The following is a 144,179-nucleotide window of genomic DNA, read 5'->3' on the forward strand; positions in this document are numbered from 1 at the left end:
GCTCATCTCATACAAAACACTGTACCTGAACCCTGTGAGAATGATAGGCGATAGACAACAAGCCTACTGCTCCGGTATGTCAACATTCTTCATGATATACAACATGGTAATAATACATGCATTCCCTATTGCTATTCTACATCTGACTTGTGCGCATCAGGTGTTGTGTCCGCACGGGGGCGTAGTTACTGCAAGTTGCGCCAAGCCAACGAGGGGTAGAGGAGAACCCCTATTACCTATACAGTACAACGTTTGTAGGGAGCTCCGTAGGTTGAGCTCTCTCGCTCTCCTTCAGCGTACAGAGCAAGGAAGGCTCGTAGTTTCTTTCTAGGCAAAAGCGTAGAAAGAGGGAGACACTGAGGTTTGATTGGCGGAGGAATTCAGAGCCAGGAAACGGATCGAATTTCAGGGGGGAGTGATACCCACTGAAGTGAGGGAGGAGGGGGTTGTGTGTGTGTGTGTAAGGACGTAAGGAGCAGAACAAATCTTCTAAAACCCGACAAAGCGTCTGAGGACAGTACTACTATGATTTTCGGGGAAGAAGACGTTCTGCCGTGAGAGATCATAAATTGATGGATTCTTCTTTTTGGAATTTATATATATATTTTACGCATTACTTCTTCATAAAGTACATAGGCCCTTCGTTTGGATGAAGAGTGCGCTCGCGGTGGAACACTGACATGTTTTGAGTTGAAGAAACTGTATGAACTTGCTGAATAAGAAAAGTTTTGGAGACGTAACGTTAGCTAGCTAACTATTTCAAGTTCTTTTCAAGGATGTATGCATTTCAATTCAACATTTTTCAAGTGCAATGGAACACCAGTAATTTCGGGATTTAAGAGTCTTGCCAGTAATCTGAGTTGTTGCTCGTTGGATTTGAGGGTAATAAAAATCGTTTCTTGGCATTTTTGGTAATGTGAAGAGAATTCGCTCCGTGAGGACTATAGGGTACACGCCTCCTGCCTTTTCCGTGCATGCGACTCGGAGGTCTTTCAGACTTCGTAGTTATTCGTGGTAAGTATTCTGGCAGTTTTATTGTGGGCATAGATTTCATATAGTTATTGTTCTATTCGTCCCAGAATAATGGAGAATATAGCTAATTTGTAATGTTTCCAAGTTTTAGAAATCTTTATGGGGAACCAGTTTGCTACACAAATGATCATCACGCGCATGCAATGTGATTTATTGTTAATAACTTTTTAAAATCATGAGAGATTAACCTAATTTGTTATTCTAAAGAGTTGTGAAATTACAGATGTTATGCATAGGCTACTTTAATAGCGAACTTGATTTGACAGTCGAATCATAATACATTGCTAATATAATGTAGGCCTACTCATTTTCTACAACGAAACAAGAGCTCGTTTTTGCCATTTCTGAAAAATATAATATTTCTCATTCAATAACAGCTGCCTTTATGGCAACGTTTACCATGTTTTCCCCTCAATTACAAAAATACAATTCAAGCAATGGTTGCAGCACCCATGAGTGTTCATTAACAACATTGTTTTGGTTATTTATTACTTTGCTTAATTTTCTACATTGCATTTATGGTGCCAATTACAATTAACCCGTGACCGCACGTTGTGTTTGAACAAATTATTTGAATATCAATAGGAATTCAATCAGCGGAATAAATGTTATTCAGAAGCCTTGGTTTACATGGGGGGCAGGAAAACGTGTGGATATGCATATAAGGAAAAGCCCTCATGAGTCCGAACTTGTTGTTGGACGTCATGTTGTTGACTGACAGCAGCAACTCATAAAGCGTTTGCCAAAGCTATAGGCTATACACTGGATAGATCTACAACAGCTACATCAGCAAAAGTAGGCTAGACCTAGGCGAATTGTCGATACAAAAAAATTACCCATGAATTGTCAGTTACCTTGCTCCGCTGTCCTACAGTGTCCATTTCCATTTGCTTTGCAATAGACTATTGACAAACAAAATAGACGACTTATCGATTTGTAAGTAAACCATCATTCCAAAACAAGGTAGCCTGCCCACTCTAGCCTGGTCCAATCACGTTGCACGAGAGGGATGCATTCAGGCCACAGGCAACGTCCCATGATGTAATACCCGGGTCATTAGAGGGTTGTTACTGGTTACCACAGTCACAAAGTCGAAATGATCTATTTCTTAAAAATGAATGAAAGTCAAAATTAGATTTTTTTTGTCTTAATATAAGGTTATGGTTAGGAGTAAGGTTAGCAGTGTGGTTCGGGTTTGGTTAGCCGAGTAAACTCAATTCCACGATTTAAGATGGAGTTGAGCAGCGACTAGAGTAGGCATACTGGAGTTCTAACGTTTTTATAAAAAACTACAGATTTCAGCACTCTAAAGAATTCGGGCTATTCTGGATTTCAGCACCCAAAGAAATGTGGGCTATTCTGGATTTCAGCACCCAAAGAAATGTGGGCTATTCTGGATTTCAGCACCCAAAGAAATGTGGGCTATTCTTTGGGTGCTGAAATCTGTAGATTTTTGTTAAAATCTTAATTTTATGTGATGTTGGAGCTCCAGTCCGGCCACATTAGTCGCTGCTCAAATCCATTGTAAATCGTGGACTTGAGTATAGCTGGCTAGGATTAGGTTTAAAATCAGATATTAAGAAGATAAATTGGAAAAATAGGCAGGGTTTAGCCATAACTATGACTTTAAACCCAACCCTAAAGATGAATGAAAACCAAAATGAGCTTTTTGCTCTTCATTTAAGGTTAGGGTAAGACATGAGGAAAGCTGCTTGGTTAGGGTTAGGTTAGCCGACTAAACTCAACTCCACGATTTACAATGGCGTTGAGCGGCGACGAGTGTGGGCAAACTGGAGTTCCAATGTCTTTATAAAAAAAACGGATTTCAGCACCCCAAAAATGCGGGCTATTCTGTCTGGATTTCAGCATCCAAAGAAATGCGGGCTATAAATACGTAGTTTTTAGTGTCGTCGGAGCTCCAGTCCACCCTTTACTCAACTCCATCGTAAATCGTGGTATTGAGTTTAGTCAGCTAGCGTTAGCTTAAAAATATGATTTTAAGTAGAGAAATTGTAGAAATAGGCCGGGGTTTAGCCATAATTATGACTTTGTGGCTGTGGTAACTAGTGACGACCTCATTAGAGATGAACCAGAATCTATAGACACCTTTCAAAGTTTCTGTGTACATGTCAAATTATACACTACCCTTCAAAAGTTTGGGGTCACTTAGAAATGCCCTTTTTTTGCCCATTAAAATAACATCAAATTGATCAGAAATACAGTCTAGACATTGTTAATGTTGTTAATGGCAGCTTCATTAAATATTACCCGCAAAACACCAGTCTCAATGTCAACAGTGAAGAGGCGACTTCGGGATGATGGCCTTCTAGGCAGAGTTGCAAATAAAAAGCCATATCTCAGACTGGCCAATAAAAATAAAATATTAAGATGGGCAAAATAACACAGACTCTGGACAGAGGAACTCTGCCTAGAAGGCAAGCATCCCGGAGTCGCCTCTTCACTGTTGACGTTGAGACTGGTGTTTTGCGGGTACTATTTAATGAAGCTGCCAGTTGAGGACTTGTGAGGCTTCTGTTTCTCAAACTAGACACTCTAATGTACTTGTCCTCTTGCTCAGTTGTGCACCGGGGCCTCCCACTCCTCATTCTATTCTGGTTAGGGCCAGTTTGCGCTGTTCTGTGAAGGGAGTAGTACACAGTGTTGTACTAGATCTTCATTTTCTTGGCAATTTCTTTCATGGAATAGCCTTCATTTCTCAGAACAAGAATAGACTGACAAGTTTCAGAAGAAAGTTATTTGTTTCTGGCCATTTTAAGCCTGTAATCGAACCCACAAATGCTGATGCTCCAGATACTTTGCTAGTCAAAAGAAGGCCATTGCTTCAGTTTTATTGCTTCTTTAATCAGGACAACAGTTTTTAGCTGTGCTAACATACTTGCAAAAGGGTTTTCTAATGATCAATTAGCCTTTTAAAATGATCAACTTGGATTAGATAACACAACGTGCCATTGGAACACGGGAGTGATGGTTGATGATAATTGGCCTCTGTACACCTATGTAGACATTCCATTAAAAATCAGTTGCTTCCAGCTACAATAGTAATTTACAACATTAACAATGTCTACAACTGTATTTTGGATTAATTTGATGTTATTTTAATTGACTAAAAATGTGTTTTTCTTTCAAAAACAAGGACATTTCTAAAGTGACTACAAACTTTTGAAAGGTAATATATGTATCTTCCTGGGTAAACCAATCAATACATCGCAGCTGTAGCAGAAGGCACTTCAGGGGTCTCGGTGCAGCCGGCTCCAAACCTCCAGAGACTGTTAAATCGGAATGCACCACCACAGATTTCTGGCCAATAGATTGATGTGTCCTTGTGTATTCCATTTCAATTATAAAATGCATAATCATAGGGCTACAATTAAGTTAATTTATTTAGCAACTGATAAGTATGCATATTCTTTAATAAATCGACTTCAAATGGAAAGCAACAGGTTGCGCACAAGGATAAGACATATACTATCAGTATTGGATGATTTGATAATTGATTGTTGCCTGCTCTCTCGGATCAGAAGACAGTGATGTTTGGTGGAATTTGATATTCCACAGCTGGACATTTTCAGTTATAATAATAATAATAATAATAATAATAACCACAATAACAATAATAATAATTGCGTTAGTGAAATGGTAATAACTACAGTAGCCTAGTGATACATGTTTTTTTCTTAATAACTAACAAAGTCTATTCAATGCTGATTCTCTGAGAAACTGTTTATATATGTAAAACTTCACTTCAATGTGATCAAATCAAATGTTATTTGTCACATGCGCCGAATACAACAGGTAGACCTTACAGTGAAATGCTTACTTACCATCCCTTAGCCAACAATGCAATTAAAATAAATTAAAAAAATACCTGAAAGAATAAGAATTAAAAGTAACAAATAATTAAAGAGCAGCAGTAAAATAATAATAGCGAGACTATATACACTTACCAGGTAGTTGAGGTAGTATGTACATGTAGGTAGAGTTATATTAAAGTGATTATGCATAGATCATAACAGAGTAGCAGCAGCGTAAAAGAGGGGGGTGGGACAATGCAAATAGTCTGGGTAGCCATTTGATTAGATGTTCAGGAGTCTTATGGCTTGGGGGTAGGAGCTGTTTAGATGCCTCTTGGACCTAGACTTGGCGCTCCGGTACCGCTTGCCATGCGGTAGCAGAGAGAAGAGTCTATGACTAGGGTGGCTGGAGTCTTTGACAATTTTTAGGGCTTTCCTCTGACACCGCCTGTTATAGAGGAGCTGGATGGCAGGAAGCTTGGCCACAGTGATATACTGGGCCATACGCACTACCCTCCAGAGGGGGAATTATTTTTGTCTTGCCCTCTTCACGACTGTCTTGGTGTGCTTGGATCATGTTAGTTTGTTGGTGATGTAGACACCAAGGAACTTGAAGCTCTTAACCTGCTCCACTACTGCCACGTCCTTTTCCTGTAGTCCACAATCATTTCAGCCTTAGAATGCAAGCATCAAATCCACTCAATAGAAATGCTACATACTCATGCGGCGTGTATTGTAATTATGAACGTGAGGATTTGCGACAATGGGTTGGACGTAAAGGTAGGTGTAGTGTGGTTGTGTGCTGAGCTGAGGTGCATCAGAGCTTTGGTATGTCTGTGGCAAGGCTTGTTTGACAGCATTTTGTGACACTCTCTCCCTCTCTCATACCCACTCTTTCTATACGTGCTATTAGAATAGGTGAGACAGGTAAGAAATAGAGACAAGAGAGTTTAGCAGAGTATAGTATACAGACGTAGGATCTTAATTTGAGTCAATTTGCTACAGCAGGAAAATAATCCTGCAGCAACAGGAAATGTGGATTATAATTAATGGACATTTTTTGTAGGGGTTGGTATATTTTTTGTTAGGCCAAATCAAGTCTGACATTTTAAAGTGGAAATTACAAACTTTAGAAGCCTTTTTAAACCTTGAATACACAACAAGTTTACATTTTCAAATTAAGATTCTACATCTGTGGTGTAAATGCAGAATTGCTTCATTTTCTACGTCAATACAAATTTTCCTCTTTTGGTTTTCTCTCTCTTCTCCCTCATCCTTTCCCCCCACATTATAAAATAATGTAATCCCTGCCTACCTTTCTCTTCAATCTATTCCTACCTCCCTACCTCCCTCCCTACCTCCCTCCCTACCTCCCTCCCTACCTACCTACCTACCTACCTACCTACCTACCTACCTACCTACCTACCTACCTACCACTCTTTTCCCAACTTTCTTGTCCCGCCCACAGCGTTTCCTCAGCCCAGGTGATTGGGGGAATTCACAGTGAGTGACAGGCCACACAGCCTGCAGTTGATGATTGGGTGGAGCCCTTCAGATGGGATCAGTGTCCAGGGGGAGGCGGAGCCTGAGGAGGGGGGGATGGGGGGGGACTTGCCCTCCTCTAACAGGATGGCCTCGTGGGCCTGGCTGCTCACCGCCGTCCTGCTGTCCCTAGTGATGGCTACTGTGGCGAGGCCACCGTACACTGTCGCCGAGGAAGAGGCTACGCTAGAACCTGAAGGTAAGACACTGGCTCCTCATTGGCTGTATTATTTACTTTGTTGCCCCTAGCCAGATACTGATCTAAGGTCTGTTTAGGGGTATCCCCCTTCAATGGTTACGGTTAAGATTTGGGAAAGGTAAGCTGATCCTATACTGAACAAACATATAAACGCAACATGCAACAATTTCAAGGATTTTACTGAGTTGCAGTTCTAATGAGGAAATCAGTCAATTGAAATCAATTCATTAGGCATCAATCTATGGATTTCACATGACTAAAAATACAGATATGCATCTGTTGGTCATAGATACCTAATAAAAAATGGGCTTCACAATGAGCTTCAGGATCTCGTCACAGTATTTCTGTGCATTCAAATTGCCATCAATAAAATGCAATTGTGTTCATTGTCTGTAGGTTATGCCTGCCCATACCATAACAACCACAATGGGGGCATTCTGTTCACAATGTTGACATCAGCAAACCGCTCACCCACACAACGCCATACATGCGGTCTGTGGTTGTGAGGCCGGTTGGACATACCAAATTCTCTAAAACGACATTGGAGGCGGCTTATGGTAGAGAAATGAATGTTCAATTTTCTGGCAACAGCTCTGGTGGACATTCCTGCAGTCAGCATGCCAATTGCACGCTCCCTCAAAACTTGAGTTATTTGTGGCATTCTGTTGTGTGACAAAACTGCACATTTTAGAGTGGCCTTTTATTGTTGTTTTATTGTCCCCAGCACAAGGTGCACCTGTGTAATGATCATGCTGTTTAATCATCTTATTGATATGCCACACCTGTCAGGTGGATGGATTGTCTTGGCAAAGGAGAAATGCTCACTAACAGGGATGTAACACATTTCTGCACAAAATTTGAGAGAAATAAGCTCTTTGTGCGTATGGAACATTTCTGTGCTCTTTTATTTCAGCTCAGGAGGTAATGTTGCTGTAAGACTCTCCTTGGCCCTCTAGCTCTTGTATTGTACCACTTATTGTACACTGTTAGGGTGATAGTTGTGGTTCAGGGTGGAGAGGAGTAGGGCTGGCACTTTTGAGTTGTACTCTCCAATTGATTTGACCTAATCCCTTTATACTTGTGGGAATTGGCCTATATGGATAAGGTTAAATTGAAATGTTTGTTACAGAATAAATATGAAAAGCATTTGCATAACCATGGTAGCAATTGAAAGGGAACAGTTTTGAGATTTTTGGAAGTTATTAGAGCAAAGCTGAGGGCACAAAAGTTCACCTGACACAAGACTGAATCCAAACATTACAATGTTGATTTTATGTGAATTTTACATTTACAGTACTTTTCACATTTGTTGATTACGAAATCTGAAAATACTCTGGATACATTCAGTTACATGATAAGAATATTCCTGGAAAATGTTGGGTTGGTGCAACAAAAGACAAAAATAGGACAAGGGTTTGAGTGAGAGGACTAACTTGTGTCTCCAAGTGGCCACATACCTCTCCAACATATATAGAGTTTCCAAGTAATTTCAATGCATTTTTATGACTATAATGTGCTTTTGTCTAGCTCTCCTAGCTGTGCCTTAAGGAACTAGTATTTGTATTCGTTTTTTTGGAACACAACCCTGCACCCCCACCCTCACACAAATACTTTTGTTGTTTACGCAATCCAAAAACGGTCCATTATAAATCTCAATCTGAGTCAAGTGGGCATAATTTGAAGCGTGTTCTATTGCCAACATGACTAGCTAAGTTATAAAATATGATATTACAGTGTTAGGCTTTCACAATGCAATTCAGGGAAACAGATCATCATTTTGGTGGGCATAGAAAGGAGTAATGAGTGGATTCAGGTGCATGTGCCACTGCAAATTTTCTTCACAATAGACAAACAGGCTCGTTCTGTTCAGAACAACCAAGGGTATGACACCATGTCATCTTGTAAATGTACATCAAACATAGTGATCATAAACTTTGAACTGAAGTGCACATTTGGACTCACGGGTGTTTGGCTTGCTTGTATGACATGAAAGCGATATTTATTATAATCCTCAATGTCTTATCTTTCGAAACACATAGTCTTCTTAGTTTACAGCATTTGCCTCACTCAGACAACAAAAAATGAGCAAAAGTTGCCAAATTAGCGGGAGGATGGGGGCAATTTCTTGTCGTGCGAGGTGCTCAAGTTCAGAACGGCTGTAGGTCAAAACCCATACAGCTCTGTGAAGTGCAAAGCTGGAGCTCTGACGTCATGTATAGTGTGTTACTGTACAGCCTCTAAGTTACAATTTAGCCGTTTATCAGTGCCCAATATATGCCATTTTCAACCTGTATATGGATATGACTGTAAAGGGTTACACATACCCTCACCCTCACAATACCATATCTCCACAGTCTTTTGGATTAATTAGAAAGAAAACATGTGGAACAGAGATATTGGGGCATTAAGAAAATCTCTGTAAAAACTGTTAAAACCCTGTGGATTGATGAGGAATTGAAAAATTGTATGGCTGAGAGAGATGAGGCGAAGGGAATGGCAAATAAGTCTGGCTGCACAACCGATTGGCAAACATACTGCAAATTGAGAAAACTGAATAAAAAGAAGAAGAAACTAAACTATGAAACAAAGATAAAGGACTTAAAGAATGATAGTAAAAAGTTTTGAAGCACCTTCAATTACATTTTGGGGGAAAAGGCTAACTCAGCTCCATCATTCATTGAATCAGATGGCTCATTCATTACAAAACCAACTACTTTAATGATTTTTTAATTGTCAAGATTAGCAAATTTAGGCATGACATGCCAGAAACAAACGCTGACACTACACATCCATGTATATCTGACCAAATTATGAAAGACAAGAATTCCGTAAAGTGAGTGTGGAAGAGGTGAAAAAATTATTGCTGTCTATCAACAATGACAAGCCACTGGGGTCTGACAATTTGGATGGAAAATTACTGAGGATAATAGCGGACGATATTGCCACTCGTATTTGCTATATCTTCAATTTAAGCCTACTAGAAAGTGTGTGTCCTTAGGCCTGGAGGGAAGCAAAAGTCATTCCGCTACCAACAAGCAGTAAAAACCCCTTTACTGGCTCAAATAGCCGACCAATCAGCCCGTTACCAACCTTTTAGTAAAGTTTTGGAAAACCTGTGTTTGACCAGATACAATGCTTTTTTACAGTAAATAAATTGCCAACAGACTTTCAGCATAGTTATAGGGAAGGAAATTCAACACGCACAGTACTTACACAAGTGACTGATGATTGGTTTGATGATACAAATATTGTGGGGGCTGTTTTGTTAGACTTCAGTGCTGCTTTTGACATTATCAATCATAGTCTGCTGCTTGAAAAACGTATGTGTTATGGCTTTACTCCCCCTGCTATATTGTCGATGAAGAGTTACCTGTCTAACAAAGCACAGAGGGTGTTCTTAATGAAAACCTCTCCAACACAATCCTGGTAGAATCAGGAATTCCCCAGGGCAGCTGTCTAGGCCCCTTACTTTTTTCAATCTTTACTTACGAAATGCCACTGGCATTTGAGTAAAGCCAGTATGCGGATAACTCAACACTATACACGTCAGCTACTACAACGACTGTAATGACTGCAACACTTAACAAAGAGCTACAGTTAGTTTCAGAATGGGTGACAAGGAATAAGTTAGTCCTAAATATTTCAAAAACTTAAAGCATTGTATTTGGGACAAATCATTCACTAAACCCAAAACCTCAACTAAATCTTGTAATACATCATGTGGAATATGATCTTGTTGAGGTGACTAAACTGCTTGGAGTAATCCTGGATTGTAAACTGTCATGGTCAAAAGATATTGTTACAACAGTAGCTAAAATGGGAAGAAGTATGTCCATAATAAAACGCTACTCTACCTTCTTAACAACACTATCAACAAGGCAGGTCCTACAGGCTCTAGTTTTGTCGCACCTGGACTACTGTTCAGTCATGTGGTCAGGTGCCACAAAGAGGCACAGTTAGCACTGCGAAGCAGTGCCTTAGACCACTGCGACACTTGGGAGACCCAGGAACGTTTTTTAAGAGTATTTGCGCATATTGGACTTTTCCTGACTTTTCCTTCAGATAGGGGTGATTACGGAGAATTTGGGAAGTTATGTGACGGGGGATTAAGTGGGCTGAACCTGGGGGTTCACATGATGAGGTATCAACAGGGCAGGGGTCGGAGGATTGTTTAGAAAGCATCCCCAATATCTGATTCCAGATCAGTTTTTGTCAGCTGACCCTGGTCAACCACAGGGGTAATATTCCAAGGTGGTGATGTTTGTGTGTGTGTGTGTGTGTGTGTATTGTGTGCACCAGTAAATTTAGAATCTATTTTGGCATTTGTGTATTTTTCATTGGATTTATTTGGCCATTTGAAAACAAGTTCCAGCCACACAAAATTGAATACACTACATTTTAAACCACCAAAGATTGCACAACTTATTTCTATTGGGGTCATATGAGAGTGAGTCATTCGTCTCTCTTGCTCTGATTGGTTGTGGTTGCGGCGGTGTCCCGCCCATCACCTGTACAGACATAAACAGAGGAACATGAAAAGAGGTGTCTCTTTTCCTCTCTTAGTTACCCCCCTGAGGTTGTCTTGTCAGTAGTGTTCCCTAGCCCCACCCCCTCTGAACCTCAGAGCTCCCTGGGGCCACAAGTGCCTAAACCACTGTCTTTCTCTGCCTCTCTGGGAGGGGAGTGGTAATTGTCATAGATTGCATATCAGTGTTACCGCTTTCTTTGAACGAGGAATGAACCCATGATAGCTCTGCTGCTTGTTTCTTTACCTCCCACTGAAGAAGGCTTTTAAATGAAACGTCTGTGTATCCCTTGACTTACTTTTATTTAAGCCCTTTGCTCTTATAGGGAGCTTGGGCTGTTGACGAATGTTCTCCATCTCACTCCGAAGGTCCTACATGCTATCTCTGATGCAGTGAGATACATTTTTTATTAAAAAATGAAGCTTTATACAAAAAACATTGTGTGTGGAGTACGGAACCATTACCTTAAAAAAATACAATATATTCATTATATTTCTATGGTCCTCACTTTGGACTGTGGGTTAGTCAGGCTAAGTCAATGTAAATATGCATGGACACGTCAAGCTATTGTCATGAAAAGCACGCCATTGTGATTCGTTTTGATTGATTGCTACTCATTATGATAGCAAAATGACCTTTCAGCTAGTGATATACTGTAGGACTCCAACCTGTAAGGCTAGTATAGCAGGGAGGAACATTCTGATACCCTGTGCTACAGTAGTTTGGAGTAGTAGAATCAATGTTCAAGTATTCAGTTGCATAGTGATGGCCTGTTCAATTTGAATAAGAAGAACCAGATGTTATTGCATGTAAGTGGGTGGTTACATGAGAAGAGATAGTGGTCATAGGACTCAAACTTAGTGATATCTTAACAACAGAATGATCCAGGTTGTAAAAGTATCAGCCTTCCTGCCTCTGGTCTGTTAATGACATGTTGTGTGTTAGTGTGAATCTCTACATGCGTGTGTACGTGTGAGCGTGCATGTGCCTGCATGTCTGCGTGTGTGCATGTTTCTGTGTTTGTTTGTGTGTCAGTGGCTATGAAGCTAAACTCTCCCACTAAACAAACTGTCCTGAGTCCTGCTGTCAATGTGGCATGCAGTTAGACTGATAGCTTCTTCTATGCAATGGACTCTTATAGGCCCCTGCTTGCCTGCCATTAGGTCTAGTTACTGTTAAAAAATGTTTTACCTTTATTTAACGAGGCAAGTCAGTTAAGAACAAATTCTTATTTAGAATGACAGACTACCGGGGAACAGTGGGTTAACTGCCTTGTTCAGGGGCAAAATGACAGATATTTAAAAAATTTGTCAGCTCAGGGATTCGGTCCAGCAACCTTTCAGTTACTGACCCACACTCTAACCACTAGGCTACCTGCTGATGAAGTGTATTAACGTTATATGGACTGTTGTTTCCCTTGGCCGATGCAGCAAAAAATGCCTTCTTGTCACTCCTCCACTACCTGTCTGATGAGGGTTGGTGGTGGTATGTGTGTGTGCCTGGCGGGTACCGAATGCTCGGCCGGAGGGCCGTTGCCATGGACGCCACTGGAAGGCAGTTGGCAGAGCACTGCATTGTCATGACAATAAAGCTTGATGGAATTTTAATTTGAAAGGAAATAATGGAGAATTAGACTAGAGAGAGGGAAATAAGAATGGTTTGTAGAGTGGACACAGAAAGAGGGGAGAGTATGCATTCTATAGTATAGCTTGTGAGGTGTGTGTGCATGCTTATGTATGTGTGTGTGTACACTTGTTTATTATGACTTTTAGTCCTCCCACTCACACCTCTCTCTTCACTCCTCTCCTCTCACTCATTTGGGGCAGCAGGTAGCCTGGCAGGTAGCCAGCAGGTAGAGTGTTGGACTAGTAACCGAAAGGTTGCTAGACCAAATCCCTGAGCTGACAAGGTAAAAATCTGTTGTTCTGCCCTTGGACAAGGCAGTTTAACCTATTGTTTTTAGGCCGTCATTGTAAATAAGAATTTGTTCTTAACTGACTTGCCTAGTTAAATAAAGGTTACAAAAATGGCAGAGAAGAGTTAGCTAGTTCAGCACATGTCAAAGCTGCAGGCTAAAGTAATCGCTCCTCTTTCTCCCGAGCTGCCAAACTAACCCTGATTCAGATGACCATGCTAGATTATGTAGACATCATTTATTGATCGGCAGGTAAGGGTGCTCTCGAGCGGCTAGATGTTCTTTACCATTCGGCCACCAATGCTCCTTATATGCTCCTCATTACTCCTCTGTAAACTGGTCATCTCTGTATACCTGTCGCAAGACCCACTGTTTGATGCTTATTTATAAAACCCTCTTAGGCCTCACTCCCCCTATCTGAGGTATCTACAGCAGGCCTCATCCTCCACATACAACACCTGTTCTGCCAGTCACATTCTGTTAAAGGCCCCCAAAGCACACACATCCCTGGGTCACTCCTCTTTTCAGTTCGCTGCAGCTAGCGACTGGAACAAGCTGCAAACAACACTCAAACTGGACAGTTTTATCTCAATCTCTTCATTCAAAGACTCAATCATGGACACTTACTGACTGTTGTGGCTGCTTTGTGTGATGTATTGTTGTCTTTACCTTCTTGCCCTTTGTGCTGTTGTCTGTGCCCAATAATGTTTGTACCATGTTTTGTGCTGCTACCATGTTGATGTTATGTTGTGTCGCTACCATGATGTGTTGTCATGTGTTGCTGCCTTGCTATGTTGTTGTCTTAGGTCTCTCTTTATGTAGTGTTGTCTCTCTTGTCGTGATGTGTGTTTTGTCCTATATTTTATTTATTTTTAATTTGGAATCACAGCCCTCGCAGAAGGCCTTTTGCCTTTTGGTAGGCTGTCATTGTAAATAACAATTTGTTCTTAAAATAAGAAATAGTTACTGCAGTGTCTGTTTTTATGATCACACACATCTTTATGTACGCAACAAAAAATGTTGGCAAAAAGTTTTCATGCTAAAGTTATCTGGTTTTCATCTCTGTTTGAAATTGATTTTTCTCCCTCTTTCTCCCTCTTTCTCCAGGTGACAGTTATTATCAGCATGTCTATCAGGTGTCACAGACTGTCACTGTCTCAAACCTTTTTATTCACTCCTCTCCTCTCACTAAACTACAGGAGAGAGAAATGGCAGAGAAGAGCTAGCTAGTTTTACAGCAGTGCCTGTTTTTATGATCACACACTTAGAAAAAAAGTATTTGAAAGATCACACTGCTCTTTATGTACGCAACTCATGCTCCTTAGATAATGTTACTGTTGGTGCTTAGTCTGCTCACAGACATGACAGACAGTTGGACAGATGGAGTGAGAAAGATAGGCAGCTAGATAGACAAGTGTGTTCTGGTGTGAGAATTGGTTGCAGCCTCTTGCCACAGTCCCTCATAGAGCATAATTGGCTCTTGCCAGGATGGTGTGAATGAATAGAGGAGAGGAGTGATAGCCACGCTGATAATAACTGTCACAGAGGGAGAGTTGAATTGAGTTGAATTTAATTGAATTGAGAGGGAGAGAGAGATCCATTTTAAACAGAGACAAAAACCAGCCAACAGCAGCATTCAACAAACCAGCATCAGCAAACCAGCATTCAAACTTTTTGCTTACTTTTTTTCTATATCTGAAAGGTATTGCCTGTGACAAAGCCTGTACATTTATTTCCGTCAACTGACCTAGTTATGATTTCGGCTTTGTGTTTAAAAGTCCCGCCAAATTCCCAGTATGAATGTCGCCTTTCATCTTACCGTCTTTGGCATGCATCACATCATGACCATTCTATTGTTATTGTCCGACATCAAACTTATCCTTGTAGTCAGTCCATGGGCCAGAGCAAAAGTTTGGCCACTTTGGGGTGGCAAAGGTTTGATGGTGTTATATTGTTCCCTGCAAGCCCCTGATCAAATTGATATATGATATCTTCTCCCAAAATGTTATAAATCGTGTTGTATGGGAGTCTATTCAATAGAATCTTTGCAGGCTGATAAAGAAAGGTTGAGACATGTTGGAATGTTCACATGCTCATTGAAATTGACTGTGAAACAACAATGAAACATTCTGTTTGGTTGATCTCATCTTAAAAACCATGGGATTTGGCACATTTTTGCCACCAGAACTAATGATTTACCTAGACTGACTGTCACGCTGCTCCCGCTTCTCCTCTCTGGCGCTGGAGGCCGCCCATTACGTGCATCAGCACTCATTGGACTCACCTGGACTCCTTTACTTTGTTGATTGCCCCTCTATATCTGTCTGCTCCTCAGTTTGTTCCCCGTGTCAGTATCGATGTCGTTACATTTGTTTCTTGTCCGTTTTCCATTAAATGTTCACTCCATGTACTTGCTTCTCGTCTCCAGCATCAGTCCTTACACTGACTCATCATTGAAACAACAGTGTTACAAATCACAGAACTACATATTTGTTTTAGGGAAATTGGTCATACTGGGAAATAATAGAAGAACAAGAGATCCAGATCTGGTAGAGTATCGGCTTTATAGTTGCCACCTTTAATAGTCTTTCGTAAAGCAATACTCAGCATGGTAAATTAAAGGTGTGTTCTGTCATTTGTTGAATTGTCCCAGCAAGTTAACACAAAGATTTAGGTAAACACAAGTCATCACTAAAAAGGAACATTGGTGATTATAATAATCTCTTCTGTGCCTGACCAGAAAATGTATTTCAGAAGTACAGAATATGAGTTGGCCTACAGTATGTTATCTGGTTATGCACGATCCCATAGGCTGTAGGCCTGTTTTAATTTAGCAGACAAGATACACTACCGTTCAAAAGTTTGGGGTCACTTTAGAAATGTCCTTGTTTTTGAAATGTCCATTAAAATAACATAAAATGAATCAGAAATACAGTGTAGACGTAGTTAATGTTGTAAATGGCTATTGTAGCTTTAAACAGCTAATTTTTAATGGAATATCTACATAGGCGTACAGAGGCCCATTACCAGCAACCATCACTCCTGTGTTCCAATGGCATGTTGTGTTAGCTAATCCAAGTTTAATAGTAGATTTATTTTTAAATGAGCTGGGGCACACCCAGAAAAATAGTTTGTGTGGAGGTGCTTACTAACGGTGAATATTCCTCAGGGTGAGGAATGCACAGTGATGCCGAAACGTTGGTTAATACCCATTAAATTGCTGGGAGATTATACATGGAGTGTGCAACTTTCTTTACTTTGATAGTTTATAGCTAATCCAAGTTGATCATTTTAAAAGGCTAATTGATCCTAGAAAACCCTTTTGCAATTATGTTAACACAGCTGAAACCTGTTGTCCTGATTAAAGAAGCAATAAAACTGCCCTTCTTCGACTAGTTGAGTATCTGGAGCATCAGCATTTGTGGGTTCGATTACAGGCTCAAAATGGCCAGAAACAAAGAACTTTCTTCAGAAACTTGTCAGTCTATTCATGTTCTGAGAAATAATGGCTTTTCTATTTGAGAAATTGTATGTGTACTACTCCCTTCACAGAACAGCGCAAACTGGCTCTAACCAGAATAGAATGAGGAGTGGGAGGCCCCGGTGCACAACTGAGCAAGAGGACAAGTACATTATAGTGTCTGGTTCGGGAAACCGACGCCTCACAAGTCCTCAACTGGCAGCCTCTTAAGGATCCGCCCATTTCTTTCAATTTTCACCTGAAATGACATACCCAAATCTAACTGACTTTAGCTCAGGCCCTGAAGCAAGGATATGCATAATCTTGATACCATTTGAAAGGAAAGACTGAAGTTTGTGGAAATGTGAAAGGAATGTAGGACAATATAACACATTAGATCTGATAAAAGATAATACAAAGAAAAAAACTACAGTTTTTTTGTATTGTTTTGTACCTTCATCTTTGAAATGCAAGAGGAAGGCCATAATGTATTATTCCAGCCCAGGGACAGCCCAGATTTTGGCCACTAGATGGCAGCAGTGTATGCGCAAAGCTTTAGACTGTTCAAAATTGCCCAAGACTGCCCAAATATGCCTATTTGTTTATCAATAACTTTTCAAAAGTTCAAAGCTCTCCTCAAACAATAGCATTGTATTATTTCACTGTAATAGCTACGATAAATTGGACAGTGCAGTTAGATCAACAAGATTTTAAGCTTTCTGACAATATCAGATATGTCTATGTACTGGGAAATATTCTTGTTACTTACAACCTCATGCTAATTGCATTAGCCTACGTCAGCTCAACCGTCCCGTGGATGGGTCACCGATTCCAAAGAAGTTTTAAATAATTCCCGTCTCAACATCAACAGTGAAGAGGCGACTCCAGGATGCCATATATCAGACTAGCCAATAAAATGAAAAGATTAAGATGGGCAAAAGAACACAGACACTGGACAGAGGAAGATTTGCAAAAAAGTGTTATGGACAGGCGAATCTAAGTTTGAGGTGTTCGGATCACAAAGAAGAACATTCGTGAGACGCAGATCATTTTTAAAAATGCTGGAAGAGTGCTTGACGCCATCTGTCAAGTGTGGTGGAGGCAATCTGATGGTCTGGGGGTGCTTTGGTGGTGGTAAAGTGGGAGATTTGTACAGGGTAAAAGAGATCTTGAAGAAGGAAGGCTATCACTCCATCTTGCAACGCCATGCCATACCCTGTGGACGGTGCTTAATTGAAGCCAATTTCCTCCTACAACAGGACAATGACCCAAAGCACAGCTTCAAACTATGCAATAACTATTTTGGGAAGAAGCAGTCAGCTGGTATTGTGTCTATAATGTAGTGGCCAGCACAGTCACCGGATCTGAACCCTATTGAGATGTTGTGGGAGCAGCTTCACCATAAGAAGTGCCCATCAAACCAATCCAACTTGTGGGAGGTGCTTCAGGAAGCATGGGGTGAAATCTCTCCAGATTACCTCAACAAATTGACAACTAGGATGTCAAACGTCTGCAAGGCTATAATTGCTGCAAATGTAGGATTATTTGATGAAAGCAAAGTTTGAAGGACACTTATTATTTCAATTAAAAATCATTATTTATAACCTTGTCAACGTCTTGACTATATTTCCTATTTTGCAACTCATTTGATTTAATTTGATTTGCATTTAATTTTATTTTATTTGCAACTATATTTCCTATTTTGCAACTAATTTCCTATTTTGCAACTCACTAATTTCTTGTCTGTAGCCTTGTGTACTTAATCGATGTCTACTATAGTGGCCACTATAATAGAGCAGAAATAGAATGTATTTTTCTACTTTAAGATGTTTTTTTCCCAAGAGCAATATTTAGAAGTTGAAGTCGGAAGTTTACATACACCTTAGCCAAATACATTTAAACTGACATTTAATCCCAGTAAAAATTCCCTGTTTTAGGTCAGTTAGGATCACCACTTTATTTTACGTGAAATGTCAGAGTAATAGTGGAGAGAATGATTTATTTCAGCTTTTATTTCTTTCATCACATTCCCAGTGGGTCAGAAGTTGACATATATTAGTATTTGGTAGCATTGCCTTTAAATTGTTTAACTTGAGTCAAATGTTTTGGGTAGCCTTCCACAAGCTTCCCACAATAAGTTGTGTGAATTCTGTCCCATTCCTCCTGACAGAGCTGGTGTTACTGAGTCAGGTTTGTAGGCCTCCTTGCTCTCACACGTTTTTTCAGTTCTGCCCACAGATGTTCAATAGGACTCAGGTCAAGGCTTTGTGATGGCCCCTCCAATAGACTTTGTTGTCCTTAAGCCATTTTTCAACTTTGGAAGTATGCTTGGGGTCATTGTCCGTTTGGAAGACCCATTTGTGACGAAGCTTTAACTTCCTGACTGATATATATATCCACATAATTTTCCTACCTCATGATGCCATCTATTTTGTGAAATGCACCAGTCCCTCCTGCAGCAAAGCACCCCCACAACATGATGCTGCCACCCCCGTGCTTCACAGTTAGGATGGTGTTCTTCGGCTTGCAACATTCCCCCTTTTCCCTCTAAACGTAAAGATGGTCATTATGGCCAAACAGTTCTATTTTTGTTTCATCAGACCAGAGGACATTCCTCCAAAAAGTACGATCTTTGTCCCCATGTGCAGTTGCAAACCGTAGTCTGTCTTTTTTTATGGCGGTTTTGAAATAGTGGCTTCTTCCTTGCTGAGCAGCCTTTCAGGTTATGTCGATATAGAACTAATTTTACTGTGGATATAGATACTTTTGTACCTGTTTCCTCCAGCATCTTCACTAAATCCTTTGCTGTTGTTCTAGGATTGATTTGCACTTTTCGCACCATAGTATGTTCATCTCTAGGAGACTGCGTCTCCTTCCTCAGCAGTATGACAGCTGCGTGGTCCCATGGTGTTTATACTTGCGTAATATTGTTTGTACAGATGAACGTGGTACCTTTAAGCGTTTGGAAATTGCTCCCAAGGATGAGCCAGACCTGTGGAGGTCCACATTTTTTTTCCTGAGGTCTTGGCTGATTTCTTTTGATTTTCCCATGAGCAAAGAGGCACTGAGTTTGAAGGTAGGCCTTGAAATACATCCACAGGTACACCTCCAATTGACTAAGATTATGTCAATTAGCCTATCAGAAGCTTCTAAAGCCATGACATAATTGTCAGGAATTTTCCAAGCTGTTTACTGTTTACAGTCAACTTAGTGTATGTAAACGTTTGACCCACTGGAATTGTGATACAGTGAATTATAAGTGAAATAATCTGTCTGGTAACAATTGTTGGAAAAATGACTTGTGTCATGCACAAAGTAGATGTCCTAACGGACTTGCCAAAACTGTAGTTTGTTAACAAGAAATATGTGGAGTGGTTGAAAAATGAGTTTTAATCATTCCAACCTTCAAGTGTATGTAAACTTCCAACTTCAACTATATGAAGGCTGTTATGGCTAACTGCAATAATAGTGTATTGTTTTTTCTCAATACTTAAGTGTCATTTGTAGTAAAGTCTAGGCAACAAATAACATTGGATTGTGTTCTTTACATTTTTAGCTGTGAGATAGGTTCACTTTATCAACTTTTTATTTTACACGCAGACTGAGCATGTAGATCATATTCTTTGTTGTTTAATTAGTTAAAACCTGTATTTCCCCCTAGCAGGGATTTTTTGCATGTTTCATTTTTTGCATGTTGCATGATGAAAATTACAGGCCTCTCTCATCTTTTTAAGTGGGAGAACTTGCACAATTGGTGGCTGACTAAATACTTTTTTGCCCCACTGTATATGAGACATTACTTAGTATTTTCATATTTTAGTATATGCTTTAATGTCTCACAAAAACAAGCGTATCTTTGTGAAATGTTAACGGAGCACTGAGCATATACCAATCTTTCTATATTCAAAGCCTTTTACATTTATTTCAGCTTGTGTCATGTTAATTTAGCTTTTTGTGACCTGCGCAAAAACTTTGAAGATGATAACCACAAAATGTAAAATCCTCAAACGTTGCTTTGAGAAACCTGCACTGCTTTGTCATATAAATGCTAAAATTGTGTGCTCGTATTGCATTTTAGAACACCGTTCCCCCCGTCACCCCAAGATGAAAGGTTTTGACCACTAAAGTTTTAGGCAAATTCGTATACATGCTCAAACCGTTCAATAGTTAGGCTATCCATATTACCAGAGTTTATATTCTTTCTATTTCTGTGGTGAATTTGCGCCCGTAATTTAGATAATGCATTGATATATAGATGTGCAATTTAGATAATTAATTGAAAGCTAGCTAGCTTGCTGAAATGATAACAGAGAGAACAAAGAATATCTCTATTTGATCATGTACGTGTGCATATCCAAATATGAATGACGTCTGGAATCGTCGGATTATCAAACGGCAAGAGTGAGAAAAATTTCAAACCTCAACATGTCAACAGGTCGTATAAGCAGGGTTTAGCTGAGACTCATCTCTTGACAGGTAGGCTGGTAGTAAGCTTGGGCGGGATGGTTTTTCAGTACCGTCAATACCTTTGAAACGTTTTTCAATACATGTTTATATTTGTAGCTAAATACCGGCAGTCAACTTGTGCAATAGGTTCGGAGATAAAACAGATTGTGTTCTTCATTTCACCTGTCACATTATTTTGCATTATGAAGCTTACCGTAGTTCCCCAGAGCAGTTGAGCTAGTCACATGTTTGTAAATAGCACAACAGGAGAAAGCGTTTTATATTGAAAGTAACGTTGTGTTTTTTTTTTCTTCAATAGTTATCGGATGTGCAACTATAGTTTTCCTTCACAGAAAATACATTAGAGCAACACATTCCGCAGAAAATAGCTTCATTGTCGTCAGATGACAACAGAAGTGCAGCACTATTTGGCTGACAGCCACACTAGTAAATGAGACAATGAAAAAACGATGCATGGCCATCATATTTCTAATGTTTATCATAGAAAGAATGCAACCAGCTACATTTCCTAATGTTTTGCTTAAAGTTAATCTTGCATTTTACCAGAGAAAAGTAGGCTGGCTACACCAAGAAAAGTACAAGCGAAGTAGCTACACATCAGTCAGAGCGCTGTGTTTTGATAGAATGCCCATTCGTGAATTCTCATCCAAGTGGAGAAGTGCAACTGAAGCAAAAAATGTGTTTGATGCTGTGCAGAAATTACAATAAGAAGCATTTTTGATCTGCATTTACGAAAAGCAGCAAAATATTTGTAACGTGTTTTATATTTTTTTGATGGGGAGAATGGGACGGAGATTTGACTGTGGTAGGAATGGAGAGAGGTGTCTAGGCGGAAGATGAGTTCATATCAGAACACATCCTCCTGTGGTGTAGAGGGAGGAGGAAGAGCTGAAAAGTATGCAGTGGTAGTTTTCAAACCCTCAACCTCCACTGAGATGCTGCATTGTAACAAAGTCCATGGCCACAATCTGCTGTGTGGGTTATGATAAGTGAATTTGGAGTGCGTGTGTTTCGAGGTGTAAGTGGGATTGGCCTCATGGTTCCCATGAGTATTTGTGAATGAAGGTGTCAACAGGTTTAGGGATGGGTCAGGGTCAGGTCAACAGAGTCATTGGAGGAGGAAAAGGAGGTGAAAGACATGAATGTGAGAGGAGAGACATTGATGAAGATGGACAGATGTACACACAGCAGAGAAGAGAGATACAACACCTCAAAGTAACACTTAAGCATACCTTTCCAAGTGTTCACCATTTGGAGTTATTTAACAATGTCCTGCCCCACCCCCCATTCTGTGTGTGATAGATGGTGCCTGTCATAGTATATGGCCATCCCCTCTCAGTTCTGTGTATATTAGCTTTCTGTACACCCCTTCTCTCTCACCTGTGTTGATAGAGGCCTTGCTCCCGAACTGAGCGACAGGCCTGTATCAGGCCTAGTGGAAGGCAACAGAAACAGCTCTTTCCACAGGCTTTGATCACACAATGGAGGGAAACGCAGAGTCAATAACAATGCAATTAAAGTAGTATGGAAAACTATGTAGGGAAATAAACAAAGGTGGTGAATATAGCCCCCATCAATCAACATACACACTCCTCCTCAGACCATGCACAGTGGGTGGTGGGTGGAGACGGATGGCTTAATTATTTCCTGAGTGAAGGAAAGAGGAAAAAAATATCACAGTACCGGAACTATACCTGTGTGGGGCAATGTGCCCGGGGGGAGCGCTTAGAGCACACACGTTCTGGCATGGCCGGCTGCCTGCAAGTAGAATTAACTTTCTCTTCTTGCTCAAGGGTGGGAGTTAATGTAACACACACAATGAAGGTGGAATGTACCTTAGGGAGGTGTGCTGAGATACAGGAACGGTTGGGAGTGCCTCTGTACTATGTCTCCAATTATTACGGTACAGTCAGCCAAATGTGGACTGACACGTTAGCCACGTACAATATTTATTTTATGGAAAACAAGCACACACACAATATTGCAATAAACAATCCAAAAATCTTGCACCTCTGCCAAGGTTTGTTTTTGTAATGAAGTGTTGAAATCTGTAGACTGAGTGTGTCAAATCAAGGCAGAGGTTAGAGACTAGATTTACCATGGTTGTAGAGAGAGAGGGCTGGAAAACAGAGTAGTTAGACCTTTGGTTAGGTCAAGGTTTTGTCTTCTGTCTTACTGTCCAAAAACAAGACCGGAAAAGAAAGAGTGCTCCCTCTAAAACAGCTTTCACCCTTTCCTGTCTGGATTTTCTTTCTGATGGGTGTAGGGGATTGAAAAAATACACTGAAAAAAAATATAAACGCAACATGCAACAATTTCAAAGATTTTACCCAGTTACAGTTCAATCAGGAAATCATTCAATAAAAATAAAAAAAGATCATTAGGCCCTAATCTATGGATTTCACATGACTGGGAACACAGATATGCATCTGTTGGCCACAGATACATTTAAAAAAAGGTAGGGGCGTGGATCAGAAAACCAGTCAGTATCTGGTGTGACCACCATTTGCCTCAATGAGCTCAACACATCTCCTTCGCATAGAGTTGATCAGGCTGTTGATTGTGCCTGTGGAATGTTGTCCCACTCCTCTTCAGTGGCTGTGCGAAGTTGCTGGGTATTGTCGGGAACTGGAACATGCTGTCATACACGTTGGTGAGTAGGCAGGCCATGAAAGAACTGGGATATTTTCAGCTTCCAGGAAATGTGTACATGGGGCCAAGCATTATCTTGCTGAAACATGAGGTGATGGCGGCGGTTGCATGGCACGAAAAATGGGCCTGAGGATCTCGCCACGGTTTCTCTGTGCATTCAAATTGCTGTCAATACCATAACCCCACCGCCACCATGGGGCACTCTGTTCACAACGTTGACATCAGCAACCCGCACAACAACATACAGTACACGCTGTCTGCCATCTGCCTGGTACAGTTGAAACAGGGATTCATCTGTGAAGAGCACACTTCTCCAGCATGCCAGTAGCCATCGAAGGTGAGCATTTGCTCACTGAAGTCGGTTATGATGCCAAACTGCAGTCAGGTCACGACCCTGCTGAAGATGATGAGCATGCAGTCTTCCCTGAGACAGTTTGTGCAGAAATTCATCAGTTTTAAATCCACAATTTCATCAGCTGTCTGAGTGGCTGGTCTCAGACAATTCTGCAGGAAGAAGCCAGATGTGGATGTCCTGGGCTGGAGTGGTTACACATGGTCTGCGGTTGCGAGGCCGGTTGGACGTACTGCCAAATTCTCTAAAACGATACTGGAGGTGGCTTATGGTAGAGAAATTAACATTACATTATCTGGCAACAGCTCTGGTGGACATTCCTGCAGTCAGCATGGCAATTTCTTTTTCCCTCAACTTGAGACATCTGTGGCATTGTGTTGTGACAAAACTGCACATTTTAGTGGCTTTTTATTTTCCAGAGCACAAGGTGCACCTGTGTAATGATCATGCTTTTCAATCAGCTTATTGATATGCCACACCTGTCAGGTGGATGGATTATCTTGGCAAAGGAGAAATACTCACTAACAGGGATGTAAACAAATTTGTGCACAACATTTTAGAGAAATTAGCTTTTTGTTCATATGGATCAATTCTGGGATCTTTTATTTCAGCTCATGAAACATGGGACCAACACTTTACATGTTGCGTTCATATTTTTATTCAGTTGTTATTTTGGAGGTACCTGTCTTTCTCTGCTGTACTCACACTGGCTGGTATTTGTGCTGAAAGGGAGAGGGTCTGTTTATCTGTCTGGCCACTGATTGGTTGTTATTCTCACAGGCTCTGCCTCCACCTCCACGCCACTGTTCACTCTCTACCCTCTGCTTTGGGCCATAACTGCATGCTTTACGCATGAAAACACAACCCAACACTAAAGATAATGTTTAGGGTGTGTCCTGAATGAGGGTTGTCATGTTAATATATGGTTTTAAGATTAAACAGTTTGGGCCTCCTCTCTCTCTGTATCACTCCTCTTGGCTTTACATTGATTTAAGTGCATCCATGGGGTTATGTGGTGTTTAAAAAAATATTTCTTACACTATTGCTTGTTTCTTCCTCTTCCACCTTTCTCCCTGTCTTTCTTCCCTCCTTTCTGTGCACACCCCTCCTCGGCCTCCCCCTCCCTTTTCTTTGCTCTGCAGAGCCTCCGACCAAATACCAAATCTCTAAGCCCACCGTGTGCTCGGTGCACCCGGGGGAATTGCTGAAGCTCAACTGCCCTCTGCCCGGGGAGGTGGGGACCATCACCTGGACTAAGGATGGTTCCTCTCTGGGGGTCAACAACCGTACCCTGATAGAGCGGGAGGTGCTGCAGATCCGCGACGCCTCGCCCAAGGACTCGGGCCTGTACGCTTGCAGCACCGTGGGCCCTCAGGGCAGCGACACACTCTGCTTCATAGTGAACGTCACAGGTGAGTCAGGGAGCCAGGCAGGAAGCAGGACAGGGGATAACCAGCCAGTCAGGGCAGGGAGCAACCAAAAAGCCAGGGCTGGGAGAAACGAGCCAGCCAACCAGCCTGCAAGGGCAGGACAGGGACAGACAAAGGTAGGTTGGTCATAGTGTAGGTCCTACACTCTTAGAAAAAAAGGTGCTAAGTAGAACCATATAGGGTTCTTCGGTTTGTCTCCATAGGGGAACCCTTTTGGTGCTCGGTAGAACCCTTTGCCGAAGGCTCTACCTAGAATCCTATATGAAGGGTTCTTCATAGAACTCTCTGTAAAGTGTAATAGCTAGGATTCCCTATAAAGGGTTCTTCGTAGAACTCTCTACAAATAATTCTACCAAGAACCCTTTTATCCTCTATAGGTTCTTCCTAGAACCCTCCATGAACGGTTCTACCATTATTTACATATTTTTTTCATGACAATACAGTATATCATAAGGCATTTCTTTCAGGGCCTAGTGATATCCTAACACAGCGAATGGAAACTCCTGATTTACAGTCACATTGTTCGTTGTTAGTCACATTATTTTAGTCACATTATGCTGGCTTGGAAAGTGTAATTCCTATTGGAATCCAGCCAGTGAGTGAGGCTACCCAACAATTGGACATTTTAATCACCTGCAACCTGCATTTAGAATGACAGCCAGGGTGGCGTAAATTAGGGTTTCATATTTCCCCCGTATTTTACAAATGTTCCATCCCAAGAATAAATCAGTTTTCTTCCGGGTGACCTGGTGTTTCCTGCCAAAACCGGAAGTGTCATTCTAAAGCATTTAAACCATATAAATATGTCTGGGTTTGATTTGAGCTTTGATCAGCATGACATTTCAAGCCTGATACTACCTGAGCCCTACATTAAGACATTTTACGAGCCCTACATTAGACATTTTATGAGCCCTACATTAAAGACATTTTATTTGTATTTATTTTTTACCTTTATTTAACCAGGTAGGCTAGTTGAGAACAAGTTCTCATTTACAACTGCGACCTGGTGAAGATAAAGCAAAGCAGTGCGACACAAACAACAACACAGAGTTACTCATGGAATAAACAAACATATAATCAATAACACAATACAAAAGTCTATATTTAGTGTGTGCAAATGAAGTAAGATTAGGGAAGTAAGGCAATAAATAGGCCATAGTGGCGAAATAATTACAAATTAGCAGTTAAACACGAGTGATAATGTGCAGAAGATGAATGTGCAAGTAGAGATACTGGGGTGCAAAGGAGCAAAAAAATCTGTGAGCTGTTCTGACAGCTTGTGCTTAAAGTTAGAGAGGGAGATATGAGTCTCTAGCTTCAGTGATTTTTGCAATTCGTTCCAGTAATTGGCAGCAGAGAACTGGAAGGAAAGGCAGCCAAAGTAGGAATTGACTTTGGGGGTGACCAGTGAAATATACCTGCTGGAGCACGTGCTACGGGTGGGTGCTGCTATGGTGACCAGTGAGCTGAGATAAGGCGGGGCTTTACCTAGAAAATACTTATAGATGACCTGGAAACAGTGGGTTTGGTGACGAATATGTAGCGAGGGCCAGCCAATGAGAGCATACAGGTCACAGTGGTGGGTAGTATATGAGGCTTTGGTGACAAAACGGATGGCACTGTGATAGACTGCATCCAATTTGTTGAGTAGGGTATTGGAGGCTATTTTGTAAATGACATTGCCAAAGTCAAGGATCGGTAGGATAGTCAGTTTTACGAGGGTATGATTGGCAGCATGAGTGAAGGATGCATTGTTGAAAAAAAGGAAGCCAATTCTAGATTAAATTTTGGATTGGAGATGCTTAATGCGAGTCTGGAAGGAGAGTTTACAGTCTAACCAGACACCTAGTTATTTGTAGTTGTCCAGAGTAGTGATGCTGGGAGGGTGGGCAGGTGTGGGCAGCGATCGGTTGAAGAGCATGCATTTAGTTTTACTTGCATTTAAGAGCAGTTGGAGGCCACAGAAGGAGAGTTGTATGGCATTGAAGTTCGTCTGGAGGTTAGTTAACAGTGTCCAAAGAAGGGCCAGAAGTATACAGAATGGTGTCGTCTACGTAGAGGTGGATCAGAGAATCACCAGCAGCAAGAGCGACATCATTGACCAGCACCCCCATAGAGACTGCCAGAGGTCTGGACAACAGGCCCTCCGATTTGACACACTGAACTCTGTCTGAGAAGTAGTTGGTGAACCAGGCGAGGCAGTCATTTGAGAAACCAAGGCTGTTGAAACCAAGTCCAGGTAGCCATTTGATTACCTGTTCAGGAGTCTTACTGTTGAAGCCTTTTTGTCCTAGACTTGGCACTCCGGTACCGCTTGCTATGCGGTAGTAGAGAGAACAGTCTATTACTGGGGTGGCTGGGGTCTTTGACAATTTTTAGGGCCTTCCTCTGACACCGCCTGGCGTAGAGGTCCTGGATGGTAGGCAGCTTAGCCTCAGAGATGTACTGGGCCTACCCTCTGTAGTGCCTTGCGGTCGGAGGCCGAGCAATTGCCGTACCAGGCAGTGATTCTCTCGATGTTGCAGCTGTAGAACCTTTTGAGGATCTGAGGACCCATGCCAAATAGTTTTTAGTTTCCTGAGGGGGAATAGGCATTGTTGTGCCCTCTTACGACTGTCTTGGTGTGTTTGGATAATTCTAGTTTGTTGTTGATGTGGACACCAAGGAACTTGAAGCTCTCAACCTGCTCCACCTCAGCCCCCTGTCACAAGGAAAAAAGTTACATGCATTTTGAGCTATGCTCCTACTGAGATGCGCTGTCTGTCCCCACCCTGATCGTTGATGATTGATCATGCAGATAGCAGAGAGAAGGCCATAGAGAAGCCAGATTTAGACATCACATAATTTAGCAGTTCCATTTGAAGTCATGCTGTTGATAGAAAAAATGTATAATAATTTACCAGATTCTCGCAGTTATTTATCCTGGGAAAAGGGAGTGGGTTTGGGCGGTAAATCTTGCTAACCCCTTTCCTGGTATTCATCCCTCCAAATTGATTTTTGATGCTACCTAAATCATTAAAACTGGAACCATCTCACTGGTATATTATGTCCAACTACTAAACTATGAAATAACACATATCGAATCATGTAGTAACCAAAAAAGTGTTGAACAAATCAAAATATATTTTAGATTTGAGATTCTTCAAAGTAGCCACCCTTTGCCCTGATGACAACTTGGAAATACTTTTGACATTCTCTCAACCAGCTTCATGAGGTAGTCACCTGGAATGCATCTCAATTAACAGGTGTGCCTTGTTAAAAGTTCATTTGTGGAATTTGATGACAGCTTTGCACACGCTTGGCATTCTCTCAACCAGCTTAATGAGGAATGCTTTTCAAACAATCTTGAAGGAGTTCACACATATGCTGATCACTTATTGGCTGCTTTTCCAAACCATCTAAATTGGGTTCAGGTCAGGTGATTGTGTAGGAAAGTCCATCTGATGCAGCACTACATCACTCTCCTTCTATGTCAAATAACCCTTACACAGCCTGGAGGTGTGTATTGGGCCATTGTCCTGTTGAAAAACAAATTATAGTGCCACCTAGCGCAAACCAGATGGGATGGCTCATCGGTACAGAATGCTGTGGTAACCATGCTGGTTAAGTGTGCCTTGAATTCTAAATCAAATCACAGACAGTGTCACCAGCAAAGCACCCTCACACCATCACACCTCCTCCAGGCTTCACGGTGGGAACCACAAATGCGGAGATCATTCATTCACCTACTCTGCGTCTTACAAACACACGGTGGTTGGAACCAAAAATCTCAAATTTGGACTTATCAGACAAAAGGACAGATTTCCCACCGGTCTCATGTCCATTGCTCATGTTTCTTGGCCCAAGCAAGTCTCTTCTTCTTATTGGTGTCCTTAAGTAGTGGTTTCTTTGCAGTAATTCGACCATGAATGCCTGTCTCCTCTGAATAGTTGATGTTGAGATGTGTCTGTTACTTGAACTATGAGAAGCATTAATTAGGGCTACAATTTCTGAGGCTGGTAACTCTAATGAATTTATCCTCTGCAGCAGAGGTGACTCTGGCTCTTCCTTTCCTGTGGCGGTTCTCATGAGAGTCAGTTTCATCATAGCATTTGATGGTTTTTGCGACTGCACTTGAAGAAACTTTCAAAGTTCTTGACATTTTCCGTATTGACTGACCTTCATGTCTTAAAGTAATGATGGACTGTCGTTTCTCTTTGCTTATTTGAGCTGTTCTTTCCATAATGTGGACTTGGTTTTTTACCACATATGGCTATCTTCTGTATACCACCCCTACCTTGTCACAATGCAACTGATTGGCTCAAACGCATTAAAAAGTGAATAAATTTCACAAATTAACTTTTGCATTCCAGGTGACAACCTCATGAAGCTGGTTAACATTTGGTGACAGGGGGCAGTATTTTCACGTCCGGATGAAATGCATGCCCAAATTCAGCTGCCTGATAAGATATGCATATTATTAGTATATTTGGATAGAAAACAATCTGAAGTTTCTAAAACTGTTTGCATCATGTCTGTGAGTATAACATGACTTATGTAGCAAACCCCGTGGACAAACCATTCAGATTTGTTTTTTTTTGATGTCACTCTCTTTTCAATGGGTTTCATTGGGAATCCAGATTTCTAAGTGACCTTCTTGCTGTTCCTACCGCTTCCACTGGATGTCACCAGTCTTTAGAAATTGGTTGAGGTTTTTCCTTTGTGTAATGAAGAAGTAGCTCTGTTCAAAACAAGGTTCACTTCAAGTGTACTGTTTGTTAGAGGCGCGTGACCAGAAAGGTAGCGTCAGTTTGTTTTCTTCCTGTATTGAACACAGATCATCCTGTCTTCAATTTGATCAATTATTTACTTTAAAAATACCTAAAGTTGTATTACAAAAGTAGTTTGAAATGTTTTGGCAAAGTTTACAGGTAACTTGAGATATGTTGTAGTCACGTTGCTCAAGTTGGAACCGGTGTTTTTCTGGATGAAACGCGCCAAATAAATGGACATTTTGGATATATATCGACAGAATTAATCGAACAAAAGGACCATTTGTGATATGTATGGGACATATTGGAGTGCCAACAAAAGAAGCTCATCAAAGGTAAGGCATGATTTATATTTTTATTTCTGCGTTTTGTGTTGCGCCTGCAGGGTTGAAATATGTTTTCTCTCTTTGTTTACGGAGGTGCTACCCTCAGATAATAGCATCGTTTGCTTTAGCCGAAAAGCCTTTTTGAAATCTGACATGTTGGCTGGATTCACAACACGTGTAGCTTTAATTTGGTATCTTACATGTGTGATTTCATGAAAGTTTGATTTTTATAGTAATTCATTTGAATTTGGCGCTCTGCATTTTCCCTGATATCCCAGAGAGGTTAAGAGAATGCCAAGATTGTGCAAAGCTGTCATCAAGGCAAAGGGTGGCTAGTTTGAAGAATCTCAAATATAACATACATTTTGATTTGTTTAACACTCTTTTGGTTACTACATGATTCTATGTGTTATTTCATAGTTTTGATGTCTTCACTATTATTCTACAATGTAGAAAATTGTGATAATAAAGAAAAACCCTTGAATGAGTAGGTTTGTCTAAACTTTTGACTGGGACTGTATGGGATTTATCAACCAATCAATATACATGCAAAAACACAGATATTGAAGCAATTAATTCTTAAAATCAACCTGCAATAGAGCATGTTGGGAAATACGGTAATCATGGGCGTGTTTTTTTTATACAGAAAATACTGACACAGAAGGCAGATTGTTCGAGTCTTACAATATTTATTCATCCAATAGGGGAAGGCAAGAGAATGATTGTGGACAGGCAAGAGGGTCAAAACCAGTACAGAGTCCAAAAGGTACTGAAGGGCAGAATCAAGGTCAGGCCAGGCAGGATGATCAGGCAGGAGGGAAACAAGTCCAGAGTCAGGCAGGGGTCAAAATTGAAAGGACTATCAAAAAGAGATTAGAAAAAGGATTATGGGAAAACCACGCTGGTTGACTTGACTAAACATGCAAGACGAACTTGCACAGAGAGACAGGAAACACAGGGATATATACACTGGGGAAAACAAGCAACACCTGGAGGGGGTGGAGATAATAACAAGGACAGGTGAAACTGATCAGGGTGTGACAGAAATAAATAAATCATGGAAAAGATATTAACTATGTCAGTACTGTACATGTAAAATGATTACAAACAAACATATTCCGAGATAGGTACAGTTTTAAGCACTCACACATATTTTTATATTTCTTTGAAAAAATTACCCCTTTTCCCCCCATTTTCGTTTTTATCCAATTGGTAATTGCCATCTTGTCTCATTGCTGCAACTCCCATACGGACTCGGGAGAGGCGAAGGTCAAGAGCCGTGCGTCCTCCGAATCGCAACCCAACGAAGCCGCACTGCTTCTTGACACAATGCCCACTTAACCTGTAGTGACGCCCAGCCCGTGAACGGGATCGTTATCATCATCTGACACTAATTAGCATAAAGCAACGGACATAAATCTTCCTAGAAAATCTTCCTATTCATGAAAATCACAAATGAAATATATTGGAACACAGCGTAGCCTTTTGTTAATCACTCTGTCATCTCAGATTTTCAAAATATGCTTTACAGCCAAAGCTAGACAAGCATTTGTGTAAGTTTATCATAGCCTAGCATAGCATTATGCCCTGCTAGCAGCAGGCAACATTTTCACGAAAATAAGAAAAGCAATCAAATTAAATAATTTACCTTTGAAGAACTTCAGATGTTTTCACTCACGAGACTCCCAGTTAGATAGCAAATGTTCCTTTTTCCCCAAAATATTATTTTTGTAGGCGAAATAGCTCCGTTTGTTCTTCACGTTTGGCTGAGAAATCGACCGGAAAATGCGGTCACTACAACGCCAAACTTTTTTCCAAATTAGCTCCATAATATCGACAGAAACATGGCAAACGTTGTTTAGAATCAATCCCCAAGGATTTTCACATATCTATTCGATAATATATCCACCGAGACAATTGGTTTCTCATTAGAAGCGATTGGAATAATGGCTACCTCTGTACTTTACGCAAGATTTTCTGCGGGAGCCATCATGTGACCACTTGCTCAATGTAGTCCCTTACGGCTATTCTTCAACATAAATGCGTAAAAATATGTCACAATGCTGTAGACACCTTGGGGAATACGTAGAAAGCGTAAGCTCATTCGTAGCCCATTCACAGCCATATAAGGAGTCATTGGCATGCAGCGCTTTCAAAATATGGGTCACTTCCTGGTTGGATTTTTATCTGGGTTTCGCCTGTAACATCAGTTCTGTTATACTCACAGACAATATCTTTGTAGTTTTGGAAACGTCAGTGTTTTCTATCCAAAGCTGTCAATTATATGCATAGTCTAGCATCTTGTCGTGACAAAATATCCCGTTTAAAACGGGAACGTTTTTTATCCAAAAATGAAATACCGCCCCCGGAGTTTCAAGAGGTTAACCCGGAATCCGGCCGCACCAATGTGTCGGAGGAAACACCGTACACCTGGCGACCGTGTCAGCGTGCACTGCACCCGGCCCGCCACAGGAGTCACTAGTGCATGATGGGACATCACTGCTGGCCAAATCCTCCCCTAACCCGGAGGATGCTGGGCCAATTGTGCTCCGCCCAGTGGGTCTCCCGGTCACAGCTGGCTGCGACAGAGCCTTGACTCAAACCCAGAATCTCTGGTGACACAGCTAGAATTGCAATGCAGTGCTTTAGACCACTGCGCCACTTTTTTATTACTACTACTGCAATCTGTTCTCATGACGAAACTGAAAAATACCAAGTTGTGTAGAAAGTAAACATCTGCACCTCAAAAGTGCCAAGTGTGCTTATGTCTACATAATGAGGATGTCGGGGAAAAAATTGCAACTTCTGACTTTCTGGTCTAGCGTTTGATGACAACGGAATACACTGCCCAGCCTTACATAATTAGAAAGATGAGATTATCCTGATAAAAAAAATAGAAATATACACATTGCGAGATATTTGACCCAATATACCAACATGCCTCTCCGTAGGAAAACAATGGGCGGAGCTCAGCATTCCAAGGACAAAAGGTATTTTGGGGCAAGCATTTGATGACAACGGAATACAATGGCCAGCCTTACATAATTAGAAAGAGGAGATTCTCATGATTTAAAATGGTGTCCAATTAAAATAAATCTAAATATACACATTGAGATATTTGTCGAAATAGACAGACATACCTATATTTCCCGATTTGAAACAATGGGACGACTCCAGTTCCATGAGTATTTTTTTGTTGTTTACATTTTAACTACCAGAAACGTGGGCAGGTCTCATTGCCAACAATAGCAAAGCAGGCATTGTGACATAGAACAATAGGCTGGGAACAGAACGTTCGGAAGGCGAGTTGGTGCCACGGGGCACAATATAGCTAATATAGGAGCTGGCAGGGTGAAAAATGCCCCCAAAATAATGCCTGTTTTTTCATGATTACTTCAAACCTATGGCAAGCAGCTGGGACATATGGTAATATTATGAAACTGGGCACACGGCTGATGCAATGAACTAGTTTTTAATCAGAAAAAAGTATTGTTAAACATTTCATGTGTCCAGCCTACTACATCCCTGATCTTTTGAGGTTGTGATGCTTTTTTAATAGGGTGGTAGTTGGGCAATGGCCATGGAAGGGTTGTGGAATGGTCATGTAGTTGTAGTTATTCAACTTTTCTTACAAACGTCAGTGACTCTCATGCTGTTCTTGATTGCATATGATTAGTGATTTTGTGAACAGTGTAAACGTCAATATTACATCACCTGATTCTGCCACCTCACCTAAACGTGTGTGTGTGTGTGTGTGTGTGTGTGTGTGTGTACGCGTGTGTAGCTGTGTATGGCTGGAGCTGTGTTGAGAGGTGGCAGAGATGGTAGGAATTAACCGTGGTCATCTCTACAGATGCCATCTCGTCTGGGGACGATGAGGACGACACAGAGCGATCAGAGGACGTGGGGGTGGACGGAGAGCAGATAAGTGAGTATGGGCATAGTATTGTGGGACAGTGTGGGAACAGGGCAGGAGAGGCAGTGACCGTTGTCTTCTGTAGTGGGGGCATTGAGGCAATATGTGAACTCAGCAAATAAGTTGTTGTTTTTTGGGGTTGTTTTTACCTGCATTGTTATATAATAACACTGTTGTGGATCTGAAGGACATGGCTTGGCCTTTCGACCATCAGGTCAAATGCCGTCATGACCAAAGTTACTATACTCCTAAATGTTTGTCTTTTTGTGTGTTGTGTGTACAGTGTTACTAAATCTCTTAGTTTCATTAGTTCAAATCTGCAATGAAATCTCAGCTGTACTGTAGCATTCCTGTATGGGAATGTGTATATGTGTGTGTGATGTTTGTAAGCCTATCTCTCCCAGGCCTTTTAGGCGCTCCAGGGAAGAGGAATTCCTAACATTCCTCCTGTAGCCTGCATCTCTCAGGTAGTCAGGCCCCAAGGAGCGAGTCAGCTGGACTCATCCATTATGGAATGCTTCCATCTGGACTGGGTTAGGGACCTGATGGGAGATGGGCTCTGTGTGTATGTCACAGGCTGAAGGCTTCCATCTCTTGTTAAAATTTTAAACACGCACCGTCCCTCACAGTGGGTTCAACTCCCCCACTTTGCACCGACTATAATTGCCTGAAATCCATTAAATATGTCATCTAGGAACTCTGTAAGGAGAGGAAAATAGAGAGAAGGGGGAAAAAATGTTTCTGGTGGTAATAAGCTGATTGAAAGCAAAGTAAAAACTGTTCTGGCAGCCCGGTTGAATTTTCTCCTGGTGTTTTTTTTTCTAAGAATTCAAAACCGGAATATTAAAAAAGAGAGGCGGAAGAGAAAAAATAGGGGACGGTTGAGGCCTTTTAACTACAGCGTTCTGGTTTGGATCAGCACCAGCACTTCTCTGTGTATGCTAACGCTGTAGAGCGCTGGCCCCCGGCCCACTTTTGGAGGGGTGTTGTGGAGGCTTTTTTGGGAAAGAAGGAAGGTGAAAGGGGGGGTCTGAGCATTGTGCTTGGGGCCGTTCTAATGCCCAATGGGTTAGGTTTCAGTGTCTGTCTCAGCTCGTACTCTATACACTTTGATTCCACTTTCTTAAAAAGAGATTGAACAACAACACAGTCACAACCAGCCCCCCTAAAACACTGGGAGAAAAAGTTATGGGTGAAGATGTACCCCCGACCCAGCGTCAGCGGAGGTTGGCTGTGATTGGAGGAGACGAGCAAGGCATATGGAAGGATCATGGAGAAGGCTTTGTTTTTTCGGGGCAGCATTGACGTCAGGGGGAGGTCAGAGTGGATGTGGGGTTCCACGCTCGTTGGTTTTGTTGTTCTAACTCATTCTCTGGCCCGTTAAGGAGATCATCCTTAATTGCTCCCGTTTGTCTTCGTTTGAAACATCTGTAGGGTACAATTTACAAGCTTTTAATAGTCTATCATTAGCTGCTTTATGTTTGTCCTAGATATACAGTATATGTAGCTCTAGTACCAGCTCTACAGTATGGGGCAAATGTACAATTAATACTATCATTTGACACTTATGTTTGTGCTGCATTCTTCATGCTGAACGTACAGCACATTCTTGTTTTGGAGTTACATAGATAACCTGAGCTAACCCCAGACTGCCACAGAGTAAACAGTAAGAGAAGCTGTCCATTCAGAGAGCTTAAGGGGCCATAGGGAGGCCACACAGGGTGCTAGGGGCCACAGAGGGGTCTTAGGGGCCACAGCAGTTGGCCAGTGAGAGTTTGGCCTCATCTGGACAGAGGTTGGGGGGTCTTTGATGTCTCGCTACCACCGGACGATGGGAGCATGGGAAACAGACCTGGTCACCTTTCACTATCATGTACCGTGCTCATCATCAGACACAGCTGCTGCCACTCCGGGGTCAGAGTTCACCTGAGAGAGATGAGCTCCCGAACGAGGGCAGTCGCCACCCTAACCTGTCTGACTGTGTCTGTAGGGAGGAGTGTTGAAAGAGAAAATAAGATGGCGAGAAATAGGGGGACAGAGTGAGAAGGAGATGGGCTTAAAAGAACCAGTCTAATTATAGTGTGTTGGTTCATCCTGGAAGGAAGAGCATGGTTTACTTCTTCTGTATCAAAGTATGTGTGTACTGTCCGGTTTGCATGCCAGAGAAAATTATGGGAGGTGACCGACTCTGATAGTATTCTGATTGAACTCTGGTGGGCGGGAGAGAGGAGTGGGAAGAGGGAGAGGGGCTAAAACAGGGAGGGAGGGGTGGAAAGAGAAGGACAGAGGCCCAAGAAGGCTAAAGGAGTGTCTAACGGCTGCAGTAACCCTGGAGTGTTCCCCCTCTTCTCTCTGCTCCGGTAATAGAGATATAGGAAGTGATGGTGGGGACATCGGTTGTGAAATTTCTCTTCTTTCTGAGTCCATCTGCTTATGCAATCACTCTCCCAGGTGCCGAGAGAGAGAAATGGGGAGGCAGGGGGTAGAGAGTAGATAACGTGTGTATGTGAGAGAGGGGGGTCTTCAGGGAACTACAGAAAATGAGATATATGGGGTGAACGAGCTGCAGTTACAGTATGTAGGCCAGACAGAAAAGGGGTGTTACTAACTTCCTATACGTCCCTGTGGGAGTGTATTTGAATGAAGGAGCATGATCGATCATTGTGTGGGTAACTTACCCTTTACAAACCAAACATTTCTCACCCACAACAAATGTGAAATAATCTTTCTCCTTTCTGGAACATAATGATTATTCATGGATGATAAATATCCCTTCTTCCCAACAGCCATACCTTCCCGATGACAGGCTAAATATTGTAATTGGAAGAAGTGGGGGGAAAAAAGCGCTAACTGCAACTAGATAAAATGGATGTGATGGTCTAATTACCCACTTGGTAACGTGTCCTGCAACCTTCAAAAGAAAACATTTATGTTTGAGTATTAAGTGTTTCCAGTGTGAACTTTAGTTTCTCCCTAAATGGCACCATATTCCCTATTTAATACAATCCTTTTCACTAGGGCCCATAGGGAATAGGGTGCCATTTGGGACATAGCCTGTGACCACCTCCCTCACTCTTCCTCACTACCTGCTATAGTTGTAGTAATCTATGTTGTTCAGGCTTTGGACTGAAACTGTTAATCAACGGAGATCTGCTGCTCAGCCATGTTTCCCATACAGTGTTTCTGTTGACAGTAGAGAAAGTGAGCAAAGTTACTCTCACAAATATAAGTAAGACTTATTTTACAGCATGGTTTAAGCTGATATGGTTTTAACTAATAAACTATGTGGTAACAATGAACACTTTCTGGTACTGTCTGGTACTTCCCTAATATAATATATGTTACTGTTTTGCTATATATGGACAAAATCTAATTTGAGATTTTGACTAAACAAAAACCCTGATTGGTCATCTCTTTTCTTTAGGGGCGCCCTATTGGACGATGCTGGAGAAGATGGAGAAGAGGCTACATGCTGTACCTGCTGCCAACACAGTCAAGTTTCGCTGTGCTGCCGGGGGCAACCCACGTCCTAAGATGCGCTGGCTGAAGAACAGCCGACCATTCCGACAGGAGGACCGCATGGGCGGGTACAAGGTACAAGAGAGAACCCCGCACTGCAGCATGCTGGGACATGGAGTTTCTCATGACTAGCGCATTGAAATTAGTCTATGTAATCAAATGTTTCATTCAAGTTTACTTTTGTGACTGTTAAGAAAGGACTTTCAATGCATTTTTCTGCGTCTTGATTTTGAGGCAGACTGTTGCCCTTCCATTTTGGCTCTACTGCTACTACTGTTGAGCTGCGCAGCCTAGTTAAAGTTTACGGTGTGGCTGTAGAGCCGACTTTCTGGACCCCTTTTCCCGACATCTAAAGGTCCTGAAGCTTCTTCACATGTGCAGGATTCTCTACTTTACGCACAGTCTCTGACAAATGTTGCTTGTTTAATAAAGTTGATCAAAGTCTGCAAGAACACACAATGAAAGTATACAACATAACCAAATATAATCGCATAACGTTACTGTAGTACAAAAAACACTACCTCTTTTCTTAAGAGATTTTAGGATGATTGTGCGAATGTTTGCGTCTTTCTTTCGAATAGTTGCATGTTCAACTCAGCGTGCACCACTGAACAAAATATGTGCTTTGATCAACAAAAAACAACACTGTAGGGTACATGTCAATAACTAGGGCTCGGAATTGCCAGGGACCGCACAATATGAAATTATACTTAGGTGCCGATATGTGTTGTGATTCTCATGATTCTATATATATATATTGCAATTCAATGTTCCAAACATATTGCCCACCATATGTCTGCTGCAGAGGTACAAGACAGAGCCATGAAAAAACGATCAGTCAAGGAAATAAGTGCTGAAAACTAATTGGCTCCCTATTTTTTTTTAAAAGAAGAAGATTGAAAATAAGAAAAAGAAGAAAAAAAGTTTTGGTGCAGGTACAGCCAACTAAGTCAAAAATAATGTTGAGATATTGTCAAAATGATACGATACAATATGTCATAAAAAATCATACCCCGATATGTAACTATCTTTTTCCCCCCATCACAATCGATAACTCAAGAAGATCTAGATGAATATCCCCATGAAACTGGTTCAGATCAAATGATTGAAATGCAGGTGCGGCATGGAAGATTCACCGGTAAAACTTTATCATTCACGATTGGCAGTGAGAAATGTGAAGGGAGGGTGACCACAAAAAATTGGTGTGAAAGGTAAAGCCAGTGATTTGGATCATCAGCTCTGGGGAAAAGGGATCCGGCGGGACGGGACGGTTACCTATGGATCCGCAGCCTTAGCCTAAAGTTGAACAGAAGGGACCAGTCTATGTTCTAAGAACCCATGCACTTCGCCCAACTGCTGTTTGCACATTAAAACAAACTAAAACAATCACTGCCCGTGCAGCCGTAGAAAGTTAAGTCGGCGCCTAGCCACAGAAAACCATACAGCCATTTTCCAACCAAGGAGAGCTGTCACAAAAGTTCAAATTAATCACTTACCTTTGATTATCTTCATCTGATGGCACTCCCAGGTCTCCATGTTAGACAAATGTTTGTTTTGTTCGATAAATTTAATCTCTATGTCCAAATACCTCCTTTTTGTTCGCACGTTTAGTCCAGTAATCCAAATGCACAAAGTGCGGGCACAAAGTCCAGACGAAAAGTAAAAAAATGTCCATTAAAGTTCGTAGAAACATGTCAAACGATGTATATAATCCATCTTTAGGATATTTTTATCATAAATCTTCAGTAATACTTAGAAATATTATTTATAGAAATAGCATTTTAAATGCTCACTTACCTTTGATGATCTTCATCAGAATGCATTCCCAGGAATCCCAGTTCCACCATAAATGTTCGATTTTGTTCAATGATGTCCATCAGTTATGTCCAAATATCTTCTTTTGTTAGGGCGTTTGGTAAACAAATCCAAAAGCGCGTTCAGGTCACGCCGAACGTCGGACGAGAAGTTCAAATGGTTCCGTTACATCCCATAGAAACATGCCAAACTAAGTATGGAATCAATCTTTAGGATGTTTTTAACATAAAACGTAATTAATGTTCCAACCGGACAATTCCTTCGTCTGTACAAATGAAGTGGAACGTACAGTGGGGCAAAAAAAGTATTTAGTCAGCCACCAATTGTGCAAGTTCTCCCACTTAAAAAGATGAGAGGCCTGTAATTTTCATCATAGGTACACTTCAACTATGACAGACAAAATGAGAAGAAAAATTCTCCAGAAAATCACATTGTAGGATTTTTAATGAATTTATTTGCAAATTATGGTGGAAAATAAGTATTTGGTCACTAACAAAAGTTTATCTCAATACTTTGTTATATACCCTTTGTTGGCAATGACAGAGGTCAAACTTTTTCTGTAAGTTTTCACAAGTTTTCACACACTGTTGCTGGTATTTTGGCCCATTCCTCCATGCAGATCTCCTCTAGAGCAGTGATGTTTTGGGGCTGTTGCTGGGCAACACGGACTTTCAACTCCCTCCAAAGATTTTCTATGGGGTTGAGATCTGGAGACTGGCTAGGCCACTCCAGGACCTTGAAATGCTTCTTACGAAGCCACTCCTTCGTTGCCTGGGCAGTGTGATCATTGTCATGCTGAAAGACCCAGCCACGTTTCATCTTCAATGCCCTTGCTGATGGAAGGAGATTTTCCCTCAAAATCTCACATACATGGCCCCATTCATTCTTTCCTTTACACTGATCATTCGTCCTGGTCCCTTTGCAGAAAAACAGCCCCAAAGCAAATTTCTGTAAACTGTTTTTGTTTTGTTTTTATGGGGTATTGTTTGTAGATCGATGAAGAAAGAAAACAATTTAATACACTTTAGAATAAGGTTGTAACGTAACAAAATGTGGAAAAAGTCAAGGGGTCTGAATGCTTTCCGAAAGCACTGTACCGTAATTGCTGGACTATTAAGCGCACCTGAATATAAACCGCACCCACTGAATTATTTAAAAAGATGTATTTTGTACATAAATAAGCCGCACATGTCTATAAGCCGCAGGTGCCTACCGGTACATTGAAACAAATGAACTTAACACAGCCTTTAAACGAAACACGGCTTGTAACAAAAATAAATAGGCTTTAACGAAACACGGCTTGTAACAAAAATTAAAACAGTAGCCTACCAAGAAAGTCATTGGTCACTATCTTCCTCCTCCTGTGCACTGAAACCACTGAAGTCATCTCCTTCGGTGTCGGAGTTGAATAGCCTCAGAATTGCTTCATCCGATGTTGGATCGTTTTCATTGTCGCTCTCGTCACTTTTATCTGGAGGCAAATACCCCGCTGAGCTCATGCTGCCCCTTCAACACGCAGCAGTCCAGCCTTTCGAAACCCGTTGATGATAGTGGATTTTTTGACAATGCTCCACGCTGTCAGGAACCACTGGCAGACTTGACCATAAGATGCTCTTCGCCTGCGGCCCGTTTTAGTGAAGGATTTCTCCCCACTTGTCATCCAAGCCTCCCACTGAACAAGGAGCGCCACCTTAAATGCACGATTTACACTGATGTCGAGTGGCTGCAAATATTTTGGGCCATCTGCTTTTCTTCCCTCTGAAAGCTTTTGTTGTCTTTCTGCACTGAGTCAGTTCCTCACGCTGCTGTTTCCAACGTCTTATCATTGACTCATTAAGGCCAAGCTCCCATGCAGCAGCTCTATTTCCTTTTCCAACAGCCAGATTTATCGCCTTCAACTTGAAAGCTGCATCATATGCATTTCTCTGTGTCTTTGCCATGATGAGGGTGACAAAATTTTGCATGGCAAGCGGTACCGGAGCTCCAAGTCTCGGTCCAAAAGGCTCCTTAACAGCTTCTACCCCTAAGCCATCAGACTGCTGAACAATTAATCAAATAGCCATCCAGACTATTTACATTGACCCCCACCCTTTGCTTTTACACTGCTGCTACTCGCTGGTTATTATCTATGCAGTCACTACATGTACAAATTACCGCAACTAACCTGTACCCCCGCACATTGACTTGGTGGCACGAATCTTGTGAAAGCGGGAAAAATCCATAAATTAGCCGCGTCATTGTATAAACTGCGAGGTTCAAAGTGTGGGAATAAAGTAGCGGTTTATAGTCCGGAAATTACGGTAAATAAAAATGCTTCCGCTGAATACGATGATACGATTGGGGAATCATCCAATCTATTGAAATCAAACGTTTTTTAAAGTGCAATTAAAAGTCACATTACACTTTACAGTGATGGATTCATTTGCAAGTTATCTATTGTGTTGGGATGTAATAGGGAAGGAAAAAGTGTGACACATGTAGTTAATGGGTGATAGTTTACGAGGAAACACAGCCATCTCTTCATGGGAAGTTCCGGAGAATGTTTCCCCTTGGCTTTAATTCTGCAGAAAGTCTCATTCTAATAAACACGGTATTCAGTCGAACACTTTCTCCTCACTATCTTTAGTGACAGTTCTGTAAACACACACAAACACGCACACACACACACATACTGCACGCACACACACACACACACACACACACACTCCAATTGACTTGTCCATGCAAAACAAGTGCCCTAATAAAAGACAGCATTTCTAGTGTTTTCTCTGTAAGTAGTAAAAAGTAGAATATTTAGAATCTACAGGGTTTTCACTAGTGTTCTAAGGAGTAGAGGTGGTAAGTAGTAGCTTAGGGAGAGCACCGTGTAATTCCTTGGGTGGGGGTATCAGCTCACCTTAGGACCAGTCTGTCACTCCCTGTAATATTGTTTTTCACCATGATGCGCTCGTGAGAATAGACCTGACTGCCCGTCACTCACTGAGCCTCCTCACTTACTCTCTCTGGCCTTCCATCAATCCGCAGTTTGCATTGGTTTGGATGTTCCTTTGTGAGATTCACATTAATGGGTTGGATTTCCCTTTCAGGTGCGTCACCAGCACTGGACCCTGATCATGGAGAGTGTGGTTCCATCCGACAAGGGCAACTACACTTGCCTGGTGGAGAACGCATATGGCACCATCAACCACACCTACACCCTGGATGTAGTGGGTGAGTACTGCACTGGGCCTGCCTGGGATAGAGGGAGGGATTGGGGGGTTAATAATAACATCTGCGAGACACCTGCGAAAAGTAGGGGTCAGCCATTTGCCTGTGTCCCTGGAGCATTTGGGTACTTTGCTCAAGGGCACAGCGGCAGATTTGACAACTTATTGGCTCCGGGATTTGAACCAGCAACTTTTCGGTTACTGGCCTAATGGTCTAACCTCGAGGCTACCTGCCGACTCCAACTAAACATTACTTGTTTGGGCCAGCATTAGGGGATTCTCACAGAGGGTGTTGGGGACGGGGTGGGGTTGAGGGTTATTGCTGGCTGTTTGATCCCCAGGTGCATGCTACTACACTGTATGTAAGTACAGAGAAGGAATGCTGCCTAGATGTGCCAGGTCTGTTTCTATGGGCAGGATTGATGCATGTATTGTATGTAGGCAGGGCCCTGGCCCAATAAAAAATCAAATCAAATTTGATTTGTCAAATGTGCCGAATACAACAGGTGTAGTAGGCCTTACCGTGAAATGCTTACTTACAAGCCCTTAACAATGCAGTTCAAGAAATAGAGGTAAGAAAATATTTACTAAATAAAATAAAATAAAAAGGAAGACAATAAAATAGAAAATAAAACGAGGCTATATACAGGGGGTACCGGTACCGAGTCAATGTGCGGGGGTACAGGTTAGTTGCGGTAATTTGTACATGTAGTGACTGCATAGATAATAACCAGCGAGTAGCAGCAGTGTAAAAGCAAAGGGTGGGGGTCAATGTAAATAGTCTGGATGGCTATTTGATTAATTGTTCAGCAGTCTGATGGCTTAGGGGTAGAAGCTGTTAAGGAGCCTTTTGGACTGAGACTTGGAGCTCCGGTACCGCTTGCCATGCAGTAGCAGAGAGAACAGTCTATGACTTGGGTGACTGCAGTCTTTGACAATTTTTTGCCCCTAAGTCACAATAGTCTGATTCACACCAAGACAAGCCAAACTGTACTGTGCTTGCCTGGTTACGCATCAGCCGCATTTTTGGGAAACTCGCGGGACAATACATTGTGAAAAGAAAATATCCAAGCCAGCCCAGTACTGTTCGGGTTGGCCCAACACCTTTGGTTGGACATAAGGGACCATTGATGTGACTGTTAGAGGAGTTGGAGAGGGACAGTAGGAGTACATGCTGCGGAGCCTCTCTCGGGAGCAAACAGAACCAATGTAGTCAGCAGCAATGTTACCTCAAATATTTTGGGGCACTGAGCAAATTTCTGATCTTCTTGAACGTTATTAAAATTCTGTGCAACCTTCAGCTCACATTTACTGTGAACACTGAGGCTGTACCTGCTTTAAGTTTCAGTTTTAACAGTGGGCAAATAGGTTACTGTGGCTCCATCAAAAACAATGGATAAAATGCATCCCATAACATTTTAACATGGAAATAGTTGTTCTATCATTCAGCCTTTAGTAGCAGCCAATGTGTGATGTTCAATGTAGACCTTTGACTTTTGAAAAAAACATTCAGAGCTTGACATTCAACTGTTAATCCACTTGTCCTTCAGACAAGGTGACTGAAAATGTTGTGTTTGATACAAGAAACCACTTTACAAAATAAAATGCATTATTATTCGCATACCATTATTACAGAGAATTAATGCTACCCTCTGCCTATTGGCTACTTAGCTTATTCAAGCCTGTCTCAAAATACAACACTGCCCCTTTAAGACAAACAAAATGCTCTTTACCTGACTTGCTTTTTAAAGATGTCGAGAAATGTACACATTTTGTGCTCTCGTAGGAAGCAATCACTTACCTATTTCTGACTGCAAATTATCTATAACTTGGCTCACTAACTAGCAAAGGATATTAACAAAATGTGTGCACACGTGGCTACATAAAGCTCTCGCTTTGATCTCAAAACAAGCGCATCTACTCACGACTGCTCATGCTGTAGAACAGTCCAGTCCAAAGTGAACGGCCCAGATCCATATATGGCAATGGTCTATGTGATGTAATCCTACTGCAGCTCTGATTGGTTATGCTGCACGCGTGTCAATGCAATAAAATCCTACTCCAGTGCGTTCTGCCTACATCCATTTCTCTTGCATAGTTATTAGTTTTGCATACTAAGTCTTTCATAGTTTGTTTTGTTGTGGTATGTTGCATTGAAAGTGGCTAATATTGTCAAAGTAAAGGGACACGTTGATAGTGTTAAATAACAGGGACAAGTCTACAAAGTTGAGTGTTCATTCACGTTGAGTGAAGTTCATTCTCGCATGCGCGCAGCTTAGAGGGAACATTGGTCAGCAGTATTATAAAGGGGACAAAGCAAGTTCAAACCTAACTCACTCAACCCCTTTACTCTGACCTTTGGAGCAAACAAGACTAGAGTGTGTGTGTTGTGTTCAATGTATTATGTAGAGCACTGGTCATCTTGCTAAATAAACTAGCAGGAGGGTGGGGGAGAAGAGGGGGTTAAATTAGAGGGGTTGGGTTAGTCAAATATCAGATAAATGTGTGTACACTGTATATATTGCATGCCTGTGTGTGTTTTTTCCCTGCTGAATTATTCAACAATCTACTCTTATGAATATGAGTCTGTGTCCCAGACTGAGACCCATCTCTCTCTCTCTCTGTGTGTGTGTGTGTGTGTGTGTGTGTGTGTGTGTGTGTGTGTGTGTGTGTGTGTGTGTGTGTGTGTGTGTGTGTGTGTGTGTGTGTGTGTGTGTTAAGGCTGTGACAGTCATGGAATTTTGGATGATGGTTATTGCTCAGCCAAATGATCTTGGTCACTGTTATAACCATACAAATGTATATATTTTTTAAAGAACTACATTTTCTCCTCTCCTCCGCTCCTGACTGCATGTGCTGCCATAGAAATAGAATATGATATTCATTATGTTTCTACACTCTTAGAAAAAAAACGTTATCTAGAAGCTAAAAGGGTTCTTTGGCTGTCCCCATAGGTGAACCCTTAGAAGAGCACTTTTTAGTTCCAAGTAGAACCATTTTGGTTCTATGTAGAACACTTTTGGGTTCCATGTAAAACCCTTACAGAGGGGTTCTACATGGAACCCAAAAGGGTTCTACTATGGGGACAGCCAAAGAACCCTTTTGGAACCCCTTTTTCTAAGAGTGTATGTGCTGCTGGAGGGAGGGGGCATTGCCTAGGCAACCAAAGACCCGTTTGCTACAACAATTTGCTTGTTTCACGTTTGCTATATACCTTACTTGTTTCCGCAAGGAGCAACAACGTTTCATCACGTTGTTAAATGTCCATGTTACTACCAAAACAGACTCAACTGCATGAATGTCCAGCAGCTACACCTTCAGTCAGCTGTTCATTCCACAATAAATAAATATATACACTGAGTGTACAAGACATTAGGAACACCTTCCTAATATTGAGTTGCACCCCTTTTTGCCCTCAGAACAGTCTCAATTCATCAGGGCATGGACTCTAGTTGGCTGGATCTTCTTTGGGTGGTGGACCATTCTTGATACACATGGGAAACTGTTGAGCGTGAAACACAGCCGGGTTGCAGTTCTTGACACACTCAAACCAGTGCGCCTGGCACCTACTACCATACCTTGTTCAAAGTGACTTAAATATGTTGTCTTGCCCATTCACCTTCTGAATGGCACACATACACAATCCATGTGTCAATTGTTTCAAGGCTTTAAAAATCCTCCTTTAACATCTCCTCCCCTTCATCTACGCTGATTGAAGTGGATTTAACGGGTGACATCAATTAAGGGATCGTTGCTTTCACTTGGATTAAACTGGTTAGTCATGTCATGGAAAGAGCATGTGTTCCTAATATTTTGACTGGTACTGTATATACAGTACCAGTCAAACATTTGGACACACCTACGCATTCAAGGGTTTTTCTTTACATTGTAGAATATTAGTGAAGACATCACAACTATGAAATAACACAAAGAATCATGTAGTAACCTAAAAAACCCTGAAAGAGTATATATATTTTTTTTATGACAGTTATTTTATTTTCATGACAGTCTTCATCCATAACTGTCATGCATTCATCCTGCAACACTAACTCAAAAAAGTTATTGGACACTGTAAAATCCATGCAGAAAAAGAACACCTCCTCCCAGCTGCCCACTGCACTGAAGATAGGAAACACTGTCGCCACTGATAAATCCACCATAATTGAGAATTTCAATAAGCATTTTTCCACGGCTGGCCATGCTTTCCACCTGGCTACTCCTACCCCGGTCAACAGCACTGCACCCCGTACAGCAACTCGCCCAAGCCTTCCCCATTTCTCCTTCTCCCAAATCCAGTCAGCTGATGTTCTGAAAGAGCTGCAAAATCTGGACCCCTACAAATCAGCCGGGCTAGACAATCTGGACCCTTTCTTTCTAAAATGATCTGCCGAAATTGTTGCTACCCCTATTACTAGCCTGTTCAACCACTCTTTCGTGTCGTCTGAGATTCCCAAAGATTGGAAAGCAGCTGCGGTCATCCCCCTCTTCAAAGGGGGGGACACTCTTGACCCAAACTGCTACAGACCTATATCTATCCTACCTTGCCTTTCTAAGGTCTTTGAAAGCCAAGTCAACAAACAGATTACCGACCATTTCGAATCTCACCATACCTTCTCTGCTATGCAATCTGGTTTCAGAGCTGGTCATGGGTGCACCTCAGCCACGCTCAAGGTCCTAAACGGCCGTATTCATTGATCTGGCCAAGGTTTTCGACTCTGTCAATCACCACATCCTCATCGGCAGACTCGACAGCCTTGGTTTCTCAAATGATTGCCTCGCCTGGTTCACCTACTACTTCTCTGATAGAGTTCAGTGTGTCAAATCGGAGGGTCTGCTGTCCGGACTTCTGGCAGTCTCTATGGGGGTGCCACAGGGTTCAATTCTTGGACCGACTCTCTTCTCTGTATACATCAATGATGTTGCTCTTGCTGCTTGTGAGTCTCTGATCCACCTCTACGCAGACGACACCATTCTGTATACTTCTGGCCCTTCTTTGGACACTGTGTTAACAACCCTCCAGGCAAGCTTCAATGCCATACAACTCTCCTTCCGTGGCCTCCAATTGCTCTTAAACACAAGTAAAACTAAATGCATGCTCTTCAACCGATCGCTGCCTGCACCTGCCCGCCTGTCCAACATCTCTACTCTGGACGGCTCTGACTTAAAATACATGGACAACTACAAATACCTAGGTGTCTGGTTAGACCGTAAACTCTCCTTCCAGACCCACATCAAACATCTCCAATCCAAAGTTAAATCTAGAATTGGCTTCCTGTTTCGCAACTAAGCATTCTTCACTCATGCTGTCAAACATACCCTTGTAAAACTGACCATCCTACCAATCCTCGACTTCGGCGATGTCATTTACAAAATAGCCTACAATACCCTACTCAACAAATTGGATGCAGTCTATCACAGTGCAATCCGTTTTGTCACCAAAGCCCCATATACTACCCACCATTGCGACCTGTACGCTCTCGTTGGCTGGCCCTCGCTTCATACTCGGCGCCAAACCCACTGGCTCCATGTCATCTACAAGACCCTGCTAGGTAAAGTCCCCCCTTATCTCAGCTCGCTGGTCACCATAGCATCACCCACCTGTAGTACGCGCTCCAGCAGGTATATCTCTCTGGTCACCCCCAAAACCAATTCTTTCTTTGGCCGCCTCTCCTTCCAGTTCTCTGCTGCCAATGACTGGAACGAACTACAAAAATCTCTGAAACTGGAAACACTTATCTCCCTCACTAGCTTTAAGCACCAACTGTCAGAGCAGCTCACAGATTACTGCACCTGTACATATCCCACCTATAATTTAGCCCAAACAACTACCTCTTTCCTTACTGTATTTATTTTATTTATTTATTTTGCTCCTTTGCACCCCATTGTTTTTATTTCTACTTTGCACATTCTTCCACTGCAAATCTACCATTCCAGTGTTGTACTTGCTATATTGTATTTACTTTGCCACCATGGCCTTTTTTTGCCTTTACCTCCCTTATCTCACCTCATTTGCTCACATCGTATATAGACTTGTTTATACTGTATTATTGACTGTATGTTCATTTTACTCCATGTGTAACTCTGTGTCGTTGTATGTGTCGAACTGCTTTGCTTTATCTTGGCCAGGTCGCAATTGTAAATGAGAATTTGTTCTCAACTTGCCTACCTGGTTAAATAAAGATTAAATAAAATGTAAAATTAAAAAATTAAAATAACCGTTGGTTAAACAGTTATATGGTAATTGGACCAGCCACAGTGGGGGGTCTTTGGCCATTGTTTTAATCTGTATCTATTTGTTTCCCAGTTGTCTTTACTGTACCACATGAAAAACAGCCAGTGGGCATCAAAGCACTTCTGTCCTCTAGGGTTCATCAAGCTCCGGTGAGACCTTTACCCTAGGTACAGATCTAGGATCAGCTTTCCCTCCCCCATTCCTAAATTTAACTATTTAGTATAGAAAATGAAAAACTGACCATAGATCAGCATCTAGGGGCAAATACCCCACACTGTTCATCAATGCCTTACTGATAACCAGTAGGTCAATACACAATACATTATGGTTTAATTCCCAGAGGTCTTGGATTCTATTTGTCAATGTGGTTCTCAGCTCTCAGGAGAGTTGACCCCCTCTGTTCATTTGCCCTAGCCTTCTGTCAGGGTCTCCATGGTAATAAAGGGCAATGTTCACAACACTATCAGACAAGAGATGGAATCCTGAGTGTAAATACCCTCAAATACCTCACTGTTGTAGCCTCCAGATGCGTGTGCACACACACACACACACACACTCTCGCCCTTCCAGGCCCCCTTGCTATGGGATTAACTAAAGCTCTCCTTCAGACTCTCTCTGTTTGTTTTTTGTTCTGTTTTATTGCTCAGCAGTAAACCCTTTTTATGTCCGGCTCCAGACTAACCCCCCCCACAACCTCTTGCTTAATTTTACTGAATTTTACTGTTTAATAGAGTGTGAGAAGGGGTGGAGACAGAAAGAGAGATGGAGGGGGAGAGAGTGTCTGGAAGGCAGTTCTTATCGTGCTTTTGGGCCCAAATGACCAACAGGATCAGACATTAAAAACAAAGCTAGACACGCCTTTTCTGGCTGAAACTGTCTACGGGGGCGGGGGAGGGCCCCCCAGACAAACACACACACATACATGCAGTGCACACACACACGCGCGCCCACACACACACACAGATCTGTGCCCTGACTGAGCGTCTCCGAGAGGTCAACAAATGGTACCCGTTGGCCTTCACCAGCATGCTCACCCACAGGGGTACCCAGTCACCCCGCGGGCACTTTGTTTATGCTCAGCCCCCTCCACTTTTCTTTCACTCCTTCTTCACTTTCTTCCCCTGGTCCGGGCCTGGCCCTATCCCCCTCCGATCAACAACCCCTCCCAGACCCCCAGGGCCCTGCGTGTCAAGCCGCCAGGTTACCCAGAGTTTAGTGGTGCTGCTTAGACGCCACAGAAGTCTGTCCCTTTCCTCAAATCCAACTCCCAGCAGCCATAAGTACTTTACTAATGACTTAATTGATAAATAGATTTTTGTATTTGATTCGGGTGAGTGGGATCGGGATAATAAAAGGGCAGAGTTTGTGTGTGTGTGTACAGTATGTGTCAGGTCTGGTTCTCTCCATAAATGCAAGGATAGCATGGTGTCTATAACATATATGGAGAGTACATCATAGTCACCATGCTATCCATGCAGTTATGGATAGATCCACACCTGACATATGCTATACATGCAAACAACCATATATTTCACAGAAACACACGAGTCAGTGTGGTCAGAGAGCAGACTGGTGAATAAGTCATCAGTTGCAATGCCAAGCAGCCATCAAGACTACATGATGACTTCAGACAAGTTCCACATGAGTCCGCTAAACCACTAACACACATGCACGCGCACACACACACACACACACACACACACATACGCATACATGCACAAACACACACACGAGGGATGGAAGGAGGAGGGTAGAGAGACAATAAACATGGCGAGTCCAAGGAATGCGTAGGGAGGAGGGAGAGTGAGAGGGAGGGAGGGGTGGGAATCATCTGATCTGACAGAGAGAGAGAGAGAGTAGCCATTTGGCCTTCTGATGGTCAGAGGAACAGCACGGAGGAAGATTACTAGTGGCAAAACTCTTGACAGACTGACACACAGTGTATGAAAGTTGTCTCTACCTTTCTTTTTTTATTCACCCTCTTCACCCCTCTTTCTTTCTCTTTTCACTCTGTCTGTTGAGCTCCCTTTATTCGCTATATTATTTTCCCACCCCTCCTCTCTTTTCTCTGCCACCCACTTATAAGCCCTCATTCTTCTTCATTCTAAGCCCGCTTTTTTCCATCTACGTAACATTGCAAAAATCAGAAACTTTCTGTCCAAAAATTAGAAATAAAATAAAATTAATCCATGCTTTTGTCACTTCTAGGTTAGACTACTGCAATGCTCTACTTTCCGGCTACCCGGATAAAACACTAAATAAACTTCAGTTAGTGCTAAATACGGCTGCTAGAATCCTGACTAGAACCCAAAAAATTGATCATATTACTCCAGTGCTAGCCTCCCTACACTGGCTTCCTATCAAGGCAAGGGCTGATTTCAAGGTTTTACTGCTAACCTACAAAGCATTACATGGTCTTGCTCCTACCTATCTCTTTGATTTGGTCCTGCCGTACATACCTACACGTACGCTACGGTCACAAGACGCAGGCCTCCTAATTGTCCCTAGAATTTCTAAGCAAACAGCTGGAAGCAGGGCTTTCTCCTATAGAGCTCCATTTTTATGGAATGGTCTGCCTACCCATGTAAGAGATGCAAACTCGGTCTCAACCTTTAAGTCTTTACTGAAGACTCATCTCTTCAGTGGGTCATATGATTGAGTGTAGTCTGGCCCAGGAGTGGGAAGGTGATTCTCTGCCTCTAACCCTATTACAGGGGCTGAGTCACTGGCTTACTGGGGCTCTTTCATACTGTCCCTGGGAGGGGTGTGTCACTTGAGTGGGTTGAGTCACTGATGTGATCTTCCTGTCTGGGTTGGCGCCCCCCCCTTGGGTTGTGCCGTGGCGGAGATCTTTGTGGGCTATACTCGGCCTTGTCTCAGGATGGTAAGTTGGTGGTTGGAGAAATCCCTCTAGTGGTGTGGGGGCTGTGCTTTGGCAAAGTGGGTGGGGTTATATCCTTCCTGTTTGGCCCTGTCCGGGGGTGTCCTCGGATGGGGACACAGTGTCTCCTGACCCCTCCTGTCTCAGCCTCCAGTATTTATGCTGCAGTAGTTTATGTGTCGGGGGGCTAGGGTCAGTTTGTTATATCTGGAGTACTTCTCCTGTCCTATTCGGTGTCCTGTGTGAATTTAAGTGTGCTCTCTCTAATTCTCTCTTTCTCTCTCTCGGAGGGCCTGAGCCCTAGGACCATGCCTCAGGACTACCTGACATGATGACTCCTTGCTGTCCCCAGTCCACCTGGCCGTGCTGCTGCTCCAGTTTCAACTGTTCTGCCTTATTATTATTGGACCATGCTGGTCATTTATGAACATTTGAACATCTTGGCCATGTTCTGTTATAATCTCCACCCGGCACAGCCAGAAGAGGACTGGCCATCCCACATAGCCTGGTTCCTCTCTAGGTTTCTTCCTAGGTTTTGGCCTTTCTAGGGAGTTTTTCCTAGCCACCGTGCTTCTACACCTGCATTGCTTGCTGTTTGGGGTTTTAGGCTGGGTTTCTGTACAGCACTTTGAGATATCAGCTGATGTACGAAGGGCTATATAAATAAATTTGATTTAGATTTGATTTGATTTTTTAACCCATCCAGTGCCCCTCAGGCCTCAAACCACCCCACCTGACTCTCCGAACCCTCACCCCCAAGTATTTTGTGCTCGTTTTCAGTTCCTTAGACAAAGTGAAGTCTGTGTCCTAATGCTTATTCCCAAGGTTCCCAGTGGTGATCTAGCTTAGTTGATCAATTGGCTGTCATTGACATTAGAAATACAAATCTGTCTTTCACCAAGGGGTGTATGGTGCAAGGTTGGGGTTTGAAATGGCCAATGGCGATGTCTCAAGCACAAACTAACTCACCATAACACATCTCCCCTTTTCTCTCTCCATCTTAGAACGGTCCCCTCATAGGCCCATTCTCCAGGCAGGGCTGCCAGCCAACACCAGTGTGAATGTAGGGGAGGACGCACGCTTCGTGTGTAAGGTGTACAGTGATGCTCAGCCCCACATCCAGTGGCTGCAGCACATCCAGAAGAATGGTAGTCGCACCGGCCCAGATGGACACCCCTACGTCCGTGTACTGAAGGTACGTTCCAGCCCTCCCTGGCCCCTCATTGGCTGTTTTGACCTGATCAGTGAAAATGATTGGTTCCTCTTTCTTGTGACATCTGATTACCTGATTGACACTCTCAGTTTTTCACGTATTCTTTTTCTTCAAAGTGTAGGCTAATCATTTTTTTGTTTTCAGGTAACTTTTTTGCCATTTATAAAAACAGCATTTTTGTTACTATCACATCTGTCTCTCTCCTTTACGAAGAACAATAAAAATCCCTTTTCCCTCTATACTACTGGAACACTGGCTGTATTCCTGTCTGGGTGGCGGCTCCTGTAACCTCCTTTCCCTGCACTGAGGTGCAGATGTGATAGTAACAGGCCTGTGTTTTGTTTTGTCCCCCTGCTGCCGTGTACGTGTGTGTGTGTGTGTGTGTTTGGTTGTTTGTGTATGCGTGCACATGTGTGTGTGCGTGTTGCTCACACACCTCAGCGCTCAGGCATCAATAGCTCGGATGTGGAGGTGCTCACGCTCACCAACGTGACTGAGGAGGACGCCGGAGAGTATACCTGTAAAGTCTCCAATTATATAGGGGAGGTCAACCAGTCGGGCTGGCTGACGGTCAACCCAGGTAACCGCTGACCCCTGATCCTAGACCTCTGTTGACCACCTCCCGTGTGGTCTCTTTGGGCCTGTCACTGACCCGGTTCGGTGTGGTGGTCTTAGTTCCTGCTGGGTTGTGGACTGACTGATCCTTTCTACTGTAACTACTGACTGTGACTGTACAGCCATGGAAATGCCTACTGTACCTGCACACTCACACTATCCTGCTATGTCCATCTCAGACCTTTCAACTCTGTCTCTCTCTCTCTTCTTCTCCCCCCCCCCCATTTGAATGGTGTGATGTGTAAGGGCATAGGTGATTGCCTTCTTCTTCTGTGGTTGTGTGTACTGTGCATGCCCAGGCCTGGTGTGGATACGATTGGGCTCTGGTGTTGTGGGTGAAGGGTATTTTTATCACGTGTTTTGGTGTATTGTGTTTGCTATTATTTCTTGTGGTACAAGGTGCTCTTCCTGTTTGTTTTGAAGACCCTCCCTCGCTGGACCCTCCTTCCCTTCTCTGGAAGCTCCTCCCATCTACTCTCTCTCTCTATAGATGGGACGACCGTTCTCCTCCCAGCTATGGACACCATCCAGCTACTCCTCTCTCATGGTGTTGTGGGTCTAATTGTTACCTCTGCTTTTCCTCCTCTTCTCTCCTCTCTGCTATTTTTTCCCCCTCCATTGCTACTCTCACTCCTTCCCTTTATCTTACTTTCTTCCTACTCACCCCTTAAATATAATTAATCCTTTTAACGTCCACCCTCCCTTTCTCATCCTCCATCCATGTCTCTTCCTCTTCTTTCTCCTCCATCCCTGTCTCTTCCTTATACTTCTCCTCCACCCCTCCTCTCCCATCGACCTGCCCCTTCTCTTTCTCCTCTTCCTCCCTTTCTTCTTCTACCCTTCCTCTCTCATCCTCCTCCTCCACAACTACTCCTAACCCTCTCCCAGACCGCAGGTGTAAACACCACGGACAAGGAGATTGAAGTCCTCTACCTCCCCAATGTCACTTACGAGGATGCTGGGGAGTATACCTGCTTGGCGGGTAATTCTATTGGGATCTCCTATCACACTGCTTGGTTGACGGTGCTTCCAGGTATATACACTCATATACTGCCCTCCCTTTCCCCTCACTCTCTCTCACTCTCTCTCAATGTCATTCACTAACGGTTTTAAACGTTCGGTCAATAAAGTTATTTTGATGATTTCTATGGGAAGAAGGGAGAAGTGAAAAGCTCCTTTGGAGTGAAAGATACACAAACTCAACAAAATAACAAAATATCAGAATACAATGATGAACTTACAGTCAACAACTCAACATCTAATTCGGTGTAATATTAGAGCAGGAATATGTGTTACATATATTTTGTTATCTTGATGTGTTGAAAGCAAGGGGCCAGATAAAGAGACATTTGCTCTAAACTTATCATAACCCGACTTCTCCGAATGGCTCTAGTGTCTCGTTACTCAAGAGGAGGTTTCCCTCTCACTCCCTCATCTCTCTCCCCTGGTTCTCGGGAAAGTATGTTGGTGCTACGTACATTTTGGCTCGGACTGCAAGTTTTTACAGAAGAAGGGTGTCTGTCTGTCTTGGTGATTCTGTCTGTCGGTGTCAGTGGCTTCTCTGTCATTTCCTGAGAATGAATAAAAACTCCCTCATGGCTCCACGTCTTTCCTGACTCTGATAATTGATTGCCTTTTTATTATTTCTCCTTGAGATAATAAAAAAGAATGTCACAGCTGGAATACTCACGGCTTGACTTTCTCAATTATCAGGGCCAATATTTTTGAAATGTATTCAGTATATTTGATATTGTGTGTGTGTGTTTAAATGAGGTATGTCAGAGTTAATCAGTTAACTTGATTTTATTGTGATTGTGATTAATCAGATTGTATGAAAGCGTTCAAAATCAACTGAAAACATGAAAATACATCATATATATACTGCTAAAAACAATGTTGTCTCCAAAACAAGTTGACATTGAGGTTAAAGAAGGTGTGCTTTATCAAAGAAGGTGTGTTTTATCAATTGACTTCATTTTTACAACCATTATTTTGGGATAAATCAAGACATCATTATTCTTGTATTGCTTTTTGTATAAACAATCTTAAATTACATCTTAATTTGAGCGAATTCTGAATTTGCGATTAATCAAATCGTCACACGATTAACTCGATTAGAACATTTTATCGTTTGGCAGTCCTAGTTTAAATGTATGTGTGTGTCCCTGTGTCTGCACGATTGTGTGTGTGTCTTTTAAATGTGTGTCTGTGTGAGTGTGTCTGTGTTCCTCATGTCTGCACTGACAAACATCCACAGATTTAGCATGGGGTCATTGACACCCTTGATAAAGATTTGCACAAATAACTGTATAAAATAACTAATTCAAATACTGAGCTATATTATTTTATACTAATACAATTGCTCAGAGAAAGATATTTTATTTTCTGCTTATGTATTCTCATTTTGACTGCAAACCCACCACTTATTGGTGGGTTTCATGCCCTCTGACCAAAGCACCGGTTTCAATCCAAGTGCCAATGCCGTTTAGCAAACTCCAGGCATTTACATATGTTGGATGACATGAAAATAGAGCTCTTTGGCCACGCACACCAGGGGTGTGTTTGGCGTCGAAATGAGAATGCATGAACAGAAAAGAACGCCATACCTACTGTGAAATATGGTGGTGGTTCTGGCGCTATTTTGCTTCCACTGGTCTTGGGGCCTTTAAGGTCAACGGCATCATGAACTTTACCCAGCACCAGGACATTTTAGCCAAATACCTGGTGTCCTCCCCCAGGAGGCTGAAACTTGGCCGCAAATGGATCTTTGAGCAAGACAATAACCCCAATAACACTTCAAAGTCCATAAAGAAATGGTTCTATAGCAGTGGAGGCTGCTGTGGGGAGGAGGGGTCATACTGCTGGAAACCACATATGCTACCAACCATTGATTGCATTCCAGCCATAATTATGAGCCGTCCTCCCCTCAGCAGCCTCCACTGTTCTATAGCTAGGTTTCCATCCAAATAGCGACAGATTTTCATGCTAATATAACAAAAACACATAAACAATATGCGCATTTTCCCACCAGAGATGTGTTTCCATCCAATTGACTTGTTGACGGTAAAAGGCTGTGCTTGATGACGTAGTGCACATAAAAATAACATAAAAATAATAATAATAGGTTAAATTCCCATGTACCGAATAAAACATACAAGTTAAATGGGTTTCCATAGCATTTTCATCTCTACTGATGGTTTTGTCACAAAAAAAAACATTTCTTATATAGCAAATGTGCCCACTCTGGTCTTGGCACGTGCACTCGATATAGAACAGCTCGCTTGTATAGCCTACATGATGAGATCATTATGGGGGGAAAAAAGCAACTATCAAGCTCATCACAGTGCAGTTTCACCACCCTGTGAAGTTCATCATAACTTATTTCATCTGTAACATAATAAACTGCATGCTTTCCCGAGTGAGAGGACCACACACACCATATCATCTCGTGACTCCAAGTTTGATAAGATGGTTATTATTATATCGATATTTGATATTTCCACTTCCATTTCTTGCATAATACTTTTTACCGACACAAAAAGATCCCACCTTGTCTAGCATATTTTGTTTTGTTGACATTTGGAAGGTTTACCAACAAATTTTGATCAGGCCTGTCGTGACATTTTTTTATCCAACCTAAAAAGGTTGGCTGGAAACCTGGTTATTTGCCACAAACTCAACATTTTGCAATGGCCATCTGTCTCTGGATTTGAAACCCATTTTCAAGTCCATAAACTTAGACAAAGGATATCAAGCATCTGGAAGGATTCTGTATGGAGTAATGGTCTAAGATCCCTCCCAACGTGTTCAACTCATGAAAAAAAACTCTGAGCATTTATATTCATATAAAAGAATAGTTTCCAAAATGTTTGGAGCATACAATATAGCTCACTGTTTCAATTATTTATTTTATACAATAATTTTTGCTCATCTTTATCAAGGATATCAATCATTTCGAACCCCACTGTATATACCAAACACAGTTAAAGTCCATATAAATAGAACACTTATGCTCATTCCATAGAGGTTCAGTTCAGGCAACAGAGTTGGCCAACATTAATACATCTACATGTATGTAGGGTGGGTGAGATGTCTGGACTCTGGACATTAAATGAGATGGATGATAGCACTTAATCTCCTGTAATCCACAACATGAACAGACAGCAGGTACAAAAATCCCCTCAATGCCCTCCCAGATAATAGCCTTGCTTTGTCTCTGAACAAAATACTATTATTATGCATAGTTGCTTTACCCCTATTTACATGTACATATTACTTCAATTACCTCAACTAACTTGTACCCCCGCACATTGATTCGGTACCGGTACCCCCTGTATATATAGCCTTGTTATTGTTATTTTATTGTGTTACTTTTTTTCAACTTTAGTTTATTTAGTAAATATTTTCTCAACTCTTATTTTCCTTAAAACTGCATTGTTGGTTAAGGGCTTGTCAATGTGCTGGTCAAGCAATGGGCTTGTCAAAGCATTTCACGATGTATTCGGGGGATGAACATTGTTCTTTGATTGGATTTAATTTCTTGGCGAATGGTATCTTTAATTTATTGCCCTAGTCCCCATGTATCTGCTCTGGTGGCGCCTGCATAGCTCGTCTGCCTTCTGTGTTGCGCTGTGGTTTTTGGACCAGGTGATACGAAGCCGACTGGAGAAAGGTTCCTACATGTTACTTCCCCCTGGCTGCACAGTACAAGGGCATTGTTTGTAGCCATGGGTGGATGACATGCATTATGGAACAGGCTGTGGTCCTATAGCCACACAGAGACAGACCCAGACCCATTTCCTACAGACAGGAAGCTCAGGCCATATATCGCCACAAAGGGCACCACTCACTTGTTTGCAGTCTGATGTGAAGCGTGTGTGTATCCAGGTGAGAGAGGGAGGGAGAACGTGTGTGTGCGTGCATGTGTGTGTATTTGAGAGAGTGTGTCTTCACCCTGCGTGTGTGTGGTGTGTCAAGTCACCCTGAATGTAGGCACTTAGTACAGCCCCCTGCTTGAGCTCAGTGTATTTACCTTGTAAAAATAGAATCAGAATGATTATATTTCTATGGTTTAGCCCCTCTTCTTAGATCAGTTCCATTTTCTGTTTGTCCTAGATGGGCAGTAGATGGTTGTGTGAAGAAGAGAGTGTAGAGGGAGGAGGATGGAAAGAGAAACATGTGTGCGTCTTTCTCATTATTTATGTTTTGTTTGTCTATCTAGCAATGCCGTGTGTGTGTCGTTTCCATGGCATGTGTTCTGTTCATACATGTGCGTCTATCAGATGTGTCCATGTCTTTTTTGTTTAAGTGTCTGTGTGCCCACGTCCGTGTGTTTGTGTACATTATGTCATGAGTCAGTATGTGCCTCTACGTTCCACTTTCTATCCCTCCCTGACACTCTCCCCTTGCCCCCCCCCCCGCTCCCCAAACAGCCAATAAGGAAGAGACAGTGACGGGTCTGACATCACCTGACTATGTGGAGATAGCCATATACTGCATCGGGGTGTTCCTGATCGCCTGTATGGTGGTCATCGTGGTGGTGTGCCGGATGAGGAATACGGCTAAGAAGCCTGACTTCGGGAACCAGCCAGCAGTCCACAAACTCAGCAAGCAGATACCTCTGCGTCGCCAGGTAACAGAAAGTAGATAAGGGGTTTCCAAGGCATTTAACACCCATAAAAAGACAAACTCCACACACACATGTATTTATACATAATTCTCTTTTCACACTATTGTGCCGACCCAAACCAAACTGTACTGACTGGGATTTAATTTTTTCATGGTTTCAGCTACTAGGGTGGATGTGTAACCAGGCCAGCTCAGTACAGCTTGGCTTGGTTCAGGTTCAGCAGTGTGAAAAGCCCCATATACTCCATCTTAAATAAAAACAACAGAAAATAGTCCTAGGTTTACCTACCAAGAGCAGAAAACACCCAAAAAGTTCCACTGCATTTGTATTCCCGACATAGATCAATTGGGTTACTGGGACTCTGATTTGAGAGTTAATTTAGCTGTTCAGGGGAAGTGGATTTTAATAAGACTACTGTAACTAATACATCACACTGCTTGAGGTGCAATGCATCAGTTAACTCCACTGAAAGACAGCTAGCTACAGTGCATGGTGTCTGAGCATGTTAGCACTGCGCTCCAGCACCTCTAGCTCCTGTTCTAGCTCCTCTACCTCTCTGTGAGTGATGCTTTTCCCTCAAGGGGAAAACAAACTCCAAGAGGTACAAAAAGTGATGGATTACATTCCTGCGAGAGATGGGTGGTTCCAGTGTCAAGGTAAGGTTGGAGCAGAAAGGAGAGATGAGCCCTGAGGACAATGATAAACGGACACATTCATCAGATAGAACGTTACTCTAGCACTGAGATGTGATCACTAATGATCCCTAACATGCATTAACTTGCTTTTTAAAAAGCATGAAGAATATGTTGATTTGCACAGTATCAATATAATTTAAAGCCCATGTAATGAGGCATTTGATCTTTAGATTTTTTTTCATCACACAGACACGTGTGCGCCCACACACACCTACCCACCTACACTCCTGGTCCTCACAATAATAGTAATACAAACACACACACATGCCTATCCCTGCCATTTCTTATTTGACCAGTGTATCTAGGCTCAGGTGATCAGCCAATCTGTCGTCTCCTACAGGTGTCAAATGACTCCAGCTCCTCGATGAACTCCAGCACCCCATTGGTCCGCATCACCACACGACGCAGCTCGGCCGGCCATGACGACCCCATCCCAGAGTACGACCTCCCAGAGGACCCACGCTGGGAGTTTTCCAGAGACAGGTGATGGGCGGGGACGGGAACAGGGGTAGGAATAGGGAAGGGGGAGGTAAAGGATGTAGCGGGGAGGGATCAGTGTACAAGGGTGTCATTGACCTCAACAGTATGGCCACATTTCAGGCCGCCTACATAGTAGTCACTCACCAAACCTCAGAACATCTCTGTTTCATAATTTTCTTTCAATTCGCAAGAGGCTGAATGTGTCTCACTGGAGAAGCATCCAAGTGAATGAAACAGCACCCCAGCATTTGGCCTCCTTTGATTAAAAAAAAATTATAATTATAATAGCCAGTTAGCGTTGAGCTAAACTGAGTGAGCTCAACTGTGAATGTTCCTGGCGCACTAAAAAAGTGTCAAGGGTAGCCCGTTTGGATTTGACTTCATAACAATCACATCAAAAGCAGAACGGCATTTATAGCAAAAAAAAAATGAATAGTTGCATCTCATTGTGTCGTTGTCCTCCGGTGGCTAGCTAGCTAAAACTATCCCTTTTCCTAAATTAGCCATGGATGGAGATAGGGATTTGGACTTGTGGTTTTACTTCATTCTCCGTACCGGCCAATGATTATAAATGGCGAATCTGATCCAACCATAAATTCATACATTGTTTTTTATTTTATTTTTATTTCACCGTTATTTAACCAGGTAGGCTAGTTGAGAACAAGTTCTCATTTGCAACTGCGACCTGGCCAAGATAAAGCATAGCAGTGTGAGCAGACAACACAGAGTTACACATGGAATAAACAATTAACAAGTCAATAACACAGTAGAAAACAAAGGGGGGAGTCTATATACAATGTGTGCAAAAGGCATGAGGAGGTAGGCGAATAATTACAATTTTGCAGATTAACACTGGAGTGATAAATGATCAGATGGTCATGTACAGGTAGAGATATTGGTGTGCAAAAGAGCAGAAAAGTAAATAAATAAAAACAGTATGGGGATGAGGTAGGTGAAAATGGGTGGGCTATTTACCAATAGACTATGTACAGCTGCAGCGATCGGTTGGCTGCTCAGATAGCTGATGTTTGAAGTTGGTGAGGGAGATAAAAGTCTTCCAACTTCAGCGATTTTTGCAATTCGTTCCAGTCACAGGCAGCAGAGTACTGGAACGAAAGGCGGCCAAATGAGGTGTTGGCTTTAGGGATGATCAGTGAGATACACCTGCTGGAGCGCGTGCTACGGATGGGTGTTGCCATCGTGACCAGTGAACTGAGATAAGGCGGAGCTTTACCTAGCATGGACTTGTAGATGACCTGGAGCCAGTGGGTCTGGCGACGAATATGTAACGAGGGCCAGCCGACTAGAGCATACAAGTCGCAGTGGTGGGTGGTATAAGGTGCTTTAGTGACAAAACGGATGGCACTGTGATAGACTGCATCCAGTTTGCTGAGTAGAGTGTTGGAAGCCATTTTGTAGATGACATCGCCGAAGTCGAGGATCGGTAGGATAGTCAGTTTTACTAGGGTAAGCTTGGCGGCGTGAGTGAAGGAGGCTTTGTTGCGGAATAGAAAGCCGACTCTTGATTTGATTTTCGATTGGAGATGTTTGATATGAGTCTGGAAGGAGAGTTTGCAGTCTAGCCAGACACCTAGGTACTTATAGATGTCCACATATTCAAGGTCGGAACCATCCAGGGTGGTGATGCTAGTCGGGCATGCGGGTGCAGGCAGCGATCGGTTAAAAAGCATGCATTTGGTTTTACTAGCGTTTAAGAGCAGTTGGAGGCCACGGAAGGAGTGTTCTATGGCATTGAAGCTTGTTTGGAGGTTAGATAGCACAGTGTCCAATGACGGGCCGAAAGTATGTAGAATGGTGTCGTCTGCGTAGAGGTGGATCAGGGAATCGCCCGCAGCAAGAGCAACATCATTGATATATACAGAGAAAAGAGTCGGCCCAAGAATTGAACCCTGTGGCACCCCCATAGAGACTGCCAGAGGACCGGACAGCATGCCCTCCGATTTGACACACTGAACTCTGTCTGCAAAGTAATTGGTGAACCAGGCAAGGCAGTGCCCCTGGCCTGAGAGGATGGAAGTAGCTAGATCTAATAGGCTAATGTTAGCTAGCTGGCCTGGCACGTAGATGGCCATGAAAGGAAGATAGGCTAGCGAGCAAGCATTTTAGCCAGGTAGCCTAGGACAACAAAAACTTCAAGCGTATACAAAAACTTCAAGCGTGTACTTAGCCAACAAGAGATGATCAGTTATTGGCGTTTCTCTACAAGTAGGGTGAGTCAACATGTTTTTTCTACTTGCACGCACACACAAACACACAAATCAGTGCCATGGACAGCCACATCGTATTTAGCTTACATTGATTGGACTAAGTTGTTTTTGGTGTCTTTCGACTATATTAAACTAGGCAGACAGTTGAGGTCGGAAGTTTACTTACACATAGGATTTCAGTCATTAAAAGTCGTTTTTCTACCACTCCACAAATTTCTTGTTAACAAACTATAGTTTTGGCAAGTTGGTTAGGACATCAACTTCGTGCATGACACAAGTAATTTTTCCAGCAATTGTTTACAGAAAGATTATTTCACTAATAATTCACTGTATCACAATTCCAGTGGGTCAAAAGTTCACATACAATAAATTGACTGTGCCTTTAATTAAACAGCTTGGAAAATTTCAGAAAGTTATGTAATGGCTTTAGAAGCTTCTGATAGGCTAATTGACATCATTTGAGTCAATTGGAAGTGTACCTGTGGATGTATTTCAAGGCCTGCCTTCGAACTCGGTGCCTCTTTGCTTGACATCATGGGGAAATCAAAATAAATTATCCAAGACCTCAGAAACAAAAGTGTAGACCTCCACAAGTCTGGTTCATCCTTGGGAGCAATTTCCAAACGCCAGAAGGTACAGACAATAGTACCCAAGTATAAACACCATGGGCCCACGCAGCCGTCATACCGCTGAGGAAGGAGACGTGTTCTTTCTCCTATAGATGACCGTGCTTTGGTGCGAAAATCAAATCAATTGAGTTGCAAATCAATCCCAGAACAGCAGCAAAGGACCTCGTGAAGATGCTGAAGGAAACCGGTACAAAAGTATCTATATCCACAGTGAAACGAGTCCTATATCGACATAACCTGAAAGGCCGCTCAGCAAGGAAGAAGCCACTGCTCCAAAACCGCCATAAAAAAAGCCAGACTACAGTTTGCAACTGCACATGGGGACAAAGATCGTACTTTTTGGAGGAATGTCCTCTGGTCTGATGAAACAAAAATAGAATTGTTTGGCCATAATGACCATTGTTATGTTTGGAGGGAAAATGGGGAAGCTTGCAAGCCAAAGAACACCATCCCAACCGTGAAGCACGGGGTTGGCAGCATCATGTTGTGGGGGGTGCTTTGCTGCAGGAGGGACTGGTGCACTTCCAAAATAGATGGCATGGGGAAAGAAAATGATGTGGGTATATTGAAGCAATATCTAAAGACATCAGTCAGGAAGTTAGTTGCAAATGGGTCTTCCAAATGGACAATGACCCCAAGCGTACTTCCAAAGTAGGGACAAAATGGCTTAAGGACAACAAATTCAAGGTATTGGAATGGCCATCACAAAGCCCGACCTCAATCCTATAGAAAATGTGTGGGCAAAACTGAAAAAGCGTGTGCGAGCAAGGAGGCCTACAAACTTGACTCAGCTACACCAGCTCTGTCAGGAGGAATAGGCCAAAATGCACCCAAATTATTGTGGGAAGCTTTAGGAAGGCTACCCAAAACATTTGACCAAAGTTAATCAATTTAAAGGCATTGCTACCAAATACTAATTGTGTATGTAAACTTCTGACCCACTGGGAATGTGATGAAATAAATAAATAATTCTCTCTACTATTATTCGGACATTTCACATTCTTAAAATGAAGTGGTGATCCTAACTGACCTAAGACAGGGAATTTTTACTAGGATTAAATTTCAGGAATTGTGAAACTTGAGTTTAAATGTATTTGGCTAAGGTGTATGTAAACTTCTGATTTCAACTGTAGGTGATTTGATAATGTTGAAGTTGAAATGGTGCTGGAATAGTGAAGGCAGCTCTTTTCGACTTGAGGTAACTCTCTGTGGTTCTAAATCAATGGTTGTTTTGTAGTCCAAAAATATCAGAAACAATTTGCTTGACCATGCTGTAAGTTATGTAACTGTTTGTTACATGCAAAATGCTTTGAGGAGCTGCTCGCTGGGTTTGTGATGAAACAAAGGTGTGGTTGAATTTATTCTGCCACTGTGTCTTCTTATTGTCTCGGCTTTCGGCCTACAGTATATATAATATGAACGAACAGGTTATAGAGCAAACAACCAAATTATCTCAACACATAGGCTACTGGACTGCAATATAGAGTAAGTGTCTTTCACATTTTTCTTAGGCAACTGTTTCACCGACCCCCTGGAATGCGGCCTATGGCTTTCTCAGGTATTTCTCTGAGAATCGGTGAGGCAATGGGTGAGGCCCAAGATTAGCTGCATACTGCTGTAAGCTGCACTCGGTGAGGTTTTTGCTCAGTTTGAAATGTATTTCTACCTAACACACCATCAGTGGGTCTGTAAAATCCAGAATCATCCGGTTTTCAGGAGAAAAGCAGAGAAGCGGCGAAGCCTGAAAACCGTATGCTTCCGGTTTCCTTCGACCCCACTCAGGCGTTTGTTTTACGCCTGCTACTTGAGGTTATCGAACTTCAAACAAACCAAGAAATGAATCCAGTGCAGTGTCCCAGTTGTCAGAGATTGTGGCAGTGATTTCACACTAGCTCTTTCAAGTGAAAGTGTGAATGTTGCTAATTACTTTGTCTCCTAACTAGATGCATTGTAGTAGCATGTACCCCCTTATCATGAATGACAACGTTAGCTAATATTTGGCTAACTGATTGTGTATGCAGGCTATTACATGAGGTACTAGTGTTGTCTGGTAAAATATACCATTAAGCACCATTGAACATGGTCTGTGATCTGTAATGATTAACCAGTGAGTAATGACTGTGGCTGTGATAAAAAATGTCACTGTACCAGAGTAGTGTTCATTAGGCAGCAAACAGAAGAAAATTGACTTAAGAAACACACACAATAAGAAACACACATTTTTCTTTTCCATGTTTAAAAACTTTGGTCTCTACTGAACATGACCCAGGGTGGCCATTGGCACCCAGCCCTTTCCTTATCGCTTACACAGACCAATGAGTAATTTCTCAGTGCTACACTGTACCAGGGTCCTGTTCATTAGGCACCAAACAGAAGGAAACAGACTGAAACCGGGAGGAACTACCTGGAAGTGTCCAATGAGAAAAGCATATTTTCGATTAATGTTGCACTTTTCCTTTTTGCCTACAGAACAGGACCGTGTGTGTGTGTGTGTGTGTGTGTGTGTGTGTGTGTGTGTGTGTGTGTGTGTGTGTGTGTGTGTGTGTGTGTGTGTGTGTCATGGCTGTAATCTGTGTTTGTGCTGTGACTGTTTGCTTTGCCTCATACCAGGGGAGTTAGTCCCTACTACGAGTTGAACTAGTGGCCTCAGTCAGTTTCAGTGGAAAGTGTCAGGCTGAAGGCCACAACAGACTTATACAAAGTGATTTTGCTTCGGTGAGGTCTCTTGTTGTTAAGCAATGGGGAAACCCCAGACAGTAAAACACAATCCGGCTCTTGGGTTATTAACATGCTTCTGCGTGTGGTGTTTCGCCATGCCAGGTTTTTGTGAAGATTTAACAGTAGGAGATCAAAAGCATTCAACATGTCTCCTTGGCATGCTCAATTAAGCCCCTACTGTTAAATCTAGTGTGTCTCTCGTTCATCTCTGTATCCTCTCCGACTCTCCTCGTCTGTCATTCCCAAGTGCCTCGGGGGCCGTGGTGGAGATGCGAAACACTCAGGAATGCTAACGTTTGTGCTGGCATGGAAGAAAAAATAACATTGATTATGTGTGGTGGGCCAGGGCAGAAAGGGTGCCATTGAGCTAGGGGGGGGGGAGCGGCATCTGTGTGGACAGACTAGGGATTGTGTTACTCTGATGGCGTGCTGGCCTTAGGCCCCGGAGCCAGTGTGAATGTTTACACAACCTCAAGACTGGGCCACAGGGGCAGGCCACCGCCTGTCAATCAAACTAGGACCAATCTATTACCAAAGGATCAGTGAGCAGAGAGGTGTTGTGACCATGAGTGATAGTGGTGTGGGAAGTGTGGGACTGGGTCTAAGTGTGTGTGCGTGCGTGCACATGCCCATGTGAGTGTGTATAAAGGGGAGCTATTACAAATTCTGTGTGTAGCTATACAGCTGTTTGAACTATTCTTCTAACCTCTCCCTCTCCTCCTCTACAGGTTAACTCTGGGCAAGCCGCTGGGCGAGGGCTGCTTTGGCCAGGTGGTGATGGCCGAAGCATTGGGCATTGATAAGGACAAGCCCAAGGAGGCCGTCACAGTGGCTGTGAAGATGCTGAAAGGTAAAGTGCATTCAGAAAGTATTTCAGACCCCTTGACATTTTGTTACTTTACAGCCTTATTCTAAAATGGATTAAATTGTTTGTTTTTTTACTCTTCAATCTATACACAATACCCCATAATGACAAAGCAAAACAGGTTCAGAAATTTTTGCTAATTTATTAAATATAAAAGCCTGAAATATCACAATTATATAAGTATTCAGAGGCCTTACTTAGTACTTTGTTGAAGCACCTTTGGCAGCGATTACAGCCTAGAGTCTTCTTTGGTATGACGCTACAACCTTGGCACACCTGTATTTGGGGAGTTTCTCCCATTCTCCTCTGCAGAACGTCTCAAGCTCTGTCAGATTGCATGGGGAGCGTCGCAGCACAGCTATTTTTAGGTCTCTCCAGAGATGTTAGATCGGGTTCAAGTCCGGGCTCTGGCTGGGCCACTCAAGGACATTCAGAGACGTGTCCAGAAGCCACTCCTAGGTTGTCTTGGCTGTGTTCTTAGGATCGTTGTCCTGTTAGAAGGTGAACCTTCGCCCCTGTCTGAGATCTTGAGCTCTCTGGAGCAGGTTTTCATGATCTCTCTGTACTCTCTGTGCTCTGTTCATCTTTACCTCAATCGTGACTAGTCTCCCAGTCCCTGCCGCTGAAAAACATCCCCACAGCATGATGCTGCCACCACCAAGCTTCTCCGTAGGGATAGTATTGGCCAGGTGATGAGAGTGACACTTGGCTATCAGGCCAAAGAGTTCAATCTTGGTTTCATCAGACCAGAGAATCTTGTTTCTCATGGTCAGAGTCCTTTAGGTGCCTTTTGGCAAACCCCAAGTGGGCTGTCATGTGCCTTTTACTGAGGAGTGCCTTCTGTCTGGCCACTCTACATAAAGGCCTGATTGGTAGAGTGCTGCAGAGATGGTTGTCCTTCTGGAAGGTTATCCCATCTCCACAGAGGAACTCTGGAGCTCTGTCAGAATGACCATCGGGTTCTTGGTCACCTCCCTGACCAAGGCCCTTCTCCCCTGATTGCTCAGTTTGGCCAAGTGGCCAGCTTGGTGGTTCCAAACTTCTTCCATTTAAGAATGATGGAGGCCACTGTGTTCTTGGGAACCTTCTGTGCTGTAGAAATGTTTTGGTACCCATCCCCAAGATCTGTGCCTCGACACAATCCTGTCTCTGAGCTCTGCGGACAATTCCTATGACTTCATGGCTTGGTATTTGCTCTGACATGCACTGTCAACTGTGGGACCTTATATAGACAGGTGTGTGCCTTTCCAAATCTTGTCCAATCAATTAAATTTACCACAGGTGGACTCCTAGTTGTAGAAACATCTCAAGGATGTTGAAATGGAAACAGGAGTCTCGAGCCTCATAGCAAAGGGTCTAAATACTTATGTAAATAAGGTATTTATTGCAAAACATGTCTAAAAAACTGTTTTTGTTTTGTCATTATGGGGTATTGTGTGTATATTGATGAGGGGGGGAAAAATTATGTAATACATTTTAGAATATGGCTTTAACGTAACAAAATGTGGAAAAATTAAAGGGCTCTAAATTCTTTCCGGATGCACTGTATATGTGAGTTTTTCCCTCAATTTGTATTTGTGCGTGTGTTTGTGTGTTTACCACTGTGCGTGTGTCCCTCCCTCAGTAAAGCCTACGGGATCTTAGTATCTCAGTATTGACACAGTGTATCCCTAGCCGTGTGACACACTGCCCTGCTAGCTGTAAAGCCACTGGCTCTAGTTTGGGGTATATGTTGTGGCTGGGCGTGTATGTTTGTGTACGAAGGTGTGTTTACTTACAGTATGTATTATTTATTATTTACACTACATACCACTACACACCTGGCTGTGTGTGCACGTACACCTGGCTGTGTGTGCACGTACACCTGGCTGTGTGTGCACGTACACCATCAGGCTTGGGGGAATAATGGATTACATGAAATCCATTACAACTGACTGATTCCAAAAATCGGACAGACTTTGGTTTTTAATGCCTCTTAAGGGAAAGTAATGTAAAAGTTACTGAAAGTAATCAGATTATGTTCCTGAGTTTCTGTAATCCAAAAAGATATGTTACTGATTACGATATTTACATTAAAAAAGTAACCTACCCAACCGTGTACACTACATACATGAACACCTGCCGAACATCTCATTCCAAAATCATGGGCAGTAATATGGAGTTGGTCCCCCCTTTGCTGCTGTAACAGCCTCCACTCTTCGGGGAAGGCTTTTCACTAGGTGTTGTAACATTGCTGTGGGGACTTGCTTCCATTCAGCCAAAAGAGCATTTGTGGGGTCGGGCACTGATGTTGGGCGATTAGGCCTGGCTTGCAGTCGGCGTTCCAATTCATCCTAAAGGTGTTCAATGGGGTTGAGGTCAGGGCTCTGTGCAGGCCAGTCAAAGTTCTTCCACACCGATCTCGACAAACCATTTCTGTATGGACCTCGGTTTGTGTGCAAGGGCATTCTCATGCGAAAACAGGAAAGGACCTTCCCCAAACTGTTGCCACAAAGTTGGAAGCACAGAATCGTTTAGAATGTCATTGTATGCTGTAGCATTTAGATTTATCTTCACTGGAACTAAGTGGCCTAGCCCAAACCATGAAAAACAGACCCAGATCATTATTCCTCCTTCACCAAACTTTACAGTTGGCACTATGCATTCGGTCAGGTAGCGTTCCACAGGCATCCGCCCATCCCAGATTTGTCCGTCGAACTGCCAGATGGTGAAGCGTGATTCATCACATCATAGTCCAATAGCCCCAAGATTTACACCATTCCAGCCGACCCTTGGCATTGTGCATGGTGATTTTAGGCTTGTGTGTGGCTGCTCGGCCATGGAAACTCATTTCATGAAGCTCCCGACTAACAGTTCTTGTGCTGGCGTTGCTTCCAGAGACAGTTTGGAACTCTGTAATGAGTGTTGCAACCGAGGACAGAGGATTTTTACGCATTACGCGCTTCAGCACTCAGTGGTTCTGTTGTGTGAGCTTGTCTGGCCTACCACTTCGCGGCTGAGCCGTTGTTTCTCATAGCCATTTCCACTTCACAATAACAGCACTTAGTTGACGAGGCCAAATTTAGCAGGGCAGAAATCTGACAAACTGACTTGGTGGCATACTATGACAGTGCCACATTGACAGTCACTGAGATTTTCAGTAAGGTCATTCTACTGACAATGTTTGTCTATGGAGATTGCATGGCTGTGTGCTCGATTTTATACACCTGTCAGCAACGGCTGTGGCTGAAATAGCCAAATCCACTAATTTGAAGGGGTGTCCACATACTTTTGTGTGTATATATATATATATATATATAGTATATATACTATATATATATAGTGTACATACAAACCTGCCTATATGTCACTGAATGTGCGTGTGTACCTGAACCCAAAATCTAGGTGTGTGTGTACCATAAAAGGTTCTGTGTAATGGATGCCTACAGCGCGTAAGCAGGCAACATCATATATTTGATGCGCAAAGATATAGTCACTCGGTGGACATTCAATGTTGCCATTAAGTCATACATAATCAGATAACATTGGAAATTGGCTAGATTTGTTCCTACCTACCTAAGGATTTATTTGATCGCCCCCATGTAGCTATAGCTCACACAGACCAAATTGAAACTTACATTTTAAGATGTTTGCTGTTTGGTGAAAACATTGTATAAAGTAAACATTATGACTCTGGGGCTGGTGATCAATAACGGTAGGTCACAGGCATAAAAATAAGTTAATCCTCATGTAGGTAGAAGCCATCTTGAAATGAAGTCATCGGCTCGGCCTGCCCTTGTAAATTCATATGCCCATATTTGGTAGTAGGTCACACCAAAGATTTTGAAGGCACCGATCAATAGCCAAGATACTTAGCTTTCCGCAGACACCCTACTTTTCCAAACTGAATTGAATAAATAAAAAATCTAATAGGGTCCCCAAATATGGGGACTTTACATTTTAAAGTAGCTGAGCGAGACAGGACCATCCAGGGAGGGCTAGTTAACAGGTAATGATGCTGACAAATGAATGCAGCCTATAACATTGCGCATGTGTCTGTAATGAATGAATATGTATTTTCTGTCCTCTATAATGACCCATTATTCATCCCTCCTCCTTCCCCCCTCCAGACGATGCTACAGAAAAGGACCTGTCTGATCTGGTGTCAGAGATGGAGATGATGAAGATGATCGGTAAACACAAGAACATTATCAACCTGCTAGGGGCCTGTACACAAGATGGTGAGTACAAGGGGCTCTACCATAACTTACTCTGTACCTCTCCCATACATCTACAGTCGTGGCCAAAAGTTGAGAATGGCACAAATATTAATTTCCACAAAGTTTGCTGCTTCAGTGTCTTTAGTTATTTTTTGTCAGATGTCACTATGGAATACTGAAGTATTTCAGTAAATTACAAGCATTTCACAAGTGACAAAGGCTTTTCTTGACAATTACATAAAGTTGATGCAAAGAGTCAATACTTGCAGTGTTGACCCTTCTTTTTCAAGATCTCTGCAATCCGCCCTGGCATGCTGTCAATTAACTTCTGGGCCAAATTAACTTTGGGGCCGAATCCTGACTGATGGCAGCGTATTCTTGCATAATAAATGTTTGGAGTTTGTCAGAATTTGTGGGTTTTTGTTTGTCCACCCGCCTCTTGAGGATTGACCACAAGTTCTCAATGGGATTAAGGTCTGGGGAGTTTCCTGGTCTAGGACCCAAAATATCGATGTTTTGTTCCCCGAGCCACTTAGTGATCACTTTTGCCTTATGGCAAGGTGCTCCATCATGCTGGAAAACGCATTGTTCGTCACCAAACTGTTCCTGGATGGTTGGGAGAAGTTGCTCTCGGAGGATGTGTTGGTACCATTCTTTATTCATGGCTGTGTTAGGAAAAATTATGAGTGAGCCCACTCCCTTGGCTGACAAGCAACCCCACACATGAATGGTCTCAGGATGCTTTACTGTTGGCATGACACAGGACTGATGGTAGCGCTCACCATGTCTTCTCCGGACAAGCTTTTTTTCCGGCTGCACCAAACAATTGTAAAGGGGATTCCTCAGAGGAAATTACTTTACCCCAGTCCTCAGGTGTCCAATCCCTGTACCTTTTGCAGAATATCAGTCTGTCCCTGATGTTTTTCCTGGAGAGAAGTGGCTTCTTTGCTGCCCTTCTTGACACCAGGCCATCCTCCAAAAGTCTTCGCCTCACTGTGCGTGCTGCCATTCCTGGGCAAGCTCTGTAGTGGTGGTGCCCCGATCCCGCAGCTGAATCAACTTTAGCAGACGGTCCTGGCACTTGCTGGATTTTCTTGGGCGCCCTGAAGCCTTCTTCACAACAATTGAACCGCTCTCCTTGAAGTTCTTGATGATCCGATAAATGGTTGATTTAGGTGCAATCTTACAGCAATATCCTTACCTGTGAAGGCCTTTTTGTGCAAAGCAATGATGACGGTACGTGTTTGACAGAGGAAGAACAATGATTCCAAGCACCACCCTCCTTTTGAAGCTTCCAGTCTGTTATTCAAACTCAATCAGCATGACAGAGTGATCTCCAGCCCTGTCCTCGTCAACACTCACACCTGTGTTAAATTCTCTAGGGTAGGGGGCAGCATTTGGAATTTTGGATGAAAAGCATGCCAGCTTTCTACTCAGGCCCAGAAGATAGGATATGCATATAATTAGTAGATTTGGATAGAAAACACTCTAAAGTTTCCAAAACTGTTAAATGAATGTGAGTATAACAGAACTGATTTGGCAGGCGAAAACCTGAGAAATCCATTCAGGAAGTAGTTTTTTTTCTGTAGTTTTCTATTCAATGCCATTACGGTATCCATTGACTTAGGACTCAAATTGCAGTTCCTTTGCAGGCTTGTATTCTGAAAAATGAGGGAGTAAGAGCAGTCTGAATGAGTGGACCCTGCCGTGTCAGAGCTTTTTCATGCGCGCGACCAGAGACAGTGCCTTTCTTGTTTACCTTTTATATTGACGACGTTATTGTCCGGTTGAAATATTATAGATTATTTAGGCTAAAAACAACCTGAGGATTGAATATAAACATTGTTTGACATGTTTCTATGAACTTTACGGATATAAAGTGGATTATCGAACAAAAGAAACATTTATTGAATACATTAATGTCTTCTGAGTGCACCCATATGAAGATTATCAAAGGTAAGGGATTCATTTTATCTCTATTTCTGACTTGTGTAACTCTTCTACTTGGCTGGTTACTGTTTGTAATGATTTGTCTGCTGGGCTATGTTCTCAAATAATCGTACGGTATGCTTTCGCCGTAAAGCATTTTTTAAATCTGACACCGTGGTTGGATTCACAAGAAGTTAATCTTTAAACCAATGTCAAATAGTTGTATCTTTTCTGAATTTTTATGAGTATGCCTGTATTTGAATTTGGCGCTCTGCAATCTCACTGGATGTTGGCCAGGTGGGACGCTAGCGTCCAAGAGAGGTTAACGAGAGAATCACTGACATGATGTCAGCTGGTCCTTTTGTGGCAGGGCTGAAATGCAGTGGAAATGTTTTTGGGGGATTCAGTTAATTTGCAAGGCAATTAATTGCATTTCATCTGATCACTCTTCATAATATTCTGGAGGACATGTAAAATTGCCATCATACAAACTGAGGCAGCGGACTTTGTGAAAATTAATATTTGTGTCATTCTCAAAACTTTTGGCCACGACTGTACTATGAATATGGTGTTGAATATCAGAACTGAATCTACATCCGTATTTTATCCACACACACGACAAAACCTCTCCCACCATATATTTGTCATGTTTGACTCTGTCATTCACAAATTGTCAGCATTCAAGTTTTCAAGATAACATCGTGATGCCGATAATCCCTGATTGACTCGGTTCCTTCAATACTCAAGATTCATCCCTCCCCCCCAATTTGTAAAGCAGTGATCAGTCAGTGTGTAGTCCTAAATGTGTGCATGTGTCCTCTCTCTCTTTCTGTCTGTGTCTCTTTTTCTCTCTGTGACAGGCCCTCTATATGTGATAGTGGAGTATGCCTCTAAAGGGAACCTGAGGGAGTACCTACGTGCCCGCAGGCCCCCTGGCATGGAATACTCCTACGATATTACCCGCTGCTCAGATGAACAGCTCACCTTTAAGGACTTGGTCTCCTGTACCTACCAGGTGGCACGGGGCATGGAATATCTGGCCTCACAGAAGGTACACACACACACACACAAACACACATACAACATGTTCATTCTCACCATTCTGCTTGGTAGACACACTTCCTTGGCATTGCACTGGGTCCTTGTGACTAGGGCTTTAACCATGGTGGTTGTGTAAAAAGTGTGTGTTTATCAATATTGTCTCCTAAAAACACATCTCTAGCCACCTGTCCAAATCTCAGCATTGTCTCTCTCTATCACACAAAGCCTCTCTGTGTGGACATCTGAAGAATAGCGTTTTCACAACGCATTCACAACTGGCAATGGGCACTATAGCCAAACACTCCATCACGCTCCTGCTTACTAGAGGAATGTGACAGAGCCTAGAGCATACAATAACACAGTATGCTAACACACTCACACGCATACATGCACAAGCATACACACATGCACCTAAACACACATGCACAGGCAGACATACACATCTAGGTTCACAAACAACTTCTACCATGTATCTGTCATGAATCTTCCTCCAATTCAGGCAGAAGGCGAGGTCAGTACAGGTGCATCAAAGCTGGGACCGAGAGACTGAAAAACAGCTTCTATCTCAAGGCCATCAGACTGTTAAACAGCCACCACTAACATTGAGTGGCTGCTGCCAACACACTGACTCAACTCCAGCCACTTTAATAATGGGAATTGATGGGAATTGATGTAAAATATATCACTAGCCACTTTAAACTATGCTACGTAATATAATGTTTACATACCCTACATTATTTATCTCATATGTATACGTATATACTGTACTCTATATCATCTACTGCATCTTTATGTAATACATGTATCACTAGCCACTTTAAACTATGCCACTTTGTTTACATACTCATCTCATATGTATATACTGTACTCGATACCATCTACTGCATCTTGCCTATGCTGCTCTGTACCATCACTCATTCATAATCTTTATGTACATATTCTTTATCCCTTTACACTTATGTGTATAAGGTAGTAGTTTGGGGAATTGTTAGCTAGATTACTCGTTGGTTATTACTGCATTGTCGGAACTAGAAGCACAAGCATTTCGCTACACTCGCATTAACATCTGCTAACCATGTGTATGTGACAAATAAAATTAGATTTGATTTGATTTGTCGTGCATGTATTTTGTCGTCATGTTATATTAGGTAGCGTGTGTTACTTTAACCTTTTCACGCATGAGTTCCAAATATCTCTAACAGTCGCCCCAGGGCGAGTTTTTTTTTTATGCAGGTGATGTCAGAATGCACTCACTGTTCCAAAATGTGATTATTACGGAACAGGACAATTAACCCGCGCTGCCCCAAACAAAAATAACTTGTCACTTTCAAGCTATTTTCTTACTTAAGTTCTTCTTTAAGTTTTATTTTCTAACAACAGTTTGAATTGTGGTGTGTTCTACCTCCTCATTAATTGAAGTTCTGTTGACAAATCATGCATTCTGATTATTGCATAGATTGTAATGGACATCAAATCAAATTGTATTGGTCACATACACATGGTTAGCAGATGTTAATGCGAGTGTAGCGAAATGCTTGTGCTTCTAGTTCCGACAGTGCAGTAATATCTAACAAGTAATCTATCAATTTCCCAACAACTACCTAATACACACAAATTTAAAGGGGTGAATGAGAATATGTACATATAAGTATATGGATGAGCGATGGCCGAGCGGCATAGGCAAGGTGCAGTAGATGGCATAAACACAGTAAATACATATGATATGAGTGATGTAAGATATGTAAACATTATTAAATAGGCATTTTTTAAAGTGGCATTGTTTAAAGTGTCTAGTGATCCATGTATTAATGTGGCCACTGATTTGAGTCTCTATGTAGGCAGCAGCATCTTTGAGGTAGTGATTGCTGTTTAGCAGTCTGATGGCCTTGAGACAGAAGCTGTTTTTCAGTCTCTCGGTCCCAGCTTTGATGCACCTGTACTGACCTCTCCTTCTGGATGGTAGCAATGTGAACAGGCAGTGGCTCGGTGGTTGTTGTGCTTGATGATCTTTTTGGCCTTCCTGTGTCATCGGGTGCTGTAGGTGTCATGGAGGGCAGGTAGTTTTCCCCTGTGATGCGTTGTGCAGACCTCACCACCCTCTGGAGAGCCTTGCGGTTGAGGGCAGTTGCCGCGCCAGGCTGTGATACAGCCCGACAGGATGCTCTCGATTGTGCATCTGTAAAAGTTTGTCAGGGTTTTGGGTGACAAACCACATTTCTTCAGCCTCCTGAGGCTGTCTGTGTGGGTGGACCATTTCAGTTTGTATGTGATGTGAACTTAAAACTTTCCACTTTCTCCACTGCTGTCCCTTCGATGTGGACAGGGGGGTGCTCCATCTGCTGTTTCCTGAAGTCCACGATCATCTCCTTTGTTTTGTTGACGTTGATTGAGAGGTTGTTTTCCTGACACCACACTCCGAGTGCCCTCACCTCCTATTTGTAGGCTGTCTCGTCATTGTTGCTAATCAAGCCCACTACTGTTGTGTCTTCTGCAAACTTGAATATTGAGTTGTAGGTGTGCATGGCCACGCAGTCCTGGGTGAACAGGGAGTACAGTAGGGAGCTGAGCACTCACCCTTGTGGTGCCCCAGTGTTGAGGGTCAGCGAAGTGGAGATGTTGTTTCTTACCTTCACCACATCTATGATGTGTGTAAAATACTTTTTGAAGGTTGTACTGATTATGATGAGCTAATGCTAAGCTATTTGCCAGCTATGTGTGGGGCCATTATACAATGCATTCTGGGTGTCACTTCAACGTCTGTCAGACCAAAGGTGACCAAAGGTGTTATAACAAAATGAGGTGAAGGAATGGTGTTTTGCTCAGCTATTTCAATCAATGGAGAACTCACCCGTTATGTGATGAATTGTAAGTAGTAATTTCTATTAGCATGTTGTGGTTTCTGTCAGCCGAGAGTTAGCTAAATATGACCGCATGCGTTACCTCAATCTTTCCTCAATTAGCGCTAGGACTAATGTAGCCTACATTGTCCAGTTTGAATGATGGTGTTATGCTGTTGCTACTTCTGTGAATGTTTAAACATTGCATCCAAAAAATAAACCGGTCAAATTCAGGACATAACTTTCTGAGGACTGTGTTTGTACAAAATGTTTCTGAGAAAAAGCAGTGTTGCCAGCTGAAACGCTGACTGTTGCGTCAATCGAAACTGGATGCTCTAAATAAGCGGTCTAATCACACCGGTTTGAGTGTACGCTGCAGGGATCACTGTAGAATGATCACACACGTTTGTTGGTACTTGTCACAGGGTTAATTAAATATGTTTCTGGTTCATTACACTTACCATACACATACATAGTATAACATTATTAGCATAGCTTACTTATGTTTCTATTAAAGTTGTATTTCTTGTTCTCAATTTCATCTATATCTCCATCCACCCTGTCCCATTTTCTCTACTTCTCTCCATCCAGTGTATACATAGAGATCTAGCAGCGAGGAACGTCCTGGTCACAGAGAGCAACTTCATGAAGATTGCTGACTTTGGCCTGGCCAGGGACGTCCACAACATCGATTACTATAAAAAGACAACTAACGTGAGTACTTGGGGGGGCACTTGAGGAGTGTATACTGTGTCGTGTGTTCTGTAATGTTGTGAGGGGGTGTATGTGACAGTCAACTCCATTTCAATTGATTAATTCATGAAGTAAACCGATATTCCTTAAGGAAAATTTGAATTTCAGTTTACTTTCTGTATTGTGTAAGTTGAGCCTCCCTCCGTCCTTCTCAGTCTTGGCAGAGACAGGAGGTAGAAGTCTGCGTGGGACTGATTCCTTCATCCCGCTCCCACTGCTTTTCATACTACGCACGCCTGCTCCCACTGACTTCTTGTTCGATTCCCACCCGCTCCAGCAAGAATTGGTCCCAAACCCGGCCGTCATACTGCATTGTTATTGTAGGTCAGGGGGTTGCCAATTACATTCTGCCTTGGGCCAATTTTTCCTTGAGCGGATGGTCGGGGGCTGGAACATAGTTATAAATAATTTGTACACTGCAAATTGACCGCACGAATCACAAACAGATATAGTATTTGACAAAAACATAATCATTTCAAACCTTGATTACATTGGAATAAGAGCAAATATTACTGCTGAGCGATTAGCAGACCTGCCAACATGCAAGCATTTTGCGTACCAACTACGTAACTCTCTGTCCATGTACGTAGGTACGAGATCCGAGTTAAAAGTATGCAGAAATGAGAAGGGCCTGATATATATATATTTACATTTTAATAAAAAATAAATCCACTGAATAAATTCTCGAGCTGCAACACACAGACATGTACGGAGTTTGTGTCAACGGACATGGGGATCAATACATGATTATTGGACGTAGCTACCCAGTGTCTGCCCCTCCTCCTGTTTGCTGTGATGCTGAGTTCGCTGACTGTCAGCTGCAGGTAAACACATAACACATAGACAAATCCATTTTCGACTCTGCGTGTTGTGGAAAGGTAAACACTAGTTGTTTCAAGTTGACGTTAGCGAACATAAGATGGACATTCAGTGGGCTCTAAAGTGCCAGCAGTTCACTTGGATTTGCTAGTGAATTAAATGCAAATACGAAAAATAACCGGTTGCATTTGTGCAAGTGTGATATAAATTTAATTCTGCATCCCATTAGTTGTATTTTCCATGTAACATTAGGAGCATCACGCAACCTGAGACTGTAACTGTAATTATGATCCACGCCACAAGAAGCATTACAAAACTATAATCAAAAATAAATATAAACATCTTGGCATTAAATGGAGTCGGGAGTTTAGAAGACTGCGCGATGAAGAATGAATGAGTGTCCGGTATTAGCGGCAATGCTTCTAAAATGCCTTTGCATTAGATTTGAGATTTTATCAATTACGAAAATCTGAAATGATGTATGCTCTGCATAGAAATACAATAGGCACCTTTACATAGGCTGAAACACCAGACTCTTCTAGTGAACAGCGGTCAGATTCCCTTTGCAGTAGCCTACTTGAGCATTGTGTAGCCAGTTTGCGGTCTGTGTCGATGCAATCATTTGTTTTAGTGTTGAATAGGAACCGTGTCTGAAAAGCCAATACTTGTGAGCTCGCCCTTGTGATTGGCCCTGTTTGAGAGGTGACAAGCGTTCCTCTACTACATTGGGGGCATGAGGGCATGGGGGCATGGGGGGACTTGGGGGCATGAGCTAAGAAAAACTGTATATATAATTATCTCCATTCTACACTGTACATGTAATCTCCAAGAATAAAGGTTATTTGTGTGTTCTTTCTTATTTGATATTGTTAGTGACTTTTACCATATGTGTAAATGGAATGTTGTCAAGAATGTATTCCAACCTTTTAATAGAATTGATTTGGTACAATTCTATAATTGCGATCAGACTCACAAACAGCGCATGCACGAGCATGCAGGGGGGGGAAGAAAACCCCAATTTGCTGCGCGTGTCTGGTACTCTAAAAAAGTTGGAAAGGGTTGGCAGGTCTGGATTAGTGCTTTTTGATGTCGATTTGATTATGAAAAAATAATCACGTTTTTTTTTTTTTACATTAAATGCACTATGCATTATGTGGGTTGAATGCTGTAACAACGCAGAATAAAACAATTAATACATGTCCCATGATGGTAGTGACTGCACATGACTGATTAGCCATCATTTATTCACTTTACTAAATAAAAAGATTTCAGTTGTGTATATTTTATTTGATTACTTAATTTCATTCCATGTCATTATCTCATCTCTATACAGCTGCTGCCTGTGCTGTCTGACAAAAGTAGTATTTTGTAGTTATTCAAAGTAAATAAGGCATACATTTATGACTGCTGAATACCAACTATCAATCACTTAGATCATGTATGTTCAAGTAGAAATACCTTGCGAAGCAACAGCTGCTCTCTATATCAGCAATCGTGCACTCTTCACTCTTCCATAGAAACTGTCATAAAAGAGACACAGACCGGGCAAGTAGATGTGCAATGGAGTATGGACATTGTAGTTAATTACCACATTTTATGCACTAAACTATGTAGAAAATTGGCCTGTTTGAAACTACAATCGCTACTACATTTCACACTTCAGGCTGGATCTGATTTATCTCTAGATCAAAAAACTAAATAAATGGAATTCAAAAGAATTAAACCAACGGTCAATTAGTTGTTTTAAAAAAAATGAAATGGTTAATTGCTCAGCAATATCACATATACCTCTATTTATGCGAGTGACTTACTTGGGAACAGATTTTCTACACTAAACAAAAATATTAACACAACATGTAAAGTGTTGGTCTCATGTTTCATGAGCTGAAGTAAAATATCACAGAAATGTTCCATACTCACAAATGTGTTTACATCCCTGTTAGTGAGGATTTCTCCTGACGGGTGTGGCTGATTAAACGACATGGTCATTACACAGGTGCACCTTGTGCTGGGGGGGATAAAAGGCTACTCTGTCACAACACAATGCCACAGATGTCTCAAGTTTTGAGGGAGCATGCAATTGGCATGCTGACTGCAGGAATGTCCACCAGAGCTGTTGCCAGAGAATGTAATGTTAATTTATCTACCATAAGTCGCCTCCAACGTCATTTTAAAGAATTTGGCAGTATGTCCAACCGGCCTCACAACTGCAGACCACGTGTAACCACGACAGCCCAGAACCTCCACATCCGGCTTCTTCACCTGCGGGATTGTCTTGAGACCAGCCACCCGGACTGATGAAACTAGGTTTGCGCAACCAAATAATTTCTGCACAAACTGTCAGAAACCATCTCAGAGAAGCTCATTTGCGTGCTTGTCATCCTCACCAGGATCTTGACCTGACTGCATCGTAATCAACTTCAGTGTGCAAATGCTCACCTTCGATGGCCGCTGGCACGCTGGAGAAGTGTGCTCTTCACTGATGAATCCCGGTTTCAACTGTACCGGGCAGATGGCAGGCAGCGTGAATGTAGGGCTGTTACGGTGACCGTATGGTATTGTGTGGGCGAGTGGTTTGCTATTGTCAACGTTGTGAACAGAGTTGGTGGCTGTGGGGTTATGGTATGGGCAGGCATAAGCTACTTACAACGAACAATTGCATTTTATCAATGGCAGTTTAAATGCACAGAGATATCGTGACGAAATCCTGTGGCCCATTGTCGTGCCATTCATCCGCCGTCGTCACCTCATGTTTCAACATGGTAATGCATGGCGCCATGTCACAAGAATCTCTTCACAATTCCTGGAAGTTGAAAATGTCCCAGTTCTTCCATGGCCTGCATACTCAAAACATATCACCCATTGAGCATGTTTGGGATGATCTGGATTGGCGTGTACGACAACATTTTCCAGTTCCAGCAAATAACCAGCAACTTCGCACAGCCATTGAAGAGGAGTGGGACAACATTCCACAGGCCACATTCAACAGCTTGATCAACTTTATGCAAAGGAGATGTGTCGCGCTGCATGAGGCAAATGGTGGTTTCGAACCACACCACTACTTTTTTTAAGGTATCTGTGGCCAACAGATGCATATCTGGATTCCCAGTCATGTCAAATCCATTGATTAGGGCGTAATGAATTCATTTCAATTGACTGATTTCCTTGTATGAACAGTAAATCTTTGAAATTGTTGTATGTTGCGTTTATATTTTTGTTCAGTGTAAATTAAAATCACTCTGATTTCCTAGTAATTTTATAGTGTTTTATGTCCAACATCGAAGTGTATATAAGATATACAGTTGAAGTCGGAAGTTTACATACACTTAGGTTAGAGTCATTAGATTGTCTCTCTGTGGTTCCCTGACACCTGTAGGTTGATCGGGGTGGTATTGTGGATGACCCGGTCTATAATGCCCGTCCAGTGCTCTAACATCCATGGGAATGGAGAGAGGCTGAGTGGGGATGCCCAGCTCGGACGACAGGGTAGCGTCCATAAAGCTCTTATTGGCCCCAGAGTCGATGAGTACCCGGAGAGATTTAGATTGGTTCCCCCACAGCAAAATGGCATGAAAAGGGGTGTGAGTAAGGGGAGAGGAAAAGTTCTCCGTATGGCCCACCAGAGTACTCGCTCTTTCCGGTGAGCCTGGTCTTTTAGTGGACAGGTGGAGAAGAAATTACCAGTAGTCCCGCAATACAGGCAGCCTAACTCTGCCTAGTTGCCTTGGCTCGGGAAGAGGTGAATCGGCAGACTTCTGAGACTCTCGACGGAACTCGGGTAGCCTCGGGTTCTCTCGGCAACAGCTCCATTGAGGACTTCCGGGATGCCTCGGAGGTGAGGTTGAATCCTTGGGTGGGCAAAATCAAATCTCCTCTTCTTCGTAGTTTCCGGGCTGCAAGCTCGTTCTTTACTTCCTCTGAAACTCCGTGCAGGAGCATGTCGAACAGCGCTTCCGGGTTCCAGGCATGTGCGGAAATCCACCGCATTGTCTGCCACACTGCCTGTCTTGCCGAAGCTGGAGTAACTTCTGGGCAGCCTCTGTACCTCCGCCACAAACTCCTCCAGACATAAGCATTCGACCAACTGTTGTTCCCATAGTGCCGAAGGCCAGGCGAGAGCACTCGCGGACATTAGCGTGATGAAGTACGCTATCTTAGAGCAGGGGAAGGAGGAGGGCTGCAGCTCAATGATGTCTGCTGGGTTAGTCAAGGTCAGTTCGTACTATTACGTTCTAGGGAAGACCCAGATGCAGACGGTTCGAAGCAACATAAGTTTATTACTAGAACAGCGGGCCGTCAAAACAACAGGTCAAGGGCAGTCCAAAGGGTACAGAACGGCAGGCAGGGTCAGGGTCAAGGCAGGCAGAAGTCAATATACTGCCCCCTACCCAAGAGAGATTAAGCACATTTTTACTCTTGAACTGATTTAGGCTTGCCATAACAAAACAGATTCTCATTTATTTTAATTTTTTAAATTTCTAAAAACATAATTCCACTTTGACATTATGGGGTATTGTGTGTAGATCAGTTACACAATCCATTTTAAATTCAGGCTGTAACACAACAAAAAGTGGAATGTGTTTATACTTTCTGATGGCACTGTAGATAATGAATGGCCTACAAAACATAAAGACAAAATGGTTTTGAAATAATCTTGCAAAACTTCAATATAGGAGCGGGACAATTTGAAGGCAGGCACAAATAAATGTGTTATCAATATTTATATACAGTCAAAGTTGGAACCTAAACTACAGCCTGTCATATTTAGGAAGTTACTCTCCACGGAAAGACCATTGCGCGTGCTTCTCATCCATTCATACAGCATACAGGTTTCATTGAGAACACAGGCACATTTGATCTCCCACGCCCAACACAATAGAGAAGTGTAATGGTCTTCCTGTTGTGAAGGAGAAGCGGACCAAAATGCGGCGTGATTATACTGATTCATGTTTAATAACAAAAAGGAATAAACATGAACACTACAAAAACAAAGAATGTGGAAAACCAAAACAGTCCTATCTGGTGCAAACACAGAGACAGGAACAATCACCCACAAACACACAGTGACACCCAGGCTACCTAAGTATGATTCTCAATCAGAGACAACTAATGACACCTGCCTCTGATTGAGAAACATACTAGGCCGAAACATAGAAATACCCAAATCATAGAAAAACAAACATAGACTGCCCACCCAACTCACGCCCTGACCATACTAAATAAATACAAAACAAAGGAAATAAAGGTCAGAACGTGACAAGAAGAGCTAGGTTATAGAACTTGAAGCAAAATATTGCGACAAAGAGCTGTTTTTAATACAATAGATAAGAAAGACAACTGTTCTAAATAATCTGTGGGACCCAAAAATATTTTAATCCCAAAGTTATCTGTCTGACCACTCTCTCCCACCCACAGCATGAAAAATGCTGACCACACCGCCAGCACCTCTCTAACTGGAGGTTCCCAGGAAATCAGTGAATGCAGTGCTTCTATAGAGGCTCTGCACTAGTTTGTGCCTCCTCTCTTGTTCCTTCACTTCCATAGCCACTTGTCCAAACAGACCAAGAGATGGAGAGACACTGAAATAGAGGGAGAGCAACAGAGTGCTTGACATCTCCATAGCAGACCCCCAGTAGCATTCATCTGATTCCCACTGTAGACCACATCCTCCTTTAGTATGCATGGCTGTCTTTTCATTACACACTGAGAGCCTAGCCTAGTTGAAAACAACAAGAACCACAAAAACAACCATCCATAACACATCATGAGCCATAGACAATGGGTAATGGTGATGATGACGATAATCAGTCTTAACAATACTATGTTCTAGTCTTGGATAAATTAGACTTATTTCAGAAGGCCTAATAAAAAGGTAGGGGCAGAACTAATGTTAATCATAATCATGATTATCATCTGCCCCTACCTTTCTATTACCCATTCTAAAATAATTTCTCCTACACTGCAACTTCAGTATGCATGAATGTATTTGACCCTGCTTGTCACTTGCTATCCATGCTGCAGTGTGTAATGACATGCAGCAATAAACTGTCTTTATCTGCAAACCAGTTTATTTGCTAACTGCTATAAACGTATGACAGTACCTCTGGGAATTCCCTATTGGTATTCCCAGATCTAATGAGATTCTTAGGAATACCAGGAACCTGGAAGAGTGCATGAATTAAAAGATGCTGATTAGCCAAGAAATATTGGTCATGAAATACCCTATGTCTGTCTGTGTATAGATATTTCAATGTTACCTTTTTGACCTTGACCTATTGACCTGTGTGTATGTGTCCTCCTCAGGGTCGTCTCCCGGTGAAGTGGATGGCTCCAGAGGCGCTGTTTGACCGTGTGTACACTCACCAGAGTGATGTGTAAGTACTGTACCTTGATTTTACTCTCTTACACACACAATTCGCTTACTGTTTTAGAAAGAGCAACTCAGCCTAGACCCAACGTAAGAAAACCTGTTAAAACCCAGCCGTTTTAAAAAGTTTTCCATTGTGTGCCCTAATGAACACGACCCTGGCCTATACACTTGCTGTAGCTTTCTAATGCAATTTTTGCAGTGAGACTGAGGGGGTAAGAGGTTGGGATGGTGGTGGAGGAATGGGTACAGGAGTTTAGTGAGGTGATTTGGTGGTGGCGGAGTTAGGGGGTGCAGGGGGATTTGTTTGGGGGGTGGGGTGTGTACTGGCCGGTCTGTGGCGAAAGGGAAAGTTTCACACGGCCTGATGTTGTTACTAATCTGCCCGTCTTCAAAGCCTCTGGAAGGGGCCAGAGCCCACCTCCCCCTGCCCTCCAATTCAATTGTATTTATAAAGCCCTTATTACATCAGCAGATGTCACAAAGTGCTCATAATGAAACCCAGCATAAAACCCCAAAGGGCAAGTAATGAGGATATCAGGGGGATATGCAAAAATCACATTTCCAATTCAAATCAAATAAATGTTATTGGTCGTGTACACTTATTTTGCAGATGTTATCACAGGTGCAGCAAAATGCTTATGTTTCTAGCTGCAACAGTGCAGTAATACCTAACAATTAAAAACAATACACACAATTAATGCTTGACATTCAGGTAGATTTGCCAATGGCACACCGAGCCATTGCCAACTGAAAGTTACTGTCCCGTATGAAAATAATTCTGTCCTGGGTAAAGATCTGGCAGAAAAGCGGATGATGCACACGTCATTTCAATAGCAGGTGATTTTATCTTTAATATGGGCTGAGCAAGTAGCCTACAGCATTCATACAGACATTGACCAGTCAAATTCAAGGACCTTCAGGGACTTTTTCCAGTACTTAATTGTAATTTTCAAGGACCTACATTTCATATTGAATTGTTGTAATAGCCTTTAGAAAAAAATCTCCCCCCAAAATGTTTGCAAAAAAGTATGCATTATAGAGAATAATGCATGTTTTATTAAGCCTTCCCAATGGCATTATGCGTTGACATTACAAAAAAAATGATATTGGAACATCTTTCTTAACGATTTCCTACCGCTGTCGGTCTTCAGTGAGCTGCTTCACGCAACACTCTCAAGCTAGGCTATGTGTGCGGAGTCCGTGTGATAAATAATCGACATACGAACTAACAGCTTCAGGAATTCATCGGTTTCTTTATTAAATTATATAGACAAAATTATTAAAAAAAATTAAAATTATTTTAATGTGTTTGTATCCAGGGCACTGTCCTCAGATAATCGCATGGTGTGCTTTTGCAGTAAAGCCTTTTTCAAATCTGACACAGCGGCTGGATTAACAAGAAGTTACACTTTATTTTGATGTATAACACATATTTTCAAGAATGTTAAATATATGAATTTACTATTTTTGAATTTCGCGCACTGCAATTTCACCGGATGTTGGCCAGGTGGAACACTACCGTCCAACCAGAAACCGTGGATTGATGGCAGCATTCGCGCAAAACTGAAAGCGCGAACCCCTGCTTTTAATCAGAGCAAGGCGACCGGAAACATGACCAAATACAAACAGTGTAGCTATTCCCTCCAAGGCAATCAAATAAGCTAAGCGTCAGTATAGAGACAAAGTAGAGTCGCAATTCAATGGCTCAGACACGAGAGGTATGTGGCAGGGTCAATCACGGACTACAAAACCCAGCCTCGTCGCGGTCCCTGATGTCTTGTTCCCAGACAAACTAAACAACTTCTTTGATCGCTTTGAGGACAATACAGTGCCACCGACACGGCCTGCTACCGAAACCTGCGGACTCTCCTTCACTGCAGCCAACGTGAGAACAACATTTAAATGTGTTAAGGCTTCCGGCCCAGACGGCATCCCTAGCCGGGTCCTCAGAGCATGCCAGACCAGCAGGCTGGTGAGCTTACGGACATATTCAATCAATCCCTATCCCAGTCTGCTGTTCCAACATGCTTCATGAGGGCCACCATTGTTCCTGTTCCCAAGAAAGCTAAGGTACCTGAGCTAAACTACTATCGCCCCGTAGCATTCACTTCCATCATCATGAAGTGCTTTGAGAGATTAGTCAAGGATCATATCACCTCCACCCTACCTGGCACCCTAGACCCACTCCAATTTGCTTACAGCCCCAATAGGTCCATAGACGACGCAATCGCAATCACACTGCACACTGCCCTAACCCATCTGGACAAGAGGAATACCTATGTAAGAATGCTGTTCATTGACTACAGCTCAGCATTTGACACCATAGTACCCTCCAAACTCGTCATTAAGCTCGAGCTCCTGGGTCTCGACCCCTCCCTGTGCAACTGGTCCTGGACTTTCTGACGGGACCCCCCCGGGTGGTGAGGGTAGGAAACAACATCTCCACCCCGCTGATCCTCAACACTGAGGCCCCACAAGGGTGCGTTCTCAGCCCTTTCCTGTACTCCCTGTTCACCCATGACTGCGTGGCCATGCACGCCTCCAACTCAATCATCAAGTTTGCAGATGACACTACAGTGGTAGGCTTGATTACCAACAACGACGAGACGGCCTACAGGGAGGAGGTGAGGGCCCTCGGAGTGTGGTGTCAGGAAAATAACCTCACACTCAACGTCAACAAAACAAAGGAGATGATCGTGGACTTCAGGAAACAGCAGAGGGAGCACCCCCCTATCCACATCAACGGTAGTAGTGGAGAAGGTGGAAGGTTTCAAGTTCCTTGACGTACACATCGCGAACAAACTGAAATTGTCCACCCACACAGACAGCGTGGTGAAGAAGGCGCAACAAAAAACACTCTCAAACTTTTACAGATGCACAATCGAGAGCATCCTGTCGGGCTGTATCACCTCCTGGTACGGCAACTGCTCTGCCCACAACCGTAAGGCTCTCCAGAGGGTAGTGAGGTCTGCACAACGCATCACCGGGGGTAAACTACCTGCCCTCCAGGACATCTACACTACCCGATGTCACAGGAAGGCCAAAAAGATAATCAAGGACAACAACCACCCGAGCCACTGCCTGTTCACCCCACTATCATCCAAAAGGTGAGGTCAGTCCAGGGTCATCAAAGCTGGGACCGAGAGACAGAAAAACATCTTCTTTCAAGGCCATCGGATTGTTAAAAAGCCATCACTAACATTGAGTGGTTGCAGCCAACATACTGACTCAAATCTCTACTGTACTCTATACTGCATCTTGCCTATGTCTTTCGGCCATCGCTCATCCATATATTTATATGTACATATTCTTACTCATTCCTTTACACTTGTGTGTAAAGGGTAGTTGTCAGAATTGTTAGATTACTTGTTAGATATTACTGCATGGTTGGAACTAGAAGCACAAGCATTTCGCTACGCTACCATTAACATCTGCTAACCATGTGTATGTGACCAATAAAATTGGAGTTGACTTGATTATAGTTTTCCCAAGTCGGTTAGGACTTCTACATTGTACATGACACAAGTAATTTTCACAACAATTGTTTATAGACAGATTATTTCACTTATAATTCACTATCACAATCCCAGTGGGTCAGAAGTTGACATACCCTAAGTTGACTGTGCCTTTAAACAGCTTTGAAATTTTCAGAAAATTATGTCATGGCTTTAGAAGCTCCTGATAGGCTAATTGACATCATTTGAGTCAATTGGAGGTGTACCTGTGGATGTATTTCAAGGCCTACTTTCAAACTCCGTGCCTCTTTGCTTGACATCATGGGAAAATCTAAAGAAATCTGCCAAGACCTCAGAAAAATAATTGTAGACCTCCACAAGTCCGGTTCATCCTTGAGAGAAATTTCCAAACACCTGAAGGTACCGCATTCATCTGTACAAACAATAGTACGTAAGTATAAACACCGTGTGACCACGCAGCCGTCAAACCACTTAGGAAGGAGACGCGTTCTGTCTCCTAGAGATGAATGTACTTTGGTGTGAGAAGTGCAAATCAATCCCAGAACAACAGCAAAGGACCTTGTGAAGATGCTGGAGGAAACAGGTACAAAAGTATCTATATCAACAGTAAAACTAATCCTATAGATATAACCTAAAAGGCCGCAAGCAAGTTAGAAGCCACAACTCCAAAAGCGCCATAAAAAAGCTAGACAACGGTTTGCAACTGCACATGGGGACAAAGATTGTACTTTTTGGAGAAATGTCCTCTGGTCTGATGAAACAAAAATAGAACTGTTTGGCCATAATGACCATCGTTATGTTTGGAGGAAAAGGGGGAGCTGAAGAACACCATCCCAACCGTGACGCACGAGGGTGGCAGCATCATGTTGTGGGGGTGCTTTGCTGCAGGAGGGACTGGTGCACTTCAAAATAGATGACATGATGAGGAAGCAAAATGATGTGGATATTTTGAAGCAACATCTCAAGACATCAGTCAGGAAGGTAAAGCTTGGTCACAAATGGGTCTTCCAAATGGACAATGACCCCAAGCATACTTCCAAAATTGTGGCAAAATGGCTTAACCTCTCTAGGGTAGGTGAGACGGTAGCGCTCAGAGCCCAATCAAGACACAAATATATCCGCCATATTATGCAGTCAACAAAAGTCATAAATAGCATTATAAATCTTCACTTACCTTTGCTGATCTTCGTCGGAATGCACTCCCAGGACTCCCACTTCCACAAGAAATGTTTGTTTTGTTCGGTAATATCCATAATTTATGTCCAAATAGTTACTTTTGTTAGCGCGTTTGGTAAACAAATCCAAAGTCACGAAGCTCATTCACTAAAAGCAGACAATGTCAAAAAGTTCCATAAGTCAGTAGGATGTTTTTAAAATAAATATTCAATAATGTTCCAACCGGAGAATTCCATTGTCTTCAGAAGTGCGATGGAACAGTGAACGCGCATGGTCAGAGCATGGTCGACTCATGGCAGACCTTACTCATTCCCTTCTCCTTCGGCCCCACTTCACAGTAGAAGCATCAGACAAGGTTCTAAAGACTGTTGACATCTAGTGGAAGCCTTAGGAAGTGCAACACTACCAATTTCCCATTATCTTCAATAGGAGCTGAGTTGAAAATCGAACCACCTCAGATTTCCCACTTCCTGGTTGGATTTTTTTCTCAGGTTTTTGCCTGCCATATGAGTTCTGTTATATTCACAGACATAATTCAAACAGTTTTAGAAACTTCAGTGGTTTATATCCAAATCTACTAATAATATGCATATTCTAGCTTTTATGGCTTTGTAGCAGGCCGTTTACTCTGGGCATGCAGGGTAGCCTAGTGGTTAGAGTGTTGGACTAGTTTACCGAAAGGTTGCAAGTTCAAATCCCCGAGCTGACAAGGTACAAAGCTGTCGTTCTGCCCCTGAACAGGCAGTTAACCCACTGTTCCTAGGCCGTCATTGAAAATAAGAATTTGTTCTTAACTGACTTGCCTAGTTAAATAAAGGTAAAATAAAATAAAATGCTTTTCATCCGGATGTGAAAATACTGCCCCCTACCAAAGAAGTTAAGGACATCAAGGTATTGGAGTGGCCGTGACCTCAATCCTATAGAAAATGTGTGGGTAGAACTGAAAAAGTGTGTGCGAGCAAGGAGGCCTACAAACCTGACTCAATTACACCAGTCAGGAGGAATGGGCCAAAATTCACCCAACTTATTGTGGGAAGCTTGTGGAAGGCTACCCAAAATGTTTGACACAAGTTAAACAATTTAAAGGCAATGCTTCCAAATACCAATTGGTTGTATGTAAACGTCTGACCCACTGGGAATGTGATGAAATAAATAAATAATACTCTCTGCTATTAATCTGACATTTCACATTCTTAAAATAAAGTGGTGATCCTAACTGACCCAAGACAGGGAATTTTTTACAAGGATTAATTGTGAAAAACTGAGTTTAAATGTAGTTGGCCAAGGTGTATGTAAACTTCCAACTTCAACTGTATCTACATGGGCCAGTGGAATGACAATAGTTGAGCGATGGATACGAAGTGCCATTGAATGGAGCAAAGGGATGTGTTAACAAACAGAGAGATGTAGAGATAGAAAGAGAGAACAAACGCAGGGCCAGTTATGTCAACAGATCGATGGAGAGATAACCACAGGAGCAAATAAAAGATCACGGTGTCTTTGTATTGTGTTGTGGCCTCTTTGGGTCACTAAGGTAGGCGTGTTGGTGTGTGTGTGTGTGTGTGTGTGTATGCCTCCATTCCCTGCGGGTGCTATAATACACTCTTTGTTGCTCACAAAACACACACTGCCATGAAGAGTCATTGATTATTTATTTTTTATTTAACCTTTATTTATCTAGGCAAGTCACTTTTTTAAAATGTCACTTAAAAAAAAAATCTTATTTACAAAGACGGCCTACCACGGCCAAACCCAGACAACGCTGGGCCAATTGTGCGCCGCCCTATGGGACTCCCAAACATGGCCGGATGTGATACAGCCTGGAATCGAACCAGGATCTGTAGTGACGCCTCTAGCACTGAGATGCAGTGCCTTAGACCCCTGCGCCACTCTGAGCCCTAAATTAATGTTAGGGTGAACATTTATAGAGAATGGTTAGCGGAATCAACTAATTCCATTGATTCCATTAATTATGGAATCAATGGGATGATATAGTTACCCTTCAACCCTTTGTTTCTCTGAGCAGTAGCAGTTGAAATCGTGTAAAAAAAAAAAGTTATACTTCATTGCCATCAATTGTTATCACTTGTATGTATGTATGTATGTATGTATGTATGTATGTATGTATGTATGTATGTATGTATGTATGTATGTATGTATGTATGTATGTATGTATGTATGTATGTATGTATGTATGTATGTATGTATGTATGTATGTATGTATCAATGGATGCATAACATGATAATAGTAATGAAAGCATTAATGTTGAATATGTGTGTTTGTGTTTTTCTTCCCAGCTGGTCATTTGGGGTGCTGATGTGGGAGATCTTCACCTTGGGGGGTTCTCCGTACCCTGGTATCCCCGTAGAGGAGCTCTTCAAGCTGTTGAAAGAGGGCCATCGTATGGACAAGCCTGGCAACTGCACCAATGAGCTGTATAATACTATTTGATTCACTTTATCTCATATATACACACACACACACACACATATATATGCAGGCAGACACACACACGCACAAATGTGCACACTCACACACACACACAATTGTGCACACACACAAACCCTACTGGGGTCCCCACCCTCACCCCATCTCCATCAGATCCATGACCCTACACAGCTGGCCTGGGCCTGTATCAATGTTGTCATTCACAATGGGCCCATTCCAGTTACACAGCACATAATGTCACTGCCTGCACTGGTATTGTCGGGCCTAATGGTCTCACGCTGTACTGGAAACAGTGAAATCTACAGTGGAGACAGACAGACCTAGGATAGGATTGGTATTGGCGTGCATTTGTCTTAAACGGAGAGTGCAGAGAGGAGTGTGCAGAGAAATAGAACCAGCATAGCTCTGTGTTTGGATTGGCTGGTTCATACCTTGACACCTAGGCTCAGATAAATGAGTCTTTATCATCTCACCCACTTTTGACAGGCAATTGGACAATGATTTTAGAAATGTGCATCAGTCTGTTGAATGGGTGGCATGGCATGTGTTTTGGAAAGAAAAACAATGAAGTACTTTTACTAACCGTTCATACTCCTTGTTTCTCTCTCTCTCTTCTCTCTCTCTCAGGTACATGATGATGAAAGACTGTTGGCATGCCATCTCCTCCCACCGGCCCACCTTCAAGCAGCTGGTGGAGGATCTAGATCGCATCCTCACCCTGGCCACGAATGAGGTGAGGGCACAAACCAGTCATTCCGCTTCACCTTTTCATATCTAGAATCTGGAGCCAGAGCAATTCACTTACCTCCAGAGTTGGGGTCAATTCCCTTTCATTTCAGGAAGTAAACTTTTTTTCTGTTGAAAAGCATTGAGTAAACATGGAATTGGAATTTCAGTTTACTTCCTGAATTGACTGAATTTAAAAGGAGTTGACCCCAACCATGCTGACCTTGTATTCTTGGAAGTGCTTGGTCAATGAGAAGTATGATGTAAAAGCATGTCAGGCTTCTCTCCTAAAAGCTTGGAAAAAGGTGCACAATATACAGGCTCACGGACACTCCAATTGCCAGGGCAAGCAAAGTTGATCAACACTTTTTTTAACCAAGAGTGTTGAAAAGCATTAGAAGGATCCTGCGTTGGCTGACACATGACCTTAACAATGACCAGAAAATGGCTGCTTGATTCAAACCAGGCCCCAGAGCAGTGGCCATGGCCCACTGATGTTTCCAAATCATCAAAAGATACTCTGAGCTATTCCTCGCCTCAGAATAATGGCTTGTGTTTCTTTCCGTTCCCCTCCTGTTGTGTGTGATATCCATGCGCGGGCCTGAAGAGGGGCTGTGGATGGAAATATGTCAGGGCTCGTCTGGCTTCAGACTGGGCCGCCATAGATTATGCCAAAAACTCCAACTTCAGTGTTTCAGTGTTTGAACTTTTGAAATGTAATAAAGCGCCTTCCTTTTTTTTTAAACCGCTCTTTAGTAATGTGAGACGCCTTGTGTTGAGCTGAGAAATGGAAGCCAGCACTCGTTTTTATAAGAATGCTCAAACACCAACAACACTTCTCTTCTTCCTCCCCACTCACTCTCAACTATTTCTTAACCTCACAACTATTCCAATAACTGACACAAAAGACAAGAGAAAAAGGAGAGAGGAGGGTGCAGGGATGAAGATGAAAAGAGCAAAAACAACTGCAAAATGCTTTTTCAAGTTTTTTTTTACAACTAACATTAGAGATTCTCCAGTACTTTTGTGCCAATTTTTTTGAAAATAAACTTAAGGGCCAAAAATGGTTACTATGTCACATATGTGCAGATATATGCACCATGTCATTGCTCTCTCTTCTCACTCTGCTGTGTGTGCATCTTGCTAGCTGCCACTCAAATGGCCAGGAGCTGAAGCTCATTGGCTAGAACTCGAATTGCAAGGGGGCTGGCACACATGGGGGAAAATGTAGGGAAAATGGCACAGCACAGCTTCCAGAAAAAACCTTGCTTTCAAATGTTGTGGCTAATTGAGGTAAAACAGTAATTCTGATCATAGATTATGGATGTATGAACTACAGATTGGCACATCCAGCTCAAAGCAGGAGGTTTAAAAAATACTTAGTAGTTGCCAAAGTTATGGAGCATGTCTTCAATAACAAAATGTACGTTTATCTTTTCCTTGGCTTTTGGGATATATATTTTTTCAGTCATTCTCCTACTGCGCTCAAACCCACGTTCCAATTTCAGATGTCAGGTTTGTTCTAATTGTGCTGGGTAGTGCCATGAAGCAGAGCGGTATGGATGAAGCCCAGGGTTGGATATCCCTCGCACAGTCTCTCTCTCTCTCTCTGGTCTCTCTCCCTCTCTCTCTGCCCCCCCTTCTCAGTTTGAACACTCTCTGGTCTTATCTTTTTCTCTCTCTCTCTCGCTGTCTCTTGTCTTTTCCCTCTCCGGTTTCTCTTTCTCTCTGGACTCCACACCCTCTCTCTACCCCTCTCTCCCCCTTTCTCACTGGTCTCTCTTTTATCTCTCTGGTCTTCCCCCTCTCTTTCTTTCTTGTTCTCTCGTTCACTTTCGCTCGCTCTCTCTGTCTGGGTGTTCTTCCTCGCCCGCCCAGACACATTGAACCATTTTATACTGAGACTAACAGCAACCAGGTCAGCATTGCTCTATGTGAACTGTGCTGGACAGTTCCCCTCTCTCTAGCCCACGCCCCATTTATGAAGTATTATTCATCCACATATTTTCATACGGATCCGGTATCAAATCGTTTGCTCTCCTGGCGCCAACATTTTTCATAAATCTGTCCAGCATGATTTGGGAATAGTTTATATTTTGCATAAATAAAATAATGAAAATGATACTCTCCACATGTCCATCACTGTCCTCCTCAAACTGTCTTCATGCCTGTCTCTATTTCAGTATATTCCATTTGTCTCTCTCTCCGCTCTCTCACTCCTCTAAACCTGTGAGTGTAATAGTTCTACCTTCTCACCCTGTCTGTGTATAGGAGTATCTGGACCTGTGTGCCCCAGCCGAGCAGTATTCTCCCAGCTTCCAGGACACACACAGCTCTTGTTCCTCCGGTGACGACTCCGTGTTCTCCCATGACCCCCTGCCAGACCAGCCCTGCCTCCCCAAGTACCAGCACATTAATGGAGGCATCAAAACATGAGCCCTCCCCTCCTCAATCCCCCCCATCCAGCTCCAGCCTGACCCCCACCCCCCACAAAGCGACACTTCCATAGAGAGAAAATTAAATATACCCCCACCACCAACCCCACAAACCTCCTGGCCCCCAACCCCCCTCTGGCTCCAAATGGACTAACGGACCCAGATGGGACTGGGCTGGTGGCAGTGCTGCTTTTAGAACTGAACACACACACACACATTTGCACACACATTCATACACATGTTCAAGGTCTTAAGAAGAGGACCGGGACCCTTCATCAGTGTTCCTCTTGTCTGACTGAATGAATATCTGTTCCCAAGGGTCCACCTCCTCTCCTCTCTTGCCGTTTTATTTGTTCCGGTTGTTTTCTACTAGAGTTTGGAATTTACTATTTTTGCATTTCATGATTCCATTCCGTTGGCTGGCATTCCAAGACTTTTGCTTGTTCCCAGAGGGAAAATATGGACCGTAATGAACGGAAAAAACAAGGGACTCAAAAAGAGGATGACAAAATAGGAAACTGAAAGGACTGAAAGAAAGAATCAACTAACAAAAACAGATGAATAGAAGAAGAGCGCATACAGACAGACACTGCCTCTTCTTTATATTTTGTAATATTGTCTTGTTTCTTTATACTTTCTCTTGATAAGTCCACACACTTATTATTATTATGGAGAAAAATAATATACAGTATATAGGGCTGGGTATATTTGTAAATATATTCAAATATGTATAAATATATATTATATATTTACAGTGAATTATTTTTTGTATTGACTCCAGAATTATCCCCCCTCTCCCCTCCTCCCTCATTGGGTTTGAGACTGGTGTGTCATCATCCAGGTTATGTTTCTGTTCACTTGTGTTCTTTTAAACACAACACACACAAATATAGGCATGCACACACATATACGCACACACACAAAACACACACACTCTCATTCAATGACACAGTGGAGTATTGGCTTTCAGGGAAAGAGGTAGCTTGTTAATTTATTGATTTTTTTTTTTACGAAAAAAAAAAGATGAAAAAAAAATAGAAATAGTAATAAAGATATGCTATTAATGATGCTGATATTAAATAATAAATAATCCATTATGTTTATTATCGTAATTTAAAATTCTCTTTCAGAGGTAACAGAAACAAAAGCTATTTTTAGTAGTGTACTGTACATTTTGTCTGCTAATGCCTTATGTAGATAATGCCGTTTCTATCCAGTCATTTTACTCTTAGGTTTGCATTCGAAATTATATGATGTCTGGATATTTATATATGATTGAAAAGAAAAATGATTTTGGAACCACCCACTAGCAATCTGTAAGATTCCAAATTCACACCAGAGGGTTCAAAGCTGAAAAACAAAGTATTAAATCATTCAAGTATTTTTTTTTCTACTGGACCAAGTTTAAGATGTTCTTTGCTAGTGTTCTTGACACATTTGCAAAATTAAAGATGGAAAAACAAGTGTGTTGATTTCTATTTTGTGTAATCACACTATTCAGTCAAACGTTACTAGTTTCTGCTATCTTGTCATGTCCTTGAGAGAGAAAAGAGGTCTGAGAATGGCTATATTTATTATCAATTTATTTGATAATGGCTGTGTTCATATAGTTAATGGCACTGTACTCTTATAAGCAAAGAAATAACATTAGTAGCAACATACAGCAAGACAATGGCATAAAAAAACTGAGTTAAAGTATCACCAAATTAATTCAGCTTTCATTAAAATGTATGATAATTTTGCCTGCCAGTCTATAGGAGGGGTGGGGGAATGATGTGTCTAGTTGTAGGGCCTGGAATGAAGTTAGGAAAATTGCCCAGAACAGGGTTCGCTGGAGGTGCACTGTTGAGGCCCTTTGCTCCTCTAGGAGCTAAAAGGAATAAGGGCTCGATTCAATCTGTATCGCGGAAGATCTGTGGTTTGGCACGATTTAAATGTATAAATGCAATGTTCCTGCGTTCACAGAGACTACATTCACGGTACATGCTGCATATATCGCCTCAATTGGAAATTACCTTTAAATTTCAATCTCACTATTTTATTCATTTTTATTTAACTAGGCAAGTCAGTTAAGAACAAATTCTTATATTACAATGACAACCTACCCCGGCCAAATCTTCCCCTAATAATACCGTGGATCTTCCGTGATATGGATTGAAACATGCCCTAGGTCAAGTCAAGTTGGAAGGCCAGCGATTAAGAGTAGACATTTACAATTACATTCTTTAGAGTAAATCTTAATTCCCTCACCCTTAGTAACCACGTGTTGACTTGTCTTGCTCTGAGAATCTCAGAGTGCACTGCACCCTCACCCCTGTGACTCGATGGCTCCTTCTTCCACTCGACGTGTTCTCTCATGCCCCTGTAACCTGAGAGGGCTTGGAGGGAAAAGTGGGGAAAAACATTTAGCTTTTTCCACCGAATAGAGGGAAACACTGAAAGGCCAAGAAGAGCCCTGTAGGATTGGAGGAGAGAAAAAGTGGCAGAGTTTAACCACAGAGCCGAACACCCTTCATTATGGGGTGTAGAGAACTGAGAACTCACTGTTATCAGCACCAAGGCTCAGCCGCTCTCCATTGTCCTGTGGGCTGGCTATACACAGTCCTGGAGAGGCCAGGGCGGGGTGAACACACTCCAATGAGGAGGTTGCATATTGAGACTGGAGAGAGTTTAGAGTGCTCCCTATACACAAGTTCAATGCTACCCATAATGAAACATTTTTTCCCGAAGTTAGTGACTGAGATTGAAAGAAGTTGTTATTTTAAGACCACACACGGATAAAGTATACAGACATTTCCTTGCAATGTATATACTACGTAGTTACTGTACCTTTAGTTTCTTCCCACAGCCTCTGCATGGAGCTCCATGAGTGGCAAACGAGACTAATGTACCTTTCGAAAAACACAATTCTAGAACTGTACATTATTTTATAATATTATTTCGGAACATTCTGTGAATTTATTGATATCACATGTATTATTTTGGTGAGGTATTCATATATTGTTTTATTAAACTGCATCCCAGGGATGATTGCAAAATAGGACTTTCTGGTTTAGAGATTATCTTAAATGCTGACCACCACACCCAGACAAAGTGTTGGCTATCCCATAGAGGGGGCTACAATGTTAGCCTTGGCCAACTTCTACGGAGACAAGGCGGCAGCCATTGGCAACCTATGGGCAATAAGGGTCCAATTCAGACTCAGGAAATGTATGCCTTTCCTACTCACTTCCAAGTAGTTGGTATTCAGACTTAATGCAGGCGCATAATGCGGTCTTCAGATGTCACTACCTTGCGCGCATTGCTGCAAGGAGCCATGAGGACTGCAGATGTGGCCAGGGCAATAAATTGCAATGTCCGTACTGAGGGACATCTAAGATAGCGCTACAGGGAGACAGGATGGATAGCTGACCATCCTTGCATTGGCAAACCACGTGTAACAACACCTGCACAGGATCAGTACATCCGAACATCACAACTGCGGGACATGAATTTTGTCATACTCAGTAGAATACATTGAGAGAATGGCTTCAGAATATAGGGGTCGATGAAAGAAAGCCATCTAAATAAACTCAGCAAAAAAAGAAACGTCCCTTTTTCAGGACCCTGTTTTTCAAAGATAAATTGTAAAAATCCAAATAACTTCACAGATCTTCATTGTAAAGGGTTTGAACACTGTTTCCCATGCTTGTTCAATGAACCATAAACAATTCATGAACATGCACCTGTGGAACGGACGTTAAAGACACTAACAGCTTACAGACGGTAGGCAATTAAGGTCACAGTTATGAAAACTTAGGACACTAAAGAGGTCTTTCTACTGACCTGAAAAACCCCAAAGAAAGATGCCCAGGGTCCCTACTCATGCCGTAGGCATGCTGCAAGGAGCCATGAGGACTGCAGATGTGGCCAGGGCAATAAATTGCAATGTCCGTACTGAGGGACATCTAAGATAGCGCTACAGGGAGACAGGATGGATAGCTGACCATCCTTGCATTGGCAAACCACGTGTAACAACACCTGCACAGGATCAGTACATCAGAACATCACAACTGCGGGACAGGTACAGGATGGCAACAACAGCTGCCCAAGTTACACCAAGAACCCACAATCCCTCCATCAGTGCTGACTGTCCACAATAGGCTGAGAGAGGCTGGACTGAGGGGTTGTAGGCCTGTTGAAAGGCAGGTCCTCACCAGACACCACCAGCAACAATGTTGCCTATGGGCACAAACCCACCGTCGCTGGACCAGACAGGACTGGCAAAAAGTGCTCTTCACTGATGAGTTGCGGTTTTGTCTCACCAGGAGTGATGGTCGGATTCACATTTATCACCGAAGGAATGAGCATTACACGGAGGCCTGTCCCCTCTGTCTGGGGCGGTGTGTCACAGTATCATCGAACTGAGCTTGTTGTCATTGCAAGCAATCTCACCGCTGTCAGAACCCCACTACGAATCCACTCAGACTTGTACCGTCTTTCAATGAAAAGGAGGTGGACGTATATTTTAATGAGTGGATTGACACATTCCTAAAATGGCCGTGCACCCTCAACAGAGTTTGATCTTGGTCGGAACAGCCGACTTGTACCGTCTTTCAATGAAAAGGAGGTGGACGTATATTTTACTGAGTGGATTGACACATTCCTAAAATGGCCGTGAGACATTTGGTCACTGCTCCTCCAAAGTGTTCTTGTGGGATAGGCTCAAAGTATATGCCGCTTCATCTCTTGACCAGAGTCCAGATTATGACACTGTTGAAGTTGCTCTCAAATCGGGCTTACGAGTTGGTCCCAGAGGCATACAGACAACAGTTCCGTAAATTACGAAAGACGGAATCTGTGCTGTTGTGCGCACAGCAGCAGTTTCTGTGCTGCTGTGTGGGTTGTTGCTAACGTTACGTTGCTTTCTGCCAACTTAGTTATTTACTTTTACATTTTAAATAATTGTTTTATGTTCCCTTGCTCTACTTTTTTCATTCAACTCTTTTATCCCGGATGCTTTATCTGGACATGGTTCTATAGGACCTCCACCAGCTGAAGCTAAGTAGTAACATTAAGCCATCTAATTGCAGTCATAATATACAGGAGAACTATCACCTTATGGTGAGGATGCCGTGCTGCAAGTCCAGCTTCAGATGCAATCGTTAGATAATGGTAATTTAAGTGTAGGAAAGGATGAAAGAGTCTGTGCCATCAATAAGTACCGATAGTAGTATAAATCCCCTCGCACAGTCCCCGCAGACAGACAATTTTTTCATAGCTTCTGGAAGGAAATGCTCATTCAGCCGACAAACTTTCAACCAGTTCTCCCCATTAAGCAACGAGTTGGAGTCAGAGGCCGAGCCTTCTCTGGTCTCTCCTCCACCCGTTACTGGGTCTGAGCCACAGAAACCTCCCACCATTAGCTCTGACGAATTGAAAACCCTAGTCATTGGCGACACCATTATCCACAGTATTAGACTTAAAATGAATCATCCAGCGATCATACTTTTTACCAGGGGGCAGGGCTACCGACATAAAGGCTAATCCGATGATGCTGGCTAAAGCTAAAACTGGCAAGTGTAGACTATAGGGATATTGTTATCCATGTCGGCACCAACGATTTTAGGATGAAACAATCAGAGGTCACCAAGCGCAACATAGCTTCAGCATGTGAAACAGCTAGAAATATCGTTGAGTAAGTGTCTCTGGCCCCCTCCCAATTAGGGGGAGTGATGAACTCCACAGCAGTCTCTCGCAACTCAATTGCTGGTTGAAAATTGTTTTCTGCCTCTCCCAAAAGACAGAATTTGTAAATAATTGGCCCTCTTTCTGGGACTCACCCACAAACAGCACCATGCCTGGCCTGCTGAGGGGTGCTCTCATCTTATCTATGAACATAGGCAGGGCTCAAACACCTCTAGCTCTACAATGAGATTCGGTGCAGGCCATGCATCAAGCTGTTAGCACATTTCCATTTACAAAAAAAAATACTGTGTTTGCCTTTTGAGCTTCTAGTCATAATCTATGCACCTACTCAATCACGTTTTTATAGCTACTGTTTACAGACCTCCTGGGCCATATATAGCGTTCCTCACTGAGTTCCCTGAATTCCTAATATTCTAATTTTACTTTGACTTTAATATTCAAATGGAAAAGTCCACAGACCCACTCCAAAATACTTTCGGAGCCATCAGACTCAGTGGGTTTTGTCAAACATGTCTCGGGACCAACTCACTGCCACAGTCAAACTCTGGACCTAGTTCTGTCTCATGGAATAAATATTGTGGATCTTAATGTTAGTCCAGAATATGAGGAAAATCTGACCACCATTTTATTACGTTTGCAATCGCAACAAATAATCTGTTTAGACCCAAACTAAGGATCATCAAAAGCTGTGCTATAAATTCTCAGACAACCCAAAGAGTCCTAGATACCCTTCCAGTGTATACGAAAGCTTCAGTCTGGTTTTAGACCCCATCATAGCACTGAGACTGCACTCGTGAAGGTGGTAAATTACCTTTTTTAATGGCGTCAGACCAAGGCTATGCATCTGTCCTCGTGCTACTAGACCTTAGTGCTGCTTTTGACACCGGCAGGGTAGCCTAGTGGTTAGAGCGTTGGACTAGTAACCGGAAGGTTGCAAATTCAAACCCCCGAGCTGACAAGGTACAAATCTGTCGTTCTGCCCCTGAACAGGCAGTTAACCCACAGTTCCTAGGCCGTCATTGAAAATAAGAATTTGTTTTTAACTAGTAAAATAAAAAAAGTAAAAAAATAACCATTCTTTTGGAAACCCAAATTGGTCTACACGTACAAGTTCTGGCCTGGTTTAAATCTTATCTGTCAAAGATATCAGTGTCTCTGTGGATGGTTTGTCCTCTGACACATCAATTGTAAGTTTGTGTTCCTCGAGGTTCTGTTTTAGGACCACTATTGTTTTCACTATATATTCTACCTCTTGGTGATGTCATTCGGAAACATAATGTTACCTTTCACTGCTATGAAGACGATACACAGCTGTACATTTTGATGAAACATGGTGTAGCCCCAAAAATGCCCTCCCTGGAAGGCTGTGTTTCAGACAAAAGGAAGTGGATGGCAGCATATTTTTTACTTTTAAACTCGGACAAAACAGAGATGCTAGTTCTAGGTCCCAAGAAACAAAGATCTAATGTTGGATCTGATAATTAATCTTGATAGTTGTACAGTCTCAAATAAAACTGAAGGACCTCGGCGTTACTCTGGACCCTGATCTCTTTTGACGAACATATCAAGACTATTTCAAGGACAGCTTTTTTTCCATCTACGTAAAAATCAAATCAAATTTTATTTGTCACATACACATGGTTAGCAGATGTTAGTGCGAGTGTAGCGAAATGCTTGTGCTTCTAGTTCCGACAATGCAGTAATAACCAACAAGTAATCTAGATAACAATTCCAAAACTACTACCTTATAGACACAAGTATAAGGGGATAAAGAATATGTACATAAGATATATGAATGAGTGATGGTACAGAGCGGCATAGGCAAGACACAGTAGATGGTATTGAGTGCAGTATATACATATGAGATGAGTATGTAGACAAAGTGGCATAGTTAAAGTGGCTAGTGATACATGTATTACATAAGGATGCAGTAGATGATATAGAGTACAGTATATACGTATACATATGAGATGAATAATGTAGGGTATGTAAACATTATATTAGGTAGCATTGTTTAAAGTGGCTAGTGATATATTTTACATAATTTCCCATCAATTCCCATTATTAACGTGGCTGGAGTTGAGTCAGTGTGTTGGCAGCAGCCACTCAATGTTAGTGGTGGCTGTTTAACAGTCTGATGGCCTTGAGATAGAAGCTGTTTTTCAGTCTCTCGGTCCCAGCTTTGATGCACCTGTACTGACCTCGCCTTCTGGATGATAGCGGGGTGAACAGGCAGTAGCTCGGGTGGTTGTTGTCCTTGATGATCTTTATGGCCTTCCTGTGACATCGGGTGGTGTAGGTGTCCTGGAGGGCAGGTAGTTTGCCCCCGGTGATGCGTTGTGCAGACCTCACCACCCTCTGGAGAGCCTTACGGTTGTGGGTGGAGCAGTTGCCGTACCAGGCGGTGATACAGCCCGACAAGATGCTCTCGATTGTGCATCTGTAGAAGTTTGTGAGTGCTTTTGGTGACAAGCCGAATTTCTTCAGCCTCCTGAGGTTGAAGAGGCGCTGCTGCGCCTTCTTCACGATGCTGTCTGTGTGGGTGGACCAATTCAGTTTGTCTGTGATGTGTACGCCGAGGAACTTAAAACTTACTACCCTCTCCACTACTGTTCCATCGATGTGGATAGGGGGTGTTCCCTCTGCTGTTTCCTGAAGTCCACAATCATCTCCTTAGTTTTGTTGACGTTGAGTGTGAGGTTATTTTCCTGACACCACACTCCGAGGGCCCTCACCTCCTCCCTGTAGGCCATCTCGTCGTTGTTGGTAATCAAGCCTACCACTGTTGTGTCGTCCACAAACTTGATGATCGAGTTGGAGGCGTGCGTGGCCACGCAGTCGTGGGTGAACAGGGAGTACAGGAGAGGGCTCAGAACGCACCCTTGTGGGGCCCCAGTGTTGAGGATCAGCGGGGTGGAGATGTTGTTGCCTACCCTCACCACCTGGGGGCGGCCCGTCAGGAAGTCCAGTACCCAGTTGCACAGGGCGGGGTCGAGACCCAGGGTCTCGAGCTTGATGACGAGCTTGGAGGGCACTATGGTGTTAAATGCCGAGCTGTAGTCGATGAACAGCATTCTCACATAGGTATTCCTCTTGTCCAGATGGGTTAGGGCAGTGTGCAGTGTGGTTGAGATTGCATCGTCTGTGGACCTATTTGGGCGGTAAGCAAATTGGAGTGGGTCTAGGGTGTCAGGTAGGGTGGAGGTGATATGGTCCTTGACTAGTCTCTCAAAGCACTTCATGATGACAGAAGTGAGTGCTACGGGGTTGACACGTTTAAATGTTTTCCTCACGTCGGCTGCAGTGAAGGAGAGTCTGCATGTTTTAGTTGCGGGCAGTGTCAGTGGCACTGTATTGTCCTCAAAGCGGGCAAAAAAGTTATTTAGTCTGCCTGGGAGCAAGACATCCTGGTCCGTGACGGTGCTGGTTTTCTTTTTGTAATCCGTGATAGACTGTAGACCCTGCCACATACCTCTTGTGTCTGAGCCGTTGAATTGAGATTGCAAAACCATCACGGTCACCTAATAATCCCCAGTTTACATTTGTCACATTCATCCCCCTCCTCTCCCCTCTCCCTAACATTGCAAAAATCCGAAACTCTGTCCAAAAATGATGCCGAAAAGTTAATCCATGCTATTTTTTTAAATTTATCTGGTTATTTTATCAGGTAAATTGACTGAGAACACATTCTCATTTATATCAACGACCTGGGGAATAATTACAGGGGAGAGGAGGGGGATGAATGAGACAAATGTAAACTGGGGATTATTAGGTGACCGTGATGGTTTGAGAGCCAGATTGGGAATTTAGCCAGGACACCGGGGTTAACACCCCTACTCGTATGATAAGTGCCATGGGATCTTTAATGACCTCAGAGAGTCAGGACACTCGTTTAACGTCCCATCCGAAATACAGCACCCTACACAGGGCAGTGTTCCCAATCACTGCCCTGGGGCATTGGGATATTTTTTAGACCAGAGGAAAGAGTGCCTCCTACTGGCCCTCCAACACCACTTCCAGCAGCATCTGGTCTCCCATCCAGGGACTGACCAGGACCAACCCTGTTTAGCTTCAGAAGCAAGCCAGCAGTGGTATGCAGGGTGGGATGCTGCTGGCTCTTGTCACTTATAGATCAGAAAACTACAATGCTCTACTTTCCGGCTACCTGGATAAAGCACTAAATAAACTTCAGTTCGTGCTAAACACGGCTGCTAGAATCTTGAACCAGAAAATGTGATCATATTGCTCCAGTGCTAGCCTCTCTACACTGGCTTCCTGTTAAGGCAAGGGCTGATTTCAAGGTTTTACTGCTAACCTACAAAGCATTACATGGGCTTGCTCCTACATATCACTCCGATTTGGTCCTGCCGTACATACCTACATGTGCGCTACGGTCACAAGACGCAGGCCTCCTTATTGTCCCTATAATGTCTAAGCAAACAGCTGGAGGCAGGGCTTTCTCCTATATAGCTCCATTTTTATTGAATGGTCTGCCTGTCCATGTGAGAGACCAGACTCGGTCTCAACCTTTAAGTCTTCATTGAAGACTCATCGCTTCAGTAGGTCCTACGATTGAGTGTAGTCTGGCCCAGGGGTGTGACGGTGTACGGAAAGACACTGGAGAGACTAACCGCCCTTGCTGTCTCTGCCTGGCCGGTTCCTATCACTCCACTGGGATTCTCTACATCTAACCCTACTACGGGGGCTGAGTCACTGGCTTACTGGTACTCTTACATGCCGTCCCTAGGAGGGGTGTGTCACTTGAGTGGGTTGAGTCACCTTTGTGGGCTATACTCAGCCCTGTCTCAGGGTAGTAAGTTGGTGCTTTGAAGATATCCCTCCAGTGGTGTGGGGGGCTGTGCTTTGGCAAGTGGGTGGGGTTGATCCAATGTGGGTCCTTTGAGCTTGCTGAGAGAGAGGTTGTTGCAGGGCAACACCTTAAACCACCATTTTAGGCTTATAGTCTGGATTACATTGCCACATCAGAGCGCAGGAGAAAAACTAGGCTGTGTCACGTCAACATATTGAAACCATACTTCACCCGCTACGATTTGGCGGCAAAGTCGGTGTGAACCGGTACTGATGTTCTCCCTCTGGCCACTGCTGTCACCAATGGCTATAGTCTTCCTCAAGGGTACGAGGAAAACCCAATACACCCTGTGCCGGGTTGAACGTTTGAGTACCTCGGAGATTCTAGAAAACCTTGATGACTTTTTTGCACATTTGTCTCCAGAGGAAAAAGGTGACATTGTTGCACTGCTTTTAGAATATCAGGGTTTATTCTCAGATATGCCAACCCAGACAAATGTACTAGAGCTGTCACAAAGGAATGACACTGAATTTACAAAGCAGGTACGGGGAAAAACATTTGAAATAAAACGGACATGGAACGAGACAGTAACAGCATCAGCTGGAGTTTCTTTTTAATCCAATATCGCTGATGCGCATGATGCAGGGCACCCTGGTGCCCTCGAGCGCCAGGGGGGGAAGAGCGGGAGCAGACGTGACAGTACCCAGGCTCTCATGCTCCTGCCGGTTCGTTGGGCTCCCGCGCGCCAACCGGCTTGCCCAGCGCCCATGTCTCGGTCGGTTCGCCCAGGTGGGACGCCAGGTGGTGCCCCAAGGGAGGAGGGGGGAGTACTGTCACATCTGCGCCCGCTCTTCCCCCCCGCTCGAGGGTGCCAGGCTGCCCTGCATCACGCACACCTGCCTTCGGTCGTCATGTGCATCAGCGATATTGGATTCACCTGGACTTACTCATCACCTGTTTGTCAGTTCCCCTTCTCTGTTCCCTGCTGATGCATTAATTGTTTTCCATGACCCGCTGAGGCATAGAAGCCAGACAATATGGCTGAGTCAAGACGCCTGTCGATCCTGCTGCAGCGAGGCAGCCCGACGATCCGGTGTAGAGTGACGTACGATGGGAAGCCGCCGAGCCAACCGAGGCAAGGAAACCTCTCGAGCCAGCCAGGGTGTGAAAGCCCGACGGGCTGGCTTAGGCACCCCCGGTTCCATTGGTGGCGGAATCCACCCCCACGTCACCAACAAAAAACAAACAAAAAAACTCCTGGACTGAGAACTGATGATTTCGCTGAGGCCCGACGTGGGATGGGCGCCATCCTAGCCAACCGAGGCAAGGAAACCTCTCGAGCCAGCCAGGGCGTGAGAGCCCGACGGGCTTGCTTACGCATCCCCGGTTCCATCGGTGGCGACCCAGAGCCAATGCCACCATACCAACCGGAATGCCAGTACTCCCTGATGCTTCGTGTGATGGCTGCTGTATTCTGTCACATGGATGACGCTGGAGAGACGAAGCAGGTACGGGGAGAAAATATTTAATATAGAACGGACAACGAACGAGACAGTAACAGCATCGGCAAACGGGTAACACAGACAAAAAAAATTATGCATCAGCAGGGAACAGAGCAGGGGAACTGACAAATATAGGGGAGGTAATAAACAGGTGATGAGTGAGTCCAGGTCACTCAATATCGCTGATGCGCGTGATGAGGGAAGGCAGGTGTGCGTAATGGTGATGGCAGGAGTGCATGATGCAGGTCAGCCTGGCGCTCTCGCTCAATGCCGTTTCTAAGGCAGACTCATACCCTTTGCACAAGATTGATGATTGTGTGGAACGTGTTGGATCTGCTAAGTACGTTAGCAAGTTTCATCTCCTGAAGGCAAATAGTTGTCTACTTTTGTCACTCCTGATGGTTTGTTTTCCAACCTTCCACTCCCGTTTGGGTTACGAAATGCCGGAGTAACGTTTCAAATGTTGCAGAAGTCCGACCAGTCCTGGAAAAAGTGGAGGCCGTTGATCAATAATAATAATACTCTTACCAAAAATGTTCTTTAATTTACAAAATGTAGAATATATGAGAGTAGAAAGGTTCAGAAACATCACAGCACAGTTGAAAAATATGTGGCAAATAGAAACCGCATGGTGTTCCGAGATAGACTGGAGGGGTTGAGTGAAGCTGAAGGATGGGACTAAAAACAATCAAAAGACAACTATTGTAAAATAGGTTTCTACTTCTAATTAGGTTTATACTTAAGTGTTGTCCATTAGTTTACTCCAATAAGGGGAGGCTTGGTAGGGTTAGTGGAAATAATACATGAAAATATGTTTTTTATATATGGGGGATTGGAAATGATGCAGACAATTACATTGATGGAAGCCACAATCTATCTGCAATAGTAACATTTAGTGGGCCCTCATGGTGGGTGTGTCTTAGGTTCCAGTTGTTGCTAGTCAACTTTGTGGATACCCCTATGAGTGTCTTTTCAGAACTCCTCCTAAAACCCTGTCTGTTTCATTTTGGCTGTTGGTCAGTGACTCTTAGTCCCCTTTCTATTTGAAGCGACAATTTTTGATTTTCTTGCTGGGGAACGTAACGAGTACAATCCATTAAATATTGGAAGGTGGAATAAAAAGTACAATAGGGGTTGAACAATGGTACTCTAATTCTACACTAATCTTCACTAATCATGGAACTGTATGACAACGGTCTAGTCATCCTGAACCATGCTCCAGGTTTAAACTGCAATGTGTGGTCTGTGTTCCATAATGATTCAAATAGGCTTCAAGTCCCAAATTATTACGCGTTAGCCTAATATGATCAACTATTGCTAGCAATCTTCGGGTACAACTATGTGACAGAAGAAAGGTAAAGAAAATTGAATGATTTAAAATGTAGGTTACAAATGGAAGGATAACTAACACTAAAGTGACAGTTATAAATGTATGTATTATTGACGGTGGCTCCTGATATATTAATTAATACTAATATTTTACAAATTGTAAAATAAAGCCCCGGAATATACTTAATCTTCTAAAGCGCATAAATCAACTCGTCAGGTTCTGGGCTACAGAAGCATATAGCTTGGGTCTCAGAATTTTACCCCTGCAAATTATGAGGGCATACAGTTAAAAACGGCACAGCTATTTATAGCCTACTTCAATGTGGAAAAGGGGTCACAATACGTCATATTGATATGATTATCAGTTTGCTTTCATATGACTGGTTTCCCATTTGTCTCCAGAGATCATAAGGGAAAATCATCTAAAAACAATTGCTATGTGTATTTACAATCTCTTCTCCAAACGGATTACTCATAACCACTTACAGATAGGGGGCAGTATTTCCACTTTGGATGAATTGCGTGCCCATAGTGAACTGCATCAAAATCTGTCCTAAATTGCTAATATATGCATATTATTATTAATATTGGATAGAAAACACTCTGAAGTTTCTAAAACCGTTTGAATTATGTCTGTGAGTATAACAGAACTCACAGGGCAGGCAATCTTCCAAACAAGTTTTGAAATCCTGAAAGTTGGGGCAACTTTGACGTCATCCCCTCCCTTCCCAACAAGTTATGGATCTGGAAACACTTCCTACGTCTTCCACTAGATGTCCTCATTCAGTAGAAAGTGTAATGGAGCATTTGCTGTGAACTTTGACCTAATGGGAAGGAAAGTAGTTGGTGTCACCAAATAATGCCATTTTGTTGTGGCGCGTTTGTCTTTGAGTGCTTCGGCTGTTCCAATCAGCCCCAGATGAAAACGAATGATCCGGTTGGAATGCTATTGGATACATATGATTATAACATCCTGAAGATTGATTTTGCACTTAGTTTGACCAGTTTCTTTGACCTGTAATATGTCTTTTGGAAGTTTTCATGCAAAGTTATCCTGGACCAGAAGTAGTTTTTTGGCCATGTGAGCTGAAAGTGGTAGCAAATGCTGCTACTTGGACACTATAATTGAACATTATGAAACAAAACGATTTATTGTTGAACTAGGACTCCTTGCACTACATTCTGATGAAAGATCATCAAAGGTAAGGGAATATTTATGTTGTAATTTTGTAGCTCTTATCAATGTATAAATTACAGTGCATGGAGAATTCTGTTTTTTCTATGGGAAAAAAATTAAGTAGATGCTTTTTCAGCTTGGAATCATCAGGTTCGCTCTACGTTATTCATGGTTCCCTTGCATGTGAATGTGGAATTATTAGGGAATTAAGTTAAGGTCAGAATATGGCATATCTGTCACAGGAGGCTCCTGAGGGGAGAATGGCACATAATAATGTCCAGAACCGCGCAAATGGAATGGCATCAAATACCAGGAAACCATGTATTGATACCATTCCAGTCATTACCACCATCCCATTCTCCTTAATTAAAGTGCCACCAACTTTCTGTGGTATCGGTACAGTCATGGCCAAATGTTTTGAGAATGACCCAAATATAAATTTTCACAAAGTCTGCTGCCTCAGTTTGTATGATGGCAATTTGCATATACCCCAGAATGTTATGAAGAGTGATCAGATGAATTGCAAATACTTGCAAAGTCCCTCTTTGCCATGCAAATGAACTGAATCCCCAAAGAACATTTCCACTGCATTTCAGCCCTGCCACAAAAGGACCAGCAGACATGTCAGGGATTCTCTTGTTAACACAGGAGTGAGTGTTGACAAGGACAAGGCTGGAGATCACTCTGTCATGCTGATTGAGTTCGAATAACAGACTGGAAGCTTCAAAAGGAGTCATTGTTTGGAATCATTGTTCTTCCTCTGTCAAACATGGTTACCTGCAAGGAAACACGTGCTGTTGCTTTGCACAAAAAAGGGCTTCACAGGCAAGGATATTGCTGCCAGTAAGATGGCACCTAAATCAACCATTTATCGGATCATCAAGAACTTCAAAGAGAGCGGTTCAATTGTTGTGACGAAGGCTTCAGGGCGCCCAAGAAAGTCCAGCAAGCGCCAGGACTAGAGGTCGACCGATTAATCGGAATGGCTGATTAATTGGGGCCGATTTCAAGTTTTCATAACAATCGGAAATCGGTATTTTTGGACACTGATTTGGCCGATTTAAATATATATATATTTGTTACACCTTTTATTTAATCTTTATTTAACTAGGCAAGTCAGTTAAGAACACATTCTATTTTCAATGACGACCTGGGAACGGTGGGTTAACTACCTCGTTCAGGGGCAGTACGACATATTTTCACCTTGTCAGCTCGGGGGATTCAATCTTGCAACCTTACAGTTAACTAGACTAACGCTCTAACCACCTGCCTCTCATTGCACTCCACGAGGAGACTGCCTGTTACGCGAATGCAGTAAGCCAAGGTAAGTTTCTAGCTAGCATTAAACTTATCTTATAAAAAACAATCAATCAATCATAATCACTAGTTAACTACACATGGTTGATGATATTACTAGTTTATATTAACGTGTCCTGCGTTGAATATAATCGATGCGGTGCGTATCGTTGCTCCAATGTGTACCTAACCATGAACATCAAATCCAGGTTAGCAGGCAATAATAACCAGGTGAAATTGTGTCACTTCTCTTGCGTTCATTGCATGCAGTCAGTGTATATGCAACAGTTTGGGCCGCCTAATTTGCCAGAATTTTACGTAATTATGACATAACATTGAAGGTTGTGGAATGTAACAGGAACGGTTCCGTATTTCACTGAAAGAATAAAAGTTTTGTTTTCGAGATGATAGTTTCCGGATTCGACCATATTAATGACCTAAGGCTCATATTTCTATGTGTTATGTTATAACCACGTCTATGATTTGATAGAGCAGTCTGACTGAGCTGTGGTAGGCAGCAGCAGGCTCATAAGCATTCATTCAAACAGCACTTTCGTGCATTTTGCCAGCAGCCCTTCGTTGTGCGTCAAGCATTGCGCTGTTTATGACTTCAAGCCTATCAACTCCCAAAATTAGGCTGGTGTAACTGATATGAAATGGCTAGCTAGATAGCGTGGTGCACACTAATAGCGTTTCAAACGTCACTCACTCTGAAACTTGGAGTGGTTGGTCCCCTTGCTCTGCATGGGTAACGCTGCTTCGAGGGTGGCTGTTGTCGTTGTGTTCCTGGTTCGAGCCCAGGGAGGAGTGAGGAGAGGGACAGAAGCTATACTGTTACACTGGCAATACTAAAGTGCCTATAAGAACATCCAATAGTCAGAGTTAATGAAATAGAAATGGTATAGACAGAAATAGTCCTATAATTCCTATAATAACGACAACCTAAAACTTCTTACCTGGGAATATTGAAGACTCATGTTAAAAGGAACCACCAGCTTTCATATGTTCTGAGCAAGGAACTTAAACGTTAGCTTTCTTACATGGCACATACTGCACTTTTACTTTCTTCTCCAACACTTTGTTTTTGCATTATTTAAACCAAATTAAACATGTTTCATTATTTATTTGAGGCTAAATAGATTTTATTGATGTATTATATTATGTTAAAATAAGTGTTCATTCAGTATTGTTGTAATTGTCATTATTAAAAATACATTTAAAAAAACGGCTGATTAATCGGTATCGGCTTTTTTTGGTCTCCAATAGTCGGTATCGGTATCGGCGTTGAAAAATCATAATATGTCGACCTCTAGCCAGGACCGTCTCCTAAAGTTGATTCAGCTGTGGGATCAGAGCACCACCTGTACAGAGCTTGCTCAGGAATGTCAGCACGCAGTTGTGAGTGCATCTGCACGCACAGTGAGGCAAAGACTTTTGGAGGATGGCCTTGTGTCAAGAAGGGCAGCAAAGGAGCCACTTTCTGCAAAAGGTACAGGTATTGGACTGCTGAGGACTAAGGTAAAGTTATTTCCTCTGCGGAATCCCCTTTCCAATTGTTTGGTGCAGCCGGAAAAAAAGCTTGTCCGGAGAAGACAAGGTGAGCGCTACCATCAGTCCTGTGTCATGCCAACAGTAAAGCATCCTGAGACCATTCATGTGTGGGTTTGCTTCTCAGTTAAGGGAGTGGGATCACTCACAATTTTGCCTAACACAGCCATGAATAAAGAATGGTACCAACACATCCTCCGAGAGCAACTTCTCCCAACCCTCCAGGAACAGTTTGGTGACGAACAATGTGTTTTCCAGCATGATGGAACACCTTGCCATAAGGCAAAAGTGATAACTAAGTGGCTCGGGGATCAAAACATCGATATTTTGGGTCCAAGGCCAGGAAACTCCCCAGACCTTAATTCCATTGAGAACTTGTGGTCAATCCTCAAGAGGCGGGTGGACAAACAAAAACTCACAAATTCTGACAAACTCCAAGCATTGATTATGCAAGAATGGGCTGCCATCAGTCAGTATTTGGCCCAGAAGTTATTTGACAGCATGCCAGGGCAGATTGCAGAGGTTATGAAAAAGAAGGGTCAACACTGCAAATATTGACTCTTTGCATCAACTTCATATAATTGTCAATTAAAGCCTTTGACACTTGTGAAATGCTTGTAATTATATGTCAGTATTCCATAGTAACATCTGACAAATATCGAGTCTCTGAAGCAGCAAACTTTGTGGAAATTAATATTTGTGTCATTCTCAAAACTTTTGGCCACTACTGTAGACACACCTCCATTTATTTGATCTCCATCCCATACGTGTACCTTTCTGACACTGGCCCATGCTTAACTTCAAGGTCAGTATACACGTAGAGAGATTAGTGCATGAAAAGGGAAGTAAGTTCCATTTACACAAACATCATTTGGGTCTGAATTTCACCCCTTAGAGAGACTTTGTTCAGGAACTTGGCTGTGTTCATTAGGCACCAAATGGAACAAAGCAGACTGAAATAGGAAGAGACTGTAAGGGAGTGTGTAACTGGTGACAGGGAAGTCAGGCGCAGGAGATCAAAACTGGGTAATCAACGGAGCAGTTTTATTCATAAAACCACCGGAAACCAGAAAAACAAACAAATGGGTACAAAACCGGTCGAGCTCCGCCGGAACAAGGGGAAGAACCGACTTCGGCGGAAGTCGTGACAGGGACAACCTGGACTTGTCCAATAAGAAACACTCATTGAACATTGTAAAATGTTTACCCTAGACTTGAAGTTGACTTGAAGTTTAACTCGTTACTTTTTTACCGCCAGTGACCACCAATCCCTCCCTACAAAGAATGAAATGAGGGTCCCATTATGTAGCATAATTGTGTTATAAATCAGTCCCCCTGCATTTTGATTGTTTCATTGGCTCTCCAACCTAAACCGCTGCTACTTAGCTTTTCTATGTATAGTGGATTCGGAAAGTATTCAGACCACTTCCCTTTTCCACATTTTTGTTACGTTACAGCCTTTTCCTAAAATGTATAAAACATATTCCAAATCAATCTACACAATACCCCATAAAGACAAAGCAAAAACAAGTTTTTCAAATTTTTACAATGTATAAACATTTTATTTACATAAGTATTCAGACCCTTTGCTTTGAGACTCAAAATTGAGCATAGGTGGATCCTGTTTCCATTAATCATCCTTGATGTTTCTGCAACTTGATTGGAGTCCACCTGTGGTAAATTCAATTGATTGGACATGATTTGGAAAGGCACACAACTGTCTAAATAAGGTCCCACAGTTGACAGCGTACAACAGAGCAAAAACCAAGCCATGAGGTCGATGGAATATCCCATAGAGCTCTGAGACAGCATTGTGTCGAGGCACAGATCTGGGGAAGGATACCAAAACATTTCTGCAGCATTGAAGGTTCCCAAAGAACACAATGGCCTCCATTTTTAACTTCTTATGGCTGCAGGGGCACTATTGAGTCGCTTGGATGAAAGGTGCCCAGAGTAAACGGCCTGCTCCTCAGTTTCAGTTGCTAATATATGCATATTATTATTAATATTGGATAGAAAACACTCTGAAGAGTATAACAGAACTCATATGGCAGGAAAAAACCTGAGAACAAATCCAAACAGGAAGTGAGAAATCTGAGGTTGGTATATATTCAACCCATTCCCTATTGAAATCCCCTGGGGATATGAATGAAGATGCACTTCCTAGGGCTTCCACTATATGTCAACCGTCTCTAGAAATTTGAATGAGGTTTCTACTGTGTTGTGGGACTGAATGAGAGGGGAATGAGTCAGACTACTGGCAGAGAACCAGTTCCAGGTCACGCGCATACCGCATGATATCTTCCTGCATTCCGTTCCTCCTCAAGACACAAAGGAATTCTCCGGTTGGAACTTTATTGAAGATATATGATAACATCCTAATGATTGATTCTGTACTTAGTTTGAAATGTTTCTTCTACCTGTAATATACCTTTTTGAAGATTTTGTCCGAAAAAATGGTCGACCAGCACCAGCGTTTGGATAGGTGTACCAAACGCGCTAACAAAAGTAGCTACTTGGATATAATCTAACAAATAAAGCATTTATTGTGGACTTGGGATTCCTGAGAGTGCATTCTGATGAAGATCATCAAAGCTAAGGGAATATTTAGCATGTAATTGATGGTGACTACAACATGGCGGCTAATTTGACTTGATTGTTCTGAGCGCCGTCTCAGATTATTGCATGGTTTGCTTTTTTCGTAAAAAATTATTATTATTTTTTTATCTGACACAGATGTTGCATTAAGGACAGGTATATCTATAATTCCATGTGTATAACTTGTATTATCATCTACATTTATGATGAGTATTTATGTTGAATCGATGTGGCTATGCAAAATCACTGGATGTTTTTGGAATTAGTGAATGTAATGTGCCAATGTAAACTCAGATTTTTTTATATAAATATTAACTTTTTCAAACAAAACATACATGTATTGTGTAACATGAAGTCCTATGAGTGATGAAGATCATCAAAGGTTAGTGATTCATGTCAGTGATTCATTTTATCTCTATTTGTGCTTTTTGTGACTCCTCTCTTTGGCTGGGAAAATGGCTGTTTTTATTGTGGTTTGGTGGTGACCTAACATAATCGTTTGTGGTGCTTTCGCTGTAAAGCCTATTTGAAATTGGACACTGTGGTGGGATTAACATTAAGACTACCTTTAAAACGGTATAAGATACATCTATGTTTGAGGAATTATGAGATTTCTGTTGTTTTGAATTTGGAGCCCTGCACTTTGACTGGCTGTTGTCATATCATCCCGTTAACGGGATTGCAGCCCAAATTAAATGGAAGAAGTTTGGAACCACCTAGCTGGCCGCCCAGCCAAACTGAGCAATCGGGGAGAAGGGCCTTGGTCAGGGAGGTGACCAAGAACCCGATGGGCACTCTGACAGAGTTCTTCCTCTGTAGAGATGGGAGAACCTTCCAGAAGGACAACCATCTTTGCAGCACTCCACCAATTAGGCTTTTATGGTAGTGGCCAGACGGAAGCCACTCCTCAGTAAAAGGCATATGACAGCCCGCTTGGAATTTGCCAAAAGGCACCTAAAGGACTCTGACCAAGAGAAACATTATTCTCTGGTCTGATGAAACCAAGATTGAACTCTTTTGGACTGAATGCCAAGCGTCACGTCTGGAGGAAACCTGGAACCATCCCTATGGTGAAGCGTGGTGCCAGCATCATGCTGTGGGGACTGGGTGACAAGTCAGGATCCAGGGAAAGATGAATGGAGCAAAGTACACTGCGATCCTTGATGAAAACCTGCTCAGGACCTCAGACTGGGGTGAAGGTTCACCTTCCAAAAGGACAACAACCCTAAGCACACAACCAAGATAATGCAGGTGTGGCTTCAGGACAACTCTCTGAATGTCCTTGAGTGGCCCAGCCAGAGCCCGGACTTGAACTCAATCATACATCTCTGGAGAAATGTGAAAATACTGTAGCTGTGCAGCAACACTCCCCATCCAACCTGACAGAGCTTGAGAGGATCTGCAGAGAAGAATGGGACAAACTCCCAAAATACAGGTGTTTCAAGCTTGTAGCATCATACCCAAGAAGACTCGAGGCTGTAATCACTGCCAAAGGTGCTTCAACAAAGTACTGAGTAAAGGGTCTGTATACTTACGCAAGACTTTGTATACATTTGCAAAAATTTCTAAACCTGTTTTTGCTTTGTCATTATGGAGTATTGTGTGTAGATTGATGAGGGGAAAAAACGATTTAATACATTTTTGAATGAGGCTGTAACATAACACAATGTGGAAAAAGTCAAGGGGTCTGAATACCTTCCGAATGCACTATATATAACAGTTGACCAATGGGACTGGCGTATGATCTATCTGTCATGCCTGCATGCTCAAACGTACCATTTGTATTGAAGAGAAGATAATGACTGGTTCAACGCTGGGTCAATGGCTACAGAAGGAAGGGAGGGCTCTAGTTGTTTTAGGGTTTGCAAGGCACCGTGTCTGGTTCTTCGTGGAAGGGTAAACAAATCGACTGTGATTGTGGGAGAGTGCATGTGTGTGGTTTGTTGCCAATTGGGGTCCTCCATTACATTTGCTAATGGCACAATTGTGACGGAGCAGTTGTAATTCAGAAGACTAAAAGGCCTTACAGTTTCATCAGCTGCGGTCTTTGGTATCACTTGAGAACTTAGAAAACTCACAAGTGGAAACACAAGACAGGTGTAGAACTATACAGTTTGAAGTAAAATAATAATCTCCATGAAAATATACTGAACAAAAATATAAATGCAACATGTAAAGTGTTGGTCCCATGAGCTAAAATCCCAAATCCCTGAAATATTCCATATGCATAAAAAGCTTATTTCTCACATTTTTTTTGCACAAATCTGGTGTTAATTTCTCTACCATAACGCGCCTCCAACTTCGATTTAGAGAATTTGGCAGTAAGTCTTCCCTGCCTCACAATCACAGACCACATGTAACCACGCCAGCCCAGGATCTCTACATCTAGCTTCTTCACCTGCGGCATTGTCTGACTGCAGCCAACCGGACACCTGATGAAACTGTGGGTTTGCAGAACCTAATCATTTCTACACAATCTGTCAGAAACCATTTTAGGGAAGCTCATCTGCGTGTTCGTTGTCCTCCCCAGGGTCTTGACCTGATTGCAAGTCGGCATCGTAACCGACTTCAGTGGGAAAATGCTCTTCTTCGTTGGGCGCTGGCTTGCTGCAGATGTGTTCTCTTTAAGGATGAATCCCGGATTCAACTGTATCGGGCAGATGGCAGACAGCATGTATGGCGTTGTGTGGGCGAGCGGTTTCCTGGTGACAAAGTTGTGAACAGAGTGCCCCGTGGTGGTGGCGTTATGTTATGGGCAGGCATAAGCTACGGACAACGAACATAATTGCATTTTATCATTGGCAATTTGAATGCACAGAGATGCCTTGACGAGATTCTAAGGCCCATTGTTGTGCCATTCAGCCACTATCATCTCATGTTTCAGCATGATAATACACAACCCCCAGGATCTGTACACAATTCCTGGAAGCTATAAATGTCCCAGCTCTTCCATGGCCTGCATACTCACCAGACATGTCACCCATTGAGCATGTCTGGGATGCTCTGGATAGACGTGTACGAAAGCGTACTCCGGTATCCAGCAACTTCGCACAGCCATTGAAGAGTGGGACAACATTCCACAGGCCACAATCAACAACATGATCAACTCTATGCAAAGGAGATGTTGCGCTGCATGAGGCAATTGGTGGTCACACCATATACTGACTGGTTTTCTGATCCACGCCCACATCTTTTTTTTAAGGTATCTGTGACCAACAGATGCACGTCTGTATTCCCAGTCATGCGAAATACATAGCTTAGAGGTAATGGATTTATTTCAATTGACTTATGTCCTTATGAACTAACTCAGTAAAATCTTTTGAAATTGTTGCATGTTGCGTTTCATATTTTTGTTCAGTCTGTCAGCACCTAAATAGAGTGCCTTCAGAAAGTATTCATACCCCTTGACTTATTCCCCATTTTGTTGTTACATCTATTCAAAATTTCTCACCTTCTACTCACAATACCCCATAATGATACACAAGTTTTTATAAATGCTTGCACATTTATTGAATATGAAATACAGATATTTCCATTTACATAATTATTCACACCCCTACGTCCATATGTGTTAGAATCACCTTTGGCAGCGATTACAGCTGTGAGCATGTCTCAGCTTTGCACACCTTAATTTGTACAATATTATTTTACAAATTCTAGTTCTGTCAAGGTGGTTGTTGATCACAGCCATTTTCAAGCAGGTTTAAGTCAAAACTGTAACTAGGCCACTCTGGAACAGTGTTTATTTGGCCTTGTGTTTTAGGTTATTTTCCTGCTGAAAAGTGAATTTGTCTCCCATTGTCTGTTGAAAAGCAGACTAAGCCAGGTTTTCCTTCAGGATTTTGCCTGTGTTTAGCTTCTTTTTATCCATAACTCCCCAGTACTTGCCAATGACAAGCATACCCACAACATGATGCAGCCTCCACCATGCTTAAAAATATAAAGAGTGGTACTCAGTGATGTGTTTTGATTTGCCCCAAACATAATGTTTGTATCCAGGACATAAAGTTAATTTCTTTGCCACATTTTGTTTCACAGTGCCCTATCCCTCAAAGTTCATAATTTAAGCTTGAGGCCTCGGGTCTGAACCCTGCCCTGTCCAACTGGGTCCTGGACTTCCTGATGGCCCGCCCAAGATGGAGAAGGTAGGAAACAACAACTCTACTTCGCTGATCCTCAACACTGGGGCCCCACAAGGATGCGTGCTCAGCCCCCTCCTGTACTCCCTGTTCACCCATGACTGCATGGACACTCACGCCTCCAACTCAATCATCAATTTTGCAGAAGACACTTCAGTAGACCTGATTTCTAACAATTATGAGACAGCCTACAGCGAGGAGGTGAGGCCCCTGTGAGTGTGGTGCCAAGAAAGTAACCTCTCACCCAACAAAACAAAGGAGAGGTAACACCCCCCTCTACCAGAAGGGGGCAGAGCATGCATCCTTCTGTGGCCCCAGTGTTGAGGATTCACAACCTTAAGAAATTTCTTCTTAACTGACATTTTTTCTATAGACTATAGACTTAAGAAGAAAGTTAAGCAAAGTTGCTATTCCACAAAGTTATTGGAAATGTTAAGGTTTTTCTTAACTTTTGTTCTAAGGAAGAAACATAAGAAGAAATGGGATTCTTGAAAATAATGCTTTAGGATTTCTTCTTGGAATTTTACTTAACTTTAGGACAGCTAAACCCTCGCCTGGAGACAAATGGCTACTTTTGTAACCAATAATGTTTTCTTGCGCCACAGAAACAGTTGGCTACCGGATATTTAAATACAGCAAGAATACAAATTTAACACACATTATCTAGCTAGCTAGTAATTAACAATATATTAATATTCTAGAAGTGTTAAATAGCTAGCTTGTCAATTTGCAAAGAAGAATTTGGCAAACTTAGCTAATGATGTTAACGTTAGCTATGTTAGCTAGCTAATGTAGCTAACTAACTTACCAGTCGTGCAGCCCCTCTACCACCATCTCTATGATGGATGACACCTTCTCCTCAAGCTGGTCCACATGAATGAACACTTCTTTTTTACGGCGTCACTGTCCCTCGGCCACTCTCGCCCATCCTCTCTTTTTGGTCTCTGCAGTGAACCTGCAGTTATCAACGGTCCCCAACAGCAACTTTTTCCTGGCTGCTATTTCTTCCACCATCACTTCAAGCTCTTGTTTACTGAAGTTTTTATTGCGCTTTCCTTGGTTATCCATTTTTTGTTTGATGTACAGTAGCTAACATGAGTGATGGTTATAATATACACTGTTCAAAAAAATAAAAGGAACACTAAAATAACACATCCTAGATCTGAATGAATGAAATGTTCTTATTAAATACTTTTTTCTTTACATAGTTGAATGTGCTGACAACAAAATCACACAAATATTATCAATGGAAATCAAATTTATCAACCCTTGGAGGTCTGGATTTGGAATCACACACAAAATTAAAGTGGAAAACCACACTACAGGCTGATCCAACTTTGATGTAATGTCCTTAAAACAAGTCAAAATGAGGCTCAGTAGTGTGTGTGGCCTCCACGTACCTGTATGACCTCCCTACAATGCCTGGGTATGCTCCTGATGAGGTGGCGGATGGTCTCCTAAGGGATCTCCTCCCAGACCTGGACTAAAGCATCCGCCAACTCCTGGACAGTCTGTGGTGCAACGTGGCGTTGGTGGATGGAGCAAGACATGATGTCCCAGATGTGCTCAATTAGATTCAGGTCTGGGGAACGGGCGGGCCAGTCCATAGCATCAATGCCTTCCTCTTGCAGGAACTGCTGACACACTCCAGCCACATGAGGTCTAGCATTGTCTTGCATTAGGAGGAACCCAGGGCCAACCGCACCAGCATATGGTCTCACAAGGGGTCTGAGGATCTCATCTCGCTACCCAGTGGCAGTCAGGCTACCTCTGGCGAGCACATGGGGGGCTGTGCGACCCCCCAAAGAAATGCCACCCCACACCATGACTGACCCACCGCCAAACCGGTCATGCTGGAGGATGTTGCAGGCAGCAGAACGTTCTCCACGGCGTCTCCAGACTGTCACGTCTGTCACATGTGCTCAGTGTGAGCAAACCTTCTTGCTACAGCTCGCATTGATGTGCTATCCTGGATGAGCTGCACTACCTGAGCCACTTGTGTGGGTTGTAGACTCCGTCTCATGCTACCACTAGAGTGAAAGCACCGCCAGTATTCAAAAGCGACCAAAACATCAGCCAGGAAGCATAGAAACTGAGAAGTGGTCTGTGGTCACCACCTGCAGAACCACTCCTTTTTTGGGGATGTCTTGCTAATTGCCTATATTTTCCACCTGTTGTCTATTCCATTTGCACAACAGCATGTGAAATTTATTGTCAATCAGTGTTGCTTCCTAAGTGGACAGTTTGATTTCATAGAAGTGTGATTGACTTGGAGTTACATTGTATTGTTTAAGTGTTCCCTAAATTTTTTTGAGCAGTGTATATTTTTTAATTTGTGTGTAAAGGGTTTGCGAGCCAAATGAAAAATATATATTCGAGACAAAGCAAAAAAATACATGTAATAAATGTAAATATCAACACTTTTATTGTGGGCCAAATCCTATCATCCCTGTCACATAGACTTATTTATTGGTTTCAAGCACGTCACTAATGCCACATAAGAAGATATTTAGTTCTTAAGAAAGATTTATGAATTCCTAAGAACATTTTGAGGAATTGCATTTACGAACTATCTAATGAACTTTTTTTGTTAAGCAGATCCTTAAATTTTTTCGCAAGTAATGTTGCATGAATCCGGCCCCAACACCCAGTTGCACAGGGCAGGGTTCAGACCCAGGGCCTAGAGTTTAAATTATGAGCTTTGAGGGAACTATTGTAACGATGTTCATCTGAGGAAGAAGGAGTAGACCAAAGCACAGCGTGGTACGTGTTCATATTTCCTTTAATTAACTGAACACCAAATACAAAAGAACAAGAGAATAAATTAAAACTGAAACAGTCCCGTATGGTGCAAACACTGAAAGGGAAAACTACTCACAACCCATAGTGGGAAATCAGGCTGCTTAAGTATGGTTCTCAATCAGAGACAACGATTGACAGCTGCCTCTGATTGGGAACCATACCAGGTCAAACACCTAGAAATATAACACACAGAAGCAAAACATAGAATGCCCACCCCAACTCACGCCCTGACAAAACTAAAATAGAGACATAAATAAGGAACTAAGGTCAGGACGTGACAACTATGGTGTTGAATGCCAAGCTATAGTCAATGAACAGCATTCTTACATAGGTATTCCTCTTGTCCAGATGGGATAAGGCAGTGTGCAATGCGATGGCGATTGCATTGTCTGTGTACCCATTTGGGCGGTTAGCAAATTGAAGTGGGTCTAGGGTGACACGTGGAGGTGATATGATCCTTGACTCGTCTCTCAAAACACTTCATGATGACAGAAGTCAGTGCTACAGGGCGATAGTCATTTAGTTCAGTTACCTTTGCTTTATTGTGCAAAGGTTTCATCAAGGCAAAGGGTGGCTACTTTGAAGAATCTCAAATAAATTATAAAATATATTTTGATTTGAACACTTTTTTTGGTTACTACATGATTCCATGTGTTATTTCATAGTTTTTATGTCTTCACTATTATTCTATAATGTAGAAAATAGTATACTAGTATACTTAACTCAACAGCCTTGGTTTCTCAAATTACTGCATCGCCTGGTTGACCAACTACTTCTCAGACAGAGTTCAGTGTGTCAAATCGGCGGGCCTGTTGTGTGGACATCTGGCAGTTTCTATGGGGGTTCAATTCTCGGGCCAACTCTTCTCTGTATACATCAATGATGTCGCTCTTGCTGCTGGTGATTCTCTGATCCACCTCTACGCAAAAGACACCATTCTGTATACTTCTGGACCTTCTTTGGACACTGTTAACTAACCTCCAGACGAGCTTCAAAGCCATACAACTCTCCTTCCGTGGCCTCCAACTGCTCTTAAATGCAAGTAAAACTAAATGCATGCTCTTCAACCGATCGCTGCCCCCACCTGCCCACCCGTCCAGCATCACCACTCTGGAAAATTACAAATACCTAGGTGTCTGGTTTGACTGTAAACTCTCCTTCCAGACTCACAAACCTGTTATGGCAAGGCGATCCCCGAGGGGAACTCCACCCCCCCATTCAGCTGAAAAGGTGCCGCAGGGAATTCAGAAATATATTTTAGAAATATTTAACTTGCACACATTAACAAGTCCAATACAGCAAATGAAAGATAAACATCTTGTTCATCTACCCATCATGTCCGATTTTTTAAATGTTTTACAGCGAAAACACAACATATATTTATGTTAGACCACCGACAAAATCAAAGGAAAAATGCAGCCATTTTTTCCAACCAAAGATAGAGTCACAAAAGCAGGATTAGAGATACAATGAATCACTAACCTTTTGAAAATCTTCATCAGATGACACTCATATGACATGTTACACAATTACATTTATGTTTTGTTCGATAATATGCATATTTATATCCACAAATCTCGGTTTACATTGACGCCATGTTCAGAAATGCCTCCAAAATATCCGGAGGAATTATAGAAAGCTACGCCAGATAACAGAAATACTCATCATAAACTTTGACTAAAGATACATGTTCTACATATAATTAAAGATACACTGGTTCTTAATGCAACCGCTGTGTCAGATTTTTTTAAACGTTACGGAAAAAGCCTACCATGCAATAATCTGAGACAGCGCTCAGACGTAAAAGTATTTCTCCGCCATGTTGGAGTCAACAGAAATACAAAATGACATCATAAATATTCCCTTACCTTTGATGATCTTTCATCTGAATGCAATGCAAGGAGTCCTAGTTCCACAAATCATTGTTTTGTTCCATTATGTCCAATACTAGTGTCCAATTAGCTGCATTTGCTACCACTTTCAGCTCACGTGCCCAAAAACTGATGCTGGTCCAAGACAACTCGCACGAAAACTTCAAAAAGATCCAGGTCGAATAAACTGGTCAAACTAAGTAGAGAATCAATCTTCAGGATGTTATTTTCATATATATCCAATAACGTTCCAACCGGATCATACGTTTTCAGCTGCAGCCAAATGGAACGACGGTGGCACCCACAGAGAAATGCGCCACAGGAAAATGTCATTCAGTCGGGACAGTGACTATTTCCCCTCCCATTCGGTCAAAGTTCACACCAAAAGCTCCATTCCACTTTCTACTCAATGAGGACATCTAGTGGAAGGCGATAGAAGTGCTACCAGATCCATATATTGTTGGGAAAGGAGACGACGACGACGTCAAAGTTGACCCACATTCAGAATTTCACTTCTTGTTTGGAAGATTGCCTGCCCTATGAGTTCTGTTATACTCACAGACATAATTCAAACAGTTTTAGAAACTTCAGAGTGTTTTCTATCCAATAGTAATAATAATATGCATATATTAGCAATCTAGGACAGAGTAGGATGCAGTTCACTATGGGCACGCAATTCATCCAAAGTGAAAATACTGCCCCCTTATCCTCAACAAGTTTTAAGCATCTCCGATCCAAAATTAAATCTAGAATCGGCTTCCTATTTCGCAACAAAGCACTCATGCTGCCAAACATACCCTTGTAAAACTGACTATCCTACCGATCCTTGACTTCGGCGATGTCATTTACAAAACAGCCTCCAACACTCTACTCAGTGAATTGGAGGCAGTCTATCACAGTGCCATCCATTTTGTCACCAAAGCCCCATTTTTTTAAACCTTTTATTTAACTAGGCAAGTCAGTTAAGAACAAATTCCTATTTTCAATGATGGCCTCGGAACAGTGGGTTAACTGCCTGTTCAGGGGTAGAACGATAGATTTGTACCTTGTCAGCTCGGAGATTTGAACTTGCAATTTTTCGGTTTCTAGTCCAACACTCTAACCACTAGGCTACCCTGCCGCCCCATATACTACCCACCACTGCGATCTGTATGCTCTCGTTGGCTGGCCCTTGCTTCAAATTCATCGCCAAACCCACTGGCTCCAGGTCACCTATAAGTCTTTGCTAGGTAAAGCCCCGCCTTATCTCAGCTCACTGGTCACCATAGCAGTACCCACCCGTAGCACGTGCTCCAGCAGGTATATTTCACTGGTCACCCCCAAAGCCTATTCCTCCTTTGGACGCCTTTCCTTCCAGTTCTCTGCTGCCAATGCCTGGAACGAATCATAAATCACTGAAACTGGAGACTCATATCTCCCTCACTAGCGTTAAGCATCAGCTGTCAGAGCAGCTTACCGATCACTGCACTTGTACATAGCCCATCTGTAAATAGGCCATCCATCTACCTCATCTCCATATTGTTAATTATTTTTATTTCTTTTTTTGCTCCTTTGCACCCCAGTATCTCTACTTGCACATTCATCTTCTGCACATCTATCACTCCAGTATTTAATTGCTAAAATACTTCGCCACTACGGCCTATTTATTGCCTTACCTCCCTAATCTTACTTCATTTGCACACACTGTATATAGATTTATTTTCCTATTGTGTTATTGACTGTACGTTTGTTTATTCCATGTGTAACTCTGCGTTGTTTGGGTCGCACTCTGTCACGTTCTGACCTTAGTTCCTTTGTTTTGTCTTTGTTTTAGTTGGTCAGGGCGTGAGTTGGGTGGGCAGTCTATGTGTGTTTTTCTATGTTGGGGTTTTGAGTTCGGCCTAGTATGGTTCTCAATCAGAGGCAGCTGTCAATCGTTGTCCCTGATTGATAAACATTGCCTGGGTTTCACTTTTGAGTTGTGGGTGTTTGTTTCCGTATGAGTGTTTGTTGCCACACGGTACTGTTTCGATTTTCGTTCACGTTTATTGTTTTGTATTTCATAGTGTTCAGTTTATGTCTTAAAATAAACGTTATGGACACTTACCACCCTGCGCATTGGTCCTCCGATCCTTCTCGCTACTCCTCCTCCTCAGAATGCCATTACACACTGCTTTGCTCTATCTTGGCCAGGTTGCAGTTGTAAATGAGAACTCAACTGGCTTTCCTGGTTAAATAAAGGTGAAAGAAAAGAAAAGAAAAACCCTTGAATGAGTAGGTGTGTCCAAACTTTTGACTGGTAACTTTTGTACATACGTTGTCCAAGTAAGTGTAGAAGTAGCCTATGACAAATTATTTGAAATTAAATTAACAGTGAAATGATGTATACACATGACTAGAAAGACAAAGGAATAATGTAAGGCAAGTTTAAAATGGAAGAAAATGAAAAGGGGACTATAGAAACAAGGAGCAGTGGATCAGCAGTTAGTGAGGTGTTTGCACATGCTCAAATGCTTCATTGTGTGTGTGAGTTTGCCCCCAGCTTTGTCAGGCTGACTGTTTCTATAATCCAAATGAATGATTGCCATAACAATGCCATGGTGATAGACGTGGGATATAAATCACGGTGTATAACCCTCCTACATACATCTCTTTTTCCAAGCTAACAAGCAGCCCAGTGTTTCTCTCAATACTATAGCTGCTCATTTAACTTAGGCGTCTCTTTCTCCCAGTCAATTTCAAATATGTTTCAAAGTTCTCTCTCTCTCTCGCTCTGTCCCCTGAAAGCCTAGGTACTGTTTCTTCTTTCCCAGGGTAGTTGTGTGTTGCTGATTATTTTGAGGGCAGGTAAAGAGAATGCCTCTGAATGTCTTGGCCTGCGTTCCAAATGCCACCCATTTCCCTATATGGTGCACAGCTTTTGATCAGAGCCCTATGGCTTGGCCTATGGGCCTTGGTCAAAAGTAGTGCACTATAAAGGGAATAGGGTGCAATTTGGGACACAAACAAACTATATACAGTAGGGAGGAGGTAATTAAAGAAAAGCGTTCCCTCAGTACCTACCCGCCCGCCCTGCTCCAACTGAAACCCGCTCTGTCTTGCCCAGGCAAGAGGTAATTACAGTTTGACTTAAATGCTCACCTTCAAGCTCTTCACTTCATTCTCTCTCTCTCCATCTCTCCCTTTCTTGCCAAGAGTCAAGATGTGTAACTTTGTGGAATGTTACTTTTTAAAATCATAGACAATAAAGGGTTGGGAGAGATCAATACAGTAGTTCTGACATGTAAAAAAGCAAACTGTGCAAGCAGCGCTGGAAGCTATGCTTAGAGATAACCTTAACATTTATTTTAAGGTTATTAATAAGATCCATGTTAAGGGCTCCTGACTGCTGCAGCGGTCTAAGGCAATGCATCTCAGTGTTAGAGGTCTCACTACAGACCCTGGTTCGATTCCAGGCTGTACCACAACCAGCCGTGATTGGGCGGCGCACAATTGGCCCAGCGTCGTCCGGGTTTGGGTTTGGCCAGGGTAGACCGTCATTGTAAATAAGAATTTGTTCTTAACTGACTTGCCTACTTAAATAAAGGTTAAACATGACTACTACATATGTCTCAAAGGTGTGTGTATACAAAGTAAAGCAAAGCTGCTGTAGTAATGAAACAGTATGTTTATTTGCACAAACCATTAAGAACAGAGGTTCTCTTTTCTAAACATTGTTGTACAGTATTCAAACAGACATCTTACAGCATATCCATATTTTCATTAAAGTGTCTGTGGCCCTTCAGCCAGAGAGTTAGGGGGAAAATATGAATGTGAAATCCTGAACCTCAGCCCATTTTTCTGCACTGAAAGCATTCCCTCCCAGGCTTTATGAGGTGACTGGACCCTGGCTGAGGGGAGAGAGGGTGAACGGGCCCCTGAAAAGGTACTTTGTGCAGGGCTATACTCTGGCCAGCTCAACTCCATCAGAGGTTGTGGTTCTAGGCCAGAGGCCAGGTGCTCAGACCCCCTCCGCTGGCACCAGCGGACCCACCATCTGGGCCAAGGGGTGATGGGTTGGCCCTCCCTGAGCAGGTCAGTCCACACCGAATCCAATCCTCCAGTCCTTCAACCCTGCATTTCCATTCCCATTGGAGGGTTCCAGACTTTGAGAATGCTCCATGCGGAACTTACAGTGCCTTGCAAAAGTATTCCTCCCCCTTGGTGTATTTCCTATTTTGTTGCATTACAACCTTTAAATTAAATGAATTTTTATTTGGATTTCATGTAACGGACATAGACAAAATAGTCCAAATTGGTGAAATGAAAATAAAAAAATTAGTTGCTTAAAAAAAATAACGGAAAACTGGTACGTGCGTATGTATTCAACCATTTTGCTATGAAGCCCCTAAATAAGATCTGGTGCAACCAATTACCTTCAGAAGTCACACAATTGGTTAAATGAAGTCCAATATAAGTGTCACATGATCTGTCAGTGTATATATACACCTGTTCTGAAAGGTCCCAGAGTCTGCAACACCACTAAGCAAGGGGCACCACCAAGCAAGCGGCACCATGAAGACCAAGGAGCTCTCCAAACAGGTTGGGGACAAAGTTGTGGAGACGTACAAATAAGGGTTGGGTTATAATAAAATATCTGAATCTTTGAACATCCCACGGAGCACCGTTAAATCCATTATTAAAAAAGTTGAAAGATTATGTCACCACAACAAACTTGCCAAGAGAGGGCCGCCCACCAAAACTCACGGCAACAAGGGCATTAATCAAGAAATGCAACAAAGAAACCAAAGATAATGCTGAAGGAGCTGCAAAGCTCCATAGCGGAGATTAGAGTATTTGTCCATAGAACCACTAAGGCGTACACTCCACAGAGCTGGGCTTTTTGGAAGAGTGGCCAGAAAAAAAGCCATTGCTTAAAGAAGAAAATAGGCAAACACATTTGGTGTTCCGCCAAAAGGCATGTGGGAGACTCCCCAAACATATGGAAGAAGGTACTCTGGTCAGACGAGACTAAAATGTAGCTTTTTGGCCATCAAGGAAAATGTCTGGTGCAAACCCAACACCACTCATCACCCCGAGAACACCACCCTCACAGTGAAGCATATTGGTGGCAGCATCATGCTGTGGGGATGTTTTCATAGGCAGGGACTGGGAAACTGGTCAGAATTGAAGGAATGATGGATGGTGCTAAATATAGGGAAATTCTTCCAGAGATTTGAGATTGGAACGGAGGTTCACCTTCCAGCAGGACAATGATCCTAAGCATACTGCTAAAGGAACACTCGAGTGGTTTAGGGGGAAACATTTAAATGTCTTGGAATGGCCTAGTTGAAGCCCAGACCTCAATCCAATTGAGAATATGTGCTATGACTTGAAGATTGCTATACACCAGTGGAACCCATCCAAGTTGAAGGAGGGGGGGGGGGTGAATAGTTATGCACGCTCAAGTTCTGTTTTTTGTTATATTTCTTGTTTGTTTCACAATCCAAAATATTTTGCATCTTCAAAGTGGTAGGCATGTTGTGTAAATCAAATGATACAAACACACACAAAAAAATCTATTTTAATTCCAGGTTGTAAGGCAACAAAATAGGAAAAATTCCAAGGGGGATGAATACTTTCGCAAGCCACTGTAGAACACTTGAACCTGACCCATACACACATTTCGAATTCATTCATTGTATTTCTGTAACCATACATAGGTGATGTTCCAATACGTTCTATGCAGGGTATTGGGCATGCATTCTGAGTTTTGGTACGGTAAAATAAAGTTTAAAAAAACAACTCAATATGACATGGCAGGGGACTGATTATGTTCGGTGACTCGTTTCAACTCAGGTTCCTCCATTTGGCTGTCTGCTGCTATATCCCACATCTGAATATTACAAAAGCAAGTGGGAAGATTCAGTATCATCAAATGTGATTTATAATTTTTTATTCAATGCTTGCCATGGATGTCAACATTGTGGGCGAGCTGAGGAGCTCAATGATCTGCGCACCACGTGGTCGAGAAATGCTGCAAACACAATTAGGTCTGCTTCCCAAATGGCACCCTATTCCCTATATAGTGCACTACTTTTGATCATGGCCCATAATGGTGCAGTTGTCTTGATGTTCTCTGAGTGGAGGCCACTGTCTTGACTTTGAAAACACATGTACTAGACCATTAGAGAAGTAGTGAAGTGGATCCTAAGACTAGCTGAGAACTTGAACAGAACACTGTAAAGTGAAGAGGGAAGAAACACACATAGCTATTCTGTGGACTTTGCCTAACTCCCTGGAATTCTTGGAGACAGCCCAAGCCAAACAAATTATAGGACAAAATGTTTTTCATTTAACCTCTGTCATGCAAAAACATCACTAAGCTCAGTCCGTCTCTTCTGGAACGGACTCCATACTTTATCCTGTTCCTGGGAGCAGAGCCTTTGTCCTGAATCCTAGAAGAGAGAGAGGGTAGAAGAAAACAAACAGAAGATAGAATGAGAGAAAGTCAATTATTCCGATCTTTTAATTTATTTAAGGCAAGCAAGAAACACTTATGTCAGGCTAACCATAACTGGTTGAATTAATGAACGATTCATTCTAGTTTAAATTAATTAATATTGTTGCCCATTGCCAAATCATGGTTGAGTTAACAAAACCTCTCTCTATGTAGCTGTGAAATGGCTAGCTAGTTAGAGTGACATCATTGATTGACCAAACTGTATTTCACACCTTGTGATTTATGAGGGGGGAGTGTCCGGAAGTAATCAAATTAGGTAATTTGGTTGTAAACATCCAGTTTGTGGGGGACTGATTTGGGGGTTGGTAATTAGGTTGTTCTCCTGTGGCTGTGGGCTTTAGTTATGATAATTAAGACTCTTTAAATTAGGTTTGTGTGGGTGTTGTCTGTGATTGATGTCTGTTCATATCAAATGACTTAATGTCTGGTAGAACCTGACCCGGGAGTTGTGACTTATGATCTCAGATGTTAAATCTGTGACTAGGGACTGATTTCTATAGAAGGGTATTTGTACTTACAAGAACATAATGTTACACAAATTAACATATGTAACATGTTAAAGGATATCAGATTCAATTTGTAAGGTATTATAACCACTGATGCTGCAAACAACACTTTTCATGAGGTTACATTGGTGATGGAAAATGTCTGATATTCAAAGACATACATCATCACTTGTGCAATATGTCACATTGCAGTCAGTGAAGCTTATGATAGGAACTCAGTCCTGCCTGTGATCAAATGACAGGTCTTAATCAAATCAAATTTTATTTGTCATATACACGTGTTTAGCATATATTGCAGTTGTAGCAAAATGCTTGTGATTCTAGCTCTAACAGTGCAGTAATATCTAACAATACATACTATCTAAAGTTAAGGAATGGAATTAAGAATATATAAATATTTGGATGAGCAATGTCAGTGCGGCATAGACTAACATACAGTAGAATAGGACAGAATACAGTATATACATATGAGATGATTAACGCAAAATATGCAAACATTATTAAAGTGACTAGTGTTCCAATTATTAAAGTGGCCAATGATTTCAAGTCTATGTATTTAGGGAAGCAGCCTCTAATGTGTTAGCTATTTAACAGTCTGATGGCCTTGAGATAGAAGCTATTTTTCAGTCTCTCTGTCCCAGCTTTGACGCACCTCTATTGACCTCGCCTTCTCGATGATAGCAGGGTGAACAGGTAGTGGATCGGGTGGTTGTTGTCCTTGATGATCTTTTTGGCTTTCCTGTGACATCAAGGGGTGCTGTAGGTGTCCTGGAGGGCAGGTAGTTTGTCCCCAATGATGCGTTGGGCAGACCGCACCACTCTCTGGAGAGCACCACGGTTGCGGGCGGTGCAGTTGCCCTACCAGGGGGTGATACAGAACAACAGGATGCTCTCAATTGTGCATCTTTAAAAGTTTGAGGGTTTTAGGTGCCAAGCCAAATTTCTTCAGCCTCCTGCGGTTGAAGAGGCACTGTTGCGCCTTCACCACACTCTCTTTGGGTGGACCATTTCGGGTTGTCTGTGATATGTACGCCAACGAACTTGAAGCTGTCCACCTTCTCCGCTGCGGTCTTGTCAATGTGGATAGGAAGTCCGCGATCAGCTCCTTTGTTTTGTTGACGTTAGGTGAGAGGTTATTTTCCTGGCACCACACTCCCAGGGCCCGCACCACCTCGCTGTAGGCTGTCTCGTCATTGTTGGTAATCAGGCCTACTGTTATGTCATCTGCGAACTTGATGATTGAGTTTGAGGCTTACGTGGCCACGCAGTCATGGGTGAACAGGAAGTACAAGAGGGGGCTGAGCACACATCCTTGTGTGGCCTCAGTGTTGAAGATCAGCGAAGTGGAGGTATTGTTTCCTACCTTCACCACCTGGGGGCAGCCCATCAGGAAGTCCAGGTCCCAGTTGCACAAGGCGGGGTTCAGACACGGGGCCTCAAACTTAATGATGAGCTCTGAGGGTACAATGGTGTTGAATGATGCACTAGAGTCAATGAACAGCATTCTTATATAGGAATTCCTCTTGTCCAGATGGGATAGGGCAGTGTGCAGTGTGATGGCGATTACATTGTCTGTGGATCTGTTGGGGCGGAAAGAACATTTAAGTGGGTCTAGGGTGTCAGTTAAGGCAGAGGTGATATGATCCTTGACTAGTCTCTCAAGCACTTCATTATGACAGAAGTGAGTGCTACAGGGCGATAGTCATTTAGTTCAGTTACCTTTACTTTCCTGGGTACAGGAACAATGGTGGCCATCTTGAAGTATGTGGGGACAATAGACTGGGATAGGGAGAGATTGAATATGTCCATAAACACTCCAGCCTGCTGGTCTACGCATGCTCTGAGAAAGCGGCTAGGGATGCCGTCTAGGCCGGCAGCCTTGTGAGGGTTGACACGTTTAAATGTCTCGCTCATGTCGGCCACGGAGAAGACGAGCCCACAGTCCTTTGTAGCGTGCCGAGTCGGTGGCACAGTGTTATCCTCAAAGTGGGCGAAGAAGTTTAGCTTGTCCAGAAGCAAGGCGTCGGGGTCCGCGACGTGGCTGGTTTTCCTTTGTAGTCCGTGATTTTCTGTAGACCCTGCCACATACTTCTTGTGTCTGAGCCGTTGAATTGCGACTCCACACTGATGTTTTGCCTGTTTGATTGCCTTACGGAGGGAATATCTACACTGTTTGTATTCGGCCATATTCCCAGTCACCTTGCCATGGTTAAATGCGATGGTTCGCACTTTCAGTTTTGCGCAAATGCTGCCATCTATCCACAGTTTCTGGTTAGGGTAGGTTTTAATAGTCACAGTGGGTACAACATCTCCTATACACTTCCTGATAAACTCAGTCACTGTATCAGCATATGTGTCTGTTGTTTTCTGAGGCTACATATCCCAGTCCGCGTGATTAAAACAATCTTGAATCATGGATTCCGATTGGTCAGACCAGCATTGAATAGTCCTTAGCACGGGTTCTTCCTGTTTGAGTTTCTGCCTATAGGAAGGGAGGAGCAAAATCGAGTTGTGATCAGATTTGCCGACGGGAGGGCCTTGTAGGCATCCCGGAAGTTGAAGTAGCAGTGGTTGAGTGTTTTAGTAGATTACTACAGTCAATGTGTTCGGTAACGTTTTCCTCAAATTTGCTTTGTTAAAATCCCCAGCTACAATAAATGCGGCCTCAAGATATGCGATTTCCAGTTTACATAAAGTCCACTGAAGATCTTTGAGGGCCATCGTGGTATTGGCTTGAGGGGTAATATACACGGCTGTGACTATAACCGAAGATATTTCTCTTGGGAGGTAATACGGTCGGCATTTGGATGAGGTATTCTAGGTCGGGTGAACAAAAGGACTTGCGTTCCTGCATGTTATCACAATCACACCATGAGTAGTTAACCATGAAACATACACCCCCTGCCCTTCTTCCCAGAGATATTTATTCCTGTCTGCACAATGAACTGAGAACCCAACTGGCTGAATGGACTCAGACAGTATATCCCGAGAGAGCCATGTTTCCATGAAACAGTATGTTACAATCCCGATGTCTTTTTGGAAGGAAATTCTTATCCCTGAGCTCATCAACTTTATTATCTAGAGACTGAACATTAGAAAGTAATATACTCGGAAGCGGTGGGTGCTGTACGCGCCTCCTGAGTCGGACAAAAAGCCTGTTTTCCGCTGGGCGAGTTTTGGAACAGCCTCTAGGATCAGTTCAATTGTGTGTAAGCGATCCTTTGTGATCTTAAAAATCTGATCTAATAATATTTTAATAGTGCTACTGGTATTTGTGTATACACATATCCTTACATGCATTTTACCTTTTGAGGTTACATCATTAATCAATTCTATGTGAACCCATATTTAGAGATTATCAACATTAGTACCATCAGACAATATCCAGTTTAACATGTCACCCCCTTTTTCCCCATTTACATCTACCACCCAGACTCTCAACCAGGCTACAGCTACAAGTCCAGACACACCACTCCATATTTACAAAGGGGACTAGAGAGGGCCTGTCTTGTCTTAAAAACACAGTGAGTCAACAATGTTTATGCAGATTTGAACCTTTGCAAAGGCTTCTGGGGTGATCTACTGTGTCCCGTGAGTGAAAAGACTGTTCAAAAAAGTATGCCAAACTCCCTTATATCAATTATTTTCAAAATCTCCAGCCCCCCACCTCTGTTGTGGTAAATTGTCCATTTACTTGCTTGTTCACAGGGAGTAAGCTGACGGATATGGCTGCTGTGCTTGAGCTCTTAGGAAACTATGCAGTATTTTGATGTGTAATTTCTTTTGTATTAGCCCAGGAGTTTTTTTGTTTTACTGTATACAGCCGGGAAGAGCGGCGTTAACTCACCATCATTACCAGGAATACGACTTTCCTGAACCCGATCCTTTATTTGTATCTCCCAGGGCAATTGAACATCATTCTGTCCACCGATGCGGCATACATCAGTTTTCTAGTATTAAGGATTATATTTTTTATCCATTGCACTAATATTAGTAATTTAAATATAGGTTGCAGTAGCTTGGTGGTAGTTGAACTGAATTCTAATCTTGGTAGTGTTTTCAGTAGTTAATTATTTTTTCCCCCATGTAGCGGTGTAGATAACTACTGAAACTACACACAACTTTTTTTATTGCAACAATAAAATGTGTGAAGTAGGAAAGAATTTCCTTTATCTTTCGGCATCAGAGCTGCCCAATTTTCACACTTGACTCCAGAGTGAACTGTTCTTGCAATTTGTAGTCTATGACATATCTGATATGATAATGTATCACAAAGTACTTGATGTAGTGTTACTTTTCCTAAGTAACTTTTCCTAAGTAACTTTAGGTCAAATATATTTTTCTTAACCTAAACTTAACTTCTTCCAGTGTGAAGTAATTGGTAGTTTGGAAACTATATTACATGACTCTCTCACAGACCTTCTCAAAGGCTCTCAACTTATCATACTTAATTCCCTGCTGATGGTTGATGGGCTCCTCATTGTATTCAAAATGGTTGGGTATGTTCAGGCCCCAGAACATTCACACCTACCCAAATTAATCAACAAGCAGTTATCTAAACTTCACAGAGCCTTGGAAGGTAACAGAAAAGGAACACAGATTAAGGTTATTTATGAAATTTATTTATACTGTATAACCGATATGATATCCACATTGTATCAAAAGATGTTGATATATATCGATATAGATTTTCCATATCCATCCCAAATACTAGTCAATTTAAATCTTCTCACATACTCTTGTTGCTGATGTGATACATTTTTTCCCTGAACATATGAAATTAGGTTATTCTGTTTAACCCTCATACTACCAACTGGGTTCATTTTGACCCCAGAGGCATATTTTTTTATCATAGTCCAAAGGTGGTTTATTAAATTGTTCACATTTTACATGACGTTGCCAAACAAATCTCTAGCCACTTTAATAATTAAAAATTGGATGTAATAAATGTATCACTAGTCACTTTAAACAATGCCGCTTTATAAAATGTTTACATACCCTAAATTACTCATCTCATATGTATCTTGCCTATGCCGTTCGGCCATTGCTCATCCATATATTTCTATGTACATATTCTTATTCATTCCTTTACACTTGTGTGTATAAGGTAGTTGTTGTGAAACTGTTAGATATTACTGCATGGTCGGAACTAGAAGCACAAGCATTTTGCTACTCTCGCATTAACATCTGCTAACCATGTGTATGTGACCAATACAATTTGAATTGATTTGTTTTAACAAATATAAATCATTGTTTAGTGTTTCTATATCAAGTCCTTTGGGGTCATTTTGACTCCAGCGAAAATACACCTAATTACGCCTATGGTAATTTGATAAATAGGACCTTTATTTCACTCTAGGTTTCTCTGGAGACATAATTCAAACAAATAGATGAGAACTTCTATGTTGGATTTGTCATAATGAACACATGTTACGTTATTGTATTGCTTTTTACAAAACTAACCCATTACTAATTGTGTTCAGATGTTTAACCAACATTGTTTTCTTAAATCCTAGATGTAAATAATGCAGTTGAACATTGTATTATTATACTACGTAATGTTGTCTTACATTTTATGTCGATAGCACATCCCACCAAAATACAAAGTTTGTTAAATATTTAACAATCAGATTACGTTGAGACAAATATACACCATATATACAAAAGTATGTGGACACCCCTTCAAATTAGTGGACATGGCTATTTCAGCCACCCCCATTGCTGACAGGTGTATAACATCGAGCACACAGCCATGCAATCTCCATAGACAAACAATGGCAGTAGAACGGCCTTACTGAAGAGCTCAGTGACTGTCAAAGTGGGACTGTCATAGTATGCCACCTTAACAAGTCAGTTCATCAAATTTATGCCCTGCTAGAGCTTCCCCTGTCAACTGATGGCAGACAGGGACCGGCTGACCAACCAACCGCGTCAACATCCCCACCTGCCCCCCTCTCAACCAACTGTAGAGACCTAACCCAGGGGGGAGGAGGGGGGAGTGGGTACTTGCCTGCGTGCGTGCATGTGTGTTGAGAGAGCGAGGAAGGGGGGACACTTAAACGAGAGAGAAAAGAGGGATACTTAGATATTTTTTTCTTTCTCTTTCCTCCCTCAGTTTTATTTCATGACACCTTGTAAAAAAGGGTTTATGACTGTCAGAGTGGAGTGGTGGGTTCTGGGAGTTTTCAGTGGGATTTAGAAGTCCTTTAGGGCTAGTGCTTAGTCCAAGTGACAAGAAAGCATCTCCAGAGAGAGCTACCCCGGTAAATGTGAAACTCTTTAATCCAACTCCTTCCTCTCTCGCTTGCACTAGCTCCCTCTCTCCGTCTCCTTTCTCTGTCTTAATCGCTCTCTCTCATCCCTTCACTTGATTCTACCTTCTCTTCTCCTCTCTCAATATATCACACACACCAACACCCATGCACTCTTCAAAGTGTTCACAATTGCAAATACATGGACAGGCCCCTTAAAAATGGTAACATCTACAGTTTTCACAATTCCTGACATTTAATCCTAGTAAAAATTCCATGTCTTAGGTCAGTTAGGATCACCACTTTATTTTAAGAAAGTGACATGTCAGAATAATAGTAGACAGAATGATTTATTTCAGCTTTTATTTCTTTCATCAAATTCCCAGACGGTCAGACGTTTGCATACGTTGCATGGTTGAATTAGTATTTGGTAGCATTGCCTTTAACTTGGGTCAAACATTTCGCGTAGCCTTCCACAAGCTTCCCACAATAAGTTGGGTGAATTTTGGCCCATTCCTCCTGACAGAGCTGGTGTAACTGAGTCAGGTTTGTAGGCCTCCTTGCTCGCATATGCTTTTTTTCAGTTCTACCCACACATTTTCTATAGGATTGATGTCAGGGCTTTGTGATGGCCACTGCAATACCTTGACTTTGTTGTCCTAAGCCATTTTACCACAACTTTGGAAGTATGCTTGGGGTCATTGTCCATTTGGAAGACCCATTTGCGACCAAGCTTCCCGACTGATGTCCTAAGATGTTGCTTCAATATATCCAAATAATTTTCCTACCTCATGATGCCATCTATTTTATGAAGTGCACCAGTCCCTCCTGCAGCAAAGCACCACCACAACATGATGCTGCCACCCCCGTCCTTCAAGGTTGGGATGGTGTTCTTCGGCTTGCAAGCATCCCCTTTTTTCCTCCAAACATAATGATGTTCATTATGGCCAAACAGTTCTATTTTTGTTTCATCAGACCAGAGGACATTTCTCCAAAAAGTACAATCTTTGTCCCCATGTGCAGTTGCAAACCGTAGTCTGGCTTTTTTTATGGTGGTTTTGGAGTAGTGGCTTCTTCATTGCTGAGCGACCTTTCGGGTTATGTCGATATAGGCCTCGCCAAGACATCAGAAACAATCAATACCAGAACAACAGCACCTTGTAAAGATGCTGGAGGAAACAGATACAAAAGTATCTATATCCAGACTAAAGCGAGTAATCCAGAGTAATCTGGATATAGATACTTTTGTACCCCTTTTCCTCCAGCATCTTCACAAGGTCCTTTGCTGTTGTTCTGGGATTTATTTTCACTTTTTGCACCATAGTACATTCATCTCTAGGAGACAGAACGCATCTCCCTCCTGGCCGAAAGCAAGTGAAAATGTAGAGCGCCAAATTCAAATAAATTACTATAAAAATCAAAATTTCATGAAATCACACATGCAAGATAGCAAATTAAAGCTACACTTGTTGTAAATCCAGCCAACATGTCAGATTTCAAAAAGGCTTTTCGGCGAAAGGATAGCACCATGGTAAACAAAGAGAGAGAAGCATATAATTCATGCCATACCTTTGACGAGCTTCTTTTGTTGGCACTCCAATATGTCCCATAAACCTCAAATGGTCATTCTGTTCGATTAATACCGTCGATATATATCCAAAATGTCCATTCATTTGGCATGTGTGATCCAGAAAAACACCGCTTCCAACTTGCGCAACGTGACTACAAAATATCTCAAAAGTTACCTTTAAACTTTGCCAAAACATTTCAAACTACTTTTGCAATACAACTTTAGGTATGTTTTAATAATCGATAAAATTGAAGACGGGAGGAAAGCAAACTGTAGCTAGCTTTCAGGTCACGCGCCTCTATCTAGTACACTTCAAGTTACCCTCGTTCAAGATGGCTGTACTTCTTCATTACACAAAGGAAAAACCTCAACCAATTTCTAAAGACTGTTGACATCCAGTGGAAGTGATAGGAACTGCAAGAAGGTCCCTTAGAAATCTGAATGGTTTGTCCTCGGGGTTTCGGCTGCTAAATAAGTTCTGTTATATTCACAGACATGATTCAAACCGTTTTAGAAACTTCAGAGTGTTTTCTATCCAAATCTACTAATATGCATATCTTATCTTCTGGGGATGAGTAGCAGGCAGTTGAATTTGGGCATGCATTTCATCCGGTCATGAAAATACTGCCCCCTTTCACCAAGAAGTTAACAAGAAATTTGTGGAGTGGTTGAAAAAACGAGTTTTATTGACTCCAACCTAAGTGTATGTGTATGTAAACTTCCGACTTCAACTGTGGATGGTATCAGAAATCATTAGGATAGTGTGAACAAATTGTAGAATTTGTATATAGAATAGGATATTATTTAGAGAGAAATTTAACATATTGTAGGATTAAGGCCTAGATTCAAACATGATCAAATGTTAACTGGCGATAGCCAGCTGATGTTTTGGCTGTCAAATAGGGGAGCAGCTGCTCTTTTTATTTATTTATTTATTTTTTAACCTTTATTTAACTAGGCAAGTCAGTTAAGAACAAATTCTTATTTTCAATGACGGCCTAACTGCCTGTTTAGGGGCAGAACGACAGATTTGTACCTTGTCAGCTCGGGGGTTTGAACTTGCAACCTTCTGGTTACTAGTCCAATGCTCTAACCACTAACCGCTACCCTGCCGCCCCTCTTGATCATAGTCACAAAGCCACATCCGTCCCACTCGCGTTAGAAGTTCAGAAAGATAAAGACTATATAGGAAAAAATTAAGCTCAAATTGAAAATCATTCAATGAAATAATGATGATTTCAATCAGGCTAATCGAGGAGTGGATTACATCTCACATTAGTGTCTGAACTTGTAAACAAGGCTGTATGGGATCCCATCCCACCATTGACAAAGGGTTTACAATAGCTACAAAAGAGATTTTGTTTATCAAGTTTTTTTTTCTTAAAATTATTGGCACCCCTGTTTTCAATACCTTTCAATACGGATAATGGCCCTGAGCCGTTTTCTCAAATGTTTTGAGATTGGAGAACACATTTAAAAAAATAATAATAATAATTTCACCTTTATTTAGCCAGGTAGGCTAGTTGAGAACAAGTTCTCATTTACAACTCTGACTTGGCCAAGATAAAGCAAAGCAGTGCGACACAAACAACAACAGAGTTACACATGGAATAAACAAACATGCAGTCAAAAATACAATAGAAAGGAGAAAAATAAATAACAGTATGGGGATGAGGTAGTTGGATGGACTATTTACAGGTGCAGTGATCTGTGAGCTGCTCAGACAGCTGTTGCTTAAAGCTAGTGAGTAAGATATGAGTCTCCAGCTTCAGGGATTTTTGGAAGACATCTTACACCATTACTCCATATATAATCTTTCCAGATCCTTGATACCTTCCATCTGCACTTATGGACTACCCTCTTCAATTAAAAATGGTTTTCAATGGGGTTCAAGTCCAGATACTGAGATGGCCATTGCAATTGGTCAATTAACCATTTATAGCCCCATAACATCAAAGATCTACCATATCGTTTCTGCATATGTATCTTTCTTTCAACGCAAAACCCAACACTGATGTGCATGGCCAAAGAGCTCTATTTCATGTTGAACTATTTTTTATTTCTATTGGCTGTCAGGACTATTAATATTCTTATGGAACTAGTAAAACAGAGGGCAATATGTTGACGCGTAAGGTTAAAATATGTATGGACCGTCGCTGTCGGAAGAAACTGTCACATCTGCTCCTGCCACGCCCTCTACTGCTCATCCTGTGTCTCCTTGACCTGCCGCCACTCCCCCAGTGCTCTCTCCCTCTCCCTCTGTGATTGTGTGGGCAGAGACAGGTGTGCTTGATTCAGAGCAGATCCCCACCTAGCTGCAACATGTTCCATAATCAAGACCTCTACAAATACTCAGTCCTGCCACTTTCACACTGCCAGATCGTAATCTCTGCTCAGTCAGTTCATGTTTCTAGCCGTTTGTTCCTGTTGTGCCTGTTTTCACTTACCTGACGTTGTTTTCCTCTCCGCTACAGTTCTGCCCGCTCTGACTCTGGTCCCTGTCTCCAGTCCGACTTCTCGCTAGTCCTGCTACTCTGTCCTGGATTCCCCACTCTACGCTCTCTTGGATTCCCCTCCTGACCTGCTTACTCTGTCCCAACACCTCTCGCTCCAGCCTCAGCCTCCGCACCTGGTTTCCGGCAACCAGTCCGAGCTTCCACTGGCCTGCACTCAATCTTCCCCCCATGTTTCAATAAATACCTTGGTTATCTCATCCCAGTCTCCTTGTCTGAGTCTGCTCTTGGGTTCATCTGTTCCGCTCCGAGTGACAGAAACCGTGTACGTTTCAGGAAAAAAAAAAGCCTTATTTGTACCTTTATTTACATACAAACACAGAAGTTATTTTGAATACATTTGTTTGGTCCTAGAGTCATGACATTTTCTGAGTACACAAATGTTAAGATTTTCTTCTGTCAGTGACAATGATGCTATAACCCAGAGAGGTACACATGGCCAAGAGTATGTGGACAGCTGCTCATCGAACATCTGATTCCAAAATGATGGGCTTTCCACTAGATGTTGGAACATTGCTGTGTGGACTTGCAGTGTGGATTTGCTTCCATTCAGCCACAAGAGCATTAGTGAGGTTGGGCACTGATGTTGGGCGATTAGACCTGGCCCGCAGTTGCTGTTCCAATTCATCCCAACGGTGTTTAATGGAGTTGAGGTCAGGTTTCTGTGCAGGCCAGTTAAGTTCTTCCACACTGATCTCGACAAACCATTTCTGCATGGACCTCACTTTGTGCACGGGGGCATTGTTATGTTGAAATGGGAAAGGGCCTTCCCCAAACTGTTGCCACAAAGTTGGAAGCACAGAATCGCCTAGAATGTAATTGTTTGCTGTAAGAGTTTACCTTCACTGGAACTAAGGGGCCTAGCCTGAACCATGAAAAACAGCCCCAGACCCTTATTCCACCTCCAGGTTGTCGGATTGACAGATGGTGAAGCATGATTCATAAATCCGGAGAATGCATTTCCACTGCTCCAGAGTCCAATGCCGGTGAGCTTTACTCCACTGCATTCAACGCTTGGCATTGAGCATAGGCTTGTGTGCGGCTGCTCGGCCATGGAAACCCATTTCATGAGGCTCCCGACAAACAGTTATTGTGCTGCTGTTGCCTCCAGAGGCAATTTGTAACTCGGTAATGAGTGTTGCAACCGAGAACAGACAATTTTACGAACTTCAGCACCCAGCCATCCCATTCTGTGAGCTTGTGTGGCCTACCACTTCACGGGCTAAGTCATTGTTGCTCCTAAACTTTTCCACTTCACAATAACAGCACTTACTGGAGCATCTCTCAGGGCAGAAATTTTACGAACTGACTTGTTGGAAAGGTGGCATCCTATAACAATGCCATGTTGAATGTCACTGAGCTCTTCAATAAGGTCATTCTACTGCCAATGTTTGTCTATGGAGATTGTATGGCTGTGTGTTTGATTTTATACACCGGTCATTGACGGGTGTGTCTGAAATAGCCAAATCCACTCATTTGAAGGGGTGTATGTTTGTCCAGGTTGTATAGATAAGCATGACAGATGACATGTTGAGTTGTAACAGAGGAGGGGAGGGGATATGATTGGTGTCTCTAGGGAGTGACTAAACTTTTAAAAGGAAGAAACTACTATGCTTCTGATGGACTGGACCCCTCCAATCAGCCCCTCCGATCACATGGCAGTACTGTAAGGCATACCACAGACAAGGGGCATGTCGTGACTTTAACATTATTCTGAAGACTTATTTATCTAATTACCTAAATATGTTTAATTGTTACCTGATTTAAATTAATCATGTAACAATTAACTCATTAGGATCCAGGGAACCACGAGAGTGGTTCTTCAAAGAGTTACCATCTCCCAAATTAAACTATCACATTTAAACAGTCAACATATACATCATAACCTTATCATTATTCTGAACAGTCGTAACCTCCTTGCATATACAAAAACAGAGCCTCACTTATGATTCAGTACTACACAAATTGCTTTAATTATTTATTTACTAGTTAAAGGATAACACAGGATAAACATACACACTTATTACGTTAAAAACGGGTCCCTAACGGATTGACAACAATATGGCTGCTTGATACAAAAGACATGGAGAGGGCGAGAGAGGGACAGATACTTAATGTTGGTACATTTAGAAACTTCTCACATAACATAATCCTATACTTTACACACGAACCGCTGCCCGCTTGGAGTAAGAAATCATGAATGTATTTACACGGCGAACCAAAGCATTTCACGTATGTCCCCTTTCTAACCGGGCCTTAGAAAGGGGTGTGGGCCATTTCGCGGCACGCTTGTAAGGCTCTGATTGTCCAAAAGTGTTCCAACAAGTCGTCTACTGTTGTTCTCCTCTGCAGTTGTCTGGTGAGTTGTCATGTAGTCCTGAACAGAACTACAGAGTTTATTCACCTTCCATTCACTCTGGAAGATGCTTCTTTGAAGATAGGATAGCCAGTCATGTCAATGCTTCCCAGTGGTTTGATAAGAGTAGCATAAAACGATGGTTTGATCAGAATAGTGGAGTGGTTCCACTTAAATTTACTTTGAAGATGCTTTACTTAGGACAGCTAATCAGCCATATCAGTGATTGTCCGGGAGGGGAGTTTAGCGTCTCTACCTCGTATTGAGATTCAGAGTTCAGACAACTTTAAATGTAAGCTGCAGGTCTAAGTCTCCCTGGTCCAATGTGTTTTTTTCTTAACCCATCATTTTATATAGTTTGTTCAAAAGAGCTTGTTCCATCAGGCTAAAAAGCTCTCTAATCTCACTCAGGGGCATTACTTGTCAC

General features: G+C 42.4%; 1 protein-coding gene across 6 annotated transcripts; it reads left to right on the forward strand.

The window, feature by feature from the left end:
- Positions 1-278: 278 nt before the first annotated feature.
- On the forward strand, positions 279-96,778 carry LOC112223890 (fibroblast growth factor receptor 2). 6 transcript variants are annotated; one of them, XM_024387198.2, is made up of 18 exons: positions 279-1,014; positions 6,313-6,585; positions 25,100-25,369; positions 34,318-34,392; positions 37,805-37,974; positions 42,801-42,924; positions 53,038-53,228; positions 53,688-53,826; positions 59,294-59,493; positions 60,526-60,668; positions 66,969-67,090; positions 71,215-71,325; positions 74,094-74,284; positions 77,703-77,825; positions 84,987-85,057; positions 92,004-92,141; positions 92,782-92,887; positions 95,152-96,778. In XM_024387198.2, the coding sequence occupies exons 2-18, from the start codon at positions 6,378-6,380 to the stop codon at positions 95,314-95,316; spliced, it is 2,547 nt and encodes an 848-aa protein (XP_024242966.2). In that variant the 5' UTR covers positions 279-1,014; positions 6,313-6,377; the 3' UTR covers positions 95,317-96,778. The 6 variants fall into 6 exon arrangements, with proteins under 6 accessions (XP_024242966.2, XP_024242965.2, XP_024242964.2 ...); XM_024387197.2 differs by lacking the exon at positions 53,688-53,826 and adding an exon at positions 54,750-54,894 and having other exon boundaries at positions 280-1,014; XM_024387196.2 differs by having other exon boundaries at positions 281-1,014; positions 59,294-59,499.
- Positions 96,779-144,179: the final 47,401 nt, after the last annotated feature.

Source organism: Oncorhynchus tshawytscha, linkage group LG24 (assembly GCF_018296145.1).
Source record: "Oncorhynchus tshawytscha isolate Ot180627B linkage group LG24, Otsh_v2.0, whole genome shotgun sequence".
NCBI lineage: Eukaryota > Metazoa > Chordata > Actinopteri > Salmoniformes > Salmonidae > Oncorhynchus > Oncorhynchus tshawytscha.

Excerpts from the sequence above, each read along its gene's own strand:
- LOC112223890 (XM_024387195.2), top strand. The coding sequence starts at position 6,378 with ATGATTGGGTGGAGCCCTTCAGATGGGATCAGTGTCCAGGGGGAGGCG. Across the intron at positions 54,895-59,293 it reads TTGGTTGACGGTGCTTCCAG|CCAATAAGGAAGAGACAGTG; the intron begins GTATATACACTC and ends CTCCCCAAACAG. Across the intron at positions 71,326-74,093 it reads AGGGGCCTGTACACAAGATG|GCCCTCTATATGTGATAGTG; the intron begins GTGAGTACAAGG and ends TCTCTGTGACAG.